The sequence below is a fragment of the Adiantum capillus-veneris genome, chromosome 18 (genome assembly GCF_014529385.1).
Source record: "Adiantum capillus-veneris isolate H3 chromosome 18, ASM1452938v2, whole genome shotgun sequence".
Taxonomy (NCBI): Eukaryota; Viridiplantae; Streptophyta; class Polypodiopsida; order Polypodiales; family Pteridaceae; genus Adiantum; species Adiantum capillus-veneris.
In genome coordinates, this window is record NC_140948.1 from 84,573,802 (window position 1) to 84,717,980 (window position 144,179).

The following is a 144,179-nucleotide window of genomic DNA, read 5'->3' on the forward strand; positions in this document are numbered from 1 at the left end:
TATGGCCAATGGTAAACATGTGCTTTTGCTTGGTGAGAAAAATATACCATCTACACCTCTTATATGTACATCCGAGCTTTCTATTTTGTAGAAAACAGACTTAATAGATGAGGTCTTTTTGTGTTATTGCTTGTCTCCAAGTCTTGTGAATTCTCAAGAGCAAAGTGCGGTGAATTCTAGTAATGGTATACAAAGTGCAATAAATTCTAATGGTATGCAAAGTGCAATGAATTCTACTGATAAACAAAGTGTTAACAAATCTAACGAGAAAAGTGCTCTCAATTTTAATTCTATAGAGCAACATGCAACTCTTGTAAAACAAACATTACAGGAATTACAAGATTCTCCATCCCAGCACAACTCTAGTTTATTTTCTCCTTTTGCACGGCAAAAGCTAACTCACTTACTCACTGAGAATAGTGACGTATTTTCAAGTGATTTACCACCGGGTTTATCCCCTACACGTGATGTGCAGCATGGAATAGATGTCTTGCCAAGCACTAAACCGGTGAGTAAACCACCTTATCATACGAGTGTAAAGAAGCCAAGGACCACAAGTCCATGCTTGTACCCATACTTCTCCTCTCCGCGTGTCGGAAGGCGGTTCACGGAAACTTCTTGCAAAATTATGGTTTAATCATTAGATAAACCTTAGAATAACATATATATTATCAATAATTTAAAGCATACGTATAATACTAACAAACTCATGTTGAAGCGTATCATAGCCTCTACTCCTCAGAGATGTGACGCTCACAATGCCGCGAAAGTACGAATGTATTCGGTCTATCTATCCACACCCGCTTAGAGTTCACTTGAATCAATCCACTCTTGTCTTTACGCACAGTTGCATTAGGGCTATTGTTAATAACTTTGAACCACTTGACATCAAAGATAAACATATCAAACTTTCTAAAGTTAATCTTCAAGATGTCTTGGATGTAGCCAAAGTATTCAAGCTAGCTAGTCTTTGTATTCTCATCCCTGGCACTACTCCTACTTTCTTCGACGAAGCTTGCCCTAACACCACTATCAAAAGTGACCCTTTGTTCGTCTATTCGTTGCACTCTGAAGTGTATCCCATGCGACCACAAAGCTCCATATTTGTGATACTTTAGCCACAAAATTGAAACAGCCTAAAAGTTATTAAAGAAAAATAATCTTCATGTAGAGCTTTGAACATGAAGTTGTGAAATATACATGCCAATTGCAACCCCTTGACATCTCCTCTTCCTCTTTAGTAATCAACACTCCACTCCTCTTTGCCTCTGAGAGTGTCGCATCTAACCACCACCCAGTTGGAAAGTGAGGGAATTTTCGAAGATGATCTAGAAAAAGAAAGGTTTCTAGTGGCACGGTGGCGCTTGAATTGAAAGCGATCTATCAAGCATTGTTGCTTTTCCCCTTCGTACCTCTCTAGCCACTTCTGCATGATGTGTGAGTTGAGAAGGCAAAATCTCATAACCTTTTCTCGCATTGTGATGTCCATCTTCCTAATGATGCCTTGTCCCTGTGGCTTGTCCCCTGTCACCTTGACATTGACCTCAGTAGTCCACACTCGGGGCATCTCTGGATCAATTGAGACCAAAACTTCACTGATGAGGACAAGAGACTCTTGTACAAGCCATCCTTCGGCCATGCTACCCTCGGGGTGAGCCCTTTGACGAACAAACCCCTTTAAAGTCTTCATAAATATCTCCAAGAAGAACATCCACCTGCTATGGACCACCCCAGCAACTGCAACTTCATCGACCACATGCACAAGTACATGCATTTGGATGGTAAGGATGTTTGTTGGAAAGTACTTCTCCACCATGCACACTGCTTCAATAGCATTTAAGCGTGTTGCATCGATGTTGTCTTCTCTCATCTCTTTTGAACTGATCCAGCATACCAACTCATTGATTTTGTAGATTGTTCTTCTAATGTCATCTGTCAAACAACCCTTTATGGCAATTGGTAAGATGAACTATAAAAATTTGTGCCAATCATGGGACTTAAGACCATGAGATTCACTACAAGAGGTTGTGTGCTCTTGTGACGCTGTTAGCGACGGAAATACACTGGGTTTTTATAACCCTCGGCGTCGCTAAAACCGTTACTAATAGCGTCGCTACGAGAGCGTCGCTATATGCGACGCTATAGGCGTCGCTATATGCGTCGCTATATAGCGACGGTCATAGCAACGCTCATAGCGACGGTCATAGCGACGTTTACACAGAAGTCTATAGCGACGCTCCAGAGCCATAAATAGCGACGGTTATAGCGACGCCCGAGAGATTTTTTTTTTTGGTGACAGGGCATTGAATGCCCTACCACCCATCAACCATATTGTACTTGATTCACTTTTTTAAAAAAGTGCAAGGATAGATAATAAACCCAAAATAGTCACCCACAAGACGCATTGTTTGTAAAATTGACAAGCGTAAAATTGACAATTGTACACATCATAGGCAAAATGAATTGATTGGCAAATGTAATAATGACAATTGTACAACATCATAGGCATAAAGAATTGATTGGCAAAATGAACTGCGGTGACAAATGTTATAATATACATGGTTCAAAAAGACGTATAAAATCCCTCTCATGATACATAAGCTATGAGAAACCCTAAACTAATGCTATCTAGCTACCGCTAAACTGACGTCGTCTAGTCAGACGTCTCATCGCGTCCAAGCGGCGTATCTGTCGGATTCTGCAAAAAAAGACAATAAGACAGCTTTCAGTAAGTATAAACGTATAACGACATTTATAAAACAATACAAAAAATAGAAAAGAGTAAACCCTAATACTAACCATGCTGCCGCGAGAACTGAGAATGTCCATCAGGGCGTTTAAGCCCTTCTTGCCTGCGTACTCGCGCTCGTACGGTGTGGGATCACGTCCTGTCATCGACCACTGTCAAAACATACAAAGAATTCATTATGTTAGAATTAAAAAACTCATAAACCCTAAACTATCGAACATAAAGAGCAATGCGAAAACACTTACAAAATCGGCCTCAAATGATGCCCATCCACCGCTCCCCAAGTGGTGCGAGCTCCCTGCCTCTACTCGCGCTCTGGTTGCATCCTTTTGTTGCTTCCACTTGTCAGGATTCTCGCGCGCTGCTTTCTTCGCATTCTTCTAATCTTCTTTGGCCAGCCAATCTGGCATGTTCCACCCATGCTTGATTGCTTTTTGCACTTCGGAACGCTTGTGTTTGCAGTATTCGCGCATTCGAATCTTCATCAGGTCTTCATTGAAGCGCTGATCCCGTGTTGGAACGGGAAACTCATCATGAAGTATGCTGATGACTCTGTTTTTTAAATCACTTGGTACTTCACTCCATTTGTTTAGTATGTAGTGTCTAAACAGCTGAGAGCAAAGACCACGCATGCGCGAGATCACCTTCTTGCCGTCATCATCCATGATGATGCCGCCGCTGAAGTCGACGGAGTAAGGCAAGCCCTTTGGCCGGTGACGCGTGAACCTGGGTGTCCCTGCAGGGGTCTCTAGCGGCGTGTCGATGGGGGTACGGACGTCAAGTAACTCCACCGGTGTCTGGGCCCCGAAGCGAGGAGTGTCGAGTGGGGTGGCTCCTGGCAGAGTAGGTAGAGGTGTGTAGCTGCTAGGAACAGTCAGCCGTGCAAAACCTGGCGTAGATGGCGATGCTGTGGCTGGTGTGGGGGCGGGCAAAGAAGGGGAGGGTAAAGAGCCTCGTCGAGCACGAGGCGGTGTGGAGGCATCGGTGGCGGAATCCCCACAACAACCGCAACCACCACCACTAGAGCGCCGGTGTCTAGACGAGTGTGAAGCTCGTCTCGTCGACGCCGAAGCTTCGGAGCGCACCGAATGCTCCGAAATAGAGGGAGATGCGGATGGAGTAGGAACGCGCGATGATGCGCCAGAGCGATGACGCTCCACGTACCACTGTCTCTGCTGCGGTGACAAAGAAGAAAGAAAATCCTCATCATCCATACCTGCATTAAACACACGAATATTTAAACTTAATATTGAATGAATAGAGTAGATAATGACGCAAAGACCATTAAATACAATGACGTAATGACGCATATAAATACAATGACGCAATGAATTGAGTGATAGAAGAGGCAAGTCGAAAACTCAGAATTTCAATCAAAAGATGTGAGCGCGAGTAGAAAAGAGCGTTATACACCATGGAAGGTACTTAGAGAGCCAGAGCTTTTACAACACGGAGCAAAATTGTTCAAATACAATATTTGTGGCTTTAAGAGATCTCTCTCTCATCCTCGCATAACTCAGCATAACTTCCTATATCTATATAGAGCTCTCCGTTTAAACACATATACTCTGTTTCATTTTGTAGCTCCTCTGCATGCACCCCATATAGAGTAGTAGCATCTTGATGCTCGTCTGGCACCACCGCAGCGGCTTCTGATTGAGCATCTTCTCTGATCTCCTCCATTGATGCCGTTGTGATTGGCACATGGTAGCCTTCATACGTCCTTGCACTACGAGGGGCTACCTCTATGACGTACCACCAGTTTGATGTAGACTTTGTAGGATGAAATATTACCTGCCAGAGCCACATAACTTACATGAGAGCTTTCAAGCACATAACTTGTAAAAGGGGGATGTTAACTATTTACATACTTACTTGTTCACAATGCTCGGGTAGTACGAAAGTGTCTCTTAGGTCAGTCCATTTCTTAGTAGAATCCACCTCAAGAAAACCAGACTCTCCTCTACGCACAGTAGCGTTGCGACCCTCCATGATTATCTTGAACCATTGCACGTCGAACAAGTCGACAAAAAATCCTCTGTAATCGATCCTCAAAATCTCTTGCAGCGTGCCAAAGTAAGTGAGTTCCGCCACCACACGATCTGCATCAGAGGAACGTCGTCGACTAGACTGTTCAAATTTTGCCATGATTCCACAATCTTGAGTAAAACGCTTTTTGTCGATTCGTTCCACCCTAAAATGTCGACCTTTACACCATGCTGCTGTGTATGACTTATACTACAACGAACAAAGATAATGAGTGGCTGTTCAAACGTTTAGAAAAAAAGTCACTAGCTAGTCGTACACTGCAAACTTACCTTGGTCGCGCAACCCCGAGAGTACTCCCACTCTTCCTCAGTCACTTCGTCACCGCATTGTTGTGCGCTTTTCAATTGGTTGTGCAACCATCTTAAGCTCATGAAGGTTGGTAGGCTCTCCAGAACCGTCGGATAGTGCATCGGTGGTTGTCTTCCCCGTCTCCACTCGATTCGTGCCCTTTTTCGCTCTTGCTTTGCATCCTCATATTGTGAAATCCACTTTTGCATCACTGGATTGTGAAGCATGCAAAATCGGTTGATTTTAGCCTCTAGATCTTCCGTCATCTTCTTCTCAACACCGAGATTGCACATGACAATCCCAGATATGCGCTCATCATCTATGGTTCGCCATAGCGTGTCCCGGGCTTTATCAAATCCGTCTAGCCACTCTCCAATGTACACTAGGGACTCTGATACCAACCAACCTTCTGCCATGCTACCCTCCGGACGTGCCTTTTGACGCACATATCCCTTAAGCGTTTTCATGAAACGTTCTAAGAAGAACATCCATCTGGAATGAACTGTGCCAGCTATTTCCACCTCATCAACTATGTGAACAAGAAGATGCACCTGAATGGTTAGCATGGTAGTAGGAAAATGTTTCTCAAACATGCACACAAGCTCCGCAGCATTTAGTTTGGCGAATGGTATGGAGTCTACGTTGATCTCCTTTTGTGAGATCCATTGCACCAGCTTTGCAAGTTTGTAGATTGTGTTACGGATGTCGAGAGACAAACATCCCTCAATGGCAACCGGTAAAATAAACTGTAAAGTATGTGCAGCAATGATATTAAAGTCCACATTTTATGCAATGATATTAAAGTCCACTATGAACGTACCTGACACATTTTATGCCAATCGTGTGACTTCAAACCGGTAAGCTTTCCTTCTTTAGTAAAACACGTTCGGAGCGAGTGCATTACGCCAGTGGGGGTCCGCAAAGATCGAATGGTCTCTTTTACTTTGCGTTCTTGGGCTCCTGTGAAAATCCATGGTGCTTTAGGGAGTTTTATCGATCCATCAGACGCTGTTTGCAGCCAATATTGCTCCATACGATCCACATTTCTAAGGTCAACTCTGGCTCCCAAAGTATCTTTCTTACCGGTCAGATGGTCCCATAGTAGATTACCCACATTCTTGAATATGTGCATTGGATCGAGCAAGTGATTGATCATGAGTCGGGGCCAGTATGGTAACTCGTACCATAGAGATAGTCTCTTCATCCCTGGAGGCAATCCGTCATCGCACATCTCCTTCTGATCTAACCATGCTTGTGCAGACATCCTTGGTGGCTCTCTTCCCAAAAAGCCGTCGCGTAACACATGATTCTCTGGAAGATACGCTTGATGACCTTCGTAGATTTTCTTCTTCAGTGAGGGCGCCCTACGTGCATTCAGTCTAGGTCCACATGTGACACATGCTCTGTATCCGCTTGTTTGAAGCCGTGCATGTATACACATGATAATAGATCAACTATGGGAAAAAACAAGATTTACAGTGTCTGAGTGAGGAGTGTCAATAGATCACCTGAGCATTCTGTTAGCCCGGGATAGTTATGCATGGTCCACATTAGAATGCCTCTGATCAAAGCATTCCGTCGTCCTGTGTGTCGGCTCATATCCACCACCTCTATGCCAATCCACAATTGTTGTAGCTCTTCCAATAGTGGACTAAGATACACATCCATATTCCCCACTTTATATCGCCCTGGCACAATCAAGCTTAGCCATAGGTGCCCCTTCTTCGTAGTCAACCACAGGGGAATGTTGTAGTTGACGATGACAACGGGCCATACACTGTAAGATGTTGATCTTTGACCAAATGGATTTACGCCATCCATAGCCAGGCCTAAGCGCAAATTTCGAGCTTGCCTGGCAAAATCCGACCATGTTCCATCTATATGTTTCCAGGCTGCGCAATCTGCAGGAATTCGTAGCACACCATCCGAAGATTTATTCTCCTCATGCCATGATGCTAGGGCGGCCATGGACTTACATTCGAAGAAATGCTTGATGCGAGGAAGCAGAGGAAAATGTCGCAAAACCTTTTGTGGAATTTTTGTCCCGTGGAGATCTACTCGATATCTTTCGGAATCACATTTCAGACACTTCTCCATGTTTATGTATTCCCCTCTGAAAAGAATGCAGTCATTAGGACAAGCGTGGATAGAATTTTAATCCATCCCCAAGTTTCGAAAAATCTTTCTTGCTTCATCTCGGGAATCTAGCATCACATTGTCAGCTGGTAGTATGTGCTCTTTAAGCAATCTACACAACATAAAAATACGATACAGTCGTGTAAAAATCTATCAGATCATTATACATTTAGAGTTTTATTAAAGTAAACTAATTGTAATAGATCACCTGAAAAGCGCTGTGACGCTACTGTCACTCCATCCAAACTTTGCCTGCATGTTGAGAAGAACCAGGAGTGCTTTCAATCTAGACATACGTGCTCCATTATACAATGGCGTATCGGCTTCACTTTTCATATCATCATAGATAAGCCTTTCTGAATCCATGATCGTCTCCATCATTTCATCAATCTCGGGCTCAAACATTGCCTCGTTGGGAATGTGCTCTGCATGATCATCCCCCAAGCTGTCAGAGGCTACATCTTGTGGCCTCACATATGCTGCTTGACCAAAGCGCCTGCGAACACGTCTATTGGGTTGCAAGATTGCTGCTTGTTGGCCAGCGTCAGAGTCCGACGAGTTATAATTGGCAACAACTCGATCTATAATAGATGGATCGAACTCGCCAAATTCTCGAACGTGCTGCAAAGAAACACATCTTGTCCGTCACACAGCATGCTTGCATTGATTACAAGGACATAAGACCCTCGTTGAGAGATAGGTGTTTCGGTTGGACGGTCCCACATCCTCGTCACTACTCATAATGAGGATAAACCTAAATCTAATAACCTGGACAACAAATTTAATATTCTATTGGCATTCTTCGTCTTATCTCTCTCTCTCTCTCTCTCTCTCTCTCTCTCTCTCTCTCTCTCTCTCTCTCTCTCTCTCTCTCTCTCTCTCTCTCTCTCTCTCTTTACCTCACATTCTCTAGTCATGTCCAATCCCCACACACCTCGGTCTAGAGGTGCACGGAGATCAGAACCACCGGGTTATAATCTCGTCTTTATTGGTCAATACCTATATTTGTGGGTACAAGAAATCTACAGACCCACGTCTACATGATACTGCATGTAGTGGACAAAACCCCTTTGCCTCTTCTCTGGTTGTAGCACTTCACAGCATCTTAACATCTTTTCACAGTAGATCTTTTCACTGTTCGTCTAACTCTAAACCCTAAACCGTAAGTAATTCTTGGGTGGACTCGATCTAACGTAAATAAGAGTAAATCTAAATAAACGTAAATCTAACTAAAAATAAACCTAAATCTAATTTAACGTAAGTCTACATCTAACCTAATCTTTAACGTCTTTTGGAATAGTTTCCTACGACGTTAAAACTCTCTTCTTCTTGTGTGTGTGTGTGTGTGTGTGTGTGTGGGTAAACCTAAATAAACCTAAATAAACCTAAGTCTAATCTAATATAACATAAATCTAAATCTAACGTAAATTATGTTATATTAAAAACAAAGAACTAAACTAACAGGGATTATATGAACCTTAAAACTGATTTAACACATAATTTTTCACATAACTCGGCAAGAGTTGGCATTCTCATCACTAAAGATGTGAGAGTTAACTTCCGGCGGTGACACTGCCTCATCTCCATCCACATCTGATGTCAGCAATTGGCCCTTTAGACCGTTCTTGCTCTTGATACTAACTTTGAAGTTGCTGTTGAATGACTAGAGGTTGTCTAGATGGTCATTGTGTCGGGGATGTAGTGACTCTTGCCGCCCTGAAGATCCACCTTCTTCCCTATCTTCTGAAGACATTTCACCAGTACTTTTGGATCGACGGAGCCCACCATGAGTGAAGGCAGCAATACCCTATATTCCATTGAGGGCTTTCTTCACCCGCTTCATGCAGGCATCGCAGTCTATGGAGACCTAAATCTAATCTAATATAACGTAAATCTAAATCTAGCGTAAATAAACGTAAATCTAATTAAAAATAAACCTAAATCTAATCTAATTTAATGTAAGTCTACATCTAACCTAATCTTTAACGTATTTTAGGATAGTTTCCTACGACGTTATAACTCTCTTCTTCTTGTGTGTGTGCGCGTGTGTGGATGTGTGTGCCAATAAAAAGAGATAAATGGTATAACCTTTCTATCACCCATGCCAAGTATGATAGATTGGTTATGCCATTTCCTTCTTGAATAATAGGTCTTGAGTTCAACTCCTCGTCGGCTAGATCTTTAGGTCATTTAATTTTAATTAGTTTCCTACGACGTTAAATTAGTTTCTCTCTCTTTCTCTCTCAATGTGTGTGCGTTTTTTTGTTTATGCATGTTTTCTCTCTCTTTTCCTCTCTCAATGTGTGCGTTTTTTGTTTATGCATGTTCTCTCTCTCTTTTCCTCTCTCAATGTGTGCGTTTTTTGTTTATGCATGCTCTCTCTCTCTTTTCCTCTCTCAATGTGTGGGTGCATTCTTTGTTTATGTATGTGTGTGTGCGTTTTTGTTTATGTTTGTACTCTCTCTCTCTCTCTCTCTCTCTCTCTCTCTCTCTCTCTCTCTCAAAAACATTATGTGTATGTGTGAGAGAGAGAGAGGGAGAGAGAAAGAGGGGAAGGGAACATGAGAGTGAGGAGAGGGAAGGAGCATACCTGGCTCTCCTTCCTCTCCTCGTGTGTGTGTGTGTGTGTGGAGAAGAAAGAGAGAGAGAGAGAGAGAGAGAGAGAGAGAGAGAGAGAGAGCGTTACCTGCTCCTTTCTTGAGGGCGCCGAAAAACTCAGATCTGAGATCTGAGTTTTTGGGCACTCTCTGTTATTTTTTTGCCCCAGTCGGCGTCGCTATGAGCGTCGTTAATTTAGAAAGAAATTTGCAACGCTCATAGCGACGTCGGGAATTTTTTTTTTTAGCGTCGCTGTGTGAGCGTCGCTAATATGAATAGCCTCTTGTAGTGATTGTCATCTCTCGTAAAAGAAGTTTTTAAACATTGCAAAGCACCCTCTGGGAGTCTTGAATGAAGATATAATCTTCTTCATGTGTTGCTCTTCTGTGCAACTCAGGACCCATGGATCTTTTGGTATAGCAAATTTTCCATTGGGTTTAAGTCGATGCCGCATCTCTGGCATTCAACCCACAGCCTGCAGGTCATCTCTTTGGGCCTTGCTCTCCCTTTTTCCAATGATGGTTTTCCATATGACCTCCCCCACATTCTTGAAGATGTGCATTGGTCGAGCAAGTGATTAATCAGTGTCTCACTCCAGTATGGGAGTTCATGGAAAATAGAAAGTCTTTTCATTCCAGGTGACATCCAATCTCCCCTCTCCAGCCACATGTTTTTCCAATTTCTCGCTTTCAGTGGATGTATGTCATGTTTGCATATGTTTGGTCCACGTAGCTCATGTCCTTCAGGCAAAAATCTACCATGCTCCTCGTAAACTGTCTTGCTCAAATTCTCAAAGCGGCAGAAGCCAAGTCAAGGACCACATTTTGGACATGCATGATTGCTCGAGTAACTCAAGCCTGAAACATCACAAAAGTAAAATATAAAAGCGTTGGCATAGCCATGAATCACATGTTTGTGAGGGTTCTAAAGGCACTTACCTGAGCACTCACCGAAGCTTGGCCAATCATTCATGGTCCACATGAGAATGCCTTGCACATGTGCATTCCGTCGCCCGATTGGTTGGGATATATCAACCACATCGATTCCTGTCCACAAGATTTGGAGCTCTTCTATAAGCCGTGCTAGATAGACATCTATGTTCTTTGCTTTGTACTTTCCTGGGACAATCAATGACAACAACAGATGGCCCTTCTAGATAGTGAGCCATGGTGAAAGATTGTAATTAACCAGACAAATAGGCCACGTGCTCCATGGCGAACTCCGTAATCCGAATGGATTTACTCCGTCCATTGCCAGACCAAAGTGGATACATCGAGGCTCATTCTTAAATGTAGGCCACCTTTCCTCTATGTGCTTCCATGCATGAGAGTCAGCAGGTACCCGCATCACATCATCTGTCGATCTAGTATTTGAGTGCCATGTCATCAAAGAGGCTATGGACTTGCACCTGAACATGCTCTTTATTCTTGGAATGATAGGAAAGTGTCGAAGGACCTTTGCAGGGATAAATTTTCCTTGTGTGTCCTCCCTGTACCTGATTGATCCACAATCGGGACACTGTTCCAAGTTCGTATACTCATTGCAAAAAAGTATACAATCATTAGAAAATGCATGTATTTTTTGATAATCCAAGCCCAAATTAGGAAGAATCTTTTTAGTGGTTGGACGGGTAGGGGGCATGTGATTCCCTTCTGGCAAGATTTTCTCATTGAGCAACCTGTTGTTACATGAAAAAGTGAGCCCTTTCATCACTTTATATGAACTATCATTTGCACTTTACCATGCTTACGATAAAATGTGTTTACCTGAAAAGCTCTGTGTGACTGAGACGTCAGACCAAGACTGCAAATTAAGCATTGCCAACGCGATACGGAGAACTGAGATTTTTGCACCAGTGTAGAGCGGCATGCATGCAAGACTTTGCATCATCTCACCTTCTTCATTGTTACTATCATGCCGTCGATATGAACGGGATGGCTGAGGTTGGTTCACAGTACTGCATTCAATGTTGTCGCCTTCTATGTTGAAATCCATGTCAAAGAACATATCCAACATCTGCTCCATTTCTACTTCTTGAAAATGCCGTGTCAGGTATTAGTGGGGAGGACTCAGTCTCGATGGCTGCTCGTTTGAAAATCATTTTCTCTGGGATGAAGTTGGCGCAATATCTACTTGCAGAATTTGACCTTCAATCTCTAGACCATGAGATCGATAGTGCAGGTCTTGTAGTTTCTCTATCGGAAAGTCGTAATTGCGTATGTATTGGTCGCAGATTTTTTGTTTTTGAAAGATTTGATGCTTGCAATGCGCACAAGGACACGCCATCCTATCGTCCCATACTTTATCTACCAATGATGCAAAAAATAATTAAAACACTCTAGTTGTGATAACAACACACTACTAAGTACATGACGATACATAACAACCTCATATTCTATAGACAGGCCCGATCCCCGCACACCTCGGTCTGAAGGTGCACAAGGATTAGGACCACCAGGTAATTATCTTGTCTTTATTGGTCAGTGAATATATATTAAAGTTCTTGAAGTCTGTGTGCACTTTTGAAGTGCAATTGCATTTTTTCAACTATTTGCTGCTAGCTCTAACAACCTCACATTCTCTAGCCAGACCCGATCCCCGCACACCTCGGTCTAGAGGTACACGGAGATTAGGACCACAGGGTAATAATCTCGTCTTTATTGGTCAATGACAGTATATTAAGGTTCTTGAAGTCCGTGTGCACTTTTGAAGTCTGATTGCGTTTTTTCTACTATTAATTTGACGCTAGCTCTAACCTAGCCTATAATCTAACCTAACTTATAAAATAAACCTAACCTAATTTATTGTAACCTAACTTATAACCTAAACCTAACCTATAGCCTAACCTAATCGAAGTCCGTTTGCGTTTTTAAAAGTACACGAGTCATCTTCGAAGTCCGATTGCGTTTTTCCTACTATTAATTTGACACTAGCTATAACCTAACCTATAATCTAACCTAACATATAATCTAACCTAACCTAAAACCTAAACCTAAATTATAACCTAAACCTAACCTATAAACTAATCTAACCAAAGTCCGTTTGCGTTTTTAGAAGTACACAAGTCATCTTCAAGTCCGTTTGTGTTTTTTCTACTATCAATTTGTCGCTAGCTCTAACTTAACCTATAATCTCACCTAACCTATAACCTAAACCTAACCTAACATAAAAATAACACAATGGTGAGGTGTTTAGCAAAAGGCAAGCCATACCGCTTCTCCAAATGCATATGCGATGTCAACAAGCTCTATGGCTTGCCAATTTGGCAAACGGCTCCCATTGTGTTGTTTTTAGGGTTGCAAAACAATTTTATGGCCTGAAAACCGCTCGCAGACATATAAATAACACAATGGAGAGCCGTCGGCAATATGGCAAGCCATAGAGCTTTCCCACAATGCATATGCCTTGTGGGCAAGCTTTATGGCTTGCCATATTGCCAAACGGATCGCATTTTGTGTTGTTTTTAAGGACACGAGCCAATTTAAGCATTTGAAAATCGCTTGCAAACATATAGACAACACAATGGCAATTCGTTGGCAATAAGGCAAGCCATAGAGCTTGCCCACAATGCATATGCATTGTGGGCAAGATCTATGGCTTTCCGTTTTGCCAAACGAATCTCCATTGTGTTGTTTTTAGGACTGCGAGGTAATTTTAAAGCTTGAAAATTGCTCGTTGACATATATACAACACAGTGGCTAGCCTTTTGGAAATAGGGCAAACCATAGAGCTTTCACACAATGCATATGCATTGTGGGAAAACTCTATGGCTTGTCGTATTTCCAAATAGCTTGCCATTGTGTTGTTTTTAGGGCTGTTTAGCTATTGTAGGGATTGAAAACCGCTTGCAGACATAAAAACAACACAATGGCAAGTTGTTGGCAATACAGAAAGCCATAGAGCTTTCCCTCAATGCAGATGCCTTGTGGGCAATCTTTATGGCTCGGCTTATTGCCAAACGGATTGCCATTGTGTTGTTTTAAGGGACACGAGGCAATTTTAGCACTTGAAAAGAGCTCGCAAATATATAGACAGCACCATGGCGAGCCGTTTGGAAATACGGAAATCCATAATGCTTGACCACAATGCATATGAATTGTAAGCAAGATCTATAGCTTGCCGTATTGCCAACATGCTTGCCATTGTGTTGTTTTTGTTGGAGCTATACATGGCTCACTCTACTCAACTTGGTCTCACCTATATATTTGTATCTTGTCCTCAATATGAATCAGTCTTTGGGAGCGTATATGGTGTGTCTCTTGTCTCGTCTCTCTCTCTTTCTCTCTACATCTCAACATGGTATCAGAGCGGTAACGATCACGTGCCGATTCAATTCATGGTGACAAAACAGTACGTCTATGCGATTTGCATGTAAGATTCAAAATTGCTACAAATTTTATTTTTGAGCGTTGGTTCTTGTTAACTGTGGTTGTTTTGTGTTAAGAAGAATATGATTAGTATTTTGTGTGGCGTTTATTGCTAATCAATCTAATCGTTGATTATGTTTTCTTGTTGATGACACCCTGAACTTCATCTCAATTTTTCAGGGTGTTCTGCTCAAAATTTGGAGAAACGGAAAAAGCGCGATGGAGCGTAGCGCAATGGCACTTTTCATCCAAAACTTGTTCGTCTCCTCGAGCTCTTCGATTTGAGTTCTAGGTTTGCGTCAATCGGAGTTCGCAGCAGAAAGTTATGTTGTTTTTACTGCAATTGAGCTTGACGCAGCTTTCTTCGTCCTACTTCTTCGTGAAGCGTCCGCGATAGTTTTTCTTATTTTGGCGTTAACTTTTTTGAGAAGATTTAGCTTTTTGCTATTCGTATTGTGGTCGTCAATCTTGCGTCTCACGCCACTCTATTTTGAGGACTCTTTTATTATTAACGTCTCCTTTACCCTGCCTTTTTTAGGTGACGTCTCTCACATCTTTGGACGTTCCTTGAGCATCCTTCTTACGTTTATCGTTGACAGAACGCGGTCCTCATATCTCTCTCATTCTCAATTGCGGCCTTCACCATATATGGTGTGCAGATTCTGCGATCTTATCTTATACGTCTTCTCGCAACAAGATATGGCTATGAATATTCTCGTCAACGGCTTTCCTTCTGGCCAGCGTTCTGTTCCTCCTTTCCAAGGTCAAGGTTTTCCAAGCTAGAAAGCAAAGATGTTGTTAATTCTTGAAGGCAATGAACTCTCCGATGTTGTTCTTGGAAATTGTGTTTGTCCGCCTCAGCCTGTTGATACGGATAATGATAACATGCTTATCATTGAAGGACCTATATTTGAAGATTGGAATGTTGTCTATACGGATCGGCAACGACGTGATAAATCAGCTCGTCGGTATATTCTTTCTGCTCTTACTAATTCCCTTTTGCTTGATATGTATGAACTGCCTACTTTCCACGACGTATGGAAGTACCTTATTGCAAACTTTCAGAAGAAATCTTTCACAGAAATACTTTATTTGAGAGGGTTGCTTAACAAGTTACAATATGAAGTTGGTACTGACATGACGGGACATATTGAATCTTTCAAATCTATTATTAATCAACTTGCTGCTGCCGGTGATCCTGTTCCACAAAAGCAACTGATTACACTTCTCCTTGATACGGTGAAGGACTCTTCTTATGATAACATTGTTACTATTCTCTCTAATAAAGATTTTCTTGATTTCGACCAAGCCTGCATGTCTTTAATTGAATACTCTCAACGTCAAGAACGTCATAATGCTGGTCATGATATAGCTATGATTTCACAAGAGGAGAATGAGTCACAACAGATGGAGCATGCTTTTTATGCTTGAAGGCGTCCATTTCAACGAGGAAACCACAAAGGTGGCCGTCGCGGTAATATTTTCTCTCGTCTCAAATTTTCTAATAAGCAATGTTCTTACTGCAACAGAAATGACCATACTGAAGATGATTGTTGGGCATGTCAATATGATGAAGAACACAATATTACCACAAAACAACCACGTTTATCTAAAGACTCTTCTTCTTCTTCTTGTGAATATTGTGGACGATCTGATCATCCCACTCATATGTGCTATAAGCGTCGATTCGACACAGATCGGAATAGAGCATATGCTACTGAACATCGAAACAACATTGTACCAGAAACAAGTTGCGTCCTATGTTCAGTTGCTCCAGACAAAATACTTCATGTACGTGATGGATCACTTTTTATTGTCGATTCTGGTGCTACAGGAAATATGACATATCAGTCTAAGTGGCTCCATAACTATCATCCACTGCCAGTTCAACGTGTTGTTTATCTTGCTGATGATACTACTTGTCAATTAAAGGGTATTGGAGACTTATATCTTGGTACCTTATCTTCTTCCACTCGAATTTTGTGAGGAGTATTACATGGACCAGATCTTCAACGTAATCTTCTTTCAGTTTCTAGACTTGTTGATCTTGGTCTGTTTGTTGGATTTGATCATACCAAATGCTGAATTGAGAAAGATGGACAGACTATATCCACTGCTCCTTAAAACGGTAATTTGTTTGAACTGTCTCTCAACGATGCTGTAGCAAATGTTTTCACTGCTCCAGGTGATCATGATTGCAAAGTATGGCATCACCATTTTGTTCATGCTGATTTCTCAAAACTCCTTCATCTTAAACGTCGTGATCTTGTTCATGACATGGATCTTAAAGCCCATCCCCATATGGGAATTTGTGAATTTTGTGCTCTTGGGAAACACAATCGCAAACCCTTTCCTCTTTCAAATACAACTCATTCTCATGACATATTGGATCTTGTTCATACTGATATATGTGGACCTCTACCTTCTTCGAGATCACAATATCGCTACTTCATTACTTTCATTGATGATTTCTCAAGGTATACGATTGTATTTCTACTTAGACAAAAATCTGAAGCCTTATCTGTTTTCAAACAATTCCACAAGGCTGCAGAACTTCAAACTGGTCGTCGCCTTAAGAAGCTTCGTAGTGACAATGGAGGCGAATATGTTTCTCGAGAGTTTGAGAGTTACTGTGCTGACAGTGGAATTCATCATGAACACACTATTCCATATTCGCCTCAACAGAACGGTGTTGCTGAACGAAAGAATCGCACTATTCTCAATGTTGTAAGATATATGCTGATTCATTCTGGCTTATCTCGTGTTTTTTGGGTTGAAGCTACTTTGACAGCAGTATTTATTCAGAATCATCTTCCTACTACTGCACCCTCTGGTAAGATACCCATCACAGCATGGACAGGTGACATTCCTTTTGTATCGCATTTTCGAACCTTTGGATGTATTGCTTATATTCATGTTCCCAAAGAAACACGAACAGCTTAATGCTCCTGGTCTTAAAGTTATTTTTATTGGATATTCTGACACTTCCAAAGGCTACAAATTCTATGACCCTTCCTCCAAGAAAGTAATTGTGAATCGTGATGCTACTTTTAACGAACAGCTTATGGAGGCTCATGGTCCATGGATGATTCTGATGATACTAAATCATTGCTTCAGGCTTTTCCATTTCTTTTAGAAGATGAAACTCTTCCTATAGAGCAACTTTCCTCTTCACAACCATCTATTCTGAATGTTGCCAATGATGATATTGATATTTTTGTTGATCTGCCTATTGATTTTGAGCATGGCTCATGTCATGTTTTTGATGACGATATTGCTGATAATTCTTTTTCTACTTCCGAAGATCCCATTACTTATGATGAATCTATGTCTTCACCACAAAAGGATCAATGGCAAGAGGCTATGGAAGCAGAGTACGATTCTCTTATCTCTAAAGGTACATGGATACTAACTGAATTACCTCCTGGTCGTACAACTATTAAATGTAAGTGGGTGTATAAGACAAAAGTAAAAGCAGATGGATCTTTTGACAAGTTCAAGGCACGTTTAGTTGCAAAAGGTTACTCCCAAGTAGCTGGTGTTGATTATCAAGAGACTTTTTCACCAGTTGTTCGCATTACAAGTGTTTGATTTTTATTGGCATTTGCTGTTCAATTTGATTTAGAAGCTCATCAAATGGATGTGCGAATTGCTTTTCTTAATGGTGACTTGGAAGAGGAAATTTATATGGAACAACCAGAAGGGTTTGTTATTCCAGGTAAAGAAAACCTTGTTGCTCAACTCCATAAGGCACTATATGGTCTCAAACAAGCTTCGCGAGCCTGTTATACAAAATTTGATCTTTTTTTCACCTCTAAAGGAGTCATCTCTTGCTCGTCAGACCCCAACTTATACATAAAATTCCAAGGTAGCAGTTTTGTGATTCTTGCTCTTTATGCACGGATGATACCATCCTTGTTTCCAATGATTTGGGATTTCTTCAGCAAGTGAAAAAGTTATTGTCTTCTGCATTTGATATGGTGGATCTTGGAGAGATTCACTCGTGTCTTGGCATTCAAATCCAACGGAACCGTACAAAAGGTATTTTATTCCTTCGACAGTCAAAGTTTATTGCAGATACTATTCAAAAATTTGGTTATATGGAATCTGCACATTCAGCCAACACACCTTGTCTTGCGAGCTCTACGAAGAACACTTCTGACAATGGCAGTCAACTTGTCACAAATCAACCTTATGCTAACTTGATTGGATGTCTTCAGTTTGTTGGCATGAACACTCGTCCTGATATTCTGTTTGCTGCTAATTATCTTGGACAACATCTTGTATGTCCTTCTCTTAAGCATTGGTCTGCTGCAAAGCGTGTATTGACATACTTGAAAGGCACTACATATTTTGGTTTAGTCTATCGACGAAAACTCACATCCGATTCTATGCAATCTCTTTCTCTTTTGGGTTACACAGATGCAGACTCGGCAAGCTCACATTTATCTATGCGATCTACTATTGGAAATTGCTTCTTTATAAATGGTTGTCTTGTTTCTTGGACTAGCAAGAAACAACGTTGTGTTGAAGTTTCTACGACTGAGTCAGAATATGTTGCAGCATCACTTGCAGCTCATGAGTTGATTTGGCTTCGACAAATGCTGCTTGATATTGGTCACTCTCCTCTTTCTAGCACACCCTTGCGGTGTGACAACGAAAGTGCTATTAGTCTTGCAAAAGACTATGTTCAACATAATAAGTCAAAGCACATTGCTGTCCATTATCATTATGTCAAGTATGAAGTAAGCAAAGGAACCATTATGGTTGAACACTGTCCAAGTGACCAGATGATTGCAGACATTTTGACCAAAGGCCTCAACGAGTCACGTTTCATCCTCTTGCGCTCGGAGCTTGGAGTTGCTTCGGCCTCACTCTTTCTAGATTAGTTTCTTTGCTATTGTAATAGCTTTGTACATATGACATTGTAATCTTTTAAGTACCATACACTATGCACATTCCACATTTGCACATTGTGATCTCTAAGTCACTTGAATATTTGTACATAGATGCACAATTCACTTTCACATCATCATCGCGCTGGTTCATATTTTCACATTGTATAGGGGCTTGGGTTTTTCCCTTGAACTCCCCAAGGGTTTTCTCATCCAAAGATAGAGACCTTTGTTTGAGTGGGGGTGTTGGAGCTATATATGGCTCACTCTACTCAACTTGGTCTCACCTATATGTTTGTATCTTGTCCTCAATATGAATCAATCTTTGGGAGCATATATGGTGTGTCTCTTGTCTCGTCTCTCTCTTCCTCTCTACATCTCAATAGTTTTTAGAGCTGCTTAACTATTTTAGGATTTGAAAACCGCTTGCAGACATATAGAAAACACAATGGCGAGCCGTTTAGCAATACCTCAAGCCATAGAGCTTGCCCACAACACATATGCATTGTGAGCAAGCTCTATGGCTTGCCATATTGCCAAACGGCTCGCCATGGTGTTATTTTCAGAGCGGCTTAGCTATTTTAGGACTTGAAAACTGCTCGCAGACATATAAAAAACACAATGGCCAGCCGTTGACAATACGGAAAGCCATAGAGCTTGTCCATAATCCATATGCATTGTGAGTAAGCTTTATGGCTTGCCGTATTGTCAAACGTAGCTTAACCTAACCTAACCTAACCTAATGTAGCTTAACCTAACGTAGATTAACTTAACCTAACCTAACGTATAAGATAACTTAACTTAACCTAACTTAATTTAATGTAGCTTAACCTAACCTAACCTAACGTAGTTTAACTTAATTTAACCTAACGTATAAGATAACCTAACCTAACCTAACTTAGCCTAATGTATAACCTAACCTAACGTAGCCTAACGTATAAGATAACCTAGCCTAACCTAATCTAACTTAACTTATAACCTAAACTTAACCTAAAACATAAACGCCATCAATTGCATAATTTAAAAAACGGCATAATTCAAAATGAAATTTCTTCAAAACAAGATTTTTTCATAAACCAAAACAAAGTTTTTTCATAATTTAAAATCACAAACCATAATTTCTTTTAAAACATTGAAAGTTTAAAGCATTTAATGTTTAAAGCATGAAATTTTCTTTTATTAATATACAAGTTAATTAAAATAAATTTAATATGCATTTAAAGGTTCGAGCACTCACATTCGTCCTATTTGAGCAATGAAAGTTGTTGTAAAAGTCCTGGAACCTAAAAAAACGCACACACAAACACAAACTTAAACCATAAACCCTAAATTTACAAGTAAACATGAAAACAATCTCACCTTAGTGTTATGGGCTAACCCACAAGCAAGATTAGCACTTTCGGCAGCTTGTTTCGATCGCACCAGATTTGTGAGAGATGAGGAAGAAGAGACCTTGAGAAAACGCGCAAGAAGAAGAGAAATGAGCAGAGAAAGCCCGGGGTTTCGTTTTTTGCAGATGCCTTCGATACAGAAGTCAGCTTAGGTTTCGGAATAGCCTTCAGAGCAAGTGTCGAAAAGTGCATGCGTGACGTCGGAACAGGTGCCGAAACATGTGTCCGAAATTTGAAAACAAAATTTTTTCCCTTTATGTAAACACACACATATACCAACGCCCGCCAGTGATGCCAGGAATGTGGCGCCGAAATTTAAGTGACCTCTTGTAGTGCATAGCCTGGTTGGAAACGTGCTCTACATGGTCACCCTCCAAGCTTGAAGTGGTTGCATTTTGCACCCTCACATATGTTGCTTGAGTAAAGCACATGCGAACACATCTATTAGGTTGCAAGATTGCTCCTTGTTAGCCAGCATCAGAGTTCGACAAGTTGTAATTGGCAACAACCACTACAACAAAAAAACGTGTTATCGACGCGGCCCGTCTCTATCCGCGTCGCTGTGAAACCAGTCGCTATTAGCGACAACCATAGCAGAAAAAACATTTCTTGGGTAGAGGGCAGGTAGCCTGGCCTGTGCCCACTTAAAAGATGGACACAGCCACAGCCAGACTTCCTTCCCTCTGCCCAAGAAAGCAAGCAGCACCAAAATATCAACCATGCTCCCGCGCGCAGAAATTTCGGCAGAGTTCCCTTTGGTTTTACATAAACTTTTCAAAAAAAACCATATCATGTATACGCCTCCTACATGCTATCCATGCAGGATCTCACATGAGATTTAAGGCCAATGAAATACAATCGTACCAACTGAAAAGCATAGCCATAACTTAAAAGCATAACCATAACTTAAAAGCATAACCATAACGAACCATAACCATAACTTAAAACCATAACCGGCTATAACCACTTTAATCAAAACCATAATGCAGATAACCATAATCATAAACAAAATTAACAATAACCATAAGCATAACCAGAAAGAGAAACAATAAATGTCTATACAATGACAATGACAATAATCATAACCATAAGGGAAACAATAACTGTCTGAACACTAACTGTCTGAACACTAACTGTTTGTACAAAAAAGAGACACAGAAGCGTGTCTGTGTCTCACAAAGCATATAGATGAAATCTGGTCCACTAATGACTTGGCGTCGCAACCTGCACATAGGACAACTCACAAAATTAGTATTGATATTACTTCACATATACTGACTTAATTAAATCAACTCACACATATTAACGTCTCACCTCAAGCGATCAGCGAGACTGTAAGGCCTCCCAGTCTACATGCTCTCCTGAAGTTTCAAGATCATTCAATACTTCATAGATACCTCTGCGATATCCATCTGACTCCTCCTCGCGTGATGGATCTCGATGCATCGCAAGATTCTGCGTTTATACAAAAATCAAAGTAATAAGAATACATGATTCATCGCGTTTTAAAAAATGCCATAGTTAAGATTGGACTAGAAACTCACAAACTCATAGCCAAAGGTGTCAAAGCCTCCGCTGCCAAGATGAAATGTCCCCCTAGTCATCTGTCGTACCTGCGCAGCCTCACGCTGCTGTCTGAACCGCGTGGCCGCTGTCCGCTCATCCTCTCTGATCTGTAGCCACGTCTCATGTGGGATGCCCGAAGGCTTCGGAGATCCGGTCCTGAAAGCCTTCCGAGCTACATTTCGTCGATGTTTGATGGTGTCCCGTGCAACACCCTTGATCCACCGTGCCGAAACAACGAAAGAACCCATAGCAGGCTGGTACTCTCTCAGGATGGTCTCCACTATGTAAGTGACTTTTTCCTTTTCTTGCTGATCCTAAGACGTCAGAATGCTGGTCGGAAACTGTAGCTCCACGAGTTGGCGAATCCCCTGACGCATCTCAGTCACGACTGTATCCATGTCAACAGAACCATCTCCCCGTACAGTATAGAGCTTGGAGGCACTAGGATCGTGTGTCCCCCAAGGTGTCCGAGGTGTGCCAAGAGGTGTGTCGAGAGGTGTGCCTGGGTAAGATGGGGGTCGTGAGCGAGGAGGGGTTGAAGCATCTGTGGACCCTCCTCCACAGCAACCACCACCTCCACCTGACGATCGCCGAGATCGGCGAGTGCACCTGTGCTGCGGAGATGAGGACGTACTCGCCTCTGCCCCACCCCTAGGCGTCGAAGCGGTCGTGATGGGATAAAGAAGGCGTCGTACCCATAGGCGTCCTGAACCCCGTAGGCGTCCCCCCCCTAGGCGTCGGACCCTCGGGTGTGAAGCCCGGAGGCGTAGTACCCGTGTCTCTGGCTACCCAGTACTGAGAAGCCTCTGCCATCTGAGCATGCGTCATCCGTGTAACGAAGCCCATGAATGCGTCTGCACTCATGGAAGCGGGATCTGGAATCTCGTCTGCCATACTAAAGTCTTGCACAAAGAAAGTAAAATAAAGCGTCAGAACACAGTTGTTTAAATTAACTTTAAGCTTAATTTTAAATCAAAGTCTTCACATAAACACTTACAGGCCTAGGCCTCGATGAGTGAGGCATCATCGATAAGATCTTGCACCGTATCATCGTCTATCTCTAATTGCAAACATAACTCTGCCCCAACTCGTTCTGGCAGATTGTCTTCATCCATTGCATCTTCATCTACAAGTGTCAATTCTGGCTCGTCTACGTCATCCCTCGTATATCTATCAGCTTCCTCTGCCATACCTTTGTCCATCTCATCTAATGTCACAGTAGTATGGACGTCGTCTGACTGACTTTCCTCCAGGAGATCTTGCCCTTCAAATACTTGTTTATTTCTTGGAGCAACCTAAACCACAAACCACCATTGTCGCTCTCGAGGGTCCGGTACAAAGACCACTTGCTCGCAATGTTCGGGGAGAGCAAATGTGTCGCTCGCATTTGTCCAAGTCTTTGTAGAATCTATTTGCACAAGTTTGTTTCCATCTCTGCATACCGTTGCATTGCGACCAGAAGTAATCACCTTGAACCACTTCACATCCAACAAAAACATCTCAAACCGCCTGAAGCTTACTTTCAGGATATCTGACACCAGATCACAGTAATCCAGGTTGCTAGTGCTCTCATTCGTGTCTCTAGCACTGGCCCTGCTCTTTTGCATGAAACTAACCATTACCCCACTGTCAAACGTGTTTCTTCTACTGTCAATTTTTTGTGTTCTGAAATGCTTTCCATGCGACCACAGTGCCATGTATGTATGATACTTCCAGTCACATCCAATAGCCAGCTCTTCCTCTTCTAGAGATATGGGTTCTCCGATCTGTCGAGCTGCTCTCACTGTCTTGTCCAACCATGCCATTGTAGGGAATTCAGGTAGAGGAGCGAGATAGTCTGGCAAGGGTAAGCCTCTAGTTGTTCGACTTCGCCTGAAATCCTGTCGCTCTAGATTGCGTCTCTCTTTCTCTTCTTCGTACCTTTTAAGCCATTTTTGCATCGGCGCTGAATTTAGTATACAGAACTTCATGATCTTTTCTCGCATGGCCAGGTTCATTTTCTTTGGCACCACTTGCCCTTGCGGCTCCTCTCCCACTAGTCTTGCATCCTCCTCATCGCTCCACAGTCGAGGCATTTCTAGGTCAGAAACGGATAGAAATTCGGTCGTCAATACAAGAGGCTCTTGCACCAGCCATCCTTCTACCATGCTCCCCTTTGGACGCGCTTTTTGGCGAACAAAACCCTTAAGTGTTTTCATGAACCTCTCTAGAAAGAACATCCAACGGCTGTGGACTGTACCTGCCACTGCAACCTCATCTACTACATGGACGAGCAAGTGCATTTGGATAGTTAGGCAGCTCGTGGGTAGATACTTCTCAATCATGCAAACTGCCTCAATGGAGTTAACCCTTGCGACTGCAATAGATTCCTCCCATATCTCCTTGGAAGAGATCCACCGCACTAGCTCTGAAATCTTGTATATGCAGGTCTGCACTTCCTCCGTTAAACACCCCTTGATCGCAATTGGAAGAATGAATTGCAAGAACTTATGCCAGTCGTGCGATTTCAACCCTGACAGTTGATCGTCACGGGTGAATACTGTCTTGAGACATCGCATATATCCTGTTGGTGTCCTGAACTCTGAAATCACCCTTTTCACTTGTCACTCTTCGTTTTTTAGCAATACCCATGGCGCTCTTGGAGGTTTTGTTTGACCAGCTGCATTGGTGAAAGGCCACAACTCTGGCATCTTTCCAACCGACTGCAAATCATCTCGTGAAGCTCGATTATCTTTCATTCCCATGATTGTCTTCCAGAGGAGCTCTCCCACATTCTTGAATATATGCATTGGATCCAGCAAATGGTTAATTAGTAGATCACCCCAGTACGGCAACGTATGGAGAATTGACAAATGTTTCATTCCTGGAACAGGTTGCTCCTCATGTTGCTCCCATCGGCGACGCCACTCTTGTACATGCATAGGATGACATTCGACGCGACCAAGCTGGCCTTCGCGCAAGTGATGGCCATCTGGAAGATAACGGTGGTGGCCTTGATAAATTGTCTTTTGAAGAGAGGTAGAATAGCGCACATCCAAAGACTGCCCACAAATTGGACATGCATTGTATCCCGAAGTTGTTAGTCCTGCATATATCAAAGCATGAATCAGGCCAAGGCAAAGGGCTTGCAAATAGAGAGACTTTTGTAAATCAATAACCATTACCAGAAGCTTCTCCGTATCCTGGCCAATCATGCATAGTCCATGGATCCTTGCATGCTGTTGTCCTACTGGTTCAACAACATCTGCTATGTCAATCCCATGCCATAACTCTTGGAGCTCGTCAACTAGTGGAGCTAGATAAACATCCATGTTTTTTGCTTTGAACTTACCATGTACAATCAAGCTTAAAATCAAATGACCCTTCTTGATAGCAAGCCACGGCTGGAGGTTGTAATTGATAAGACACACAGGCCAAGTGCTCCATGACGAGCTTCTCAAGACAAATGGATTGACTCCATCCATTGCCATGCCCAAACGCAAATTGCGTGGTTCACTCTTAAAATGTGGCCAGGTATCTTCAATGTGCCTCCAAGCCTTCGAATCAGCGGGCACCCTAAATGTTGCGTCAGTGGATCTATTCGTAGAATGCCACCGCATCAACTTTGCAATGGAACCACAACGAAACATGTTTTTTATCCTAGGAATAATAGGGAAATGCCGCAACACTTTAGTTGGCACTGTCTCGCCAACTGCATCTTGTTTGTAGCGCATTGCTCCGCACTTAGGACACGACAGACAATCTGCGAATTCATTGCGAAAAAGAATGCAATCATTTGGACATGCATGAATCTTGTTGTAGTCCAAGCCAACTGAGGTCAGAAGTTGCTTTGTGTCTGGCCTGTAGGGGGGCATTTCATTGCCAGCCGGGAGAAGTTGCTCCCACAATAACCTGTTTAAGCCACATTAAATTAAAATTAAAGCTCTCCGAGCACATCACCGTTGCAATCAAAAAATCTCTTTTGTAAATTACGTACCTAAACAAAGCAGTGACGCTTGCATCTGACCACCCATACACTGACTGAAGATTCAAAAATGCCAGACAAGTACGAAGCACAGATATTTTGGCGCCTTCATAGATTGGTTGACGTGCCAACTTTCTCAACATGTCTTTAGGAGATAGGCGCACGGCTTCTGGTGTTGCTTCGTTCGCGTTCTCCTCGCTTGTCTGGAAGAAGGCATGCAGCATCTCCTCCATGCCGTCGTCTTCTGTCTGTAAGCCTTTTTCTGCTTCCATCCGTGGCTCTATATTGGTCGGACCTTCACGCATAATCTTTTTTCTCTCTCTCTCAGATGTAGGTGCTATGTCGCGAAAATCAATGCCCGTTCCGTAGGAGTCGTATCGCAGATTCTGTACGGTTTCTCTAGCAAACTCTCCGTACTTGTGCACATGCTCATTACATATCCTACGCTTGCGTAGGATTTGATACTTGCAGAGCGTGCACGAGCATGCAATCTTTTCTTCCATGTTAGTTGATGACGTTGCCATCTACAATGATTATGAATGTTGTTTTAATATATATATATATATATATATATATATATATATATACTCCTCACAATGTAAACTACCTCGCATTCTTTAGTCTTGCCCAATCTCCGTACACCTCGGTCCAGAGGTGTACGGAGATCAGAACCACTGGGTCAAAATCTCGTCTTTATTGGTCAAATCCTATATGGGTAGACACATACGTGCACTCCCAGGTGTACATGGCAATGCATGTAGTAGGAAAAATCCCTTTGCCTCTTTTAGTTCCATAGTTTCTTCTCTGTCTACGTACCCTATCTCTCTTTCTTTCTCTCTCGATCTCGCTCTCGCTATCTCTCTTTCTCTCTCGATCTCGCTCTCGCTATCTCTCTTTCTCTATTTTCCTATTTCTCTGCCATAACTCCTGGAGCTCCACTTCCCTATCTTTCTCTCTCTTTGTCTATATATATATATATATATATATATATATATATATATATATATCTTTCTCTATCTCTAGATCTCTAGATCTCTATTTCCTATCTCTCTCTCTCTCTCTCTCTCTCTCTCTCTCTCTCTCTCTCTCGCTCTCTACTTCCCTATCTCTCTAATGATTGAACGAGCGACTGATCTAGGGAGATCTAGACGCCCACGATTGCGGAGGACTACACAACATCGACAGAGGCTGCATCAAAGGATCTAGCTAGGTCACTTTGGCTCGACATGCACAACGTCCGGTCAGAGTACTGACCATGGAGGAGATCTACCTATCCCAACTAGCTCGTTTAGTCGTTTAGTCCAAACCCAGTAGTTTAGGATTCCATAATATTTTATTTTGTCATCTTCTTACTCTGACTTTGTATCAGATCCATCACATTGTAACTTTCTTGTCTCATGTCTCATAGGTCACTTTGGCCTTTTGAAGACGTTAATATAACATTTCATTTCATTTCTCTCTTTAATTTTTTTTTCTTTAGTTTTAATTTCCTAGGCATACATTAATTCTCTCTCTCTCTCTCTCTCTCTCTCTCTCTCTCTCTCTCTACACACACACACACAGTCACATTTCTCTCTCTCTCTCTTTCCTACACACACACACACACATTTCTCTCTCTCTCTCTCTCTCTCTCTCTCTCTCTCTTTCCTACACACACACACACACACACGATGTAGAGGTAGAGAGAGAGAGAGAGAGAGCAAGAGAGAGGGGTTGTGTCCCCACACACACGATGTAGAGGTAGAGAGAGAGAGAGCAAGAGAGAGGGGTTGTGTGTGTGTAGGAAAGAGAGAGAGAGAGAGAGAGAGAGAGAGCAAGAGAGAGGGGTTGGGGAGGGTGGAGATGGACATAATACCTGCGCAGTAGGTTTCGGCCAAGACCCGAGCAGGCGAAAATGGCCCTTGCGCGCGGGTTTCGCTTTTTTCTCCCAATTTTTTGGCGTCGATATATGCGTCGCTATACGCGTGGCAAATAAAGCCTTTCCATGCGTATATCGATGTACATTGCGATGCGTATAGCGACGCCCACTAATGTCGTCGATATACGCGTGGAAAGGTATGGCCGTCGATATAGGCGCGTCGATATCTTCATTTAGTGTTGTAGTGAACTCAATCTATAGTAGATGGGTCAAACTTGCCAAACTCATGAACGTGCTACAAAGAAACATGCCTTGTATGTCACACAATATGTTTGCATTGATTACAAGGACATAAGATCCTTGTTGTGAGATAGGCATCTTCGTCAAACGGTCCCACATCATCGTCACTACTCATAACGACTACCCTGAACCCTATATAAATTAAACATAAATTTACTCTTTCTCGTCTCTCTCTCTCTCTCTCTCTCTCTCTCTCTCTCTCTCTCCACCCCTCCCTCCCGTAGCAATCAAGCAACCATAAATCACATTGTAAACAACCTCACATTCTCTAGCCATACCTGATCCCTACACACCTGTGTCTAGAGGTGCACAGAGATCAGGAGCATCAGGCTACAATATCGTCTTTACGTCAATGCCTATATTTGTGGGTGTAACAAATCTGCACACCCACGTCTACATGACAATCCATGTAGCAGGAAAAAACCCTTTGCCTCTTGTTCAACTCTAGCCATGCCCTAGCTAGTGTAGACTACCTCAGATTTTCTAGCCATGCCCGATCCCTACACACCTCGGTCTAGAGGTGCACGGAGATCAAAGACCACCACGTTATAATATCGTTTTTATTGGTCACGTATATAATCTTAACAATAATGTGTGCACTGTACCCATGGCATTGTGGCAACCGAAGAGGCCACAAGCAATGCTCGAAAAAAACCTAGGTTTAGTGTAATCCCACTTACAAATTTTGAGATTTACCTCTCAATTTTAAATTTGAAGGTGAGAAAACCGACAAAATTTAGTGTAAATTGGTGAAAACATAGATTTAGTGTAATCCCACTTACAAATCTTGTGTAATCCCACTTACAAATTTTGAGATTACCTCTCAATTTTAAATTTGAAGGTGTGAAAACCTACAAAATTTAGAGAAATTTAGTGCAAACCGGTGAAAAAACCTTCAAATTTTGTCGACTTAAAATTGAAATTTCTCATAAGTAGGTTTGCCAAGTTATTAGAAACAAGAGGAAAAAAAGTAATGAAATCACGTGGCCTGCAAAATAACCTCTAATAGTAAAAACATACTAAAGCATACTAGAAATTTGAGAGTAAATTTAGGAGATGCCGCATGACTACAACAAGGGGAAGTTCAACTCAGGGTTTAGGGGATTACAACTCCTACAAGAGAATGCTGCGCTTCAAGCTTTGAGCTATGGCGGCAAACTCAACAAAGCCCATTTCCTGAAGGTGCCAACTATCCTCAGCAGGCCTCGCTTGCCACAAGCACTCGCCTCCTCCTCCTCCCTCTTTGCACAACCGGAGCTTCAGGAGCCTGCCTCAGTGCCTGCCCCACCTCCTTATGCCCCCGACATTGAAACAATTCTTTCCTACCATGAAAGAACCAAACATTCCTTCCAAGAAATACACAAGAACAGGTTGTTTGCTTGGTTGCCCATTTTTCGGGCAAACGCAAAGTAAACTGGGGCTTCCGAAGCACGACTGAGCCCATTGGTGAGGTGACTGGTGAAATTGTGCCTTCTGAAGTTGTTGCACGGATTGTTGGTCCCTGCATGTCATAAGCTAGGTGGGAGGGAAGGGCTAGCCATCTTAGCACTGACCCATGTATGGTGGGACATCATTGATAAAGTTGCTGCTGCTTCAAGGAAGCCCATAGCTTGCAAGAATTGCGTTTTAGGGCGTAGCACTCTTCAAAGCTAAGCCTAGCTGTGTTGCCACATGTGTCCAACCGGTGCATGAGTTTGTCAAGCGCCCGGGCTATGGCCGAATGACGTTCACAGCCATGGGGAGCAGGCGGAGCTATGCAAGTGCCTAGCTTTTCCCATCAGTGCCTCCTGCGTTCACAGCCATGGGGAGTAGGCGAAGCTATGCAAGTGCCTAGCTGAACACGCATGTGCAGACTTATTGACAGGAGCTCGGAGATCTAAGGAGCGCTTAACACATCAAGCATAGCACCACTGGGGCTCAATCGTGATTCCGTGTAGTTCTCTCTCTCTCTCTCTCTCTCTCTCTCTCTCTCTCTCTCTCTCTCTCTCTCTCTCTCTCAGAGCCCCCTTGGGCCTGGGACATCTGGCCTCCATGACCTTTATTGGGTTGGTGTGCCAGAGGCTTGTCTTTTTATTATTTTTGTAATACTTATTTGATGAAGCGACCTCATCAAGAGATCTTCCTTATCTTGATCTAACAACTAAAATTTATTTTAGCCTACAAAAATTCTAAAACTCTTTTGCTATTTTTAGCTCCAAACCACAATGTTTCATCATTTTCATGACAAGCTTCTAAAACAATGAGTGTCCACTTGCTTATTTACCAATCAAATCTAATGAGTGTCTAGCAACCAACCAATCAAATAAATCTACATTTTTTAAAAACAACCTCTCCTCTTTCACTAAGAAAACACTAAGAAAAAGGGAACACATCACTAAGGCCTTAGCCCTTTGGGCATGCCAAAAAGTTTTTTTCAAGCAGGGCTCACAAGCGAAATTTTCACTTGTGTGACAGGGGTCTACAAAGGCTTCAACTTTCAAGGCTCGAAGGTCTAGAAGGAAACCCACTTCCACTACCTATCGGGATTTATGTTTTTGCGCAATCCCAAAATCACATTGTCCAGGGGGGCAAATGAAACCGGGCCGCCCACTAGACGCTTCTTGTCCGGACGGATTGAGCGAAATACATCTGCCTGCTTTCTCTTCTGAGCTCTGAGCTCTGTAAAGACTCCGCTCACAGAAAGTAAAGCCTTATCTAGCCTATGTTGCCATTCCAAAATCATACACACAGTACTTCCGATAATTCTCGGGCTCTAGCTTTCTCTCTCGCTCTCTCACTGCAATACTCTCTCTCTCTCTCTCTCTCTTTCTCTCTCTCTCTCTCTCTCTTTGTGCGATGGGCCGCGGCAAGATCGAGATGAAGCGCATCGAGAACAGTACCAGCAGGCAGGTGACCTTCTGCAAGCGGCATGTGGGGTTGGTGAAGAAGGCTCGCGAGCTCTCCATCCTCTGCGATGCCCACGTATCCCTCATTGTCTTCTCCAGCTCAGGCAGGCTCTTTGAGTATGCGGGAGGCCGGTATGCAGACTTGATTATCACAACACCAAATTAAAGTAACTGCTGCCCATTTGTGTTGTAATAATACCCACTTTATGTGCAATTATTGGCTGTCTGCATGGTTAGGAGCATGTCTGAGATCCTGCAAGCATACTGCGACGCTACTCATAATGAGGACCGATCTCGACCCATATTTCATGAGGCTAAGGATACCACCGACTTTGAAGCTGTAAGTCCTCCTCCTCCTCTCATACTTCCTTGAACCTGTTTCTCTTCCTGAACTGCAAGCTAGGACCAATGCGGCCCGAAACGCAGGTGAAGTTAATTTATGTGTCTGGAGACAGTGGTAATTCATTTCATGGCGTCAAAATTATGTAGACAAGCGTAATATAATTAATGCTGAGCAGCTCGAGCGGCGGCCCATGCATAATGCTCTTTTGACCCTTACCCTAGCTCTTTTAATTTGATGCTTTAGACATGCCAAGCCTTTTTTTAACCATTGACTTTAGGCACAGGAAGATGTATTGTGCCCCTTTCAAGAAGTTACATGCACTAATGGCAAGCCAAAACATTGACTTTCCAAGTGTGTGCATATGGCCTCTTGCACATATGGCCTGCAATCTGTGATCGCGTGGTATTTATGGCTAGTGACACATACATGCGTAGCCATATTATGAATAGGGCTTGCGATATTCGAGCATCAACATACAAGCACTTATAGTTTTCATATGTGCCACACGGCATGGCAAGAAATGTGTCTAGAAGAATCCATCCGTGACATGGTGAGCCAATCCATGAGTGATAGGTGTGATATACATTTTGTGCATAGACAAGTGGCACTTCCACATATGTATCATACGATTGGGGCGAGCTAGCCCAAATGCATTGGCATATTTACTACTTCTACACATATGAAATGCCCATCTAAGGTTTAAGTTTTCTTACTCATAGACAGCTTGCCATATTTGAGTATGGAACCACATATGCATGTCACATGTTTGTGTGTGTGTGTGTGATTGCCGAAACCACAAAGGAAATCACATAATACATATCGTAGCTAGCTTCCATCTGCGCTACTTATTCGTGTGTAGTTAGCATAAGCAATGGTAGTGACTCAAGTCTTAAGCCAATTAGAACATGTCCAATGTTTAAGAAAGTGTCAAATGATTAGGGATGGGCCTTACCATAGTGAAGATAATTAGCCAAATAGTGGATTTAATTAAGCATATGGATTAGAGTGAATTACGACTAATCATACACTAAACTTTAATAGTAATCTCATACAAATTGAAGGGTTAGGATGGATATAAGAGGACCTTTCACGATGAGAAGAGAAAATGAGGATTGTACCACTGACATCCTGAATTGTCAATTGAAAGTATACCAAATAGTAAAAATTCTTTGTCAAATTTAACACATGGGAGTGCATGTTTATCAAATGGGTTTTGTTGTCCAGGCACCTATGAAATGGGATATTTTTTTATGGAATGCAAATAAGCTAGGCTCAACCCTGACACTAATCACATTGTCCACGTCCATGATGGGTGCATACACATGAGGGAAACCTAGTCTCCTTATGTGCGATCCTACAAAAATTTTCATTTAGTCACCTAGATTTAGTAGCTTGACATGTTGGATGTCTCTCATCTCTTTGTGATTTGCATTCTTACTTGTATATTGTCACTCACTTTCTCCCCTTACCCCTTTGGAAGCTCGAGAATAGAGGGAGATGGGGCTTATCATTTTCTCTGAGAAGTTATCCACAAGAGAAGTATTTGTGGAATGATCCAAGAAGGCATCAAGGTAGCCTCATGCACATGATATGCTTAACACAAATGATATGTAGCATGATGCACCCTTTATGAAAAAAGGACATAAGGTATAACATGTTTTTTGTATATAGAGTAAAGACAAAGTTGATTAGAATGGGAAAGATGGATGAGATATAAACACTCTACTCTGAATCACTGGAGCTGCAATCCAGAGTAAACGTATACTTCTCATAGCAGATACCATGGTCATCATTAATTTGTGCTCTTTTCAACATGCAAGCCATAGTGTACTGCGCCACAATTTGTGAGCACATGTACGTGAGGGCGGGGTATGGTTCTTGTTAATTTTCTTGATTTGGATCCTTGTAAAGTTGTCTTGGATTGTAAGGTCCTTATGTGATGAGTGGGAGAGAGCATGATAGTACACATCCTTTGTTCTCAAAACATGGTTAGAAAAAGCGCATATAAGCTCCACCCAACCAATCCCTTATCTTAAAGTGACCTTTTTATAATAAGGGCCCCTTTCCACACGTGCATCTCTTAGACTAGGAGTAGTCTTTGGACTATATTTCCATGCTTAGTGCACTCTTACATATAGGACCTTCGTTTAGACCCTACTTCCATCTCAAAAAAGATTTTTTGCGCTCGAAAACATTGGAAAATCTCAGTTTAAAGAGCACTAATGTATTTCCACGCGGAACCTTTTTCACGTTTATCCTTTCACTTGTTGGTTGTTTTCTTAACCAAATATTAACATGCACGCTTGGAGTGATCATCAATGCAATTAACAAAATACAAATGATTCTCAAAAGATGGAGTATGCCTCAAGCCACAAATGTGACTATTGACAAGCTGCAATTTTGAGTAGCCCGCAATACAGATTCATCCTTAGGAAACTTAGAAGGCTACATTGTTTCCAAAAAACAGCCTTCACATACATGTTTCAATGGTGTCTCAAGATGGAAACGAAGAAATCATATTCATTTTTTAAAGATGCAGTAATACAAAGTGACAAAATCTAGATAACCAAATTGTGCATGACGATGTTTTGCATAGAAGTAGCTTGCAAAGTGGAGACTACACATGTTGCATATGACACATACATGAAGGAACTCTCAGTGTAACAAGAAACGTTTGGAGGCATTTGGTTTCGTTTTGTGTTGAAAATTCTAAGATGAAACACAATACAAAACACATGTTTTTAGAAGGTTTAGGAGAGATAATATCTAGGAATCTAGTAGGTGGATACATTCTGTATAGAGGTCGCAAGTTGTTTAAATATATGTTACACATCATATGCAAATTTTCTTTGGAATCTAAGAAACATGTTTCGTTTCTCTATTTCAAGTTGTTTCGAAAATGTCTTGAGCATTTCGTTCCGAGAAAATGAATTGTGTTTTCATGTGACACGGATTGTCACATGTTGCAACAAGTGCAATCTTTCTAAATCCCTTAATTGGATAAGAGACATTGCTAGTACATATGTTAGTTTCTTGTTTAGAGGCAGTATCAAGAAAATGAAAAAATCACAATGAGATGTAATGTGCTTAGTTGCACTACTATCAAACTATGATACATGTAACATGATCCATACATTATGCAATATGTGCAATGGATGGGTCGTATAGATTGCCCACTCAAAGCCCATTTAGGATCTTACACAAAATTTGTCAAATCTCCTTTTGAAGAAGCATGTGCAATGGTTGTGTCTGACTTATTTTTTAGGACTCTTTAGTCTTGAGCTTAGGACATTGCATGATGACATGATTAATTGCATTACAATAATGGCATCTGTCTTTATGACTGGACTTTTCTAACCTATTGCCCTTCTAAAGAAGCAACATGCACTCAAAGCCCATTTAGCATCTTGCACAAAAATTGTCAAACTGCATTTGAAGAAGCATTTACAATGGTTATATTTTTGCCTTCTTTTTTCGAGCCTCTTTAGCCTCTAGCTTAGTACATTGCTTGATGACACAATCAAGTGCATTACAGTAATAGATCTCATCTTTTCTTCTCGTCTTTATCATTAGACTTCTCTAACATATTGTCCATTAAAGAAGAAACAACGATGAGGGTAGGCTTGCTGATTCAAGAAGTATTGGATGTGGTAATAGTGGTGTTCTTCTTTTGATGCACCACCACAAATGCCTATTTAATTGAATGTTGCTTAATCTTAATTTTTCTAGATGGGACTCTTGCAACAATACGAGTCACAAAAACTAAAGCCTTATCTATGTTGCCATTTCATAATCATACACATAGTACTTATGATAATAATTTCCTCTCTGTTTCTCTCACTAACTGTGTACACGGGTACAATGATGGGTCACGACAAAATTGAAACGAAGCACATCAAAATGATACCATCCGGCATGTGACGTTTTGCAAGTGGTATGTGGGGATGATGAAGAAGGCTTGCAAGCTCTCCATGCTTTCGATGCCCACGTAGCTTAGGCCGGCTCTTTGAGTATGCGAAAAAGGCTGGTATGCACACTTTATTATCACAACGCAAAAGAAACTAATGTCCATAGTGTTGTAATAATTCTTGCTTCAACCATCTTATATGCAATTATTGGATGTTTGCATCGTTAGGAGCATGTCGGAGATCCTGCAAGCATGTTGCAACCTACTCATAATGAGAATCAATCTTGACGCATATTTCATTAGGCCAAGGATACCACCCACTTTGAAGTTGTAAGTTTTTGTCTTCCACTTCCTCCTCTCATACTTCTTAAACCCATTTCTCTTCTTGAAGAGCAAGGTAGGATTGTTGCTCAAAGTCCAAGTGATGTGAAGACGCATTGCGCACTCTTAATTCATGTCATGATTCTATTAGAAGAGTACCAAAATATCTAAACAAGCGCATGATGCTGAGCTAAAGTGGGTACCCATGCCTAAAGCTCCACATCAGTGGGCCATGCCTATGTCCTTTGTTCTTGAGACATGCAAAGCTTTTTCTTATCATTGATTGATACGGAGAAACTTATCGAGACATCTCATATGAGCCAGTTAGTACTAATGTTTACATATGGAAAGTAATAATTTCTGTGTAGGTAGCCAAACGCCATATGATGCTTGCCTCATATGTGGTTCTTTCATACATAAGGCATGCCTTAACACGAACATACCCACTGTTAGATTTCTCCACGTGTTACTCGTCTTTGATACTAGCTCGATAAAGTGAAGTTATCGCTCGAGTCCTTTGTAAAACACGTTCTAGAGTGAGCAAGATTCCTTATGCTTACATGACTCTACACCTTAGCATATGATTGATTTGAGGAGTTTCTGCTGACTAGTTCAGCTATCAAAAAATAGTCGTTTTATGTAAATAATATGGCATATTACTCTAGTTGTAGTGGTCACACATAACATATAGGAAAGAAAACATGTAAAAATCTTGATTAATGTCAATTAACCTCGCAAAATTAGTTCTTGTTTGTGTGGAAAAGGCTCTCTTGGTTTGATCGCTCATGCCTCGTCACAAGTATGTGATCCTAATGAAGACTTGAATGTAAGTTTATATTGCTAATATGTTGCAAAAATTATCTTGCACATCAATCAAACACATGTCGAGGAGCTTAATTTGATTTATTGGTGGATGCTTTTAAAAAAAACATCTTAGCATATTAGAATAGTGAGATAAGCTCTTAGACAAAAATATAATAGATTTTATAATATATTTTTCCTTATGGTTTTCATATAGCTTTATTTCTTTGTAGCAACACGAACATTCTCGCTCCCATGATACAATGAACGTTCATGAGCACTATGAGGGTCACCTGGCCACACTTGAACCCCTGACCTGGGTCACGGAGGACAAGTGCTCAACCAACTAAACTAGCTCCTTATGGTTTTCATGTATCTTATAGCGCTTAGTGCAACTTGGTGCCTTTAGAAAACAATCTCAGTAAAACTTATCATCACCAGAAACCCATCTTCTATTCATTTCTATTGAATTAGTATGGTGCATATCTTGGTTGGTAACATGCCAAAGCCACATTTTGTTGCATTTTTGTGTCAATCAAAGGAATTTTCCTAGGCTCCCAGTCCTAGTTGGCCATGCAAACATGTGAGTGGAGACTCCAAAGAAGCAAATAGCTGGGTATATTAGTTGTCACACTTGATACCACCTATAGTACAAAGTAAATGTGTCTACTCTTGCACCCACATTAGTAGAGAACTTTGTATGCCACTCGTCGCTTATCCACGTTTTCATAGATGAAATTTTTTAGGACCCCAACCAAGACGTTTGGACTCGGTGAGGTCAAGGTAGATTCCTAGTAGGTATTGTAGTAGCACCTACGGTTGTTGCCCACATGTAGCTGCGGGAATTTCAACTCGTTCAAAAAGTTTCCACATGTGAATCACTTTTAACCTTGTAGGCTATTAATAAACGGGCTATTAATAAGCGCCCAATTAAAATTTTTGTATTTTGAAAAACTATCAACACACCCCAAAAATTTAGGAAAACTCCCAATATACCTCTCATATTTGGCTAACAAATCCCAAATTGTCTCTTCAAATGTGTAACAAGACTTGATTTTGAGGTGTTTTAGTAATAAATTTTGTTTGTCTGAAAAGGCCTATGCTGCATTCTATGCCCGGTAGGTATAATTCTGCTTGGAGTAGGGCTGCGGCTCTCATACTTCACCTTATTCTCATAATTTTCGGCCTTTGCAATAGCATCCAGAAAATCGGTAGCCCCTGCACCCTTTACTTGATAATACAGATCTTTATGCAGTCCTTCGATATATTTGTTTGTCATACATTTCATAGGAATTTCAAAGCACTTACCTTCCTCGCTCGCTTCCTCAATCGTGGTGTCCATCGCATTCATATTCGCTTCCATTCGTGCAAGAACTGCCTGATCGATCTCCTTATTTGGGCATTCGAACGTCTTGTGACCTTGCTCACCGCAACGAAAACATAACCCAAATCTCCTTGCTCGTTCTAGAAAAGCAGGATCATGTTGCCACCGCAGCGGTTGTCGTCTTCTTTGATTCTGATTTGCATCATTCTGACCCAAATTTTGATTGCGGTTGTTTACAGCATTCTGATTTGTACTCTGATTTTGATTGAAATTCTGATTCTGATTTGAAAAATTATTGGGTGGTCTTCTGTGATTATTTGTAAAATTCCTTCGGGGAAACTTAGTGTTTGTCTGATAACCCACAGGTCCCAGGATCGAAACCTGGCTCTGATACCAATTGTCACATGAACCGAATAATAGAGATAGACAGCAAAACAGAGGAAGAAATCTTTGTATTGATAGTGTTTGATACAACAGAGGAGCAAAATATATGGGCGCACTCCGTTGTACGGAGCGCGAACCTCCATAGGACTAGTCTTTGAAGTTCTTAAAGTCGAAAAGAATGTAGCAGGGCATATCTTTCGTTAGCACGATTTGAAAGATTGTTGAATAGTCTATTAAATAGAGCTTATACGAATGAGTGTCCTGCTACATTCTTTTCGACTTTAAGAACTTCAAAGACTAGTCCTATTACATTGGTATCAGAGCCAGGTTTCGATCCTGGGACCTGTGGGTTATGAAACTTCCACAATGTCTCTATTTCTCAGATGTTTAAAACGCCTATCTAGTACTAAGTCTGGTTCTACAGTCAATGGTCCGTCATCTTTCAACTTAGACCTCCCGGCCACCCCCGAGCTTCAATTCGCTTGCATGCAGCGTCTCACTCGCACTCGCACTCGCAGAAGAGAGATCGGTGAATCCTCCCAAAACGCACCACCCATCCTTCTATTCTGATTTTTCCTCCAAAAGCCTGCGACCTCTCAAAATAGCCGCTTTTCTATTTTTGGCGTTCGGTCGACTCGACTTGCGCGCCAATATACCTGCGAGAACAAGGTAAAAACGTGATCGCGAAGCGATCCGTAGAGGTTAGATTTTTGTTTTTTATTTTTTTTTCTAAGTCCACAAATTTTTCAGTTGTCTTCAACTGAGCATAACTTCCAAACGGAGCCAAAACAGCGCAAGTCCGTCTCACATAATCTTGTTGCCCTCACTGCGCTCTTCGACGGCTATGTGATGGAAAATTTCCATAGCCTGCTTTGATTTGCTGAAAATCAACCTACAAAACAGCATTTTCTACAAAAACGATGCAAAAACAGCAAATCCAATTTTTTTTCTTAATCTTTGGCCCTCAACGAGCATCAAAACATCAAAATCTCTAAAGACTCAAAGAACCAAAGTTGTTCCTTATAACGCAGGCTTCAATCGCTTCATACATCACTTTTTCAAAATCCCACGTTAACACCTTCAAAAATGCCCCAGAAAGTGCCTTCCGGATCAAAAAAATTTATCGGACGAAAACAATCCACACATCCTTCTACACAGTGGACTAACTTTAAAACGACCAAAACTTTCTAGAAAACAAAATTTATTACTAAAACACCTCAAAATCAAGTCTTGTTACAATCTCTCCTTTTCAAAATTAACTCTGTCCTCAGAGTTGGAAGGAGGGAAATTCGCTTTGCAAAACACTAAGATCAACCCAAGATGCATCCTCTACTGGATAGTTCTGCCACTTAACCAAAACTTCCACAATGTCTCTATTTCTCAAATGTTTGACACGCCTATCTAGCACTAAGTCTGGTTCTACTGTCAATGTTCCGTCATCTTTCAACTTAGAGTTGTCCTGTAAAACATGGTGCACGTTAGGAACATACTTTTTCAATAAACTCACATGAAATACAGGATGCACTTTGACATGAGAAGGCAATTCCAATTTGTAAGCTAATGAACCAATGCGCTTCAGAATGATATCTATGTGGAAATTAATGGCGAACAGGAAGACGGAAACCATACTATTCCACCAGGAAACAATAATCAACGTGTGGGCGCTGGGGCACCTGGCGGTGGTGATGGTGGTGATGATGATGATGGGAACGGTGGTGATGGACGTCGAGGTCGTCCACACGAAAGAGAGCAGAATGACGGCGAAGCGGAAACTAATGAAAGGAGAGGACGAAGAAGGAAACGTGATGAAGAAGATGCAGATGAAGATTCTGAAAGGGCAGCTTTGCAGCAAGTCTTCAAGAAGGCAAAGATTAACGAGTTTAATGGCATCGAGAAAACTGGTGAAGAGCTCGAAGCATCGATTGAAGAGTTAAAAGATTATTTTGCATTGAAGAAGTTCTCTGAAGAGGCAAAAGCAAAGGTTGCAGTTGTTCATCTTCGACAAACCACAAAGCTTTGGTGGAAAGCATACCTTAAACAGCAAATCCAACTTTTTTTCTTAATCTTTGGCCCTCAACGAGCATCAAAACATCAAAATCTCTAAAGACTCAAAGAACCAAAGTTGTTCCTTATAACGCAGGCTTCAATCGCTTCATACATCACTTTTTCAAAATCCCACGTTAACACCTTCAAAAATGCCCCAGAAAGTGCCTTCCGGATCAAAAAATTTTATCGGACGAAAAAAATCCACACAACCTTATACACAGTGGACTAACTTTAAAACGACAAAAACTTCTTAGAAAACAAAATTTATTACTGAAACACCTTCAAAATCAAGTCTTGTTACAAAATGCTTTCTTTTTGCAACTCTTCACTTGAAGATTTGTTCTCCCTTGATAGAAGATGATAGAGACAATCTTCTAGCTAGTATTGCGGGCTCCGAAGATGAATTCATTTATTACTTTTAGATGTAGAAGCGTCTATTTGTGAGCTGGTTGCAGGTGAATAGTTTTGTTTAAGACACTTAAAGATAGATCTCTATTGTAGAGATGACAAGAATATGAAAAAATTAGGGTAGTTCATCCGAAATGAAACATTAAGGTACTTTTAAACTTGAGGGGCATTTTGTAAATTTTCACAAATCATTATATAATTAAACCTAGATTACCCCAATATCTACATCATAGTTTGAAACATACGTATATGTTTGAGTTTGCAAACGTTTGGTATTTTTGGAGAATGTTGGACCCAAACATTCTTGTCATTTTGAAAAGTCTAACTTAAGAATTTCAAAATTTTAGCCTCTAGAGCTTTTTGAGCAATGAAAGATAGTATTGGATGTTTAATGTTAACTTGAGGCTTGTAAGTTTCAACATTGTTCAAACTATTAATGGCTTTGTTGATAGCATATTTATCGAGAAAATTGTCTAGAATCTAGGGGTCACGTATTTTGAAGCAGCCCCTTTGAAACATACTTATCGAGATAATTGTCTAGAATTTAGGGGTCACGTATTTTGAAGCAGTCCCTTTGAAACATACTTTATAAAATACTTCCATACTTGTATGCATATGCGTATGCTTCCCGTATGTTTCAAGCTATGATCAAGATTTTACTTGTGACTAAATTATGTATGTCCTACATAGCCTTGCTTCCTTAAGGCTCATGCAGTGGAAGCTTTACACCAACTGGTATGCACACTCATAACCAACCAATCTAACAAAAATGCTATCATGATACAGGGCTTACCAAAAACTTGTTAAATTTTCTAACTTGAGAGAAAAAAGGCACATCGAGAAGTTTTTGAGTTTTTAGGTCAAAAATTTGAATGCCTTGATGGTCTTTACACTAAAATCGAGAAAATTTCACCGGTTTCCAACTTTCTATTTATCGGTTACCAATTAAATATTGATCTTTTTTCGTAGTGGGGCCCCGCATTATGGTGCAAACCAAAAATTAAGAATTGTGAAGGCGTTTTTAGGTCAAAAATTTGAATTCCTTGATGGTCTTTACACTAAAATCGAGAAAATTTCACCGGTTTCCAACTTTCCATTTATCGGTTACCAATTAAATATTGATCTTTTTTCATAGTGGGGCTCCGCATTATGGTGCAAACCAAAAATTAAGAATTGTGAAGGCGTTTATAACTACTCTCTTGCAATTTTGTTGGGTTTTCATACTTTTATTCCCATTTAAAAGATGTTTTAGTGGGCTATAGTCTAGGTTGAGGTAAACCTTTCTTGCACGTTTGGTTAAAGGTCTTAATGTCCAGAGTTGTGGAAGAGTAGACTTCTTCAAGCTAGATATCAAGCTTGTCTTTAAGAAACAAAGATTCTAATGTAAAAACCAATAGATATTCCATTTCGTACACAAAATTGAGCGAATTTTAGAGGGATCCTTATCTTGCCAAAATCAAAGTCTTGGCGAGAGAATCCACAAAGTGATAGAAATCGAGTATATTTTAGCACAAATAAGTGAAAAAAATAAGATAATAGTCAATTTTCACATTAGAAATTAATGGGGACATTATTTTTGGTGAGGAAAAAATTTGGAAAAAATTAAGAGTGTCCTTTCTCAAGTTAGATAGGAAAAATGCTTTTGGATATTTGTTGAGCTTGCGAGCTGTGTTCAAAGTTAGGCTTGTTAGGGATTCTGAAACCTACATGCATGAGCAACTGCGATTTGCACGGACAGTATGGGACTCTCTAGCGCTCTCGTCCTACGTCACAACAATTTTCCCTCACTAGCATGGAAGTAGTGTTTGAAGTTTATCATCAGCAAAGAGAAGCCACTTACTCACTCTTAATTTTGGTTGAAAATAGAGCATTGATCTTTGGAATATGACTTAATGCACGAGCTCTATGAAATTTTATCATCTCTTATGATACTTTAGAGACGATATTACAACGTGGGATCATATTCTTGACGGATCTCTACTTATGTGCCTTGTAGCTCTTTTGATAAGTAGTGAATTAAGTAGTATCTACAGTATGTCCCCAAAAGATGATGCTTTCAATTACATACGAGATGTATAATGACACCATTAGGAAGAGGATGGGAGGTAGGAGGGCCTCGTTATTTGCCATGAGCTTACAAAGGTGATAAACATTTTGACAAATAGGTATTCGCCATGTGTGCAAGAATGGTGGGTGTGTAAGAGTGGTCAAAGGATGCACTTTTCCCCCCAAAAAGGAGGTGGACATTTTTGTGATTTTTGGCCTTCCATAACTCCCACATATGATCTCCGATTTGAGTGGACATCATAGATCTACAATCTATGCGTTGAGCTCTTTCCATAGACATGCTACATGATATGGTTTTACCTGCTAGATTTCAAATTCCATTTTGGGGGAATCTTCAAATTCAAATAAACTAGCCATTTTGCTTGTTTGAATTCAAAAGCGGTCCTTTGATTAATTTCTTAATACAAAAGGTTTGACTTTCTTAAACTCCCAAATAAAGAGGCCCTCCTAGACCCCATTCTCTTCCTAATGACAATTCTCGTTTATAAGAATATTATTTTTGCTACTCTATCAAGTTTCTTAATCTCAATAGGTATTGGCCATCGACCATCTTGAAGTAGGATTGCTTCTATAATTCTCTTACAAGCGCACTACAAAGCCAACAAAAACGATCTTGACCCTTCAAAAAGTCTATGAGAGATGCCTCTTCACAAAATCCTAAATAAATTTGTGATAATAGCTTGTTAAACATGAAAATAATTGAGGCTCTTAAAGGTTTTAGATGAAGTCTACTTCAATATGGCATTGGTTAGATTTCGAGGTGCTTGCTATTGTGACAAGCATGCCCCTGTCATCTCTAGTCACCCTAACGGGCTACTGCCCGTTGACTAAAATGGTGGTCAACATGGAGCTCACACGGCATTGAACCCAGCGCCTGGGCGCTCGGATTTTGGAGCTCTACCGCCTCACCTACATGCACACTCATGCCTTCAAGGGGCAAGAAGCAAATAATAAGCTTGAACGAGGTGTTGCGTCCCCAAAAACCATCATGACCGGCTGTGCCGGTCACTTGCACTTACACGTGGGCAAGCACCTCGATGATAAACCATTGCCCGTCAATATAGCCTCTAGGTTGTTGCATGAAATCTTAAGACCCATACTTGAGATGATATGTTCAAGATGGTAAACCTCGAACTACATGAAATCACATTTAGTGTTTATAGCATATAGTGCATTTTGTTTTGATAACTCAAAAACGTTAACTAAGATGTTCTAAATGTTTCACCTTGGAATGATTGTGAATGAGAATTTCAACGAGAAAAATGACGACAACCTTTCACAATTAGGGTTCTAAGACTATCCATAAGTGTCATAAACGTGGCTTGCGCATTAGTAAAACCAGAAGGTATGACTAGAAATATATAATGCTAAACCTGGTTCCAAAAGTTGTCTTATGAACATCCATCGTAGTATTGATTTGTACTATATGGTATCTAGATTGTAAATCAATATTTTTCACAATCTAATCTTGTTGAAGTACTTATATCTTGGAGTTGATTGAAAAGCTAATTAACTCTAGGCATATGGTAATTATTATTAAAGGTAAACTTACTCAGAACATGATAGTATACAGATTTATGTATAGTATAATCCCTTAATTTATCAATAGTATCAAAGAATCCCATGGAGTGGAAGTGGCTCAAACAAAGTGCCTCCTAAGATAGACAACAATCTAACTTTACATCGGGGGATTCCGATTGAGTAAGCTGATAAGCTAGCTTACTAATGGGTTTATTTCTTTGGAGATCAATGCTATGAAGCAATACTTGAGAGAAGTGTCAAGGTGAGATCAATTGGAAATTCACAAGATCAATGCTATGTAGCAATACTTGAGAGGAGTGTCGAGATGAGATCAACTAGAGATACGTAGATGAATCTCTTGTGTATTAAAGAAAACCTAAAAATTCCAATTTTGTGCCATCAAAATCCTCATTTTGGATTCCTCTTATGATGTGTGGATAGTTGTTAGACTTGCAATTAGGTTTTGACATGAGTTGATTTCAAGAAACCTTTTGTATTTTACATTGTAGTTTTGGCTATAACGGACTTTGTGGTTGTGGTTTCTCTGCATGTGAGCATGGATTACTATAACAAAGCTTGTACATTTTATGGTTGTGTGTTCCATTATATCTCCCACAATTCTACCTTGATTGAAAAGGCAATATACAAGGGTATTAATATTTCTTCTCCATAGACTATGTATCTCCCAAGCAGGTTCCACAGTTCCATTGTTCAATCGCATGTAGTGTGCAGTGTGAAAACCCTCACCCACCACCTTCGCTAGTCCATCGAGTACATTGTATAGTGGAGTTTAGACCAATGGAGTACAATGTACAGTAGAGTTTAGCCCAATGTTGCATTGACACAAGCCCTATCAAGGCTCAAGCGTAGTCTTTGCTCACTGCACACTGCAGACGCCAAGTATCTAAGCAAAGAGTAGTCTGTGTGGATTTTTGCTTTGATACTCCATTTGAAGGACAATCTATAGGTCTGTATTGATGCTCGGAGCTCTCATTAGGGTTATTTCTTGTGTCCCATCATTGCCCCGCTTTTACGCACGTCCTTGCAGCTTTCTGACAGTCCTCACCCTTGTCCCCTTGGGGGGATTCTCAATGTTGCTCCACAACGCATTATAATTAAACAGCTTAACAGTGAAGTTGCATAGTAGCTTTGCAGCTCCTATGGCAACCTTGGGCTTGGCCTTGCCTGGGCGTTCCGCTCCATTGACTATTGTCTTTTCTTACCCATGCACAACTCTGTCCCAGACCCAGGTGCTGCATGCAAGGGAAGCCTCTCAACACAATGTCTCTTCGACTGATGGATATAGCCCATATATAGTAGCTAACATGCAACATATGCAACATTTGCAGCATAACCCTCCAACCATGAGTAATACTCCTTTGCCTCCAATGTCTTATGTTGAAGCTGTTCGGGGACCGCAGGACCGATTTTTCAATCCCTTGTTTAGGCCCTCCCACCACAGAGCTCCATTTATGAGCTTTATGCCTCCATTATTTCAACACAATATTTGGGGCATGCATGAGGGTGCTCTACTTGGAAGGTATTAGATCAGGCAGTAGCGTACCTCACGCACAACACCGAGTCCCCTCCATCCTCTCACTAACTATAATTTGCCTAACCAATTCAAAGGTAATGATTTCTCACAAAGCTGTAAAGAAGTCCAGAATGACCCTGAGGTTCTCAATCTGTGACCATAAGTAAGGAGAGGTTGGTATAATTAACTCATGGATAGATTTGTTACTGGGTTGTGCCATGGTCCCAAACAATCTCTGGAATACTAATTGGGAAGACAGAAATCTCTTCTCTCAACACATCCAATACTTACCCAATAAGTACTACCTGTTTTTCTTTGAATATGCTAATAGGGATTTATAAATAATCAGAGAGGGTTAGTGGCTTATCAAAAACACCCCTATTTCTTTCTTTAAATGGTACAAAGGCTTTAAACTAAACGGGTAAAAACCTACTAAGGCCCTTGTCTGAGTTGGTTTCCCTGCCTCATAAACATAGGAGGTGTTATAGGGCAGAAAGCTAGAGGGGGGATCAACCCTAAATGGGATCAACCCTAAATGGGATTTTTTGAAATTACATGTCTAAGAAGCTTCACTCTTAGATGCGTCAAATGACATTTCTCAGTGCTCAACTGACCTCCGCATTCATCATACCTTGCAAAAGTCATTTCAAGACTCTAATCATGCTCTTTCCTTGAACCGTATACACCAAATTCATCTATAAACCCTTTGACAAACTTTCCAAGAAATGGAGTAAGGACTCAATCCACTTTTGTTTCAAAGGTTCTAGGCCCATTTTTTAACCCAAAAGGAAGACAACAAAAGTAGAAACAACCCCATGGGGTGATAAAAGTAGTCTTTTTCCGATCTTCAGGAGCAAGGATAAGTTGTAAATACCCTGAATAACCATCACTGACACTGTATCTGTCAAAGCTACCCACTGCATCCAAAAGTTGATCAGTAAAAGTCAAGGGTTAAGGATCTTTTTTTGTCACTGTATTTAATGGTTTATAATCAATGCAAACTCTCTAACGCCCATCTTTCTTTGGACTGACCACTACAGGGCTCACCCATTTAGCATTATCAACTCGCACAATGAACCTTGCATTCAAAAGTTTATCCACTTACTCCTTTAAAGCATTCATTTGCTCCTTATCCATCTTTCTTAATTTCTGCCTTATTGGCTTTGCCCCTTCAACTAGTTCAATCTTCACAGGATCTCCAATAAATCCTCTTAATTCTTGATATGAAGTGATGATAAGGTTTGGAAACCTATCCAACATTGTTAAGTACTACTTTCTTTCTCCTTGTGTCAAATTGATACTCTCCATGTCTTGAATCAACCACTTTTTCACTGGCAATTCTTGTTTAGGCTGCATCAACTCCTCAAGTTGTTCTAAACGGCTTGAAGCATTTATATCCCTTGACACTTGCAATACTTTACTACTTTCTCTCTTTTTCTCATCCAAATGTAAGAATGGCCCTTCACCCTCATCACTAGAACAAGAAGTAGTGCTACTTTCTGAATCTTCATAATTGTTTTCAATGGTAACTTTGTATTCATCATTTTCACTCATATCTTCTAATGCCAAAGGTTTCTTGGTAGTCATATCAAACACTCTCTTTTCACCCTTGCCATACACACAGATTGTGCCCTTGCCCAAATCTTTCACTGTACCCACAGCTCTCGTCCCAAAATGAGAGGAAAATCTCCCAAGCCAGTTGACATAACATAAAAGTTCACTATAACCTTCACGTTTAGACTTCAACTTCCAAATTCTTAATCAGCCCAAACACTTTACTTTGGCATGGTTTGCTAGTTGAATCTTGAACCTAGAGCTTCCGCATGTAGTGAGACCCAGTCTCTCGACACATGACTGTGTGATCACACAAACTTGAGAACCTCCATCAATGTAGGTCTCTCCCATGTCCACACCTTCGTGCCAAGCGTTCACCACAAGAAAAATGTTGGGTAGATCTCCTACAGTCAACATTCTGACTTGTTCATGCTTCTGCTCTTTCTCTATATTCACTAATGACTTCCATTGCCTCTTAAGTTTGGGCACCATATTCATCAAATGTCCAAAAGTATAATCTACTTTCCTCCCAATCAGGTCTTCTTTTAATTTTAAAGCTGTTTGGCCTTCTGTCAAAGGTAGATTTGCTACTTCAAACCGTCTATGAGGTCTTCTCTTCCTCTTAACTTTCATATCTTCACCCTCTTTCTCTTTCCCGTTCTTCTTACTGGGATGTGGGGTAGCATAGACTTCCCTCTCTCTTCTGCCTATGGGCATCATATGTGCTTCTTTCCTTTCAACCGGCACAATACCCACATGAACACTAGAGGTTTGAGGCCTAATTTTCCTCTCAGTACTATGATATCCCCATATATCCAATGCATAATCATTATCTACTGAGGAAGTGGAAACATATCACCTGCCATCCTTATTAGCGTTGGACATTGAGTTCTGATATGACCAAGTTCACTACAATTATAGCAGGTAGGAATGAATCTCCTTTGTGGCTCAAAGACACCTTGTCCACAACCCACATTAGCATTTGGCTCAGATTCATAGGTCTGGGCCATTCCTTTATCATGACCATGACCACGACCACCTCCAAGAACATTGAGCCGCAATTTTTGCATCATGGTCATCATGTCTTGCACATCTCATTGTAATTGTTCAATGTTTGCAACTCTTTGAGCAGGTTAGCCTCCAGCCTCTACGTGATTTTCCTCATTTTTCTCACCATTACCTTGCACATGTACTGCTCTCTGTTGAGAGAGAGAGAGAGCACAGAAATAGAACCCCAAAGTGTGTAGAATACACACATGAGATGATGTATATATAGAGAGGACCTGGGTGCCATATATAGAGAAGCCATATATTGAGTAGCTTCTCATATAAGCTCAACACCCCCGCTCAAATAAGGGTCCCTAATTGTGGATGAAAAAACCCTTGGGGGATCAAGGGAAAAACCCACATCTCTATATACACCCACCGTTATATTATAAAAATCATTGAATATACAAATGTTCATGATGAGCTACATCACTCCTTTTACTTCTTGTAAGCTTCATCAAACGCATCACACTCTTTTACATACCTATGGTCTTCACTATCGCACCACATGCATCAATTATCCCAGTTTTTACGTGGTGGCTGTTGCTGCTTAGGTTCAAAAGTAGACGCTTTTGTAGCTAACCCTTCAAGTTTAACTGTGTTGAAATTTAAATTTAGCTCTTAAATACCTTTTACCAAATCATCGAGAACATGCTACTCCACCTTGGGTACTGTCGAGGGTGATTTCTCTTTGATCTCTTCTTCAGCATTATCGACCACGACCTGCTTGTCAACTCGCTTCTGTTGTTTAACAATCATATTCACTGCTTGAGGGACTATTTTCCAATCTAATGTCCACCCTAGTTCTCCTACCAAGTTGTCCAATAATTGCACCAAATTCTTTTGAAGTCGCAAATCAGCGGATTGAATAAACAATTCTACCTTCTGATCCTTCAAAGTAGGGTGTTCTGCTGATGACAATTGATCAGACTTCTTTTCAAACTCTCATAACAATTCTTGTGTAGATAAATTTTTACTCTTCTTCTGCACCCACTTCATAAAACTTTGTCTGGTCACCCTCTGAGAATCTTCTAGAAAACATTCCTCTTGCAGTGCCTTCTTAATGTCCTGCCAATTTGGTGTTTGAGCCGCCGGGATTTCTTTAGTCCGGATCCTATGTTTCGGCACTGCAATCAGATGAAATCCTTCCATTGAGTTTTGGTCTTCAATTCCATTATCTTCCATAGACTGCTCATAAAAATTGCAAAAATTTTGAAATATCTCGGCCTTCAAACTGCTGCAACTTCTCTGTAACACTTTAACGAGCTTTACGAATCTACTCTTGCCGATTATGTTGCTGTTGTATGTACATTGCAAACTGCTGCATGGCTGCCTCTTACGGTGTAGACATAGGCTTCTACTATTTTCCCACCCTGGCTCGGGTTCGCGTCGGATTCACCAGGTGTTGGGGGATATGTGCTCGAAATGTAAGCTGGGTTAGTGCCTGGCTACTAGCTGTGGGAAAGAGAGAAGGAAAAGATGCACCACACCGCAAAATTTTCAAGTAATCTCTTTGAAATAGGAACAAAGTGCTAAAGTAATTGAATTTTATGATGCCAACAAAATCCGACGTACAATAGCCAGGGCAGTGTTGTTAACAACACTATTAACTTACGTAATTACGGATTAAGGAGTTTAAGCTCCTGATTACAAAATCTAGGCCAAATTAGCTTAGCATGCACAGATTCAAAATGACCGCCGATGATCGGTGTTGACGAACGTAAGACTAAACATTTTGAATTGCCGCAAAAATTTTCCCTTTGTTGCTAATTCTACTTCTTTCTACTTATTTTGTGGATTAAGAATGACTTCCTTTCTACAAGAGAGAGAAAGAGTCCTACTTTGCTGAGCTATAACCTCTTTGGTTTCTTCTTATGCACCTCGTTTTCCTCTCTCTTTGCATGCCGAGGATGGGAGAGAGAAAGAGAGAGCGTCCCTTTGTCTTGCTATTCGAGGAAGAGAGGAAGAGAATCTTTCTTTGTTTTGCTAGCCGAGGACGAGAGAGAGAGAGAGAGAGAGAGAGAGAGAGAGAGAGAGAGAGAGAGAGAGAGAGAGAGAGAGAGAGAGAGAGAGAGAGAGAGAGAGAGAGAGAGAGCTTTCACCTTCCCTTGCTCTGGTAGCTGAGGTTGACAGAGAGAAAGAGCGCTTGCCTTCCTTCGGAGCTCCTCGGCCTCGCTTCCTTCCTTCGCCGTCACAATTCCCACACAACTCCTCCCGTCCTCTTTTCCTTGCTTTGATAGCCGAAATCGAGAGAGAGAAAGAGCGCTTGCCTTCCTTTCGAGCTCCCCTTGGTCTCCCTTCCCTTGCTTCGCTTTCAAAACTACCCTCTCTTACGTTCTCAACTTTCCCTTTTCATGCCCTAAAAAACCAACTAATAATAGCCTCCCCCTCCCTTAGCAACGACGGCGCCATCGTTGCTAGGGAGCATAAGAATTGCCTCTTGATGACGTGACAACCGACAGCGGGAGCAACACAAAATTTGCCGAGAGTGGTGCCGAAAAAAAGCGCAGTGGCAAGCTACACATTTTTCCCTTCTTGGACAGCTTGGTTATCCAAGGCTTGTACAGGTCGACGCGACCTCGTCTTCCCTTGCGCAATCATCTGTCCGCTGCTCACGCCATGCCCTTCTTTTCTTTTTCTTCTTCCACACTGGCCCCTCATTTTTTTAAACCAAGTGCATCTTAAGGTCATGGGCAGGCGGCCCTTTGATCCTTCATTCATAAGAGTACCACATTTGGCATGCAAATTAACCAAGGCACCTGCACTCAATGTACTCCACGAGACGTCATTTCGGACAATGAGCTCATTAAGAGCTTTTTGTGCTTTCGTAATGGCACCACGTTTGGTATTTGGGTGGATCGATTGGGCAGCCAAAATCAATTGGCTTCTTCCTCCAACAGTCCTATATCATCGTGAATTTTGTTGCCAGTTTCCACGACACAGCCTTCAAGATGCTAGTATAGGTGATTGCATTTTGAGAGAGACCCTCGACTTCGTATCTTCCTAAGAAATAGCCGTGTTGGGCATTTCTTGCTATCAACAATCGCCAATAAATAATATTCTTGTCAGGCACAACATATCAACCAAAGCATTGCTGCATGACGTTCCAAAACTTGGTCGAAGTCAAAAGTTCCTAGATGGCACTCCGTTCGAGCGGACTAGACTAGTACGGAACCGGTCCTTGGCAAATCTTTAACGGCCAATATCTTCGCAACCGAGCTCCAATCAATGATCTAAAAAGACCGACACGCTCCACAATGTGATCACTTCAGGCCCGTGCATTCATTTCATTTCGGTCTGCTGAGCTACAGTTGCCCAATCCGGTACGGGTCTGCAATTGACTCAAACTTCAAATTTCCATAATGTTTTCATCGTAGCTCCAATCGACGAGCCGTAAAGACAGGCCGGTAGAGCACTTCAAGCACTACAGCTCTAGACCATATACTCCCACCTACGTATTTGGCATACATTAATCATTAAACTTGGCCTGTTAACAAGCCCTGATCACTGACAATTAATCAGGTAAGCTTCAAATAAGCTCGACATGCATTTTTTTGGTTTCTTTCTTAGCATGGGAGAGGAGCTGCACAACACCGCGAACGCCAAAATGGAATGATTTGATCACGCTGACAGCTATTTTGGTTGGAGATTTAGAGTCGGATGTTAGGTCAGATTCAATAGGACAACAAGTTTTGACTTCAGATGAACATAAGGTAATCAGATAATAAACTGAACTAAAAGTAAAAAGTCATATACTGTACGTAAGACATCGAAAATGATCTATTTATATAAAATATTAGAAGTACAACTAGCATTCAATGCTGGATTACAAGGGAGCTTGGTTACAATTAGAGCACTGATCTGGTATAGTGAGGATTCTAATAGGTTAACATTGTCAAATCCCTTTCTCCAGAATAAAATAAATCAGAACTTCCATGAACCTTTGCGGTAGCACATCAAACTCTATGAGATACAAATGGTTAAGTCCAAGGAGTTCCCAATGGTTAGAGTAAAACTATCCTTTGTAGGGAAACTACGATGAGAGGGCCACACAATGAGCAATTATGAAAGGTACATATGTCCTAACCCATCCTCAAGCAGATTGTAGTAACTTTTAAGTGTACCATTGTACCTTCATTGTTTCTATCTATGGCATGTTTTAGGCATATTCAAATTACATTCAACAAAGCACGGGTCTCTCCCTGAACATGCAACATGGTTTATTGAGCTTCCCCATGCACAAGTACTCTTTAATCCACAAGTCACCCCTAGCTCTTGCAAAAGCACAAAAAGTTCTTATGTCTATAACCTATAGGGTGATGCTCCTGTACCATCCAAACACCAATGCATCTTCAAACAAGGCATCTCTAGGTCTCCTATAGGCTACCTCTAAGTTATGCATGAAATGGGTCCACCATGCGCTCTCGTGCAGCTCTGCTGCCATGATGAGAAAAAAGAGCAGAGAAATGCAAGCTAAGCTTCTTTGAAGCCTACACATTAAGTGAGCAGTGATCAGGGCTTGATAACAGGCCAAGCTTAATGATTAATGTATGCCAGATGTGGCTTAGAAGGGCCAACACATGCCTGAATGATGCCAAAAATGAGTATGCTTGCAGTGACCACAGATGAGAGATTATGATCTAGAACTGTAGTGCTTGAAGTGCTCTACTGGCATGTCTTTACGGTGTTGTGCCATGGCACGTACATAGTGTGAAATAAAAACATTCACCTCACTTTTGACACTTCTAGATGCATGGAAAGAAAAATAATAATGTACATATCGTGATATATGCTAAAGCGGCTACTGCGGTCGCTATCATGTACATACCTATCCGGGGAGTCTTGGCTCTGGATGTGGCTCATTTTCGTGCTTTTTCATTTGATAAGATGCCTTATTTGGTTTGACAATGTACATAGTCCAAGTTTTTCATGGTGGCACACTCATCTCGCCTACAAAGACTGATGCAGGCAAAAACTGCCATAAATAGCAGCTAACAGGCGTCGTTGCAGAATTGCATGGAAAGTGACCCAAAATGATATATTGATGAAAAGTGATGCTTATCTATGCTTTTTATGCTTATGCGAGCGATCCCAAAGATTTAGGGATTTTCCCGACTCTGTTTGGGATTTTTCGCATCAAAAATGACATTTTTTGGGTCAAAAATGAGCTGAAAAATGGCCTAGTTTTGGTCCAAAGTGGCAAAATGGCCCAAAAATTGACACATCAGCTCATAATGCCGTGGGGAAGAGAGAGAAGAGGGTTTTTTACGAAAAAAACCTGAAATTTTTCTCTACTGTGTAATAGCTTCCATGGTTGCCCAATCTTTGTGTGTTGCAGTCCCGCCTCTTTGCAATCTTGTATCTGAGCTTGTGAGGGAGTGAATTAGGGTTTCCCCTTATCAAAATGGTGTTTGGGCTTCACTTTAGAAGCTCATAAATCTCTACAAAATCAGAAAATGGTCGTCGTGAAGGTGGAAGCTCGAGCATTCCTTTCAACTGTTTGATGCTACGACTATGTAATTGGGGGCGAGGCTACATGATACCATGAAAGAGGTTTGGGTTTTGATTGAGAATTGTGCTTGTATGAGCATTGAGGTTTCATGGCTGAAACATTAGTGTTTTTCAATGGTCTTTTTAAGTGAAATTGAATGTGATTTGATGATCCTCTCATCATACTCTCGACTACGAAAACAAGCAATTTCCAAGCACGATAGGAAAGAGGGTTTGTGACTTTGCTATCACGAACGCTCTTAGATTCTCTGTCACCATTATAAAGAGGGTTGGTGATTCTCCACAAACGCTTTCTCGCAAAGGGTTTGTGACTCTCATCACGAACTCTCACAGCCAGGGGTTCTGCACCTTCCCCGCTAGACCGCACACTTTCCGACATTTCTGGTGAACCCGACGCGAAGTTGCTGGGGTGGGAGTTTGTGAATTGATCTACACACTTTGTTAGCCATGGATGAAAATCAAGAGACAAAGGGATGCACTTTGATCCTGCAGTCATGCAGATGTTTCAAGCATTTGCCATGTATATGTAGCAACAACAAGCAGCTGAAAGAAGCCAGATTTCAACCGCAAAAGCACTACAGTCCATTGTGAAGAGAATTGACCAGTGTGATGGCGAGGACATCACAAAGTATCTACGAGCTTATATGAAGGAAATGGAGTTGAACCGAGTGTGTGAGGAAGACATGGTTCGAAGTTTTGAGCTAGTTTGTGTCCCAGAGATCAGAGACCGTATTAGGGCAATTCCAAATTCTCATGGAAGAAATTGGGAGGAATTCAAGCTTGCTCTAAAAGAAGACTACTTTATGGAGGACTCTGAGAGGGTGACCAAAAGAAATTTCTTATATTGGGTTGCAAAGCCTAAAGAAGGGATTTTTGCTACAGAGCTTCTCAGAGAGTTTGAGCGACGATCTTCTCAACTATCACAAAGTGAACAAGCTTCCTTGGATAGGGAGAAGGTAGAAATTTTCCTACAAGCAGCGGGCAAAGAAATTGAAGAAAAGTTAGAACTTCTCTTGGAAGACAAAGATAGAGTGCAAGGTTTGAAGACAAGGTGGAATGATGTACAAGATGCAGTCTCCTTGTTGGCAAAAAGACAACGCAGAAGAGACAAGATGGTGGTGAACAATGGTGCTCTAGTTCCTGCTATTACTGAGAAGCAGCCAAAAACTTCTATTGTAGCTTCTAAGGATGATGGGTCTATGCCTGAAGAACTTGTGAAGGACATACGTGAGCTGAAATTAAAGCTAGCAAGGCTTGAAGAAAAGGGGCAAACATCTTGACAATCATCAAGTCAAAGACCTCAGAACAGAGAGGGATTTGTAAATAGGTGCATCTGGTGTGATAGCCCAGACCATCCAAGAAGGGACTGTGAAAGCTTCAAAGATGCCTTGGGTAAAGATCTTGTCTTCTTCAAAGAAGGGAAGATACATCTTAGTGAAACAGGGAAGCCCTTGGCGACCAACTTTGGCAAAGGAGGGATGAAAAAGCTAGTTGAGGACATGGAAACCAGTCATGCTATCTCAATGGTTAAAGCAGCAGCATTTGGCTTAAAGGCTGGTCAACTCATGCTCAAAGGGTCAAAATCTATTGAAGACGTGAGTGAGGATGGTGAAGATGTCTGCCATCTGCGATGGAGCTAGCTATGAAGGGAAAGTTGACTAAAGAAGTCTTACATGAAGTAGAAGATTGCATCCGTCTTGAGACTGGGTGGAATGAACTTGTAGATGCCTTGTCAGTGCATGCCCACATTGCGAAGTGTCGAGGAAACAAGGAACTTGTTAAAGAAAAATGCAGGAGAGAAAATGGGAATGAAGGTCCCTCAAAGAGGGCTACTAGAGGTGGAGGAAGAAAGGATGCGAGTCCCTCTCAAGAGCCCATGACAAGGGAGCCTCCATAACAAGAAGTACCAATGAGAGATGCTGCACCAAAGGAGAAGCAAGATAAAGAAAAGAGCAAGGGAAAAAGCCCATCATACAAGCTACAATCAGATATTGAAGCTGCCACAGATTTAAAGAAGGTTTTAGAGGAAAGGATCTTAAATAGCAAGGTGGAGTTTACATTGGGAGAAGTCCTTGGCATTGCAAAAAGAGAGTTCCACGAGGAAATCATTGATATCATAAGAACGAAGTGACAAGCTTTAACGGAGTCTATCCAATCAGAGGCTAAAGAGAGTGCTTCAAAGACACATGTGATACAAGTACAACAAACAGATGAAGATGAGAATTTTGTAAGCTGCGACCAATCTTCGGGCGGCAGAAATAGGCATGTTAAATTTGAAGATGAATATGAAGACGAAGCCACTCATAAGAGCTACTATTCTAGAAACCATTGGGCAAGGGCTACAACAGAAACCTTGGTTAAGGTGGGAGATCTTGAGGAGCCTTATATGGCCCTGATAGACCATGGTTCGGAGATTAACCTCATGTCCAAGAGTCTCTATATGAAGAGAAAGTGGCCAATTGATACTGACCATGGGTGGATGATTAGGGCTGCAAACAACTCATCCGCGGATCTCTATGGTGCTTGTTCAAATGTTAATGTAACCATAGGGGATGTGAAAGGTGAGCAAAATTTCTTTGTTCAAGAGATGTCAAGCTATCCTCTAATCCTTGGACAATCATACATCACCGCAGTGCGAATGGAGACAAAAGTGTTGGATGATGGATCTGCCTATGAAAGGGTCAAAAGAAAAGATGGAAAACGATCTGTTCAATTCTTGACAGTTTGCGTTGACCATGAGCGAAATCGTGACAGCTTAAGGGAGCATTCTCTACCAAAACTAAGTAAGGAGTTTCGAGATCAAAGGGAGATAAGGGTTTTTGGCCGAGTACCATTGTAAAGAGGGAGTATAGTGGTACAGAAAGAAAAAGGTTCTCGCCTGATCCGAAGGGAGACGAAGCTTTTTCTACAGGTGCCCTAGTAGCAAAGGATGGATCAGTATCAGGTGTTTTTGAGGAGGTTTCTTTTGTAGAAACTTTGGGTGATCTCAATGCTATAACAAGTTCTAGTTTTCAACAAGGAAATGACTTGGTAAAAGTAGCTTCTATGGACATGTATAGAATCATTGAGTCTTTCAAAGATGAGGAGTTCTTCAATGTGCAAAAAGATCTAGAAGTGCGAGTGGAGACAAAATACAAAACTATAGCAAAGAAGGTGAAACCAGTGGCATTGCCTTTGCCTACAGATTGCAAGGAAACGATGGATCAGGCTTCTTTGCAACCTAGTCTCCGAGATCCAAAAAGAATTGGACACAAGTTTATGCAAGAGTCATTGAAGATTTTAAAAGTTGGAGGCAATGACTCCTTGATAGATATTGAAAGAAAATGATTTGAATAGACACTCTCCAAACATGGAAAAGCTTTTGCATTCGAGCTGCATGAGATAGGGTGTGTGGATCCGAACCAATGGTAATATTCACTATATCTCATGTGCCTTGGAATCTACGACCAATTACAGTGCCAAAAGCACTCTTGCCAAAGCTTATAGATTTACTCAATGAAAAGATAAAGATGGGGATTTTGGAACCTTCATGTACCCCCTACTCAAGCAGATGGTTCACAGTACCAAAGAAAAATGGAGCTCTACGCTTCATTCAAGATATGCATCCTGTCAACAAAGTCACAATTAGGAATATGGGTACAGGGTCAATTGTAGATGAGTTTGCAGAAGCATTTACAAGAAGGGCAATATATTCTATGGGGGATCTGTACTCAGGGTATGATCAATTCCAACTAGCAATGGAAAGCAGGGACTTGATTACCATGAGAACACCCTTGGGTTTGGTAAGGATGTGCACCTTACCGCAGGGAGCAACCAACTCGGTTGCACACATGATGAATGGTATGAACAAAGTCCTTCGTGACTTAATACCTCAAATTACAATGCCTTTTCTTGATGACGTTCCAATCAAAGGATGCGACTTAGCTAAAAAAAGATTAGGCTATGGATTCGAGGGGGTGCCATAAATATGTAGCAAACCACATCAATGATTGTGATAGAATTTTAACAAGGTTGGAAGAAGTGAACCTTACATTATCTGGGCAAAAGTCAATGTTTGGGGTTGAAGAAATATTGATAGTGGGACATCTTTGTAATCCTCATGGCCGCCGACCTTGTTCAACTAAAGTGGATGCAATACAAAGGATGAAGGAAGTATGCATAAATATCACGGAGGAGGTTTCTAGGTGCATGTGTCTTCTATCTCATATGGATTCCACATTATGCACATGTTGCAGATCCTCTTTATCAATTGCTAAGGAAAAATCAAAGGTTTCAATGAAATGATGTACATGTAAAAGCTATGAGGAAGTTGAAGCAATTGTTGCTGTCTTCACCAACTTTGAGGAAGATTGACTATGAGTGTGGAAGACCGGTGATTGTGATAGTGGACACTAGTCCAACGGGGATTGGATGGGTAGTAGGACAAGACGATGAAGAGGAACACAAGTATGTGGTGAGGTTTGGGGCCAAGGTTCTAAGCTCTCGCCAAAGAGCATATCCACAGGTAAATAGGGAGTTATGAGGGGTGGTTACAACATTAAAGTGTGACAAAGAGTGCTTCATTGAAGCATCTGTAGTTGTGGAGACTGATTGCTTACCACTTCTAGGGATGATTGCAAGCTGCTCTACTCTTGATATTGCTATGCTTAGGTGGATTGCTTATATAAAGTCCTTGAACCTAGAATTGAATCACATTGCAGGAAACGATAATGCGATGGAAGATATGCTTTCAAGGGCAAGGTATGAAGACGATGATGATATGATTGATGAGAAAGAAGATGTGGGCACAAAATTCTACACAATTTCTCATACAAAGTGTGATCATATATGCATTGTATCTTCACTTGAATCCTTTTTAGAGGAGTTCTATGAGGATGAATGGTTGCTCAAAGGTCGCTACCTGAGTACTTTACAAAAGCAAGATGATTGGAGTGAGTCAGAATTCAAAAGGATCAGAAAGAAAGCAAATTGATTCTTCTTGAGGGATGGTTACTTATGGAAACATCCTAAAAGAAGAGATGGGAGTCCATTACGAGTAGTATGTGATAAGCCTACTCAGCTCAAAGTTATCAAAGAGCTTCATGAAAGCCTATATGCTGGACATCGAGGTGTATGGGCTACTTTTTTCAAAGTGAAAGAGAGATATTGGTGGAAAGGCATGTATAAGGATGTAGCGGATTTTGTGGAGTCTTGTGTCACATGCCAAATGTATTCCAATGTACGTCACCGTGATGGATTGCATCCTACATACCCATTATCCATGCACTATAAATGGGTTGTTGATCTAGTCACAATGCCTTTAGAGCTTTGGCAAATGAGATACTTGGTACTTGCACGAGAAGACTTGACACACCAAGTGGAAGGGCGTGCATTAAGGACAAAAACTACAGAAGCTGTTTGTAAATTTTTGCTTGAAGATGTAATTTGCCGCTATGGCTGTGTGGGAAAGATAGTTGCTGATAGAGGTGAGTTAGACGCAGATGAAGCAAGGGATTTCTTTACAAGAATTGGTATCAAGCTAGCCTTGACTTGTGCTTATAATCCAGAGGGAAATGGGAAAAGTGAAAGAGGACATCTTCCTATTGTCAAAGCTTTGGCTAAGGCATGCAAAGGTAGAATGCGTGAGTGGACAAGGTTGCTACCATATGATTTGTGGGCTGATCGTACAACTCATATCTCAATGACTGGTTACATGCCTACCGAATTGATGTATGGTCAGAAGCCAATCATGCCAATTGATGTATGGTCAGAAGCCAGTCATGCCAATTGAGGATGTAATTCCTACTTGGAACATGTTACCTTGGGAAGATGGTGTAAGTAGGTAAAATCTACTTGCTTTGCGCATAAGGCAATTGGAAAGAAGGCAGGAAGACACAGAAATTGCTAAATATCGATTGAAGGATGCAAGACTAAAGATAGGTTTGATAAAAGACGTAGTCTTCGACCAAAGCCTATTGAAGAGGGTGATTGGGTCCTAATGTACGACAGTAGCCTTGACAACCAACACACCACACAAAGAAAACTTGCAAAAAGGTGGTTTGGTCCCTATGTTTTCAAACATGTGCATGGAAATGCTACATATACTTTGAGGGAGGCCGATGGAACAGAGCTTAAAATTCCCATAGCGGGCAAAAGAATCAAGGTGTTCAAGAGGAGACATGATAATGATCCTTTTGATTCACAACAAGATGATGATGAAGATCCTAATGACGTTGCTACAGATGAGGATGAAGAAGTAAAGGATGATTTTCCAAAATTTGCAGAAGATGAAAATGACATCCAAATATTTGTGGATCTTAATAAAGATTAAACCTATATAGGGAAAATGTTGGCACATGCCGGAGGATGTGCAGGTTCAGAGGGGGTGGATGTCGTGCCGTGGCACGTACGTAGTGTGAAATAAAAACATTCACCTCACTTTTGACACTAATGGATGCATGGAAAGAAAAACAATAATGTACATATCGTGATATATGCTAAAGCGGCTATTGCGGTCGCTATCATGTACATGCCTATTCGGGGAGTCGTGGCCCTGGATGTGACTCATTTGCATGATTTTTCACTTGATAAGATGCCTAATTTGGTTTGACAATTTACATAGTTCAAGCGTTTCATGGTGGCACACTCATCTCGCCTATAAAGACTGATGCGGGCAAAAACTGTCTTAAATGGCAACTAACAGGCGCCGTTGCAGAATTGCATGGAAAGTGACCGAAAATGGTATATTGATGAAAAGTGATGATTATCTATGCTTTTTATGCTTATGCGAGTGATCCCACAAATTTAGGGATTTTCTTGACTCCGTTTGGGATTTTTTGCATAAAAAATGACATTTTTAAGATAAAAAATGACATTTTTTAGATAAAAAATGACCTGAAAATGGCCTAGTTTTGGTCCAAAGTGGCAAAATGGCCCAAAAATTGACACATCAGCTCATAATGCCGTGGGGAAGAGAGAGAAGAGGGATTTTTACAGAAAAAACCAGCAATTTTTCTCTACTGTGTAATAGCTTCCATGGTTGCCCAATCTATGTGTGCTGCAGTCCCGCCTCTTTGCAATCTTGTATCTGAGCTTGTGAGGGAGTGAATTATGGTTTCCCCTTATCAAAATGGTGTTTGGGATTCACTTTAGAAGCTCATAAATCTCTGAAAAATCATAAAATGGTCGTCGTGAAGGTGGAAGCTCGAGCATTCCTTTCAACTGTTTGATGCTACGACTATGTAATTGGGGGTGAGGCTACATGATACCATGAAAGAGGTTTGGGTTTTGATTGAGAATTATGCTTGTATGAGCATCGAGGTTTCATGGCTAAAACATTAGTGTTTTTCAATGGTCTTTTTAAGTGAAATTGAATGTGATTTGATGACCCTCTCATCATACTCTCGACTACGAAAACAAGCAATTTCCAAGCACGATAGGAAAGAGGGTTTGTGACTTTGCTATCACGAACGCTCTTAGATTCTCTGTCACCCTTAGAAAGAGGGTTGGTGATTCTCCACTACGCTTTCTCGCAAAGGGTTTGTGACTCTCATCACGAACTCTCACAGCCAGGGGTTCTGCACCTTCCTAGCTAGACCGCACACTTTCCTACAACGGCTCGTCGATTGGAGCCACGGTGAAGAAGTTATGGCACTTTGAAGTTTAAGTCGATTGCAGATCCGTATGAGATTGGGAAACTGCACAGCTGAGGTGAAAAAATTGAAGTGATTACACGGGCCTAAAGTGCTCACTTCATGGAGCGCGTCAGTCTTTTCGGATCAGTGAGATCAGAGTCCCGGTTGCCAAGATATTAGCCATTAAAGATTCACCAGGGGCCGGTTCCATACTAGTTCGGTCCGCTCGATCGGAGTGCCATCCGGGAATTTTTGACTTCGGCCAAGTTACGGAACGTCATGCATAAATTCTTGGTTGAAATGTTGTACCTGACAAAAATCTCATATAATGAAGAGTTACTGATAGCAGGAAATGCCCAACACGGCTATGGCTTAAGAAAATACAAACTCGGGTCTCTCTCGAAATGAAATTACCTATACTAGCATCTTGAAGGTTGTGTCGCGAGAAAATGTCAACATGGCTGCGACTTGCAAGAGCAAAATGATTTGCTTGGCATTGCCTCAGCTGATATGTATGCCAAATGTGGTGCCTTTTACTCCAAGGTTTAATGGCCAAAAGGGCCAAAGGCTACCCAAGGCAAAGCTAATGGCCGCCTAAGAGGGGTTGGCCGCCCATTGACGAAAATAAAGGCATACTAGGTGTGAAGTGACAAAAAGAGGGGGGAGATAAACGATGGCAGCGAGACGGGCAGAGCGTAGGGGGAGAGGGAAACTCGCGCCGGCAACAGCGAGCATCGGGCGACGTCGAGCAAGAAGGGAAAAAGGCATAACTTGATAGCGCGCACACATTCGGTCCGAGCTACAGCGAAATCCACGTTGGTCTGGATTTGGGATGCCACGTCATAGACACCATTCCCGCGCCATTGCTTAAGAGAGGCACTCTATTAATAGAGAACTCTTTTTTGCATGAGAATATTGGAGGCATAACGAGGAGAAGAGAAGGGAGGTTCGAGGAGTTGCATGGAGAGTTAACGGGGGGGAACCAAGCCGAGGAAGGAAGGGCGAGCTTCTCTCTTGATCAGCAATTCAAGCTTAGGAAGGGCGAGCCTCTCTCGAGATCCAATCCAAAGGTGCTTTGGCTCGTCCTCGGCACACAAACAAGGGCAAGCTCTCTCTCTCTCTCGATCTCAAAACCAAAGCAAGGACGAGCTTTCTCTCTAAATCTCCAAGCTATGCAAGGGCGATGGCAGGTATAAGGAGGGAAGTAAGCTATCAACGAAGCAAAAAGAGGAGGACCAAGGAGAGGAGAGCCGAGGGGATGTCTCTCTCTCTCCATCTCCAATCAAAGCAAGAGAGGGTTCTCTCTCTCTCTCTCTCTCTCTCTCTCTCTCTCTCTCTCTCTCTCTCTCTCTCTCTCTCGCTTTGCGAAGGATCCGTGCTAGAGCAATAAGGCAAGACAAAAAAGGGAGATAGCGAGGGCAAGGAGGAAAAGAAGAAGGGAGCAAGGGCAAAGAACCCTCTCTCTCGCTCTCATGCTCGGCAAGATAAAGGATCTCTCTCTTGGCGAAGGGAATTGTAGGGGAACAAGCTTGAAGAAGGCAAAGCTTAAGAAAGGCAAAGCTTCTTTCTCTCTCCCTCTCGAGCTTGAACAAGAAGCAAGCAATGCGAGAAACTTGTCAAAGCGAATCAAGCAATAATTGAAGCATAAAGATTGAGGCAATGAGCAGAATTAGGTAAATGAGGCAGATAAAGCGACATAAGGGAATCTCATCACCGACAGCCATATGAAGGTTGATTAAGCATTTTGTTAAGTTTGGTGTCGTTGATGGCCCGGTTAATCCTGTAAAACGGGAGCTTAAACTCCTAGTTAGCAGATGATCCAAGTGACGGTGCTGTTAATAGCCCGCCTTGGCTAAGAATTAAGTTGTACTCAAACCTTTAATCAATTAATTGATGATTATGGTGATTTTCAGATTCAGTTATAGCTGTTGTTCTTGTTCTCTCTCTTTCACACCTCCCACAGCCAAAGGCCCGACGCCTGCTCGGCTCACGTAGGGAACACATATCCCCCAAGGGCGCCCCTTGCACGTTATATGCACAATCCTTTTGGGAAGCTCATAAAACAAAGGCCTGAGCAAGAAGTCCAAGGAGTGTGAGCCTATACGAAGCCTTTGAAACAAATTACAATCCAATAGTTTAGCCTGGAGGCAACAATGGTGATAATGAGAGAGAGAGAGAGAGAGAGAGAGAGAGAGAAAAGAATACGACACCATGTATTAAGTATCGGAGTCATCTGATGTCCAAAGATGCAATCAGAAAAAAAGAGTCTCCTCTATGACTGTGGATGGTATACAAGGCAACTAGGGAACCCAGGGAGAATATCTATATGCCTGGGATAATACATTATCACGAAAACTCAGGCCTACTCTAATCCATCTTGTGGTGATGGAGGCGGGTGTACTATGTTGTACATAGGAAAGTGCTCTCTAAGGTCTCACATTATCTCTACTCCATCTTGTGGTGATGGAGGGGAGTGTGCCGGGGTGGGAGGTAAAGATGGAGAATTTAGAGCAGATGATGAAGATGATTGCAGAGTTAAGTGCGAACGGTTTTGATGATAAGTCAATAGTTCCAGATTTTGCAAAGATCGTTCAATTGGTTCAAGGATATCTGCTTGAAATAGAGACCGTAAAGAAGGTAAATCAAATGGATGAAGCTTTGGATGCAGCTTTAGATGCAGTATACGATGAGAGACGACGCTTTGATGGATATGATCCAGAGGGCTACCTAGAGTGCTATGAGCTGGAGACCAAGGTAAAAGGGATACCAGAAGAATTGATGATAAAATCTTTTGAGCAGTTAGTGAGTTTAGATGTGAAGGAGAAGATTCAAGAGGTTACCAGAGCTTACAACGACAACTGGGAGTATTTCAAAGAAGCTATTGTGCAAGCAGGTTATGAGGAGTATGAAATCTATCAAGAACAGAGTTCAAGTCTACCGGACTACGTAGATATCCGAGGACAAGTACGATCAAAGTTAGAAGCTGTGATTGATGAGTTTATTGTACAGGATGCTACCTTCTTACAGGTTAATGATGAAGACATAGTCAAAGCTGTGTATGCAAAGTTGGGTTTTGCAGATGCCGTGCATGAAGTAGAAGTCCTTGAGGGTGAGTCTCTACAGTCTCAAACTACAGAGGGTGAATTTTTCAAAGAACATATACATGTAGTACAGGAAGAAAAGAAATCATGGGATCAAGACAATGAATTGGCTAAAGCTCAGGAAGATGTGCACGAGAATGAGTGCAACCAAATTCAAGTAGACATGCAGGAAGATTCGGTTACATGTGATAGTTTTGCTAATGAACTAGAATTAGAGAAAAAAAATTCTGGTACAGATTCTACCATAGAGGTGATTGAAGATACTGGTACAGGTTTTGCCAAGGAGTTGATTAATGATATAGATGTTATAGGTCAAAGCAGGGCTATTGTTGAGAGCAACCAGACCATGGATTTTGGTATACCAGATTTACCGAGTTTGGATGTACCAGATTTTGAGGACTCGGCTAAGCAAGAGTATATGCTTGATTCAGAGGGGGTGCAGACTCCTTCATTGAGAAGCTTTTGTGAAGCACAGCGACCAAATTGGAAAAGTGATCTTGAACGTGATTACGATGATTCAGAGGGGGTGCAGACTCCTTTGACACGCTTCTGTGACCTAGAGCTACCGATTTGGCAAACTGATCCTGAATTTGATAATGGTGATTTAGAGAAGGAGAAAACTTCTTCTCTATCAATAATTTGTGAGACAGAACTTACACTATGGCAGAATGATCGTGAACTTGATGATGTTGATTCAGAGGGGGTGCATAGTGAAGTGCAATCTCTTGTTGATGAATATGATTGGTTTCATTGTGCCGATGATAAAGACAGGGTAGTAGATAAAATTTTCAATGTGCATGCTGAACTTTGTGCTACAGAAGTGCAAAGATATCTGGTTGAGGGTGAAAGACTTAAAGAGCAGTTTACTTCAGATACAATTAGTATGCATGTCATATGTGGAAATCTTGGTTTACTGCAGTAGCCTGAGATGTGCAAGGTGGAGGAACCTTCTGAAGTGGTGGACCTAGACCTTATGTGCTTACTGGACGAAGCTTTGGAAGGGTTCTCAAACACAGATATTAAGGATATCAATCAATCCAGATTCATGCATGAGCAAGTTTGTTCAGATGTAGCAGATGATGAACTTATGCAGCTATTAGATGATGCTCTACTTGATTTTGAGCCTCTACGAGATAGAGAATTTTTTATAGATGCATCTTTTAAGCCTAATGAAGATGATTTTATCAGAGACTTGATGTGTTCGGATATGCATGATTCGGATTCCAATACTAGTGAGAGTGAAGGTGCACTGCCAATGCTTATACCTGTGATTGATGAGATCGACAATTGGATGAGCCAGTTGCACAGGGGGTATGGCAGTATCTGATGCTACCTGATGCTATATGGAATCTGATGTTACTCTATGATGTAGGGGATTTTGGGCTAGCTTTTGACCCAAGAGGTGACAGATATATGCATGGTCCTGGTCAATTGCCATATATGCCATATGATCCAGGCAGTTTGCATGAAGATTTGTGGGCTAATTTATGTTTATGCTCTAATAATTGAAAATTCTTGTATATTCCCTATGATCCTGGAGGATGGTGCAAAATTTTCAAAGGAATGCTTAGAATGGGTCAAATGATTGGTTTCCCGTTTGATCCCGGGGGCTACTGAAGTGCAAGTTCCAGATTTGAAGAGTACCAATTATCTGTTGTAGCGGGTTTCATGGTACAAAGTTTCGTCTTCTAGATTTATGTTGAGTCATAAGAGTTTTCGGTTATGCATTCAATAAGATTACATGGATGATTCCAGTTGACTTCTTTGGACACTTGATGAAGTATCTTCACATCTTTTGAGTTGGTTTTGCTAACAGAACTTGAAGTAAAGGACTTGACGGCCATTCCGTGTGCAGACAGAGTAAGGCATACCTGAGCTGGACATGTTTCCTTAAAGAGAGCTTAATGGTCAAGCCGTGTGCATCATTAACTGGAGTACTTGAGTCTGGCGGGGTCACTAAACAAGTTATCCATGATTGAATGCTTTGAAGATACGACAGATACAGTTCAGAGACTTTTGATGGAAAGCTATCTAATGATTAAGCTATAACATTGATGATAGGGTATAAGCCTTATTTCAAATTTTTTTCATATGTTTACCAGTTACGTGAGTCTGATTATGGAAAAGAGCTTAATGTACCCGTAGCAGATACAGATTGAAGTGTTGTTGGCACAGATCGGAGGCTGTGCAGGTTCACAGGGGGTGGATGTCGTGCAACTCCGCTGCCATGATGAGAAAAAGAGCAGAGAAATGCAAGCTAAGCTTCTTTGAAGCCTACACATTAAGTGAGCAGTGATCAGGGCTTGATAACAGGCCAAGCTTAATGATTAATGTATGCCATATACGGCTTAGAAGGGCCAACAGATGCCTCAATGATGCCAAAAATGAGTATGCTTGAAGTGAGCACAGATGAGAGATTATGATCTAGAACTGTAGTGCTTGAAGTGCTCTATCGACCTGTGTTTAAGGCTCGTCCATTGGAGCCACGTTGAAGAAGTTATGGCACTTTGAAGTTTAAGTCGATTGCAGATCCGTACCGGATTGGGCAACTGCAGCTGAGGTGAAAAAATTGAACTCATTACACGGGCTTGAAGTGCTCACTTCGTGGAGCGCGTCGGTCTTTTCAGTTTAGTGAGATCGGAGTCCTGATCGCCAAGATATTAGCCGTTAAAGATTCACCGGGGGCCGGTTCCATACCAGTTCGGTCCGCTCGATCGGAGTGCCATCTGGGAATTTTTGACTTCGGCCAAGTTACGGAACGTCATGCATAAATTCTTGGTTGAAATGTTGTACCTGACAAAAATATCATATAATGAAGAGTTACTGATAGTAGGAAATGCCCAACATGGCTATGGCTTAAGAAAATACAAACTCGGGTCTCTCTCGAAATGAAATCACCTATACTAGCATCTTGAAGGTTGTGTCGTGAGAAAATGTCAACATGGCTGCGACTTGCAAGAGCAAAATGATTTGCTTGGCATTGCCTCAGCTGATATGTATGCCAAATGTGGTGCCCTTTACTCCAAGGTTTAATGGACAAAAGGGCCAAAGGCTACCCAAGGCAAAGCTAATGGCCGGCTAAGACGGGTTGGCCGCCCATTGAGGAAAATAAAGGCATACTGGGTGTGAAGTGAAGAAAAGAGGGGGGAGAAAAACGATGGCAGCGAGACGGGCAGAGCGCAGGGGGAGAGGGAAACTCGCGTCGGCAACAGCGAGCATCGGGTGATGTCGAGCAAGAAGGGAAAAAGGAATAACTCGGTAGCGCGCACACATTGGTTCCAAGCTGCAGCGAAATCCGCACTGGTGCGGATTTGGGATGCCATGTCATAGACACCATTCCCGCGCCACGTCAGTGACGCCTGACGCCAGTGCTTAAGAGAGGGGCACTCTATGAATAGAGAACTCTTTTTTGCATGAGATTATTGGAGGCATAACGAGGAGAAGAGAAGGGAGGTTCGAGTAGTTGCACGGAGAGTTAACGGGGGGGAACCAAGCCAAGGAAGGAAGGGCAATCTTCTCTCTTGATCGGCAATCCAAGCTAAGGAAGGGCGAGCCTCTCTCTCGATCCAATCCAAAGGTGCTTCTGCTCATCCTCGACACACAAACAAGGGCAAGCTCTCTCTCTCTCTCGATCTCAAAACCAAAGCAAGGGTGAGCTTTCTCTCTAAATCTCCAAGCTATGCAAGGGCGATGGCACGTATAATGAGGGAAGTAAGAAAGGGAGGAAGCTATCAACGAAGCAAGAAGAGGAGGACCAAGGCGAGGAGAGCCGAGGGGAGGTCTCTCTCTCTCCATCTCCAATCAAAGCAAGAGAGGGTTCTCTCTCTCTCTGTCTCTCTCTCTCTCTCTCTCTCTATCTCTCTCTCGCTCTCTTTGCGAAGGATCTGTGCTAGAGCAATAAGGCAAGAGAAAAAGGGGAGATAGCGAGGGCAAGGAGGAAAAGAAGAAGGGAGCAAGGGCAAAGAACCCTCTATCTCGCTCTCATGCTCGGCAAGATAAAGGATCTCTATCTTGGCGAAGGGAATTGTAGGGGAACAAGCTTGAAGAAGGCAAAGCTTCTTTCTCTCTCCCTCTCGAGCTTGAACAAGAAGCAAGCAATGCGAGAAACTTGTCAAAGTGAATCATGCAATAATTGAAGCATAAAGATTGAGGCAATGAGCAGAATTAGGTAAATGAGGCAGATAAAGCGACATAAGGGAATCTCATCACCGACAGCCATATGAAGGTTGATTAAGCATTTTGTTAAGTCCGGTGTCGTTAATGGCCTGGTTAATCCTGTAAAACGGGAGCTTAAACTCCTAGTTAGCAGATGATCCAAGTGACGGTGTTGTTAATAGCCCGCCTTGGCTAAGAGTTAAGTTTTACTGAAAGCATTAATTAATTAATTGATGATTACGATGATTTGCAGATTCAGTTATAGCTGTTGTTCTTGTTCTCTCTCTTTCACACCTCCCACAGCCAGAGGCCGGGCGCCTGCCCGGCTCACGTAACGAACACATATCCCCCAAGGGCGCCCCTTGCACGTTATATGCACAATCCTTTTGGGAAGCTCATAAAACAAAGGCCTGAGCAAGAAGTCCAAGGAGTGTGAGCCTGTACGAAGCCTTTGAAACAAATTACAATCCAATAATTTAGCCTGTACGCAACAATGGTGATAATGAGAGAGAGAGAGAGAGAGAGAGAGAGAGAGAGAGAGAGAGAGAGAGAGAGAGAGAGAGAGAGAGAAAAGAATACGACACCATGTATTAAGTATCGGAGTCATGTGATGTCTAAAGATGCAATCAGAAAAAAAGATTCTCCTCTATGACTGTGGATGGTATACAAGGCAACTAGGGAACCCAGGGAGAATAGCTATATGCCTGGGATAATACATTATCACGAAAACTCAGGCCTACTCTAATCCATCTTGTGGTGATGGAGGCGGGTGTACTACGCTGTACATAGGAAAGTGCTCCCTAAGGACTCACATTATCTCTACTCCATCTTGTGGTGATGGAGGGGAGTGTGCTGTACATAGGAAAGTGCTCTCTAAGGACTCACATTATCTTCATAGGGTCAATGCTTCTCTGTTCCCACCTCTGTTGATGATGTTTTGATGTCTTGCCTTATGTTTGTGCTAATTATTCCTGTTTAGTGTTTCTTTAATGGTTGAGTCTCCTCTACATCTCATGACTAACAGGAACTGAGTACGCAGATCTTTGTATTGATGTATGCTCATGTGTGTGTGCGTGTATGTGTGTGTGTGTGTGTGGGTGGGAGCATATAGTTCTACACCCACTTTTGGCCATTGACGATGTTAGTGGAAATTTCATAGAATTCAGTCAATTCTAGGCAAGATGGACCTGATGGTCATATTTTCCCGTGAATGACTACCATGAGTGTGTCTTGTGGATGACTACCATGAGTCTATGCCCTGCAATTTTTGCTAAAGGTGAATCTGAGCTGATCCTGGATCTGAGCAATGTATATACTCAAATATCTTGACCTGCGTGTGTCTGTGATGGATTGTCGCGAGTCGCTCTCTAATGTTGGCATGCTTTGATCTCCTTTACTCTAGCAAGGGCAATCCTTGCTTTGATTTTAACACCGGCATGAGCCGGCATCTGTGTATGGTGAAGAAAAACTTTATAGGCTCCTTGCACAATGTCATAGACCTTCAAGGTGCAAGCATAGGTGATCGCATATGGAGAGACATTTCACTTGCATATGTTGAAAACAAGTTCTTCTTTGCCACATTCATGCTGGGTATATCCAATAACTATTGCATTCTAAGACACAACATTATGCACGTGAGGCTCATCAAGAACTTTTTGGCTTTTGTGATAACACCACAGTTAGCAAACATATTGATCAAAGCACCACCAAGAAAGGAAGATTGCTCTAGCAACCCTTGACTAGCAATCTCATCGGGAATTGTTTAACGTATATAATTGACTTGCATAATTCCTCATGCCTTCAAGTTCCCACCTCTCTCTTCTCGAGGTGTTAAAAAAAAATCAGCTTAATTGTGACCTGTAATTTAGGGCTTTGCGAAAGAATCATTTTGTGTACATCATATATGAAGTTCTACTTGAATTTTTTGGTCTGCAACGTGTATGCAAAACGCATTCATAATTGCCTTTTGAATGGGAAAGTGATATTGCAGGTTGCACAACTCATCATAGCCAACGCATCTTTGATATTTCTCTCTTCTTTCTTGTTTTATATGGTCAATTTGGCTAATGAGATCAGAACATTCTCGAGGAAATAAAAGTGGCTATTTAGAGCCATTTGATTTCATTTGACTCAAGTTGTATAAAATCTAGCTCTAAGTCTTGTCTAAATACAAATTTTTCCATTTGAGCTAATGTAGACAACTTTTTTGAGAGCTTTCAAGTGCAAAATTTGGCTATTAAGAGCCGTTCATTTTTATTCCATCAAAAGTTGCAATCATATCTAGCTCATAGCTTCCTCTTAAATTGTAAAATTCATGTGAGCTAGTTGTTAGCCAACGTTTTGGGAGAACTTTAAAAATGTAAAAACTGGCTTTCAAGAGTCATTTTTTTCATCAAAGTTGCATTGTTTCTAGCTCTTGGCTTCTTTTAAATTCCATATTTCATTGAGCTAGCACTTAATCAACTTTTGAATGATGTATGAGAGGTTGTAAAAATTGAAAATTTGCTTATGTAGAAGCATTAACTCTCCCATTTTTGACATATATGCATAAACTTGCTACCTCAAGGCATCGTGTGCATTACCAAAGGCACTTTTTTCCCTTGGGTTTTTTTCCTTTGGCATATTTGGGTATTTGAGACCCTAGCTTTAGGTTTTCATCAATGTTTTTTGCATGCCTTTCAATTGTTCAGCTATATATAGAGACACTATATATAGCTGAACAGCTATATATAGTGTGTCTATATATAGCTGAACATCAATAAGCGGTTTTTGTAGCTTGTGTTTACACTTAGCATCAATCTTGGATTGTAAATAAAAGGATAAAGAGACTTCTCTACACAAAGTGGATACCTATCAACTTAAGAGTAGCGGAAATTAGAGAGAGTACTTCTGAGAAATTACTTTGTGAGCATAGAGGGTGAACATAATTGAAATTAGCAACATAAACATAGCATTTAGTTAACTTGGCATGAACAATACTTTTGGAAGAGAGAGAATTTAGAGAACATGACAACAGTTGAGGAACGGATTTATGTGGAGTCAGTCCCTCCTTCGGTAGGCATTTGTATTATGATTTCTCCCATCAAGAGAGACTTGTTACAAAACAATATTTGTATTCTTTGTGACCTAGGTAATTCAATGAAGATGGAAAGCTTCATGCATCACAAGCATAACATAAACTTTGTGGAAAGCATTAACTATTCCAAGCCTTAGTCCCAAGACCTTAAACACCTTCAAAGGTGGAGAGAACTAGTAGGCAATGAGGATAGGGAAGAGGAAGAAGAAACATTTCATAGGAGAAAGAATTAGTTCCTCACTTATCATCATTCTTCTTGCTAGCATACATAATAGCATATTAATGAAGATGAAGAAGATGGCAAGATTAAGCATTCAAGCATGGCTCTTGGTTGGATTTGCACTCCATAGCCAAGTGTGTGGGTGTCGGCTCTCAACCTCTACTTGCTTGGATAAGGAGAGGGAGCTCTTGAATGCTGCACAATACACAATGATAGTGTGTGTGAAAGTGTGTGGGAGAGTATACCCCCTAAGAAGGTCCCCTACTTGCTTTGGTCGACCCCCCTTGTAGCTCATGCTTGAAGCTCATTGGACCCCTCCAGACCTAGCCAATCACAATGAAGATTCATACCAAGAAACAAGGGTAGCCTTCGGACAAGTGTACCCCTTTCCCCTTTGAGAGAGAGGGTTTGATAAATGCTAAAACAATTAATTAAATCCACTAAATTATCACTGGACCCCTTTGAAGGCCAACCAATAGGCTTTAGGTACACCATGAGGGTAACCTAGCTAGGGGCTTGACATGTGTCCAACTTGCCTCTTGGGTAAGGGGTGCCCTTTGGGAGAGAGAGTGGTCAAGCAACCACCTCCCCTTCTTGCATGGCTCACCGCCTCCTTGTAGGGATCTACTTTGACTTTTGTGCCACGTCAAGCCCCTTAACCTTGGGCCTAGTTATCACCACAAGCTTGGACCTTAAGCCCCTCAAGCTTGGGTGGGCTCTCATCTCAAGTACAATCCTAGCATCTCAAGCATGACAAGCACCTCAAGCATCTCAAGAATCTTAACATCAGGAATGGCAAGCACCTCAAGCTTTGACAGCTTTAATGAAGCTAACCCTAAGTTCTTGATGCTCCATTGGTTAGCCTTGCTCTTTGATAGAGCATCTCTCATTTGGGCCCCTTTACCATTGACCCCGTGTTGAGATAGATCTATAAGCACATGTATATCCTAACCCTTGTTCTCATTTATTCTCCCACATTAAATGATCAATTTAATATGAGAAAATCATTTGGGTTGGTTAGATATTAAATTTTATGACATTACCTCTCTCTTGAAATCATAGTTGTCCTCGACTATGAGGTAGAGGAGATAAAGCCTTAGTCATAGTCAATCTTACTTAGTGGGTAGAGGATCCCTTTTTACCCTACGACTTCTTTCAAGATGGATGAATAATCCATTTGGTGCTTGGGAGACATAGATGCCACAAGCATGTCCATTTCAGTCTCCCAAAGACGTGGTTATCACAAACATGATTCTAAGCATGCATACTATTTAAATTTGTGCACAATAAGAAGAGAACTAGTCTTATAAGACAAAAACATTGGTCATTTAAAAGAAATGTGTACATGTACTTACTCTAATGTAGCATTGTAAGCATTGAGAAGGTTCATACTATCCTTAAGCTGTATTCGTTACATCCATCTAACATCTTCAAAAGGATAATTTTTGAACTTAATAAGATACCGTCGGATAATCTTACCATGTCGTAGTACCTTGTCTTCATGCCAAAGAATAGCTTCGATCTGTAGCACCTCTTCTTGGTCTGCAACTTCGGGAGGGTCTTCAATAATTGGTTCAGTTGGTGGATCTCTTTTGTAGGGCTTTAGTAGGCTCACATGAAAATCATTGTGTATGAGCCAATGGTTGGGAAATTTGAGTTGACAAGCCATCTCATTGATAGTCTTCAAGATTTGAAAAGGACCATAGTATATTTTTTCTATCTTAGCATAATACTTTTGATGGCCCGTAGGATTTTTTCCCATCGTTTGCCTCAATCAAGCGGCCTTAGGAAACTTAAGTAAGATCCAATCATTTTCTTTAAATGTTAAGGCCCTTCTGTGCTTGTCAATAGTAGCTTTTTGCCTTTGTTGAGAGATGGATATAGCTTCCTTAATCTTTTGATAAGATTCTTGTAGGTCATGGCTATACTCATCGGCAGTGAAGATCTTCCCATTTACATTGATTAGCAAGGGACTTTTAGGTCTTCCCTCAATGATCTCAAAAGGTTCATTTTCCATAGAAGTATGTACAATATTATTTTAGGCATACTCTATAACAAGTAAGTACTTTTTCCATTGTGAGCGTTGATCTACTTCTGTAACATAAGTCTTTAGTAGATCGAGTATCATAAGATTGGCTATCTCACTTTGGCTATCCGTTTGTGGGTGATAGGTTGAAGAGAAATTCAATATTGTTCCTAGATTTTAAAAGAGACCTTTCCAAAAATTACTGGTCATTCTAGGATTTCTATCTGACACGATGGATGTTGGTAATCCATGGTGCTTAAAAATCTGTGATATGAAGAGAGTTTTTTTTTGGTGTGCCTTAATAGTCTTTTTGATAGGAATAAAGTGTGCTTGTTTGCTAAACCTGTCGACTATTGTTCATATTCTTGTATTCCCATGGATAGACTTGGGTAATCCAAAGATGAAATCCATGGATATACTCTCCCATGGTGAATTTGGGATAGGCAATGGCTGGAGTAATCCAAGTTTCTTCCCTCTATCATATTTGGTCTTTTGGCATACTACACATTTTGAAACATACTCTTGTATGTTCACTTTCATCGTAGGACAATAGAAATACGTCTCTACTCCTCGAAGAATAGGTTGAATGCCTATATTCCCGGCATAGGGAGGAGCATGGGATTCATACATAACTTTCTTACAAAGGAAATGGGTAGCACATTGCCTATTTCCATGGAGAAGATAACCGTCTTGCAAGGTAAATTTTCCCTCTTTCTTTCCCAAAGCAAGGGTTGACATTATGTCTCTAAAATCAGGGTCAATAGCATACTCATTTATCATAGAACATAGATCACTGTGAGTAGCTATAGACACCACATTTACTTTTGGTCATAGTGAAAGTGCATCAGCCACTTGATTGTGCTTACAAACAATGTGAGCAATATGGAAAATAAATTGCGAAAGAAAATTTGCCCATCTCATTTGTTTATCAAAAAGCTTGATTTGTGTCATGAAATACTTGAGACTTTGGTGGTTGGTTCGTAGAATGAATGGAGTCCCCAATAAGTAGTGCTTCCATGTGTCTAGGACATGTAGAACAACTAAAAGCTCTTTCTCATAAATGCCCAAGTCTCGATCATCCGTATTGAGCCTTTGGCTCTCATATGCTATGGAATTCCCTTCTTGAAGCAAAACTGCTCCAAGGAAATCACCACAAGCATCACATTGGAGCTCAAATGGTTTTGAGATATCCGGAAGCATGAGAACTGGTTGGGAAGTAAGCTTCTCTTTGAGCTTATCAAAATAATTTTTCTCGTTAATAGTCCATACATACTTAACATTCTTCTTAGTTAAGTCATGTAGTGGTCCTGCTATTTGAGAGAATTTTGCTATGAAGCGTCTATAGTAGGCGCCCATACCAATAAAGCTTCTTAGCTCATGTAGATTCCTTGGATTAGGCCATGCTTTTATTACCTCGAACTTTGGTGGATCCATATGGATACCATCTTGAGAGATAATATGACATAGGTATTGAATCTCTTGAAGGAAAAATTTTGTTTTCTTTTGACTGAGGAAAAGCTTGTTTTCCCTTAATGTTGAAAAATCACTTGGAGATGTTTCTTATGTTCCTCCAAAGACTTGGAGTAGGTGATGATATCATCAAAGAACACTCCAGTGAATTTGCGGTAGGGTCTAAATTTTTTCTCTATTAGAAAATTAAACGTGGCCGATGCATTAGTCAAACAAAAAGGCATGACTAGATATTCATAAAGACCAACGTGGTGCAAAACGCGGTCTTTAGGATATCTTCATCCATTATCCTTATTGGATGATAGCCACTTTTAAGGTCGATCCTACTGAAGTAGGTAGAGCCTTGTAGCTTATCAAACAGATTTTCTATCCAAGGCACGGGAAATCTGTTTTTGACTGTGATATGCTTGAGTGCTCGATAGTCCACACCCATACAGTATGTACCATCTTTCATTAGCACTAAAAGGACTGGAGAACCAAAGGGAGAGGAGCTAGGCCTCACCATCCCTTTGTCTACCAATTCCTGTATTTGCCTCATGATCTCCTCTTGTTGAGCATGAGAAACTCGATAGGGAGGCTTGTTAGGCGGTGAGCTTCCTGGAAGGATCTCAATGCGATGGTCATTATCCCCTCGTTTTGGAGGTGAATCCATAGGGATATCATCGATGAACACATCTTGGAATTCTTTTAGAAAATTAGACAAGTCTAACTCTTCTTGATTCCTACCATTTACATTTTGACAAAACAAGGATATTTTGGAGACAAAAATCATGTACGCAGAAACTGAGCTCTTCATTGATTTATCAAAAGGAGGAGGATCTACAAGTGGTATAGTACAACCACACTCACTAGCATCTATAAACATGTTCTTTCCCCTATAGGTGAAGTAGATTCTCCTTTCAGGGAACTTCCGGTTGGCACCCATGAGATCAAACCATGGTGTCCCTAGGATAGCATCCTCATGTTGGAGAGGAGAGATGAAAAAGTCTTCTTTGTCGACATAGCTTTGGAGATGGAGCCTCAACTTCCCAATCAAGGGAGTAACGGAGGCTCGCTGTCCCTTGAAAGTAGTGTCGACTGTTACAACATCTCACATCTCGAAAGCTTGAATGCCCAACTTGGTGGCCAACTCCGTTGATATGAAGTTGTGAGTAGGGCCGGGGTCCAACAAGATCAAGGCATCGTTCTCTCTTACCTTTCCCCAAGCATAGGAGAGAGGTGCACCTTTGCAATGAGTATCCTCTTTTGGAGCTTCGATGGTGGAAGCTCTAGGAGTCTCATTGCAAACATTCTTCTTGGAGCAAGAATGATAACCATGTCCTTGCTCCCCACACTTAAAACATTTATGGTCCTTGCAAAAAGCTTCAAGCTCTTTAGGAGATACTTTGTTTTTTCCTTTGTAAACTCCCTTGTCCTTGGACCGATTGTTGTTGTTTTTGTTGTTCGAAGTGCCTTGGGAAGAATTTTGGGCATTGATTTTCCCCTTAGCATATCCTTTGTCTTCATTTTCATGGGCTTGACATCTCGTCTAGCCCCTTGTTGGAAGCTGATGCGTGAATCAACCATGGTGTGGTGGATTACGCCAATGATAGAACCAGGCCGTTGAGAGTTGACATACTCGTCCATCTCTTTAGGTAATCCCGCACAAAACTATTGCCTTTGCTCGGCAAATTCTATCTTTTGAAAGATAGTAGCCTTGAGATGTACGTCCCAAAACTTGTCTACATACTTGTGGATAGACTCATGAGAGAAGCTTCAAGCTGCGCCATTTGGTAAGCACTTTGTCCTTTGCATCTCTTGCAAGGAATAGATTCATGATGGAAACTCGTAGAGTTTTCTATGTCTCTAGGGCTTTGCCGTTGCCAGGAAGGCTGGCCCACCATTGACGAGCCGATTTTTGGAAGTGCATAGCTACATGGTGTAGGTTGGAGGAGTGTCAGGCCAAGGGCCACCCTGGAGATCAAGGACCTGGCCAAGGGGCGGCTACCGAGTGGAGAAGGGATCCTACAAGCCAAAGGGCTATAAAATGGTGGTTGGGCCAAGCATTGGACACGGCAGCTCCCTGGGTTCTACATTGGTATCGAAGCTCAGGGAGGGGCGGGCTATGGAGGAGGGGGGAAATGCTTTGCATGGCTTGGCATGTTCTCTCTCTCTCTCTCTCTCTCTCTCTCTCTCTCTCTCTCTCTCTCTCTCTCTCTCTCTCTCTCTCTCTCTCTCTCTCTCTCTCTTCGTTCATGGACGCTCAGCCTAGGGCCCCTCTCGATCTTGCTCTCGTAGCAAGTTTGCATGTCGCTTGCAACACACAAGCAAGAGAAAAACGTGTGTTGTTGTCCCAAGTCGGGGAGGAAGGCAGGTTTTCGGCCAGCACCAAGCGGTGTGCATGCGAGCTCAGTAGGAGCGCGAAGGGGATTTGGGAAGACCCATCACAGGGGCGGGTGCAATCGAGAAACAAAGACGACTCTCTCTCTCTCTCTTTCTCCCTCTTGGCCGCTCTGCCCTAAGCGCCATCTCTCACAATAAGTTGCAATGATTTTTTTCTTTATATAAAACAAAAAACAAAATTCGTTATGCTTTAGGGCCCTAAGAGCGGACTCCCACAAAGGGTGTCTCCCAAAGGGGTCCTCCCCTCGCAGCGCTACTCTGAGGGCGGCATGCAGGGCATGCAAGACTGAGGACAAGGTCAAGGACAGTCAGCCAAGGGCCGTTTCAAGCTCACCATTGTGAATCCATATCATCTTAAGCATGCTCATGATACGAGCTAGAAAATCGATTGTCCAAGGGATAAAGCATTCAAGGATTCAAGAGGCGTTAGTATCTGAAAACTCATGTTTTAGTTTGCACTTTACTTTCGAATTGGTTATGTCATCATCTACATTTTTTTGGGTTTGTGAATGCCAACTTATGCCATGACGGCCGCCCAAGGGGTAGGTTGGACTTTATCAAGCAAGGCTTGATTGTCAGTACAGATGGCTAGTATTAACTTTAGTCACTTCCATTTATTGGCATGGGGGATTGACTAACATGACTGATCATTCATGTACACAATTGCATGCATATGCCTTCTGCATATGGGACATATTTATCATTGGAATTTTTTTTTCATGCATGCCATGTTGCATCCATTATTGGCATAAGACCCATGCTTACCTTGCTAACTTGAATCAATCATGGTTTGCATACCTACCACCCTCATCTGCAGCACGGCTCCTCAGTGGTTCAATTTGATGCAATAATATAGAAAATTTGCGATGCTTTAGAATCTCAAGGAGATGATCGGCACAACCTGTTGCTCGACCTTATGAAGGGTGGAAAGTGCTTGGCATGGCTGACTGATTGTCACTGCTTCTAGAAGCTGCCAAAGGATGCTTGCCACACAACACTAGTCAATTTCAGTTGAAATTTCTCAACAAGGTCGATTTTCCTTTTCTACTACGACATCTGTCTGCTAGCAGAAGTCTCCGTTAGCTATGAGCACAGAAACTCCATAAGTACTTATGTGAAGCAAGGCTTCAATTTTAGCATCTCACACTGACATTTCCAGTGTTGGGAATATGCTATTCACATACAAACTTATGAGAATTTGTAAATCTGCCTGGAAGTTTTTTTCATTACGTGCCAGACGAGCGTAAATGATACCTAAGGGTGTATATGGTATACCTGACAAGGGGTTAGATCCAAATGACCAGGCTAGACAATTTTACACGAAGCAAGGCTTCTGACTGGTGCCAAGATACTGCCCATTGACTTGGAATCATGGGCTTTGGCACACAAGTTGGGATACCTCCTCACATTCCATGTGTAGCACCATCTAGTTATGATGTATCCCTACCAGTACAGCTATGCAAGGCATTTATGATTTTGGCTTTTACGTTTGAGGCCGTCACTGTAGCTATGGGCTTACAATTCTGCACGCAAGGCATGCTAACCATGTGGCATGCATTCCCCGCTGCATGGATTATGCTTCCGCTTTCACACTAGCAGCTTTGTCAAGGACAAGATACATTATGGATTGTTCACATTATTTTTATTTATGTTATTCGGTTGTTGTTAATGCACAACACCACTAAACGAAATCTAAATCTAGGACTTGATTCACAGGAAAAGTGGCATGTTCAAGTCATCCTCGTACATTCACGACCCCATACAAGGTAGATGGGTCAAGAGGTGACTTGTGTTTTCTGTTGAATCTTTCAATGAGAGAGCCATACAGGTAGATTGTTGCACGCTTATAAGATAATCTAGTGCTAGGCATAAGATATTAAACCCTTAAAGGGTAAATATTAAACCCTTCCCTGTATGGTGCCTCCTAGCTTAAACCACTACAAGAAATTATATGCATTATCTATCGCCACCAATCGCCTTCCCTTTCTGATGATGCTGGCGGCCTGGCAAGGCCTGTAGCTCAGCCTTTTCATAATATCTCCTCCTCTTTAGGGCCCGCTCATGATCCCAATGTGGATTGCGTGTAGTGGATGGCATGTGCAATGTGGCCATACTTGGCATGTGGTTTCGGTGACGACTGCTGACATGCTTCTTTGCTGACACATACACATCCACTACTCCTATATTAAGGTGAGGGTCTCTTCCCTTCACTTAGACTTGGGTCTGTCTTTTGCCTATTACCATACAGGAAAAGCAGCTATGATTTAGGTATTGGGCATTGGGTTTTTGATATATCTTGTCTCGTGCAACATTATTAGCAACTTGATATGGGAAACTTGGTTGTACTTGTTAAAGAAAGGGGTAATGAGAGAGCAAGATGACATTGGAATTATACTTGGCTTTCCCTTGGTACTTTGAAGATTATTTTGGGATTACTTTTGCTCACAGGTTCTATATTTACCTAAAAATCTCAGGTTTTAGATAATATCTTACTCTGTTGGATGATTATGACGGGTTTTCCCTACTTTATAATATTGAAAGATAATGGTTTTGCTGATCTCTAGTCCTGCTCACTTTACTTGAAAAACTTATTAAATCTAATCTATGAAATCTCTGTAGTAGTTGCTTATCATAAAAACTTATGGGAAGCTGATTTTTTACATTACATACTACATGAGGTGGGTATGGTATTGTAACATAGGGAAGCCTAGTGGCCTTGACTTGCTAACTGGATTTTCATATATGCACTTCATTATGCAGATGTCTTCTGCTAGCTGTGGCTAGGTAGGAGATATGGTCTACAACACATTTTTCTTGTATAATGTTGCAACACAGTAAACAGTAGCGGCCTTACTATATAGATTTACCCAACCCATATGATGGATTATACCTGTTTTAAAAAGTAAGGAAATTTACTCCTCAAAAGTGCCATAATTTGCCACGGCCCACCACACGGTGGTTTTAATTTCATCATGCTGCACGGCTGATTATGCTCCCCAGATTTTTGCTTAAGTGCCATTATCAATAGTTTTAAAAAAAGTGAATATTAGGTATGGAAAAACCCCTTTTTAAAAAAAACTTTTACTTGCAGTTAAGTAATCACGAGCTGGAAAAAAACCTAGTAATAGTACCATAGTGATGCTCCCAAAAAAAACACCTTTACCATGTAATGCCAATCAAAGCCGACCACTGTAGTGGTCCTTACCATGCTGTAGAACGAGAAACAGAGCCCACCAAACAGAGGGTTAATCACGTATATCATGCCATGCTAAGTATAGTCATCCCGACTATTTAAGTACATCATTTATTAAAGTACATGCATTTTTATGAAACAACACTTTACCATTTAATAAAAAAAATGACAGTAATAAAAGTATTGATGCTAAGCTTAGTGAAAAACCTGAGATGGCTAAGTTGTAAGCTCCATGCTTGGTGCAACAGAGGGGAAGTAAACACACAGTCCTCACTCTTGACACAATTAAAACACACGCAAAGCTAAATGAGGGGCAGAATGCGTCCTCACCTCTTTAAATAGAAGAAGGATTGGTTTGAGTTGGCCTGCTTTATGACTAGCTCTGGCTTTTTGGCTCTGGCTAATACTTCTCTGCTGACCCTACCAATTACTTCTTTGGGCTGATAATTCAGCTAATTTATTTTAAAATTCAATCCTTTATGGTATAATGCTGATAAATTTGCATACCTGTTGCAAAGTACTGGACTTTATCTGGTCTCGAGATATGTCAAGGCTTGGGAATTGCTACGCGCCGTGTGCGATTCACAAAGGCTCCTAGCACACAATCATACAACAGATAAGCTCACAAGGAAGAATGGTGTGTCACTCACCTTCCTGCGTAGTTGCGAATGAAGGATTCCCGCGCCGCGAAGAAGAGGGAGACGCCGCTACGCCGCACTCAACCGCCTCGCCGCCGTCGTGCCGCCGCAATGCTCGATCACACACACACTCTCACACTCTCTCTCTCTCTCTCTCTCTCACACGTACACACACACACACACACAAGGAGATGGTGAAGGAGAAGGTGGAGATGGAGCAAGAACGGCTTCTATTGCACAATGAGAGAATGAGTAAAAATTAGGTTTATTGGCTTTTATATGAGCTCACCCCATTCACACTTGGGCGCCCATACTTAGCCAACTAACTCCTTGAATATTCCAGTTAGAGTGCGCCCGTCATCGGCGATCACCCTTACCCTGTTCCTATTGGTCCGACAAGCCCAGTACCTGACTCTAAATAATACAACGTTTATAGATCATAGGGTGTCCGTGTGCCGTGAGGGTTAACATGCCCCCCTTCCTGATGTAGATTCCGTCCTCGGAAGCTATCCAGTTGAAGCTCGTTCGTCGAGATGGAAGAGCAGTCGACATGGATCTGCGTATCCTTCTTCAATCACTGCAAAATCAAACAACATTGCCACAGTAATTGCATTCTCATATACAATTAAAAATCATATGCAATTTTAGACAGACAAATTGATTGGTAACAGAATTTTAAACAATTTGTCAGCAATAAACATTAAATTGCAATATAATCAAATGCATAAACAGATGTAAAGGTAAAAAATTAAACAAGTCCGGGGTCGCTAATTTAACGATCAAAAGGCACTAGAGCTCGACTATTAATACCATGGGTTACTTCTCAATTTTTTCTGGTCAATTAAGTTGTTTAATCGCGAGAGCCAAGTATTTGATGTTCGAGGGCTGACTAGAGGCTATACCTAGAAGACCTTGTAGTTAAGCTACGATAAAAGGAACCTCTAGGGCTCTAGTACCATAGGCGATACATGTGAGTGAAGTACCAATTTAAGCAGGGATTTCTCTTCCAGCTTAAAATTTTACATTGTGGCACTTTGATTTTTTGTTTGTTCATTTTCAGCATTTTAATTTTGTAACTTTGGGGGGTCATATAACACTGTTACCCTCCCCAGGCTCATCACATTAGTAAACTCCCTTTATAATACTTAAGCTAAAGGTCAATAGGGTTAAGCCCACTAGGAAGCCCTAGTACATTTCACACAATGCTACCTAAATCGGATTAAGAACCTAAGTAACCATTCCGTATTAGGAAGGTATTCCCCATGGTATTAAGAGAAGATTTCTAATACCTAGCTTGGTCAAACTAGCTTAGTTGGACTGCTTGACTTTTAAACCTAGACAAGTGATTATGACAAAACATTACATTGAATTAAATGTTTGATACTAAGCAAATGTGTTGAATATTATGCTACCAATCACAATCAAAGCAAACAAACATGGATGCAAAAAGATAAGGGCAATGTTAATGGACATAAAACACCTGTTTGTGTTGATGGTCGCGCTTGATTTGAAGTGTGAACGAGAGAAAGGTTCCATGAAGGTCCAAATCCTATCAATAGCAACACGCTCCTGTACACACTAGGAAACAAAAGGAATACCTCCAGGAGGCACATTAGTGGGAAAAGGTACCAACACTTATTGAACACAACAAAAAACATAAGGAACCCTAACCTAATTATTTGCACTCCCCTTAAAGAGTCAAGGGAACAGGATATTGTAGAGGTTGGGGGGAAACCCTAAGGCTAAACCCCTATCCTCGTCGTAGAGATAAACAAAGTCGTCATCCATGAGACCATATGTGCCATCCGTGTAGTCATGTAAATTTTCTTCTTCATCATAGGTGCCCATGTTTACTAAGAAGGTCACTAGACGCCTATAGTCATCTTGGTCAAAAGGGTAGGCTTGTGCAATGGGAGAAACGCTCTCTACTAAGTATGGATCAGACGTGGTCAAGAGACGTATCAGCCATTCTAACTCCTCAAAATTCCTCTCACATGCTAGCATACCTATCAAATCCCATTCACATGCAAGCACTGGAAAGGCCATGTGAAACATTTGTGAAAAGTAACGAGGGTACCTCTCACCCAAGGCAGGAGTGGATGACTCTAGCGTAGTAGCCATATCTGTACACGCAAATAGATGATGGTTAGAGTGCAAATATTACAAGGGTCGTGTTCTTGTGCATAGTTTGTTTTTATTATTTTGTGTTATGGATCTTGCTCTTTTACTTTTTTATCTTTTTTTTGTGAGTATAAGGCTTTATATATACATTCCCTAAGATTGGAGATTGAGAGGTCAGGGAGGAAGGTTGAGAGGGAAGCAAGTGAATGACGGATGTCAGCAAACACTCCCCCTTCCTTGGGTAGATCATACCTTTTGGAATGATGTCGTCACCTTTTGAAACCAATTGTTCCAAGTTGTTATGGGTAAAGGCTTTAACCAATAGTTTTTGATCACCCTATGTGTTTCATCTAGTTGCAAGGGTGGTAAGGTACTCTCCCATGATTTTATTTGGAACATTGTTGGAGGTGGTGAATCTACAACGGGAGGTGCAAACTCTTTCTTGCTTGTATGGATATGTACAATGGTAGGTGGAGGTTGTGTTGAAGCTTCTATTTCCGTATAAGAACTACATGAAGAGCAAGAAGCTTCATTTGATTTTCCTGTTCCTGAGCTAGGTGGAACAAATCGTTCTTTCTTTGGTACCCAAACTAGCTCTGGAGCAGGTGTGTCGCATTCCGTGATTTTTTCCTTTCCACGATTTTCAATTTGTTTTGGAGCCACATGATTGGGTTTACATGGGCCAGGTGACAGGTAAGAGTACAATTTACGTTTGGGCACCCAGATGTGATCATTTCCTTTATAGTATCCTTGGGCTTTTAATAGTCGTTTAGGAATCCAGCGCCACGTTTTCTTACATTTCTTGGAGCGAGTGGGACGTTTCTTACGAGGCTTCCGTTTTTTAGCATCAGCCATGGTTACTAAAGAAGCTTTAGGGACCCACTTGTATGCCTTCTTTGTTATATTAGGATGGTTCTTGTGTGTCTCGAGCTTTCTTTCAACTACATCAGTTGAAGATCTAGAGAGTTGGGCTATGGGGACGTATGGTTCAACCTCCTGGACATGCACTGTCTTGGGTTTTATTTCCTTAGGCAATATCTCAGGGACTATGGCTTGAGTGGTACGGATAAGAGTTGGTTTTTGCGTTGTGACACCCCCAGTCCCCCAATCAATAGTGCATTTGGTGGCTATCATCCACGTGCGTCCTAGGTTTATATTACCCTCCATAGTTCCAGTAGGCATGACCAAAAAGTCGTGAGCTACAATTCCATTGTCATAACTGACAGAAGTGTGCCAGATTCCAAAAACCGTAGTTTTTTTCTTGTTGACACCCTTGACTTGGATAATACTCTCAGATAGAGGTGGCTTCCCTAACTGACACCACACCCCATAGAATAGCAGATTATATTTAGCACCCGTGTCCAATAAGGCGTTATATAGAACTTTTCCATAGGCACTATTTAACTCAATAGGGTATCGTAGAGGTGTGTCAGAGTCCAACCAATCCTCTTCGATTTCCACGTGGAATGCATTTGTGATTCCAAGGTTAGCCTCTCATTTTTTGTCTTATACGTTGTTGTCGCTCCTTAGCCTCAGCTTGAGCTTGTATCTTCTTTAACTTGGTTTGTGCTTTGGCGGCCTTCTTTTGATGAATGGCCCGTAGTTCTTCTTGGCTTAAAGGATCATAATATCTTTTGAATTTACTCCCATTGAGGAATCCAATGGTTTCAACTCCATCAAGAGTTTCCACACGAAGGGTACCTTGTGGGGTAATTTCACATACTCTATATGGTCCTTTACCAGCATATTTCAACTTTTTATTCTCTTTACGTACTCCATACATAAGGACTTTATCACCAACTTTGATGTCCTTGTCCTTCACATGGCGATCAAACCACTTCTTTCTCCTATCCTTTTCCACAGCCAACTGTCTCTCTTCGTCTAGTTTTTCTAAGATATACAAACGTTGGGTTAAGGGGTTACCATTCCATCCTTCTTGCGAAGCTACCCTAAGACTAGGAATGACAAACTCCCAAGGCATAACCGCTTCTTGGCCGTATACCATTTTGAATGGCGTACAATTAATAGCCACTTTATAAGCAGTACGATAAGCCCATAGAGCAGATGTCAACTTCAAATCCCAATCAGTGCGATGAGCTTCTACCGTCTTGGTTAAAATAGAGATTAGAGTCTTGTTGGTGCTCTCGGCTTGTCCATTAGCTTGCGGGTAATAAGGTGTAGACTTATGGTGGGATATCATAAAGGTCGTGGTAAGCTCTCTTATTACCTCATTTATAAAATGGGTACCATTATCACTAACAATTTCAAAAGGGCAACCAAATCTTGTGATAATGTTCTCATAAAGAAACTTAGTTGTTGTCCTCGCGTCAGCTTTTTGTGAAGCCTTAGCTTCAGCCCACTTTGTTACATAGTCCGTAGCAACTAGAATATATCGAGATTGAGTGTTGCGAGATGCGGGACTAATTGGACCTTCAAAGTCTAAGCCCCATTTTTCAAATGGTTGGGTTACTTTAATAGGATGTAAGGGCATTCTGTCTTTGCACTGTGTGGTCTTGTAACGTTGGCACTCATCACACCCTTTTGTAAAAAGTGATGCATCCTTAAATAAAGTTGGCCACCAATAGCCTGATTGCAACACCTTTCTAGCAGTCAGGTCTCCTGAAAAATGTCCTCCTGCTATGCCCATATGTGCTTCTTGCAAGATATACAAATATTCATCCTCGCGGGCACAACGCCTAAGAATATCGTCCTTGCCTAGTCTATACAGAGTTCCGGAAATCAAACAATAGGGTTCACATTCTTTTACTAGCCTTCGAGCGATATCCTTACGAAGTTCCTTGGGTGGAAAACCATTAACTAAAAAGTTAACAATGTTCTCACTCCATTCAGGCATAGTCTCAACTATGAATAGGGAAGTATCGGGTAATTCATCATCAACTCCTGTAGGGGCTTCACCATTGGGTATGCGAGACAAATGATCAGCCATGACGTGCCTTTTACCGGGTCTCACTACAATCGTGAAATCAAACTCCAGAAGAATTAACAACCATCGTGTGATTCTTCCTGTGGAGCATGGCTTGTTTACCAGATACAGCAACGCTTGATGATCCACATAAAATACAAACTTGTTTGCCAGAAGGTAGTAGCGAAATTTCTTTACTGCATAAACCATTGCTAAACCTTCTCGCTCTGTAGTGGTGTAGTTCCTTTCAGCATCGTTCAATTGACGGATTGCAAAGCTAATGGGATAGTCCAATTTATGTTCTCCTGGTTGAGTGAGAACACACCCAATAGCAAAGTTTGATGCATCAATATGCACATGGAAAATGACATCCCAGTTAGGTGTCCTTAAAATCGGAGCACTTGCTAGTGTTTTCTTCAATTGTTCATAGGCCTGGTCACACTCTTCAGTCCATTTAAATTCAATGAGAAGCTTGTACAAAGGACGTGCTATCTCAGCGAAAAATAAAATAAACCGTCGATAATAACCCACGTGTCCCATGAACCTTTGAACTCCCTTGTAATTGGTTGGTGGTGGTAACTCTAGAATCACTTTAATTTTGCTCTCATCGGTTGAGATACCATTCTTAGATACTATATGCCCTAAAATAACTCCATGCTTGACCCAAAATTGGCATTTGAACGGGTTCAATGAGATACGATATAACCTACACTTTTCAAACACCTTCCGCAAACATGATAGATGTTCTTTCCAAGAAGAGTAAACACAAAGTTCGTCTAAAAAAGCTTCACAAAACTCTCTCAAATATTCTTTAAAAGCAGTGTTTATTAATTGTTGGAATGTAGCAGGGGCATTTGTTAAGCCAAAAGCCATCACACGAAATGCAAACATGCCAAATTCTGTGATGAAGGCAGTTTTAGCTTAGTCCTCTAGCGCTATCGTGATTTGGTTGTAGCCTGATTACCCATCTAGAAAGCTATAAGCTTCCTTGCCTGCAACTCTTTCGAGTACATGTTCGGAATATGGTAGGGGGTAATGGTCTCTTCTAGTAGCTGCATTAACGTTTTTGAGGTCCGCGCACACCCTGAGTTTCCCATTCTTTTTTGGCACGATAACTATTGGAGACACCCATTCAGAGTGTTCAATAGGATATATGAACCCACATTTGATAATCTTTTCTAGTTCTTCTTGAACGATCTTTGCGTACTTAGGATTCATCGGGTAGGGTCTTTGTTGTACGGGCTTCGCAGTGCCAATCATAGGGATTGTATGTTGGACCACAGAAGGTGGAACACCTTTCATATCATGGTATGTCCAAGCGAATATGTCCTTGAATTCCTTGAGAAGCTCTTTGAGGACCGCCTCTTCAACTTCTGTGAGGTCTTGGGCAATAAAAACAGGTTTTGATTCTTCACCGGGGTCGGCTAATTCTATTTCTTTTACTATTGCCGGACCATCATAGATTCCATTATTCCCATCGATAGGTAATCTTTGGGCTTTTGTGTACACAACCTTTGCTTTCCCTGTGGTGTAAGATTTGAAATGTTCTGGTGCAGGATGCAAGTCTGTGGATTCTGGTTGTGCTTTGGTCTGTGCTTCTATTTCTGCTTTCTTGTGTTGTCGAGCTAACTCTTGGTTTTGACGCCTCCTTGCAATGCGGCTCAACTTTGGCGTGTCTATGATCTCTAATTGGGCTATGTCATGGGGTCGTGGTCTACACCACATAACATTTTGGAGATATTCACCCCAATCGTCTACAAATTTTCGATGAGCATCACATGCTCCTATATAACTGAGCCATTCTGCTGAGGATCTCTTCTTTTTTATCCTAGCACGTACATTGGCTCGATATCGACGCCTCTTAAAGTTTTTCTTTCTCTTATTTGAGACCTGCTTTTGATTTGCATTTAGATCTGGCTCACTAAAGGGGTCCTCGTTGGTGTCCTCTTCACTTTCAAAGGAGCTATCATCGGTTGATGTGCTCGGTCCTTCCGAATGTTTTGACTCTGAAGTTGCTCCACTCTCTAATTCATGAGATTCAGAATCCGTTTCAGTCTGGGAGTCCGTGTCTGAGTCGCGTTGGTCAAATTCTTCTATTGAGCTATCGGTGTCACTGTCAGATTGGTCTACAATTGCCTTGCCCTTAGAAGATGCATGTATGGCACTTATCATGTTCAGAGGTGCAATTTGTGGTACCTCTTCCCCCTCTGGTGTGACCCAAGTGGTTTCTCTATTTCCCCAGGTATCTATGGTTGCAGCTAGGTGTACCCAGTCTATGTTGTCTGATTCCGTCATACCCGGTAACACATCCATGTAAGGAGAATCTTGGCCAATGTCTGTATCCTTCTTACAAGTGTAACAATATTGTAGTGGGGCCGATTGAACTGTGGTGTCAGAGCGATGATCAATAATGGTTTTACTCCCTAAGGGGTGTACCTTACCAGTCACCAAATCCACTCTAAGGACAGAGTCTTGGAATTGCAAATAGACATGATTTTTAGACCAATCATGAACCATTTGTGCTTCCCTCATAAATGGTCGTCCCAAAATCATTTCATATGACATAAGGTGTTTAGAGAAATCCATTACAATGAACGTATGTCGTACCTTGTGTCCTAGAACTTTGATCTTAAGATCCTTGAGCATCCCCATAGGTTTGGCTATGGTACCATTCGCCATCTTTACCACAATGTTAGTAACACTGAGGCGGGGTTTTCCCATGGATTCCCAACAATATTTTGTAACGATGCTAACTCCCGCACCACCATCAAGAATTCCCTTTATAGTTAATCCATTGGTAGTGATGGGTAGGGTCGCATTAGACTCGTCGCCTTCAAAATACTGCCCTAATTCGTTAATGGGTACCTCGATCACAGACTCGTGTCCATCTAAGTCAAGTGATTGCACATGATTTTCCTCATCAATCATAATCGAGTCAGGCCTATTTGGTTGAAAAAACTGCGGTAATCCCGTTTGTAGCTCTCCGTTAAGGAATGCTTGAAGTGCAAAGAATAACTCAGGATCTCCATACAGCTTTACTATGATCGTGGTTCGGACCTCAGAAGACATGAAGTCCACTAGTTTGGCAACATTCATTGGCATTTTGCAGGGTGTAGGCCCTTGACTAGGAACTGGTGAGGATGGAATCTCATATTCCTCAATGGGATCAGGTATTCCTTCGTTAAACATCCTTTCCAACAAGAAAGGTGTATGCTCACTTTCTGATGTCCCGTCCTCACTCCCTTCTTGGATGATACTAGGTATGGCTAACGGTCTATGGTTCATGTGGGGTGGATGAACTTGCGTGGGAAACGCTGTGTCATGATTTTTGACATGCATGGGTTCTGGTTCTAGTTTCCTTTGAGTCTCCTCCACTAAACCTCTTAGATGTTTCACCTGCTCAATCTCGTCTACTGGGTTTGGGTACGTCCCACTCTTCTTTTTACGATTCTTCCCTTTTTGCCCCTGCGGTTTATCTTGGGGGTCTTGGATTGGATTTGGAAACACTTGTGGTGTTTTCAGAGGCTCTTTATGGTTTTCTCTTATTCGGTTTTCATTTGGTTCCATGTTACGATTTTCTTTGTCGTTCTTCCCTTTGTGGTATTGGTTCTAGTCTCCATTGTCTCGATTGAATCTGAATCATCCTCGAGGTCATTCATATACACGGGGTCATCTCCTGTTCCTATGTTTGTTTTGGAACTTGGCTTTGAATTTCCCGTCTTCTGCGACCTCTTCCTTCGTGTCTTCTTTTTCTTTGCTTGGATAACTGACGCGGTATCTCTCTCTTCGAGGATATGGCCTGGACCTTGAAGCATGGACCGTGTAATCGCATAAGCGGGTGCGACGGGTGGTATTGGCGATGTCACACTAACAATTTTGACCAAATTTAGGGGTGTGATTTTAGGCGCATTTGGGTTATAGGGGCATTGGGCAATCAAGTGATCTATGCCACAACGATTACATGTGAGTATTGGCATTGCAGACGTGCTCCCTTGATTCATTTGCATCTGTGCAGCATTCTTTTGCAGCCTAATAGGGCACTCCGCTCCCCGATGTGGTCCACCACACTCGTAGCATTGAAGAGGTGGCCTCCTAGCCTTGGTGTTGATATTTTGACCTCTGGATGCGAGAGCAGCAGCTTGATAAACCGGCTTGACTTGCCCCCAACAATCTTCCATGTAGTATATAGGACACTCTTCCAATGTATCAAGTCCGTAGGCAATACTAGTGTCTATTTCCTCCTCATAGCCATCTGCATAAGCATTAGATGGATCGCAACCCACGTGGTTCATAGGGGCGACTCTTGGATGCGGGGGCTGCGGTCCTAGCACAGGAGGTGGTAGTGGTGTAGCTTGTACAACATTTTGAGATCTAGGGACCATGTGTTGCGGTAGTTTCTCAACAGGTGGAGCAGGCATCAATACAGGAGCTCGAGGCGCATCCGTCCAGGCTAAAGGTGGTCTATTTGCCATCATACGTTTGATCATTAAACAATCCTTAGCTTGGTGACCATACCTACCACATGCGTTGCAAGTTCCATTAAATTTTACTCTAAACGTAGGGCACTCACTAGTGCTATGTGGACCTAAGCAAATGGAACACCATTGTTGCTCCCTTCTTGGATACATGTGACTATTTTGAGGGGGTCGATTATCCTTAAGAGACTCTTGGATTGCCTTGGTGAGGTCTGTCAAAAATGTCTCAAATACCTTTGGCTCATTGGCAATGGGCTTTGCAGTCATGGGTTCATACTCAATGGCTTGTGAGCTAGTGGATCTCGTGTCAGTAGACACCCTCATGCCTGCTATCATCAAGTTGTCCTCTAATTGGATTGCATTGGCAGTGACATCTTCCCAGGTTGTGATACCTCTAATCACTAGTCCATTATAGATTCCTTCATTCCTCAACCCTCGAATGAATTGATCAAGCAGTTGGTTATTGTTGAAGCGCTCATTTATAGGGCAGCGAGAGTTTAAGTGCTTTAGACGACTAATGAAGTCCCTTACTGACTCTCCTTCCTTACGTTCGGCCTTCTGTAGCTGAGATTCTACACCCCAAAGCACACCTTCTTGTATGTACTCCTTTAGAAACAACCTTCGAAGGGTAGGGTAGATTGTTTTCTCGTCCACCCTTAGGGTTCTATACCAATCTCCAGCCTTCCCGCTTAATGTCAAGCTTAAGGCATTGCACTTATGTAGTTCGTTGTGTTCCCCTAAGGAATCACATACTTGGTCAAACACTTCAATGTGTTTTCTAGCATCTTCGTCCCCATTGAATTTTGCGTGAGTTTGGCAATTTGTACTGCCTTACTTCTAGGCTCTCTATCAGATGCATGACGCATATTTTCCGCGATAGATCGACCTATGGTTTGAGCAAACGCTGCCAAGTCACCTATGTGAGGAGGCAGGGCCGGTGGAGGTACTCTTGGCATCATATGTGGGAGAGGGGCGGGTACCGGTCTTGGCATATGTGTGGATGATGTAGGATATGGAACATAACCGGGCATAGGTCCACTCGGATAAGGGCTAGGGAGCGGCACTCAAGGAGCATAAACAAGTGGTACAATTGGAGGTGTGGGGGCCATGTGTGCATAAGGGGCTAGAGGCACATACGGTCGAGGCCCCATATCAGGTACTACGACACTAGGTAGTGGCACTGCGCTAATCGTAGATGTCATCGGTACATTCTCTGTCAGGCCTATCCCTGGAGTGAGCACTGTGTTTTCCTTAATAGAGGGTTGAGCCAAGTTAGGGAAGCTAAAGTTGTTGCCCGGAGGCTCAGATTGCATAGAGACCCCAGGTGAAATGGCGTAAGATGGGTCCATGGGACTCATTAGAGGAGTCTCCATTTGTGATAGAGTAGGCTGTTGAGCCTTGCTCGTATCCAAAAATCTCATGGGGCCAGTTGAGAGTATATTTACCCCTCGGTTTTGCCTTTCTGATTGAATAATGCCATGGATAACATTACAGATCATTTTCTGTTGATACTCGATGCTCGTGGCACTAGAGGTGGATTGTAAAATCTCTATCCATCCTACATGGTAGGCGTGGCCAGAGTGTAGATCCGTCAACACCTCAGTGTGGAGGTCGTATGTCCAATGATCATTAATGAACAATCCTTCTAGAGTCGACGTGTTAACGGTTTCTTGTGAGGTAGAAGCAATGTTGCTCCCCGTGGTTTTACTTGTCACCAACGGTACTCTAGAGGGAACTTCTGAAGGAGGTAGCTCAACAGGGCCTTCTTGGTAAGAAGTTGGCAGGATATCCACATGGACACTCTTTGGGGGTGTGGGGTCCACGTGCGATGTGAAAGGAGAGTCCACTTCCCCACCCCCTTCGTGTGCTTCATTTGCATCAGGTTCCGAGCGAGTAGCTCTACCTAATGTTTCCATGAAAGAGCTAAACATACTAGTACTAGGCTGTGGAGCTTCGGGAGGTGCATGGCCTTCTCTCTCAGTGTTTTGGGTAGGATATGCTTCCATGATTTCTGAGTCGGAGGAGGAATCACTAGCGGCTATTTTAGGGTCTTGGGTAGTTCTACCTTGTGTCCTCGCTGAGGGTCTAGAGCCTATCGTGGATGGGTAATGGGTGTCCGTATGAACAGAGGCACCCTCAATATGCTCGTATTCTAGCACCCGCCCAGAGCATAAGTGCATGTGCTTTTGATACCCTAAGGTGTCAAAAAGCTGCTCTAGGAGGCCTTGTGACTAGTTTTTTGCGTGTTTTTTGTTTGTTTTTTTTATAGTTTTTTAGAGCGTGTCGTGGAATGGGCCGTGTGATAGCTTGAAACGAGCGTATCGCTAGGAGGGACGCGCTGTGCTTTACTGCCCACTGTTTGGTTCTATTTTGCTCCAGAAAAGCCCGAAACAGTCTTTTCCTAGCTGGGGAACTAGGCTCCAAATAGCAAGTCCTAGTGTGCAATGAAGGAGAGGAGAGTGTAGGACTTATCCCACATTCCTCACTCCCTCCTTGTGAGTCTAGCCTATATATATATAGGAGTGAGACTACCCTATATCATAAGACAGAGACAGAGCCTGGGCCTGGGCTTGGGACTGGGATTGGGATTGGGTCAAACGATCCCGATCTCACTTTTATACAAACCAACCCGTCCGTTTTTATAACCTCCCCCTCACTCACGTTTTTATTTTCCGAAAATTTTAATTTTTTTTTAAAAAAAAACAAAATTTTTAATTTTTTTTAAATTTTTTTTTGGATATTATTTGGTACGCGTTTTGGTGCGCGTTGACCTCACCTAACTAGTTACTGTCTCACCTACCTACTGACCTGCTAATCAGTGGTTCACCTAATTACTAACCTACTTAATTAACTAACTGTGCGCCTAACTGTGCACAAACCAGAAAACACAGAAAATGCAGAAAATTGAAACTTGACAGAACTGTGTAGTGCAAACCAGAAAATGCAGAAACGCAAGAAATGCTAACTGTGTAAGCTGAAATCTGAGCTTAACAGAACTAGCAAAACAGAGCTTAACAGAGCTTAACAGAGCTTCAATACAATTTACAGGTCGCCATTGGAGCTTCAAGCGTAGCAGATCCCCGGCAGCGGCGCCAAAAATGTCAAGGCTTGGGATTTGCTACGCGCCGTGTGCGAGTCACAAAGGCTCCTAGCACACAGTCATACAACAAACAAGCTCACAAGGAAGAATGGTGTGTCACTCACCTTCCTCCGTAGTTGCGAATGAAGGATTCCCGCGCAGCGAAGAAGAGGGAGACACCGCTACGCCGCGCTCAACCGCCTCGCCGCCGTCGTGCCGCCGCAACGCTCGATCACACACACACTCTCACACTCTCTCTCTCTCACACGTACACACACACACACACACACACAAGGAGATGGTGAAGGAGAAGGTGGAGATGGAGCAAGAGCGGCTTCTATTGCACAATGAGAGAATGAGTAAAAATTAGGTTTAGTGGCTTTTATATGAGCTCACCCCATTCACACTTGGGCGCCCATACTTAGCCAACTAACTCCTTGAATATTCCAGTTAGAGTGCGCCTGTCATCGGCGATCACCCTTACCCTGTTCCTATTGGTCCGACAAGCCCGGTACCTGACTCTAAATAATACAACGTTTATAGATCATAGGGTGTCCGTGTGCCGTGAGGGTTAACAAGATACTCCTAGTTGACTTTAAATTTTGTTCACTATCTTGCTTACCCAACATGATCTTTTTCTTGGGAATTCGGATCCAATAAATCTTCTCGTCTTTTTGGTTCCTAAGCAAATAGATATCTCTTGCTTTGATGGTTAAAAATTTGGATAATTTCTTGACCGATGATGTACCATTTTTTTAATAATCGGGTATAGGGATAACATACCCTGGTTACAATAATTTGAGAGCTTGCTTTTGTATTAGAAGCATTTGGTTACAAAGAAATCTCTAGATATTGTTACTATGAGTAGTTGGCTTGTTCTATGTTAATGGATCCACCTAGGAGCATATTTTAAAAGATAAAGTTACAAGAACTTTGCATTGCATGCAAGTTTTTTCCATACATTTTTAGCTAAAGCAATACGTAGAATAATATGGGTTAGCTGACATTTGTTACCGTAAATGATTAAAAAACCCCCATGGTGCTACTCTGGTAGGAATATGTTTTTTTAAAAAAATCCTTGAGATTTTATTATGTAGGACAATAGCTAGTCTAATAATCTTTAAGTTTGACATAGATAAGAACTGATAGATTCTTTGAAGCCTGCCATATGTAACCAAGTGTAACATATCTGTTGTCTTGACTATATGGATGCAGGTGAGAATTCTATCTTGGCTTAAAAAGGTTTAGCTTGCTCTAGTCCCACTTTGAAAACACTTTCAATTGGGATAGTTTTGATACCTTTGTACAAACTCATTTGGAATGATACTTCATTCTTATTATGTTGTACAATTATGAAAAAAAAACTGAGTTGTTTTTGTACTTATCTTTTCCTAGACATCTTTAGCGAGTCGTCTTTTTGAACATCTTATTCATTGATGTGTATTTATAATAATTAAAACAGCTACACACACACACACACACACACACACACACACACACACACACACACACACACAAGGTGTAAGAGCACTACATCATCACACAAAGCTACTACTACCCACCCTACACCCTCTCAGACTCACAGATAGAACCTAGTGATCAAACTTGGACCAAGTACCCTTCGGACAACACTCGACCGAGTCCTGACCACGGGCCAAAAGTAACATCACTACCATATCCATGGCCGGAGCTTCACAAATCCAAGTTGACACTCTTTTGACGTTCACTAAGAAGAGGTTTTTTATTTTTTGTGATGATTAATCTATTCGTAGGGATATGTACTTACAAAAGATGTTTGATATTGATGAAAACGTACTAAATGCATGGGCGATCATAGTGGGTTTAGCAAAACATGTTGATTAATATGAGCACACTAAAGAAAAGTATACATTATTGGACTTTGGTATAGTATAATAGTTGGTAACCTATTTGGTAAAAAACGAGTACTATATAACATTGTTCTACGATGTTCCATGCTAATTTAAGCTTACACTAAAATATGTGTGGGTTTATGTTTTTTGAGAAAATATTTATAAAAATCCTCGCAGTGAGGTCGCCTGTCTTGTATTGTGTCACATGTTTATGTCATTTGTCTTGTGTCAAGTGTCAATATATGTTTTTTGAATGAAGGGATGTCAAATATAAACTCTCTCTCTCTCTCTCTCTCTCTCTCTCTCTCTCTGATGGTGACCCCTCTTTATTTAGGGGAGGAGGGGGGGGAGAAATTCTAGAATTTAGAAATGAAGAAATCATTATCTACATAGGCCATGTGACTGTGGGCCCCACTTGTCTGGCTGTGTGTATATGTGCCAGAACAGCAGTCTCATGAGAGAGAGACTAAGAGAGAGAGATGGGTTGATGAAAAAGAGTGAGAGGTGACATGGAGAATAAAGTAATTACAAGAGGGGAGAGAGAGGAGTGTGTTCAGAGGTGAATCTATGTGCAGATGTGTGTGAACACAAGAAAAATCAGGTAACCACCGGGTGGGGATGGGTCTGTGGACACCTTTTTTAGTGAAACTAAGTGTGTGTGAGTGTGGGGGAGGTTATTTAGCTACAAGACAAGAGACATGGCGCCCTTTAGAGAGAGGGGGGGTATTTGGGTCATGGGATGTGATAGGAGAGAGAAAGGGGGGGTGGGGAATACTATTTTGGAAGATAGGGTAAGTTGCATGTGAGTTAGGGTGCATTATTGGTGAGTTAGAATGCATTATTGGTGAGATGTGGGGTAGCTTGAGGGGAGAGAGAAAGGAGAAAGGACAAGGGGAAGAGAGAGAGGGTTGACCTTTTGAGTGGAGGAGAGGAAAAGGGACACACGGCAGGCAACAGTGAAGAAAAAGGAGGCAAGGTGGGGATGGGCTGCCCCGCAGGCATGAGGTGGCCTATTTTACCTTTCTCATATATTTACATAATCATACTTTGTTTTTTTCTTACTTTTTCAATTCCTTTTATCACTCCCTCCCTAAGAGGAGGTTTCCATGGGGTGGGGACGAGAGAAGAGGGGTATGGGAGCTTGGCTTGTGAAAAGCCCCCATCTACAAGTCTCTCTTAATGGGAGAAGTTACAGTACAATGTCCTTTTGGAGGGGGGACCGTCTCCAAGTAAATTTAGTCCTCAACTATCATCGGTTTTAATATCTCTACCTTTTTCAAGTTAAATTTAATGACAAGCTAACAATTAATGTTTTTTTTAAAAAAAAACTACAACCAAGAACTTCTTTTTTGTTCCTAAGGAATCTTCTTTATGAAACTCTCTCTTTTGTTCGTATAATTTCCCTATGGTTAATGAAACTAGCTTAATTTAATCACACCCCTCATAATCTCTACAACCTTAGGATGTGCTCCCTCACACGGGTAGAAGTGCTCTAATCTCCCCCTCCTTCACTCCAAGTCGGACCCACACTTCAAATCCACCTTGTAATTCACCAAATCAGCCTCCCTTTACTCCCATACATTAGGGTCACTGTATGTAGTAGCGACCTCCTCCAAGAGGAGGAATAATTCATGGAGGACTCTGATTGAGTGACTAAAAGGACATGCTTAATGGGTAGTCAATCCAAAGCAAGGATTGTTAATAACAGAGATACTTAGGGAATTTGAGCACTGCTATGCATAACTAACCAAGACAGAAAAGTCCACACTAGATGTAGAGAAGACAAATCTTTTCTTACAAGATACAAGTAAAGAGTTTCACAAAAGTTTGGAGCTTTTCCTTGAAGATTAAGATTCCTAGCAAGGCCTAAAGACTGTCTGGAATGAGGTTGACGGTGATGTCTTACTACTTTCCAAATGAAAAAGAAGAAGGGACTAGATGGTAGTAAACAGTACAAGTCCTTCTACCTCAACTTCTGACAAAATGGTAAAGTCTACCTTTGTAACTCCTAAGTTTGATGAGTCCATGCTAGATAAGCTTGTGAAGGGAATGCGTCAATTTAAGGTGACGCTTGCAAAGCTTGAAGAAAGGAAAACCATCAAGGACACTTCCTAGGCAAAGACATCAACACAAAGAACGGTTTGTCCATAGATGTATTTGGTGTGATAGTAGAGACCTTGTAAGAAGGCACTATGATAGTTTTAGTGATGCTCTCACAAAAGATGTTGTCTTTTTCAAGGATGGTAAAATCCACTTAAGAGAGAAATGTCTACCTTTGAGAACTAACTTTGGGAAGGGGAGAATGCAAACCTTAGTTGAAGATATGGCAGCTAACCATGCCACCTCTTTAGTTGAGACAGCTACTTATGGAGTGAAGATTGAGCATCTTAGTGATGAAGAGGTGAGTGATCACCATGGTAGAATTTTTCCAAATATCATGGAATTAGCGAAAAAAGGAAAGCTTACAAAAGAGATTCTACATGACTCAGGTGATTGGATACATCTAGAAATAGGGTGGAGTGATCTAGTGGATTCAATGTCCGTGCATTCCCACATTACAAAGTGCCAAAGTCATGAACCCATTATAGAAGAAAAGCGTAGGTGTGAAAATGGTGATGAAGGGCTTTCAAAAAGAGCTACAAGAAGTGGAGGAAGAAATGATGCATCACCTTGCGAGCGCCATCAATAGAAGAGGCACCTTCATCAGAAGTGAATGGAGAAGTCTACAACAAAGAAGAAGAAGAAGAAGCCAACAAAAGATAAGCCAAAAGGACCAGCTTACAAACTACCATCTGACATTGAGCTTGCTACATAGTTGAAGAAAGTACTAGAGGAGAGGATTTTGAATATCAAGCTTGAGTTTACTTTGGGTAAGGTGCTTGGCATAAACAAGCGGGAATTCCATGAAGAAACTACCGACATCATCAAGAGAAAGAAGTTAACACTTGAAGCTTTTATTCGCCCACAAGATGAAGGCGATCCTGTGAAGACACAAGGAGTACATGTACATGCTAACAAAGGTGATGAATTTATGGTAGGATGCTACCAATCTTCTTGGAATGTAGGACAAGTGAGACTTGATGATAATGGGGAAGAATCTCAAAGCATTCCTAGGAGCCACTAGCGCGGGCTACTACAAAGACATTGGTCAAAGTAGGAGATCTTAAAGAACTATTTGTTTCCTTAATTGACCATGATTCTGAGATAAATATAATGTCAAAAAGTCTTTACAACAAATGTAAATGACCAATGGACACAGAACATGGTTGGATGGTTAGAGTGGCAAACAATTTATCATGTGAGTTGTATGCAACATGTCCAAGTGTAAAGGTGACAATAGGTGATGTAAAGGTCGAACAAAACTACTTTATACATGACACATCTTCATATCATCTTATCCTTGGGCAGCCCTACATTGTGGGAGTTTGAATAGTGCATTGAGATACACTACCATTGAACTCTTCTTCGTCTTTTTTTTTACAATCATACACCCCGATTGGAATTTCCTCCTCGTAGCCAACACTTTCAATGTAATACAATATCTTTTTGTTGCAAAATATATACACTAATTTTTCTGCTCTGTCTTTCAACAATTTGTTTTGAATAGTTCTATGAACATACCTATACATACTTTAGTTTCTCTCTGAGGTTGAGTTTGCTATATATTGTGCTAGTAGTTTCATTACAAGAGGGCATAAGATCGCATTAGGAAAAATATGACCCCTCTAGGGGCCCTTTGGGATTAAGGTTAATTAGAGGCCAGCCAATAGGAAGAGGGTGGTGCACTCTATACCCTAAAAAAAGTAGGGGGACAAGGTAGCCGTACACCTCCTAATGGCCTCTTACCTAGTGAGAAGGTAAGGGAGGTGGCTAGGGAAAAGGGGGGGGGGAAGGGGGGGGGGGGGGGGGGGGTCGGGGACCACTTTGACCTCTTTTCCCCCACTTTTTGGCCCGGATTTAAAAATACACTAAAAAATTCAAATAAAAAAAACATTTAAATTTTAAGTTTTCTCTCCTTAAAAGTCTCCAAACCTATTTCATGGTCAAAAAATTATTTTAACCTCCAAAAGTAAAAAACGTACACTAAAAAATCCAAAAAATTGATTTTTTTCAAAAAAATTCAAAACATCATTTTCCAACCTCTAAAGTCTTTCCAGACCTATTCTATAGCTAAAAAGTGATTTTCTCTCTCTACAAACCCTTTTCCAAGCTCTCCAACAACCACATGCACCCCTATAGTCTAGCATTATCTCTCTGCTAGTTTTTTCCCACCTCCATTGTAGCACTAAGCAAGCTCCTCCTCCATCTCTTCCCTTTTCCCACCACATAGTTTCACACCAAGCTAGATCCTCTCCCTTCTCTCACCTCCATTATGGCATGAAACAAGATTCTACTCCTTCTACTTTCATTCACTCACACTATATGGAAACATTTACTCCCAAAGGTGGCAAATGTATGAGCTCACATGACTTGCATACCACAACAACAGGAAGTCTAATAAGTATGTGGACATTGCAAGGGTTCATCTCCAACATAAAGATAGAATGGTAAGAAAACTTTGTAGCTTACATTGCAAGGGTTCATCTCCAACATAAAGATAGAATGGTAAGAAAACTACCCTTGTAGCTTACATTTAGAGCTTAACATCATCTCCATACTTAAGTTTATCATGCTGGAGAGAAAAAATCTCTTTATGCCTTTCAATGTTTAGGCTTCACACCTCATAACACTGGGTGGTGTTATTTTGTTGATGGCTTTGGTGCGCCATCTATAGTTGTGTAGCATGTGATTGAGCCTCGTGCAATGCAAGTAAGTTTTGCTATTTATGGAGAGTCATGAAAGATTTTTCTTTATAATTTACTCTTTGTATAGTTGTCATTAGATTATTTGAATGATATCATTTTGTACTTTATAACTTTGTCCTCACATAATGTATTGTTTACTTATAGAGTCAACTTTTTTCCAAGGACATGAGCAAGTAACCATGTGGAGAGATGGAAATCACTATATTTTTGTTTCGTGAGGAAACCTTTAACTACCATGTTAAAGGATTTTGATAAGAATAGTAGAATTTTTGTAGAATCTTGAACCAATAGGTACTCTCTAGGAGCTCTTAGAAAAGCCATGCATATAGTACTACTATTTTCCCTAGTGTTATAGACACACAAATACTCAAGTGTATATGAATCTCTAGATGAGGAAGACAAATACTTGTAGGAGACGCCTAACAAAAACAACATTGTCTCCGTTTGTAATTATTTTCATGAGGCTGGACTCCTCTATAAATGCAATATATATATGTTTTTTTGTTAAATGGTGTCGCATTGAGTGAGAGTATTTAATTTAGATTACTGGAGTTTCATACGGATTTGAGAAATATTGTTGACCTTAATGGATATTTTGATTTTCATGTAAGATGTTTCAAGTCTCAAGTCTTAATCATTCCAGCATGAAGAAATTCAAGAAATATTTTGATTTTAGTTTAATCATTAATGATTATTCTTATCAAAGTGGATCATAACCTTTGTCAAGATGTCCTCATTTGTGGATGTAGCAAACGTTTCACAAATTGAGAAAGCTAAATTATTGCTTTCCAACATGGTTTTATTTCCATACTATGCCTATGCCAAGCTTCACTTAGAGAAATGACAACTTGAGATGGAGGTGTCGATGTATAGGGGTAACTTATTATTGTTTCGTGTTTCATCATACATATATTGTAAAGCCTTTGAGTTTCCACCTTTTTGAGTAGTGCTGACAAATTTTTGGTGTCAAATCTTCTTAACTATTCCTATTCATGAGCTATTGGTAGTTATTTCTTTGGTATTGCTAAAGATGATACCAATAGCTATTACCTTGTGAACTTAACTGTTAAATTGCGGATTTGATTTTTACTATGTAGCTCATTTGGATAGAGAAAGGTAAACATAAATTATAGATACATGCATTCTTGAGCCTATGTAAACTGCTAATTAAGAAAATTTTGGTTGGATACTATAACAATAGGGGTCACATGTGGTTTCAAATACCAAAGAAACTGCTTAACCAAAACATTCCCAAGAACACGAGGTGGACACAAGGAAGTAAAAATTGGCTCCTTGTTTGGTTGATTTCTAGTACTGAATGTTTACTGAATGATTTCTAGTACTGAATGTTTACCTAGGGAGTTCATTAAAGTATATGTAACATAGCACATGTGTTCAACAGAAGGGATTTTATATTCTTGTAAAGTTACAGAAACATGTGTAGATAAGGCCTATAAGGGGTACTTTTAATCCATTCTAGTGAACGCACATGATATAGGAAATTTTACATAGTGAATGTTCTGAATCTTTGAACACAGAGAAAGGGAGGGGGGGGGGTTCTCTAATTACATCAAACACTACACCTCTATCTCATGGACATGCATTAAAAAAAGGCCCTATTTGTCATTATAAGGCCCCATGGACCCTAGATGGCCATTCTGTGTGCCCTTGTGGCCCCTCTTTTTGAGGGTCCTTGGGGCCTTATAATGACAAACACATACCAAGAATAGGGGCAGTGGACACAAGGAAGCAAAAAATGGTTGATGAGCATGATACAAGGTTTAGGTATTTGCCATTGGGGGGGGGGGGGGGGGGGAGGGTGGGAGTTTTCTTTGAGTACATCAAACTGCACACTTCTATCTCATGGCCATGCAGAAAAAAAGAATGTATTTTCCATTTTAAGGCCCAAGGACCCTCAACAAGAGGGGCCACAAGGGCAGAAGAATGGCCATCCAGGCCATAGCAAAATGGAGGGGTGGGGGGGTGGGGAAGCTCTCGCTCTTTGTACATCTAACATTACATCTTTATATCATCCTCATACACAATATTTTTGTAAATGTTTTCCATGTAAAAGCCCCCAAGGCCCTCAGCAAGGCTGGCCACAAGGGCCCGCAAAATGCCCATCCCGGATGGGCATTTTGCGCGCCCTTGTGGCCAGTCTTGCTGAGGGCCCTTAGGGTCTTTACAGTGAAAAAAATTGTAAAATTATTGTGTATGAAAATAATACAAGCTTCTAGCTTCCAATCGGCTCCAAATCTATCTGGGCTTGTCTCACATAAATTTGATCATCTCGTCGCGCTCTTCGACCATCGTGTGATGCACAAAAAGCATATCTTGCTCGAATTCTCTAAAAATCAATGTGCAAGATGACAATTTCTAAACAAATGATGTAAAATAAACATTCTTACTTTTTCCTTAATCTACGGGCTCCAACGAGCATTAAAACCATGGAATCTGAAAATACTCAAAGAACCAATGTTCTTTATTGTGTTAAGGATTGTATTTCCTACATACAAACTTTCCTAAAATATCACCCTAACACATTCAAAAGTGGCTTCCAAGGATCCCTCGGTCAAAATTTTAAACTGAAGGAAAACAATCAGAATGAACTCCTAGACTGTGTACAAACTTTAAAATATCCAATTTTTTATTATAAAAAAGTTATTGCTAAAAATTTGAAAATAGGCTTTCCTTGGACTTCCCACAACGATAGAAATCAAAGGGTTCAATTGTGCATGGTAGGAATCTCACCGGGGTATTTTCCGTCAAGATCTCTTATACTTTATCATGTCTTCTCATGTACAATCCTACCAAACAAATATACATTTACACTTTAAATGACTACAAATCTTATTTACTTATCGAACAATTATCTAAAATATGGCAGACCTAGAGTGCTCTTACACATCAACAAACGAAAAAGTCCAAATTTCTTCTCATTAACTTTGATAAACATACATTTGTGAACAACTAACAATGGGTAGTGCCTTAATAGTTCTTACATCCATTCCATGACATGGTATGCTCATGGGGTGACCTATCCATAAAATTATCTTTGGTGGGAGTGCCCTCATGTTAGGAAAGGGTGTGTTGCTGATAAAAGGCTGTTCTATTGTCCTACTAGGGATCTCTACATGTTAGCATAATGATTTTTTGTGTAGTGGAAGCCACATTGCTTAAGGAGATCTTTGTGCCATTGTAAAAGGTTCATGTTATGCCAGTTCCTGGAGCCATTATTGCAAACAACACCACTCAACTAGAATAGTAAGAGGTCACCTTGTATCATGATGTGTTAGAGACATGTTCTTCAAACAAAAACGTCATGCGTTAGAGACATGTTGAAAAAAGTCAAATTTTGGTTCCTAGTGACCCACATTTTTGTTAATGTGGCCACACTCCTTTACTCCCTTCACTTTCCAAAAACTAGAGAGAGAAAGTGACCTCCTAGGTCCACATCCTACATGTGTCTAAAAAAAATGCCAGAAAAGCCTACTTAAAACTAGCTTCTTGAATGCCCTTGTCCCCTTAACCCTACACAACATTAGCCTTAATCCCTAAAAATTAGGAGTTCTTACAAAGCCCATGCAAAGTCCATATTTCTCCTAATGGAGTAACGCTCACCACCATTCATCAACCACCACTTCCATGCAGCTTGCTCATTTGCCATTGACTGTACAAAATCATTTACAAAAGGACTTTTTTAAAGTCTAAATGCACTCATTTGTTTAATACAATCAATTTATCCTAAACATTGGAGTAGAACGTATGACTTACGTAATGAAAATTGCTAACCACCCCTGTATTGGAAATCAAACCTAAATTCCAATACACTAGATCGAGCATGTAAGCCACACTATGGAGTGGACTATGAGCGCTCTTCCATCTTGCATGAAAACACTTGGCCAAAATTATTTCTTGTTTTGTAGAGGATGGTAGTCGCCAATCCTTCCCTACTACAGACTCTTTTAACTCCTCAAAATTTTTGAGACTCTGTTGGATTGACCACCATGTCATCCAAACTTTGCCCATATTTGGCACCGTTTGATTAAGGTTGGAAATGGTGAACATAATGGTCATGATCACATGGTATGTATCCATTACACTCCTCCACGAAAAAGGTTTGTTTATGGACCCACGTAAACATGTAATTTTCTCTTTCACTTTTTTGATATGCCGAAGCTGCCATCCATCAAAGGCCGTGCAGTTGAAAGTGTCAATCACAATGCACATATTGTATAGGAGTGATTCCAATGTATAAAAGTGCATGTAAAATTGAGTAATCTACACAGTATCTGATTTGCAATGTACTCTTGTCAATCCACATATTGACCACATATGTTGTGAGTAGCATACACATTGCAATGCATTCTCTACTTGGATGTATACATACAACAATGCTATGAATTTTTCAATGCAATTAAAAATATAAATATGAGTTATACTTGTGTGTGATTTGCAAAAAATAAGACACGTCTACTTTCACATGCTACAAAGAATAATCAACTTCTACATTGCAACGATGATATTTATTTGCAAAACACATATGAAAGCAATAATATCTATGATTGGCAATCTCATGCACTAAAAATATTTCATAATACATAATCCACTCCCTATATAAACCAATTCATAAAACAAGGTTATGAAACCTTCAACACAATTACACAATTGAGTACTAATTGTACCCAATCAAGGATTGTAGCCCCCTTATGCATCCAATTCATAAAACAAAGCAATGAAACCTTCAACACAATTACACAATTGACTACTACTTGTACCCAATCAAGGATTGTATCCCCCTTATGCATCCAATTCAATATATAGAAGCTATTTTCACCCAATTAAGGATTATAGTTCTCATAATATGCAGTGACAATGTATATCAGTTTAAACCTATGATGGTGTAAAATGCAAGACTTCAAGGGTTGTTATATACCTAGTACACTAGGATAGGGCATCCGACCCTTGACTATCAACTTGTTATTTAAATATGTTCATCTTCTAAAAACAATTTTGGCCCTTTTATGGACCGGTGGCTTTGTCACAACGAGCATGAATCTCCAAAAATTCAATTGTTATGTCTTCATACCTTTGTTTCGATGAAGGATTTAATTAATTTTAGAAATGATTATCGTGTTAAGAATCATGCTCGGCCCAAAAAAAAGAAACTATGACTCTATAACCTTAGGTCAATTCACAAGGAGATAATTGTACTAGGCGCTCAAATACAGTCCACAAGGATTTTCCTAGTCAAAATGTCAAAGTTAGAAGAATTTTTTTTCACTATATACAATTTAGCATGCCGAGAAAACTATGAAGCAGGACGGGTCCGTCGGGAAAATGCATATACCTGGAGGACTTACCGGCTCTATTGGTTTTTGAAGGTCGCCATCAAAATCATGTTAACAATTAACGTGATCACACGTTAACACTAGACTTGTAATGAGCCACAAAACTGGTTGAAGCCACAAAAATGGCTCACATCAGGATTCTAGTAAATGAGAAATAACTTTTATATATGACATCAAAATTTCATGAAACTTCTTAATTATGGGTTCAAGATATGAAAAAGGTTTCTAGATACACAATTTACATAAAAAACTCAAAAATAAAAAATTTACTTTTCTAAAATTAGTAAATTTTATGTAAAACTGCACTTCAACACTTAACTTGGAGAAGTAGAATATGTCGGCAGTATTTGTATATGGGTTAAAAATCTTGGTACATCTATCACATACCTATTGAGGGATTTTTCAAAGAGGTTTACGCATTCTTAACGATGATTGAATTTACATTCAAAAGAAAATAGAAAATTGTTGTCCATACGCACAAATTAGTTGTAGAAGATGGCAATGGAAAGAAACCTTTAGACCTTCATTTACCTTTGTAATATTTTTTATCAACCCTGTTTTTTGTTTTTCTACAAGCTACTTACAAAGTGTGGTCTACATTTATTACCCTTAAGGTCACTAGCAAGACACTTTGTATCTCTTTTTTGACAACTTTGGAAAAAGTCTAATCCTCTTAGTTAAGCTATAACATAAAATATTTGACACTCCTATTTATGATATTTTTCTCGGCTAGGAAATCCTTCAAACCCCGACAACAATCCTCAGGATACATTAGCCCTAATGTATTTGAAATCCTACAAGACATCCTACAAGACATGCCTTCACCTGACACTTTGGCTGCTTGAGGCAGCTTGCAACACCGCTGAAAAACTACCTCTTATTCGGGAGGAGCCTGCTCTATTAACCTTGAGGTCAACATGGTGGATAGTGATGATAGTTCTAATGAGGGGGGTAACACCCAGGTTGTTATGAATACTCCCTCATGAAATTTGCAACCTTTAAGTGACCATTTTGCTTGAATTATTTGAAGAGTATGAAAATGAATTTCTAGGCTCTATATATCCACAAATTTTCCTTATGAGCTGAAAAAAACTTGACATTTTTTTTGGAATATTGATCTCAACATTAACCTTACTCTTGCATAACATTTTTGAACCTAAACTATGTGAAGAAACAGGTCCTATGTTTTGGTTTTTCTCAAAGTTTTGCAACTATACCACTCTAAACTTCATGTTTGTTAGTTTTAGATTGCTAGAGGATAAGCCTTCATAGTTCTAGACATGTTTTGATGCTTCCAGGGAGAACTAAGTGTTAAAATTGAAAGTTATGACCAACTTACAAGAATTGCATAATCCTATTTTTTGGCCAAAATTAGCACTTTTATGATTTTTTTGGTGGCTTTCTTGATATCCAAAGTAAATTTTGATTGTGTAAGTGGAATGTATAACATAAACCTACTCTTCCCTGAGTATGGGGGGACCTAATATGCTATATAGAATAGTATACGAGACATTTTAGAGTAGCAAGTATAACTTTCTCAATATTGCTAGTTTCTTAGGCCAATTGTGTGTATTTTGTAGGTAGTAACCATAGCTAATCATAAACTACAAACTTGGCTAGATATTGAGTAGTTTCTATGGGTTTCTAGAGGTCATAACACTAAACCCAGTTTTTTTATGTTTGCTGTATTTAGCAATTTATCATTGTCCCCAAGGTTCCAATTAGTAAAAGAATCATTATCCTTTTGACATGCTCCATGGCTCCTTTTGAATCCAAAGGCCCAAAGGGAACTAAGAAAACATGTATATAGTAGCTGTATGGAGCGTGACTATAGAAACTTTAATGATAGGTCCATAGAATGGCAAAAATGTAACTTTTTTGTACCTTTTTTTTTGCCCAAAAAAAATTAATGAGGTAAAATCAACCATAGGTTTTGATCATCAACCAATTGAAGTTAACAGGGCATTTTATCTCATGTCCTACAAAAATATCCATTTTTATTTATATACAATCAGCCGTAAGGAATGGCTATTTTGGGCAAAATGCACTAGTCCATCAACTTTGGAGGTTTGTAGTGACCCAGATACGACACATTTTATAAGTTTCTCCTTTTTCCCATATGTAGTAGTCCTTGACCTATAAGCTCATGAAAGGATTTTTCAAAATGAGTGGATCTACTATGGTTTTGGATTTTTTTTTTAAAACCCCGAAAGGACTTTTATGTCATGTTAGGTTACTAGACTAGTGTTAATAATTTTTTTACAAAAGTCTCAAAAATTGTCACGGGAACCGAATAATAGAGATCGACAGCAAAAGATAGAGAAAGAGATCTTTGTATTGATGAATCTTTGTAGATTTTTGATACAACAGAGGAGCAATTGAATATGGGTGCACTCTGTTGTACGGAGCTCGAACCTCCCGACCACCCCCCAGCTTCAGTTCGCTTGCATGCAGCGTCTCACTCGCACTCACACTCTCACTCGCACTTGCACTTGCACTCGCACTCTCACTCGCAATCGCACTCGCAGAAGAGGAGATATGTGAATGATCCCCAAACGCATCACCTGTCGTGCTTTTATCCTTCTTTTCCTCGAAAAGCCTGCACGATTTTCGCACCAAGTATACCTGCGAGAATAATATAAGAACGTGATAGCAGGTATACCATGAGGAAACAAATCCACTTCTTGGTTGATAGCAGGGAGAGCTGTATGATGTTGTATGTCTATCTGTCCCTATGTATACTACACTGCTGCTGCCTTCTGTTTGTTTTCATCATAACTTTTACAAACGAACTCAGAACAGAGCAATCCTGGTACTCAAAACGACGGAAATAGGTCTGGTCTACAAGACACCGTGGAGAGAATTGCGAAAAAAGTCTCTGTTTGGCTGAAAACGTAACTTTTAGGTTGCGACTCATAAAAGCTCTATTTTTGGATCTCCACTACTTTTTCAACTTATTTTAAGCCTACCCATGCATTTTAAGCTAAAACACATAAATATAAAACATTGATATTAATAAAAATCTCAGTTTTACTACTCCTAGACAGACTATCTGTTATTCATTAATCTATATCAAATACGTCTTTAGTGTATTATTTTAAAAAAAAGAATAATGTTCTCTCTTAATATCTCAAACGCATTCATATAAGCTCTATTTAATAGACTATTCAACAATCTTTCAAATCGTGCTAGTACATTCTTTTTTTTTATACTTTAAGAACTTCAAAATTTAGTCCTATTACATTCTGCCCTTATCAAAATTAACTCTGTCCTTAGAGTTGGAAGGAGGGAAATTCTCTTTGCAAAACACTAAGATTAACCCATGATGCATCCTCTACTGGATAGTTCTGCTACTTAACCAAAACTTCCACAATCTCTATTTCTCAAATGTTTAACATGCCTATCTAGCACTATGTCTGGTTCTACAGTCAATGTTCCGTCATCTTTAAACTTAGAGTTGTCCTGTAAAACATGATGCACATTATGAATATACTTTTTCAATAAACTCACATAGAATACATGATGCACTTTAACATGAGAAGGCAGTTCTAATTTGTAAGCTAACGAACCAATGCGCTTCAAAATTTTAAATGGCCCAACAAATTGTGGAGACAATCTTCTATCATTTCCAAGAATCAAATGAGACTTCTCAGGAATAACCTTTAAAAAAAACCATATCACCAGTTTCGTACTCCACGACATGATGTTTCTTGTCATAATACAATTTATGTCTCTTTTGAGCTTCTCTAATATTCCTCCTAATTTTGGCCAACTCGCTATCCATTTTCTCAAGCATCTCACGTGACAGTTCTACCTTATTCCTCGAGTTAAGAAAATGAATAGGTGTGGGATAGTTATAGCCATACATTGCCTCAAACGGAGTCATCCTAATAGATGAATGATATGAACTGTTGTATGCAAATTCAACCAAAGGCAAATATTCATTTCAATTAGATTGGTTTTCATTGACATACATTCGTAACATATCTTCTAAAATACAATTCACTCTCTCCGTTTCCCCATCTGTTAGAGGATGAAAAGCAGTAGACATGCGTAACTGGGTACCTATAGAGTCAAAAAGTCTCTCTCCAAAAATGAGAAGTGAATTTAGAATCTCTGTCAGACACTATGCTCTTGGGCATGCCATGCAAACGAAATATCTCTTTCACAAACAAGTGTGAAATGGTCAATGCAGTATCATTTATTTTTACAGAAAAAAAGTGAGCCTGTTTTGTGAGTCTATCTACCACCACAAAGATCGAATCATACCCTCCACGAGTAGTAGGAAGTCTAATGATAAAGTCCATAGATATACACCCCCACTTCTGTAAAGGAATGTCTAAGGGTTGAAGGTCACCAAGCATCCTCTTATGTTCAATTTTAACTTGTTGACATTGAAAGCATTCATGCACATAATTCTTAACATCCAATTTCATACGCGACCAAAAGAATGAAGTTTTAGTCTTTTCATATGTCTTATTCAATCCAGGATGACCAGAAAAAGGTGAATTATGACACTCATGCAGAATTTGACTCTTAAAAGCAGAATTTGCAGGAATACACAAGCAGTCATAATAATACAGATTTCCCTTATACAAGTGATATCTATTCTCATACATCTCACCAATATTCTCACGCAAGAATTTCAAAATAGGCATATGAAAAGAATCATTTTCAACTTCAGCATGTATATCATCAATCAAATTGAACCACACAACAGTCAACAAATTACACATGGGCCTACGACTCAATGCATCTACAACTTCATTTTCTTTTCCATACAAATACTTCAAATCAAAATCATACTCAGTCAGCAATTCAATCCATCTCCTTTGTCTGTTGTTTAACATGGCTGAGTGAAAATATACTTCAAACTTTGATGTGATCAGTACCCAATTCAAATTTGACACCAAGCAAAAGATGACGCCAATGTTTCAATGCATGAACAACAACAAGCAATTCTAGGTCATGTGTTGCATAGTTCAATTCATGTCGTCTTAATTTCCTAGACTCATATGCAACCACTCTTCCTTCTTGTGTGAAAACACAACCTAATTGTTCACCACTAGCGTCACATGACACAACAAATGGCTTGCCCATCTCAAGAACTTTTAAAACACAATTTTTCGCTATTTTAGCCTTCAAGGTCTCAAAAGAAATGTCACAGGTAGAAATCCACACAAAACCCTTGTCTTTCTTGGTCAATTCGGTCAAAGAACTTGCTATCTTAGAGAAATATTTAATTTGTGCTCTCTCATATTGTGCTAGACCCATAAAGCTTCTTACATCTCTTATTGACATAGTCTTAACTTTATCAAGATCAATGTGAATCCCCTCTTTAGAAATCACTCTTCCCAAATACACAATCTGATCCTTTGCAAAAGAACACTTACTTGCTTTGGCATACAATTTATGTTCACGCAAAACTTCAAATGTTTTCTTTAAATGCAATGCATGATCTTCTTCATTCTTAGAATACACAAAATATCATTAAAAAATACCAGAATGAAGTCATCAAGATACGGGTGAAAAATATTATTCATTAAACACATGAAAGTTGTTGGTGTATTATTCAAACCAAAAGCAAGAACTGTAAATTCATAATGCCCATAACGTGTACGAAAAGAAATCTTTGGAATGTCCTCGGCCTTAATGCGGATTTGATGGTAGCCAAAACGAAGATCAATCTTCGAAAATATTGTGGCACCACTCAATTGGCTAAGCAATTCATCTATGTGAGGAAGGGGATATTTGTTCTTAATGGTATGTTTGTATAATCTCCTATCGTCAATGCATAACCTATATGTACCATCCTTTTTCTTTTGGAATAACACAGGACTACCCCAAGGAGATACACTAGGTTTAATGAAACCCTTTTTCAAAAGATCATCAGGTTGTATCTTGAGATCTTTAAGCTCATCAATATTGAACCTCTATGGAGCCCTTGAATAAGGTGTTGCTCTTGGATATAGATCTATGGCGTGGTCTACTGCTCTAGGCGAAGGTATACCGGGAAGATCGTCCGAAACACATCCTTAAATCATGTAAGAGATCCTCTACAAATTCTGGATTTGTCTCTTTCTATTTATCCCCAGATTCTTCTTTAATCTCATTAGCAAACACAAGCAACGTCTCACATCCTTATCTAAGTCACCTTCTCAATTCCATGGCCAAAACTAGATTTAGAATCTCTTTGTTTCCACGAAGAGTGTGCCTTTTCATCATCAAATGATTAAAGATATATTTTTCTTTCTTAACAATCAATCAAAATATGATTTTCAATCATCTAATTGATACCAATGATAACATCATGCATATCAATGTTTATGTTATAGAAATCATCTTTATGCTTCCGACTCTTCAAAGAAAAAAAACAAATTTTCTACTAACTCTTTCGTAAAACTATTATTACCACTGGTTAAGTCCACAAGTCTTTTAACTTCTCGATTTAATTTCAAGTTTAATTTTTCAATCAATTTAGACGATAAGAAGCAATGAATACTATCCAAATCAATTAAGAAATTCAAATTTAAATCTCAACTTCTACGCATAAATTCGATCACAGAAGCTTTCAAAAGACGTATCAAAGAAATAAAACATCACAAAGAAGAGGTAGATGACTTACCTTTATCGTACGCATCACCAAAAGTCTCCAATTGAGCCATCGTGGGACGTATTGTCTTATCGGTCACCTTGCTCGAGCGTTCGAAAGTCTGGTGGTCGTGTTCTCGATATTGAAAGTATAATCCAAATCTTTGAGTTCTTTAATCCACGCTTCTAAATCTTCGCATATTTTTCTCATGCAATCAAACTCTTTAAAATTAGCCTTCGTTAAGAATGATTTGGTTGTCGCTTCTTCCATATCGTCATCATTTCTTTTTTGCACGACCTCTACGTCCACCACCACCATTGCCACCATCACCACTATCACCACCGCCAGGTGCCCCAGCGCTGCCACGATGATTATTGTTTCCTGGTGGAATAGCATGGTTTTTTCCTTCATGTTTGCCATCAAGGTCCACATAGATATCAGGCTCTCGTGCTGCTTTGCCCCGTAGAGCCTCAACACGCTCCTGATTTTCTTGTTCCAGATCCTCTCATAGTCGTCGAATCACGTCTTCTTGCTCCTTCATCTTCCTCTTGTATCCTTCCATGTCCAGAATGAACCGCTTGCTCTGGTACCAATTGTTATGGGAATCGAATAATAGAGATCGACAGCAAAAGATAGAGAAAGATATCTTTGTATTGATGAATCTTTGTAGAGATTTGATACAATAGAGGAGCAATTGAATATGGGCGCACTCTGTTGTACGGAGCTCGAACCTCCCGACCACCCCCGAGCTTCAGTTCGCTTGCGTGCAGCGTCTCACTCGCACTCACACTCTCACTCGCACTCGCAGAAGAGGAGATATGTGAATGATCCCCAAACGCACCACCTGTCGTGCTTTTATCCTTCTTTTCCTCGAAAAGCCTGCACGATTTTCGCACCAAGTATACCTGCGAGAATAATATAAGAACGTGATAGCTAAGCAATCCGTAAAGGTTAGATTTCTATCATGACACTTTGCACAGATCCTGTTTCACACATTGATTTCAACATCGCCTACAAAATAGCCAAAAGAACATACTCGTGCAACCAATTCAACATGATAATCAAAGTAAAAAAACATAATTATATACCTTCATAATCTCAATTACAATAGTTTACCATGAGGAAACAAATCCACTTCTTGGTTGATAGCAGGGAGAGTTGTATGATGTTGTATGTCTGTTTGTCCCTGTGTATACTACACTGCTACTGCCTTCTGTTTGTTTTCATCATAACTTTTACAAACGAACTCAGAAAAGAGCAATCCAGGTACTCAAAACGACGGGAATAGGTCTGGTCTACAAGGCAACGTGGACAAAAATCTCAATTTTACTGTTCATAAACAAACTATCTTTCAATCATCTAGTTAATACCAATGATAACATCATGCATATCAATGTTTATGTTATAGAAATCATCTTTATGCTTCCGACTCTTCAAAGAAAAAAAACAAATTTTCTACTAACTCTTTCGTGAAACTATTATTACCACTGGTTAATTCCATAAATCTTTTAACTTCTCGATTTAATCTCAAATTTAATTTTTCAATCAATTTAGACGATAAGAAGCAATGAATAATATCCAAATCAATTAAGAAATTCAAATTTAAATCTCAACTTCTATGCATAAATTTGATCACAGAAGCTTTCAAAAGATGTATCAAAGACATAAAACATCACAAAGAAGAGGTAGATGACTTACCTTTATCGTACGCATCACCAAAAGTCTCCAATTGAGCCATCGTGGTACGTATTGTCTTTTCGATCACCTTGCTTGAGCGTTCAAAAGTCTGGTGGTCGTGTTCTCCGTTCCTGTGACAAAAATCCACAAAAGTGGCTGAGTTTTTACAGGACTAGTGATTAATGTGATCACGTCTTTGTCATGTATAATTACTTGTGTTATTAACGTAATCACACGATCATGATCATGTCAATGAAATCCATGTTTGTAACCAAGAAACCAAGCGTCTCTCTATGACATTGCTAGTTAGGACATATGTCTCAAAATGCAAAAAAAACGTATCTCGTTATAATTATGATCTTGACTTTAATTTCTCAGCCTTCTCAGTTTGTGAGCATTTTGTTTATGGTAAACAAACATAATCACCACACAAAATAGGAAACACTTAAAAAGTGATCCGTTAAATTTAGCGCATAGTGATTTGTGTGGGCCTATGAAACAGATTCATGGGGTGTTCATTGTACTTTGTTATATTCATGGATAACTTCTCAAGGATTGTGTGGGTATATCCCCTTAATCAAAAGAATGAAGTCCTTTAGGAATTTCAATATTTTGTGGCATTAGTGGAGAATGAGTCTAATAAGAAATTCAAGTGCTTAAGTTCAAAAAATGGTGGTGAGTATGTTAGTAAAGCCTTTTAGAATTTGTGTGATTGCAAAGGCATCAAAAGAGAGTTGACTTCTCCATATAACCCTCCACAAAATGGTGTTACTAAGAGGATGAATTGTACTATATAAGAGAATCTACATAGAATGTTATTTAATGCAGAGTTGACTAATGGATTTTGGGTAGCAGTGCTAGCTACAACTATTAATATTATTAATAGATCTCTCAACAAGTCTTTAGTTGAGAAGGTAGATGAAGAGCATTAGTGCGGCAAGCCACCTGCTTATAAGCATCTTAGAGTCTTTAGCTCTGAAGCATATTTCCATCTTCCAAAGGAGTTCAAGAGCAAGTTGTCTCCCACCTCAAAGAACTACATACTTCTTAGCTATGGAAATTCTTGAGATATGAGATATCCATTATGGGATCCTAAAGACTATTGTTGGATAACAAGGCCAGATTCCTCTTGTTGTACAAGGTGTTGCTAAGGGACAACATGATCAACTAGTTATTAAGTAGTCTACAATAGTTTCAAGGCCTCCCAATAGATTTGTTCCCTCCTTGGACTACATTAATTTGACAGATTGTGGAGATACCTCTTACTATAAGCAATCCATGTTAATGGAAGACAGGGTGAAGTGGAGAAAGCTATGCAATAAAATATGGAGTCACTACATAAGAATCAAGCTTGGTTTAGTTTCCTAAAGGTAGAAAGGCGCTACCATGCAAATGGCTGTGTAAACTAAATATCACACCTCATAATAATAAACCCAAGTACAAGGCATGACTTGTTGCTAACAAATATATGCAGCAATAGGGTATGGGGGTGAAAGCATGTTAACCTGTCATGCTTTTTCATGTCCCGAACAATGCTAACTAGCACAATTTTGACATATGCTAACTAGTACAATAACTTGAGCTACGTCTCCAAGATCTATGACATATGATATATCAATAGAAAGCACTTGAAACAAGAAATCCAAATGTACAACCTTCGACAAATTTTGATATTATTTGTAAAAATTTTACCGGACGCCCAAATTTTCGAGGATGTGCTAACTTGAAACTGCTAACTAGCACAAAAAGCACGACAGGTTAACATGCTTTCACCCATGGACGTTGATGAGATCTTTTCTCCAACTTTCAAGATGACTACGCTGTTGTTTGTACTTGCATTAACTGCTAGAGAGGACTTGTTGCTAACAAATATAGGTAGCAATAGGGTATAGACGTTGATGATATCTTTTCTCCAAATTTCAAGATACTACGCTGTTGTTTGTACTTGCATTAACTGCTAGAGAGGACATGGAGCTTGACAAAATCGCTGTCAAAAAAGTGTTCTTGCATGGTGATATTCAAGAAGAAGTTTATGTGCAAGAGATAGAAGGTTTTTTTGAGATGGGAAAAAATGACTTGGTGTGTCAGTTAGAAAAGACCTTTTATGGTCTAAAACAACCATAAAGGGAGTGGTATTGTAAATTTTACTTATTTATGTTATTTTAAGGTTACAAATAGAGTGATGTGGACCACTACCTCTACACTAGGCAAGCTGACGATGGTAGTTTATTGATTTTGGTCCTTCATGTGGATGAGATATTAATTGTTGAGCAAAGCAATGATGAGATTTCAGCCTTGTTATTCTATTTTTCTTAGTTCAAGTATATTGACAAAGTGCTCAATCACTTCACTATGGAGAGGGGGATGGAGTTGCATACTCCATTGCATCCATATGTGCAACTTTCTAAAAAGGATGTCCCTGAGTGACCAGTCTTAAGATTAAAAATCTAAAATGGCCAAAGTGCCTTATTCATTTGCATTTGGGAGTTTGTTGTATACTATGATTGCTACACGTCCTGGCATTGGTTTCACAGTGGAAGTAGTTAGTAGATCTTTGTCAAATCCAGGAAAGGAACATTTGGGAGTTTGTTGTATACTATGATTGCTACACGTCCTGGCATTGGTTTCACAGTGGAAGTAGTTAGTAGATCTTTGTCAAATCCAGGAAAGGAACATTGGAATTCAGTGAAATAGGTTATGAGATATTTGAATGGTACAAAAGATATGTGCATTTTATCTAGAATCAAGGAAGCATGTGTAATTGGTTAGATCGATGCAGATTATGAAGGAGACTTGGACAAGATAGAATCCACTTTAGGATATGTCTTTGAATTCACTAGAGGTGAAATTTCATGTCGATCTTGTTTGAAAGATTGCATTAACTTGTCTACTATAAAGGTTGAATATGTTGTAGCTTGGAAGCTTGCAAGGAAGCTTTATGAATTTTTCATCTAGTGGGAGACTTGTGAATCAACATTGAGATGGCAATGCTACATAGTGATAGCCAAAGTGCTATACAATTGGCAAAGAACCCAGTGTTTCATGAAAAGAAAAACCATGTAAATTATGTATCACTTCATTCGCAAAGTGCTCAAGGACAAGCAACTAAAGTTTTCCAAGGTTCACACCACTAATAATCTTGTTGATCTTCTAGCAAACGGCTTACATTTAAAGAGGTTAGCACATTATTGAGCACTCATGGGTATTGGGTAGATGATGATGATCATTGTCTACCTGTATTGTATGTATATAAACATTGTCACCCCATCTTGAAGGCACATTGTCCTTTAGAGCTGCTAGGTTGTTGGGGTGGTAAAATCCAATGTATCGTACATTGGTGCTGGACATTCAAACAATAAATGACAATTCATTCTACACAAAACAATAAGGACTTGTAACCCTAACACTGACCATTCATTCTACAAAAAAAAATAAGGACTTAGAACACTTATCACTATTGTGATATGTAACAAGACTTGATTTCGAGGTGTTTTAGTAATAAATTTTGTTTTCTAGGAAGTTTTTGTCATTTTAAAGTTAGTCCACTGTGTAGAAGGATGTGTGGATTGTTTTCGTCCGATAAAATTTTTTGATCCGAAAGGCACTTTCTGGGGCATTTTTGAAGGCGTTAACGTGGGATTTTGAAAAAGTGATGTATGAAGCGATTGAAGCCTGCGTTATAAGGAACAACTTTGGTTCTTTGAGTCTTTAGAGATTTTGATGTTTTGATGCTCGTTGAAGGCCAAAGATTAAGAAAAAAGTTGGATTTGCTGTTTTTGCATCGTTTTTGTAGAAAATGCTGTTTTGCAGGTTGATTTTCAGCAAATCGGAGCAGGCTATGGAAATTTTCCATCACATAGCCGTCGAAGAGCGCAGCGAGGGCAACAAGATTGTATGAGACGGACTTGGGCTGTTTTGGCTCCGTTTGGGAGTTATGTTCAGTTGAAGACTAACCTCTACGGATCGCTTCTCGATCACGTTTTTTTACTTTGTTCTCGCAGGTATATTGGCGCGCAAGTCGAGTCGACCGACCGCCAAAAATAGAAAAGCGGCTATTTTAAGAGGTCGCAGGCTTTTGGAGGAGAATAGAAGGACGGGTGGTGCGTTTTGGGGGGAAGGACCATTCTCTCTTCTGCGAGTGCGAGTGCGAGTGCGAGTGAGACGCTGCATGCAAGCGAATTAAAGCTCGGGGGTGGTCGGGAGGTTCGAGCTCGGTACAACGGAGTGCGTCCATATATATATTCAATTGATCCTCTGTTGTATCAAACACTATCAATACAAAGATTTCTTCCTCTGTTTTGCTGTCTATCTCTATTATTCGGTTCCCGTGACATGATAGGAGTCCACAATTTGTATCTTCTCTTCTTTTGTCTTCTTGCTTGTTGCACACACATGCACATGCTCTTGCTTTTTCACTTCATGGTGTGGACCACTTGAAAATTAAAATCAACAAACATGCATCTCAGACTTCGGGTCTAGTAAGTTTTTTCAAAAAACACTTTATTCCTCTCCTTCCACATAATCCAAAAGAGATCAACCCTAGTTCTATTCTAGCAAGATGATAAGACTTTGATGACTCCATAGAATGCGTTGCTTCCAGGAAGGGGTAAAAGCCAAGATTTTACTTAGAGGTCTTAAGATGGCTCTAGACCTAGGTACTTTATAAAGAGGTCAGGAATATTTTGCAAATTATAGCCATATCTAGGACAAAACCCATTGGAGAGGGTTTCTAGAGGAGTTCTCTCTCCTGTCCATATGGATTTCTTGAGAATCAATCATAACAAGATGGATGTCTTTGAGTGGATAACAACATACCATATTCTGGAGAATTTTAAGTACCATTGTCTTCAATCTAGAGAGACGTTCCACCTTCTATCGAAGATGATGTGGATTAAGGGGAGGGTGGTGGTGGTGGTGGTGATGGTGGTGGTGGGAATTGGCTGGGTAAGAATGAATCTATCTACCCATCCAAATGATTTGATGGAAACAAGGTCTACTACTAAGAGGTGTCAAGCCTCCTTATGAGAAAATGGGGCACACCTTGTTTGAATTAGTGAAATATCCTAGGGGTGGAGATGATGGGAGAACATGATTGTATGAGACGAACTTGGGCTGTTTTGGCTCCGTTTGGGAGTTATGTTCAGTTGAAGACAGCTGAAACTAACCTCTACGGATCGCTTCGCGATCACGTTTTTTTACCTTGTTCTCGCAGGTATATTGGCGCGCAAGTCGAGTCGACCGAGCGCCAAAAATAGAAAAGCGGCTATTTTAAGAGGTCGCAGGCTTTTGGAGGAGAATAGAAGGACGGGTGGTGCGTTTTGGGGGGATGGACCATTCTCTCTTCTGCGAGTGCGAGTGCGAGTGAGAGTGCGAGTGCGAGTGAGACGCTGCATGCAAGCGAATTGAAGCTCGGGGGTGGTCGGGAGGTTCGAGCTCCGTACAACGGAGTGCGCCCATATATATATTCAATTGCTCCTCTATTGTATTAAACACTATCAATACAAAGATTTCTTCCTCTGTTTTGCTGTCTATCTCTATTATTCGGTTCCCGTGACAATTGGTATCAGAGCAAGCGGTTGATTCTGGACATGGACGGATACGAGAAGAAGATAAAGGAGCAAGAATACCTGATTCGACGACTACGAGAGGATCTGGAAATTTCAAATCGGGAGCGTGCTGAGGCTCTGCGAGGCAAAGCAACACGAGACCCTGATATCTATGTGGAAATTAATGGTGAACAGGAAGGTGAAAACCATGCTACTCCACCTGGAAACAATAATCATCGTGGTGGCGCTGTGGTACCGCCAAAAGAAACAATGACGATATGGGAGAAGCGACAACCAAATCATTCTTAACGAAGGCTAAGCTTAAAGAGTTTGATGGCATAAGAAAGATATGCGAAGATTTAGAAGCGTGGATTGAAGAACTCAAAGATTTGGATTATACTTTCAATATCGAGAACACGACCACCAGACTTTCGAATGCTCGAGCAAGGTGACCGGTAAGACAATACGTACCAAGATGACTCAATTGGATACTTTTGGCGATGCGTACGATAAAGAGACGTTTTTCGCAATTCTGTCCGCGTTGCCTTGTAGACCAGACCTATTCCCGTCGTTTTGAGTACCTGGATTGCTCTGTTCTGAGTTCGTTTGTAAAAGTTATGATGAAAACAAACAGAAGGCAACAACACTGTAGTGTACACAGGGACAGACAGACATACAACATCATACAGTTCTCCCTGCTATCAACCAAGAAGTGGATTGTTTCTTCATGGTAGAGTATGGAAATTGAGATTATGAAGGTATATAATTATATTTTTTTTTACTTTGATTATCATGTTGAATTGGTTGCACGAGTATGTTCTTTTGGCTATTTTGTAGGCGATGCAGAAATCAATGTGTGAAACAGGATCTGTGCAAAGTGTCATGATAGAAATCTAACCTTTACGGATCGCTTAGCGATCACGTTCTTATATTATTCTCGCAGGTATACTTGGTACGAAAATCGTGCAGGCTTTTCGAGGAAAAGAAGGATAAAAGCACGACGGATGGTGCGTTTGGGGATCATTCACCGATCTCTTCTTCTGCGAGTGCGAGTGCGAGTGCGAGTGCGAGTGAGAGTGAGAGTGAGAGTGAGAGTGCGAGTGCAAGTGCGAGTGCGAGTGAGACGTTGCATGCAAGCGAACTGAAGCTCGGGGGTGGTCGGGAGGTTCGAGCTCCGTACAACGGAGTGCGCCCATATATTTTTCTCCTCTGTTGTATCAAACACTATCAATACAGATATTTCTTCCTCTGTTTTGTTGTCTATCTCTGTTATTCGGTTCCCGTGACAATTCTGCGAGTGCGAGTGCGAGTGAGACGCTGCATGCAAGCGAATTGAAGCTCGGGGGTGGTCGGGAGGTTCGAGCTCCGTACAACGGAGTGCGCCCATATATATATTCAATTGCTCCTCTGTTGTATCAAAAACTATCAATACAAAGATTTCTTCCTCTGTTTTGCTATCTATCTCTATTATTCGGTTCCCGTGACAATTGGTATCAGAGCAAGCGGTTGATTCTGGACATGGACGGATACGAGAAGAAGATAAAGGAGCAAGAATACCTGATTCGACGACTACGAGAGGATCTGGAAATTTCAAATCGGGAGCGTGCTGAGGCTCTGCGAGGCAAAGCAACACGAGACCCTGATATCTATGTGGAAATTAATGGTGAACAGGAAGGTGAAAACCATGCTAATCCACCTGGAAACAATAATCAACGAGTGGGCGCTGGGGCACCGGGCGGTGAAGATGGTGGTGATGATGGAGATGATGATGATGGGAACGGTGGTGATGGACATCGCGGTCGTCCACACAAAAGAGAGCGGAATGACGGAGAAGCGGAAACTAAGGAAAGGAGAGGACGAAGAAGGGAACGTGATGAAGAAGATGCAGATGAAGATTCTGAAAGGGCAGCTTTGCAGCAAGTCTTCAAGAAGGCAAAGATTAACGAGTTTAATGGCATCGAGAAAACTGGTGAAGATCTCGAAGCATGGATTGAAGAGTTAGAAGATTATTTTGCATTGAAGAAGTTCTCTGAAGAGGCAAAAGCAAAGGTTGCAGTTGTTCATCTTCGACAAACCGCAAAGCTTTGGTGGAAAGCATACCTTAAACAGCGAACAAAGGTTACTCCAATCACTTGGGAGGAATTTAAAATGCAAGCGTATAAAAGGTACTGTTCTCCACACTATGAGATGGATAAAAAGATGGAGTTTTACAAGTTTCAGCAGCAACCTGAGGACGAGCCAAGTCTTACTGTACATGAGTATAAGGAGAAGTTTTTGCGACTTCACAAGTATGCACCGGAAGTAGAAGGAGAGGCGTTGACAAACAAATTTATCGAAGGACTGCGTAAAGATCTGTATTATCAAGTAAAGGGTGCAGGGGCTACCGATTTTCTGGATGCTATTGCAAAGGCCGAAAATTATGAGAAGAAGGTGAAGTATGAGAGCCGCAACCCTACTCCACGCAGACTTATACCTACCGGGCATAGAATGCAGAATAGGCCTTTTCAGACAAACACTGAGTTTCCTCGAAGGAATTTTACAAATAATCAGAGAAGACCACCCAATAATTTTTCAAATCAGAATCAAAATTTCAATCGAAATCAGAGTACAAATCAGAATGCTGTAACCAACCGCAATCAAAATTTGGGATAGAATACTGTAAACAACCGCAATCAAAATTTGGGTCAAAATGATGCAAATCAGAATCAAAGAAGACGACAACCGCTACGGTGGCAACATGATCCTGCTTTTCTAGAACGAGCAAGGAGATTTGGGTTATGTTTTCGTTGCGGTGAGCAAGGTCACAAGACGTTCGAATGCCCAAATAAGGAGATCGATCAGGCTGTTCTTGCACGAATGGAAGCCAATATGAATGCGATGGACACCACGATTGAGGAAGCGAGCGAGGAAGGTAAGTGCTCTAAAATTCCTATGAAATGCATGACAACGTCTGTCCATCATTTAAGGGCATCCGTTATAAGAATTCGGGGTAAGATAGGAACTGAAATTGTGAATTTTCTCATTGATTCGGGTAGTACGCATTGTTTTATGTCTAACAAGCTTGCGCAGACTTTGAAATTGAATTCTGATTCCCAGATTAGGAGACCTGTAGAATTGGCCAATGGGAAGAAACATTATACACAGGGTCATATTCAGAACTTACCTTTTTTGCTGAACAAAGAGAAACATTCGGGAGAATTTTATGTTATTAGCATGGGTGAACGGGATGTAATTTTGGGAATGGATTGGTTGGCTGCGAACCATGCATTGATTGATTGTGAGAGGGGTGAGTTGGTTTTTAAAAACAGAGATGGTCATGCGATTAAAGCTGAGGAGAGAAATACTAAATCACTTCTGATTTCTGCCATGAAACTTTTGAGGGGGGTGAGACAAGGGTGTGAGACGTTTCTTGTGTTTGCTAACGAGATTAAAGAGGATTCTGGGAATAAACAGAAAGGGGAAAATCCAGAATTTGTAGAGGATCTCTTACATGAATTTAAGGATGTGTTCCCGGACGATCTTCCTGGTATGCCTCCGCCTAGAGCGGTAGACCACGCCATAGATCTATATCCATGAGCAACACCTTATTCAAGGGCTTCATACAGGTTCAATATTGATGAGCTTAAAGAGCTCAAGATACAACTTGATGACCTTTTGAAAAAGGGTTTTATTAAACCTAGTGTATCTCCTTGGGGCAGTCCTGTGTTATTCCAAAAGAAAAAGGATGGTACATATAGGTTATGCATTGACTACAGGGGGTTAAACAAACAGACCATTAAGAACAAATATCCTCTTCCTCACATAGATGAATTGCTTAGCCATTTGAGTGGTGCCACAATATTTTCAAAGGTTGATCTTCGTTCTGGCTACCATCAAATCCGCATTAAGGTCGAGGACATTCCAAAGACTGCTTTTCGTACACGTTATGGGCATTATGAATTTACAGTTCTTGCTTTTGGTTTGACTAATGCACCAGCAACTTTCATGTGCTTAATGAATAATATTTTTCACCCGTATCTTGATGACTTCATTCTGGTATTCTTGGATGATATTTTTGTGTATTCTAAGAATGAAGAAGATCATGCATTGCACTTAAAGAAAACATTTGAGGTTTTGCGTGAACATAAATTGTATGCCAAAGCAAGTAAGTGTACTTTTGCAAAGGATCAGATTGTGTACTTGGGAAGAGTGATTTCTAAAGAGGGGATTCACATTGACCTTGACAAAGTTAAGACTATTGTGGAGTGGCCAACACCAAAGTCATTAAGGGATGTAAGAAGCTTTATAGGTCTAGCACAATATGAGAGAGCACACATTAAAGATTTCTCTAAGATAGCAAGTCCTTTGACCGAATTGACCAAGAAAGACAAGGGTTTTGTGTGGACTTCTACCTGTGAGACTGCTTTTGAGACCTTGAAGGCTAAAATAGCAGAAAATTGTGTTTTGAAAGTTCCTGAGATAGGCAAACCATTTGTTGTGTCATGTGATGCTAGTGGTGAACAACTAGGGTGTGTTTTGACACAAGAAGGAAGAGTGGTTGCATATGAGTCTAGGAAATTAAGACGACATGAATTGAACTATGCAACACATGATCTAGAATTGCTTGCTGTTGTTCATGCATTGAAACATTGGCGTCATCTTTTGCTTGGTGTCAAATTTGAATTGCGTACTGATCATCAAAGTTTGAAGTATATTTTCACGCAGCCATTGTTAAACAACAGACAAAGGAGATGGATTGAATTGTTGGCTGAGTATGATTTTGACTTGAAGTATTTGTGTGGGAAAGAAAATAAAGTTGTAGATGCATTGAGTCGTAGGTCCATGTGTAATTTGTTGACTGTTGTGCGATCCAATTTGGTTGATGAGATACATGCCGAAGTTGAAAGCGATTCTTTTTACATGCCTATTTTGAAATTCTTGCGTGAGAATATTGGTGAGATGTATGAGAACAGATATCACTTGTATAAGGGAAATCTGTATTATTATGACCGCTTGTGTATTCCTGCAAATTCTGCTTTTAAGAGTCAAATTCTGCATGAGTGTCATAACTCACCTTTTTCTGGTCATCCTGGATTGAGTAAGACATATGAAAAGATTAAAAGTTCATTATTTTGGCCACGTATGAAATTGGATCTTAAGATTTATGTGCGTGAATGCTTTCAATGTCAACAAGTTAAAATTGAACATAAGAGGATGCCTGGTGACCTTCAACCCTTAGACATTCCTTTACAGAAGTGGGAGTCTATATCCATGGACTTTATTATTAGACTTCCTACTACTCGTGGAGGGTATGACTCAATCTTTGTGGTAGTAGATAGACTCACAAAACAGGCTCACTTCTTTCCCGTGAAAATAACTGATACTGCTTTGACCATTGCACGCTTGTTTGTGAAAGAGATATTTCGTTTGCATGGCATGCCCAAGAGCATAGTGTCTGACAGAGATTCTAAGTTCACTTCACATTTCTGGAGAGCGACTTTTGACTCTATAGGTACCCAGTTACGCATGTCTACTGCTTTTCATCCTCAAACCGATGGGGAAACGGAGAGAGTGAATCGTATTTTAGAAGATATGTTACGAATGTATGTCAATGAAAACCAATCTAATTGGAATGAATATTTTCCTTTGGTTGAATTTGCATACAACAGTTCATATCATTCATCTATTAGGATGACCCCGTTTGAAGCAATGTATGGCTATAACTGTCCCACACCTATAAATTTTCTTAGCTCAAGGAATAAGGTAGAACTGTCACGTGAGATGCTTGAAAAGATGGATAACGAGTTGGCCAAAATCAGGGGGAATATTAGAGAATCCCAAAAGAGACATAAATTGTATTATCACAAGAAACATCGGGTTGTGGAGTATGAAACTGGGGATATGGTTTTCTTAAAAGTTATTCCCGAGAAGTCTCATTTGATTCTTGGGAAGGATAAGCGATTGTCTCCACGATTTGCTGGGCCATTTAAAATTTTGAAGCGCATTGGTTCATTAGCTTACAAATTGGAATTGCCTTCTCATGTCAAAGTGCATCCTGTATTTCATGTGAGTTTATTAAAAAAGTATGTTCCTAACGTGCACCATGTTTTACAGGACAACTCTAAGTTGAAAGATGACGGAACATTGACAGTAGAACCAGATTTAGTGCTAGATAGGCGTGTCAAACATTTGAGAAATAGAGACATTGTGGAAGTTTTGGTTAAGTGGCAGAACTATCCAGTAGAGGATGCATCTTGGGTTGATCGTAGTGTTTTGCAAAGCGAATTTCCCTCCTTCCAACTCTGAGGACAGAGTTAATTTTGAAAAGGGGAGATTGTAACAAGACTTGATTTCGAGGTGTTTTAGTAATAAATTTTGTTTTCTAGGAAGTTTTTGTCATTTTAAAGTTAGTCCACTGTGTAGAAGGATGTGTGGATTGTTTTCGTCCGATAAAATTTTTTGATCCGGAAGGCACTTTCTGGGGCATTTTTGAAGGCGTTAACGTGGGATTTTGAAAAAGTGATGTATGAAGCGATTGAAGCCTGCGTTATAAGGAACAACTTTGGTTCTTTGAGTCTTTAGAGATTTTGATGTTTTGATGCTCGTTGAAGGCCAAAGATTAAGAAAAAAGTTGGATTTGCTGTTTTTGCATCGTTTTTGTAGAAAATGCTGTTTTGCAGGTTGATTTTCAGCAAATCGGAGCAGGCTATGGAAATTTTCCATCACATAGCCGTCGAAGAGCGCAGCGAGGGCAACAAGATTGTATGAGACGGACTTGGGCTGTTTTGGCTCCGTTTGGGAGTTATGTTCAGTTGAAGACTAACCTCTACGGATCGCTTCGCGATCACGTTTTTTTACTTTGTTCTCGCAGGTATATTGGCGCGCAAGTCGAGTCGACCGACCGCCAAAAATAGAAAAGCGGCTATTTTAAGAGGTCGCAGGCTTTTGGAGGAGAATAGAAGGACGGGTGGTGCGTTTTGGGGGGAAGGACCATTCTCTCTTCTGCGAGTGCGAGTGCGAGTGCGAGTGAGACGCTGCATGCAAGCGAATTAAAGCTCGGGGGTGGTCGGGAGGTTCGAGCTCGGTACAACGGAGTGCGTCCATATATATATTCAATTGATCCTCTGTTGTATCAAACACTATTAATACAAAGATTTCTTCCTCTGTTTTGCTGTCTATCTCTATTATTCGGTTCCCGTGACATGATAGGAGTCCACAATTTGTATCTTCTCTTCTTTTGTCTTCTTGCTTGTTGCACACACATGCACATGCTCTTGCTTTTTCACTTCATGGTGTGGACCACTTGAAAATTAAAATCAACAAACATGCATCTCAGACTTCGGGTCTAGTAAGTTCTTTCAAAAAACACTTTATTCCTCTCCTTCCACATAATCCAAAAGAGATCAACCCTAGTTCTATTCTAGCAAGATGATAAGACTTTGATGACTCCATAGAATGCGTTGCTTCCAGGAAGGGGTAAAAGCCAAGATTTTACTTAGAGGTCTTAAGATGGCTCTAGACCTAGGGTACTTTATAAAGAGGTCAGGAATATTTTGCAAATTATAGCCATATCTAGGACAAAACCCATTGGAGAGGGTTTCTAGAGGAGTTCTCTCTCCTGTCCATATGGATTTCTTGAGAATCAATCATAACAAGATGGATGTCTTTGAGTGGATAACAACATACCATATTCTGGAGAATTTTAAGTACCATTGTCTTCAATCTAGAGAGACGTTCCACCTTCTATCGAAGATGATGTGGATTAAGGGGAGGGTGGTGGTGGTGGTGGTGATGGTGGTGGTGGGAATTGGCTGGGTAAGAATGAATCTATCTACCCATCCAAATGATTTGATGGAAACAAGGTCTACTACTAAGAGGTGTCAAGCCTCCTTATGAGAAAATGGGGCACACCTTGTTTGAATTAGTGAAATATCCTAGGGGTGGAGATGATGGGAGAACATGAGCTCATTTGCATGCCTCCATCTTCCTTCTTGGATGTTCCACATGTACTTCCAACATATAGCTCCTTTGTTATGAATTCAAAGTGTGGTTATTTCTTGCATGGGGGTCATGGGAGGGATTAGATCAAGCGTCCACCAATTGGAGTCATGGTATCTCATAGCTTGAGCATGGTCCTAGTCCCATTTGACTCTAACGTTTCTTTTGAACTTGTTACAAGGTGCCCAAAGGAATGTTATGAGACGTGAGCCCGTGGCTTTAAAAGAATAATTGCTAAACATGATGAAGATTCAAGTGAACATTTCCACCCATTGTGTTTCTCCAAGGATAATTCTTGTAGGTGTTTGAAGATAAAGACATCCATTCTTGCATGGGGTTGATGATGGATTTAATCATTAGATTGATGTTGAGTTTGCTAGCCCAAATCAAGATGTTATGGATGCCAAGTCCCTCTTTTTCCTTAGCAAGACAATAAGTGTCCCAACAAACCTTAGATGTTGGCTTTTTTAAAGGGTCTCCGACCCAAAGGAAGCTTCTATAGTATTGTTGATTTGATGAAGGTGGGAGTTGGGAGAGAGAGAAGAGGATGTAGGATGTGATAAAATGGTTGATCACCACGATTCTTCCAACTCGAGAGAGTTGGATCCCTTTTCGTATGTGAAATTTTATTCTAAAGTGATCAAGGACCTAGTCTAATAACTGTTTGGAGGAGACATTGAAACCAAAGGAGATCCCATCAGATAAAAAAATATCCCCTTCTTTAATAGATTTACAGTGTTGTTGGGATACCTCTCTCTAGGATATTAAATCCTAGCTAGAGAGGGGTCCTAGAGGATTGGATTCTAGTTTTTTTAGGTTTATCCTTGAGCCTGAAGCTATACAGAAGGTCTACATGGCCTTCCAAAATTGACTTAGAGTGATATCCTCGTTGGATAGCAGGGTGTTGGTGGCATTTGCAAACTATGAAAGGAATTGTTGGGCTCTCTGGTTAGGGAGAGGGATCCCTTTTATTATTCACTGCTGCATTGTTTTTTTATGAGACAGTTGTGTCTGTTAGCTCCTACTGTAAAAAGGAGGTTGGGACTAGGGAAAAAATCTACTTTATTGTCCTATTTACCTCAAAATACTCTTAGAGGACTCCACTCAAGGAGTCTCTTACTCTAGCATTGCTAAAGAGTGTGTCTTTAAATTGTAGCAGGTTAGGATTGCATTCCTGTTTTTCTAAACTTTGTAGGATAAAGGACCACTCCAAGTGGTCATAAGATTTATCAAAATTGATCTTGAAAAAACCATGGACAAATCCTATTTCTTTAACATTGCTCTATTCTTCTTAGGGCAAAGAACTCAATGGGATCACACCCATTCCTGAAATTTTCTTTAGTTTCAAGCTCTGGATAGCAAGATAGATATCCTACAGGGACAAAAGTGACTCTCAAAGTTGTTTGAGTTCAAGAGACACAATTGTTTTCCTATGAGCCCAAATAAACCTTTGTAGAGGCTTCATCTTCCTGAGAAATGTTTGTGAAGTGCTAGACAGGCTCACAAAGTGATCTTTGAAAAATTCCAAGTTCTCTTGCTGAGAGAAGGCACTTCCCTAAGGAGTGAGGAGGAAGGGGATGGAGTCATTTATCTGTTTTTTCCTCAAAATTCGAACATATGCTTGGATGGCACGTCTCTTTGTCCAACCCTCCAATCCCTAAGAGCATCAAGGATTGTTTGGAAGCAAATCTCCTCTTGGTCTCTCATATGTGGGATTAAATGTGAGGGTCAGTTGAGGGGTTGGGTTCAAGCTTTGAGAGGGACAAGTATAGTTTTTCCTTTCTTTGCTTCTTGATTTTAGAAACCTCTTTTCTAAATTTGATTGTTAAAAATGAATAAAGTTTTTGTCTTATAAGACTCTCTTTTTCTTTATTCTGCACAAAAATAAAGTAGTATGCATGCTTAGATCAAGTTTGTGGAGACGACGTCTCCCAAACACCAAGTAGAGCTTGTCACTCTACTATGGAAGACTGATAGGACTAATGTGCATACATGCTTGCGGTAGCCTCAAGCTCTCAAGCGCCAAATAGACTAGTCATCCATTGTGGAATGATGTTATAGGGTAACATAGGGATCCTCTACCCGCTAAGAAAAGGACTCATGAATATGCTTTATCTTCTCTACACCATAGTCGAGGACGACTATGATTTCAAGAGAGTGGTAATGTCATAATAATCAATATCTAATTCTCCTTAATGATTTTCTCATGTTAAACTGATCATTTAATATGGGGAAGTGCCAGCAGACCGGCCATAGTAGGGATCCAAAGGAGGGAAAATAGGGATCCAAAGGGGGGGCCATATGCAAAAGAGCCATGTGCAACAATGGGCTAAAAAGACCGTAAGGTTCATCCCATTAAGACTTCCAAAATGCTAAGGTTCCAAAATTCAAAGGTTGTGTCCAAAGGTCAACCATGGGGGGAATTGGATGCTTTGTGTGTGTCCCAAAAGTCTTTACAAATCCCTATAAATTCACACACACACACACACACACACAAGCTCCCTTTACACAAAGGGAATAAGGGACACATGTCAGCTGCCTAGCCCAGATGCCCACAAGGTGTACCCAATTCTTATTGGACGGCCGTGGAGGTGGACCAATGAGAATTAGGCTAGAGTAAATCTAGTTTATTTAATTTAAAAACACTTAATAATAAAACCAATGAAAATTAAGTCCTCTAGAAGACTATTGGACAATCTCCCGAGGGGTCCAATGAGCATTCAACAGCCCAATGGCTTGCCTGATTCCTATTGGCCAGGAGGCAAAGGGGTCCAATGAGAGTTTAGTTGAATTATTAAATTACCTAAAGCTCTCACAAAATGGGAAAGGGGGACACATGTCAGAAGGCTATCACTTATGTTGCTTAATCGTCATTGGCTAGCCCTAGGGAGGTCCAATGAGAGGGTAACATGAGCAAATAGCAAGAGGGGTCGACCAAGAGAGAGAGGGGGCTGATTTCTTCAAGGCATTATCACACACACACACACACAATCTCATGTGTGAAGAAAAGAAGACTGTCTCTCCTTCTCAAGCTTTAATGGAAATCTACTCCAAGCTTGTAAGAAGGGAGGCCTACACTAGCAACTCTTGGATTTGTGATGCAAATCCAACCAAGAGCCAAGCTTCAATGCATGCTCATCTCCTCTATCATGCTAATTACTAAGCTAAGTTATGCTAATATGAGTGATTATGCGAGGAGATGCACATCTTTCTCGTAAGAATACTCCTTGTTCCTCTCAATCTACTCTCATACCCTGCTAGCTCTCACCATCTTTGAAGGTTTGTGAGGTCTTGGGTCTGAGACCGAAGATAATTGATGTTGTGTTTGCTAAATGTTTTGATTAGTGCATGAAGCTTTCATTTGCATTGCACTAGCTAGTCTTGAAGGAACACAAAGAATTGTATTGTACAATGTCTCTCTTGATGGGAGAAACCATAATACAAAGCCTTTTGGAGGGGGGACCGGATCCATGCAAATACGCTCCATGCAAATCCGGTCCTTGATTGTTGTCAATAGCTTAATTTCTCTCTCTTTTGAAAGTATTGTTCATGCTATCTAACTAGGTGTTATGTTTTTTGTTGCTCTCTCCACCCAAGCACTCTTGTAATTCTCATTAGGAATCTATTCTAATGAAATGCCTACTATGTTTATGCTAATTTCCGCTACACACAAGTTTTTAGGCCATTAAATGTTACACAGAACGAGATCCAAACGATGCATTGGTTTTCTAGCCAGGTGACAATTTTCGTTCACATTACATATGTGAGGATTGCAGGTAGTGTCCAAAAATACTATCATTTCTATATATCTGATGATAAAAGCCATGATACTCTTTTTGTCCAGCATTGCTTTATGCTCCATTGTGGTTGGTTGAAAGAGCTAGGCATATCGCTCAAAGAATATTGGGTCTGGTCAGATGGAGCAGCGTCGCAGTTCAAAGCAAAGAGGCCTTTTTATTTGGTTGCTCGATATGGAACTCTGACAAGTTTGGAAATGACACATCACTTTTCAGGTTCACGTCATGGGAAGGGCGAACATGATGGTACAGGTGCTGCTACTAAGAGGCATCTCACTCAGGAGCATCTAAAGCCAGATTGTGTGAAATTACAATGTGGAGCAGATGTGGTTCCGTTTTTGAGAGAAACCATGTCCAATGGTGCTACAACCACGTATTCTTCGCAGGTACAACTAGTTACTCAACTGTTCTGGGAGGTCAAAGTAGGTGATGTGGATAGAAGCCAACGTCAGGATTGTAAATCTGTGCCTAATGCACGTGGGTTACATTGTGTCAGCGGGGCTACTCCTTAGCAAATGGAACACTTCTTAGGTATCGGCAATTCTCATGCTTTTGTAGTGCTTGTTTGCAAGGCAACTGGAGGAGGTGTTCGAACAAATCACACGTTTCTGCATGGAATTATGTTACCCTTGAACCTACAGATGATGTCTAAGATGATGATAAGATTGAATATTTTGCATATGAGGGACACCATGATGCGTTGAGTGATGCACTTCATGTTGGTGACAATTTTGTTGTTATAGCTCCTCATGACAATAAGGAGCTTGTGGATTTCTATGTCTTGAAATGTACATTAGAAAAGACTCAAACTAAAGCTTTTCTAAGAGATGCATGGGGGAATGTTTGCAATGCCGACTCATTTGTTGTCAAAGGAGTTTGGTACGAACAAGCAAAAGAAGCCACCTTGCAATCCCATCTTGTATGAGCTATTAAGTTCTCAATGCAAAAAGTGGGACGTACAAGAAAATTCTTACTTTCCTCGTAAACATATGAGGCTATTTACAATAGCATCCTTTTGATGTATAGCATTCCTAGTTCTAATCTAAGATGCTTTTGATGGCCCTTCAACATCTTTTCTTTTTTTTTTTTCTTTGGGGGAATCTCTGTAATCCTTGTGCTGAGCATCATGTTGTTTTGCAATTACTTGAATCGTGCCTAAAATGCCTATGTGATATCCTGAGGCAGCTAGCATGAACACTCTGTCGAAAGCCTTTCCCTAAAAAAGGAGATGAGTGCAACTCTGGAGGTGAAGTGATGAACAATGCAAAAACGTAAACAAGTGTACAAGTTAACAAAAGCTGCTTTACTACATTGAGCATTGGAAGTTGTTTTACTACATTGTGTCATCGTTACAAGTAAGCAAAATACTCCATAAGTCAGTAAATGGTTGATTGGTTACATTGATTATCATGGTTACATGTCAGGATAATATATCTAGCCGTAATACTCTAGACGCCACTGCTTTGAGATCCTAATGCTCAAGTTATCGATCGGTCTCGGCAGTGCACAGCCCTCGGCATACTTGAGGCGATCTTCCGCACAAAGCCAAGCCGTGAGCCAAGATCTTACAATTTTTGTAAGATATCCTTGAATCTCAGTGGGAGTCTGATTTTGCATATTCTTCACAATGCAGAACGTGCCTGGAGGATTCCACAACTGCTTGTACTGTGTGTCATCCACTAGAATTGTGGGCGTAGCAATGTACTGACCTCTTTTCTCCTAGAAGTCACTTAGCTTCTTGTAAAATACAGGCTTTCCACCAGTTATCTTGATTATAGCATCTCTTACACAATCCTGTTGTGCAAGAATTTCCTTGAATTGGGGAACTGATCAGGAAAGCAGACACTCGACAGGTTTTCTGCTCTAGTCTTCATGCTGGAGGTCCACACAAATACATCAAAGTGCATAAGGCCCTAGTCCAAGAATGCTGGTGCATCCCTTTTATACCCAGCAAGACACCCCTCCTATGTCTACAATTTCTAGATCATTCCAGTAGGCAGGCTTCCGTGAACGGTGCCGCTTGTCTAATGAAGTCAGGAAGACACCATTAATATCAACGATTAGAGCTGGCTTACTCTCAAACAATATGTTCCCATGATCCTCCCATGGACGAGACACCGTCCCATCATCATTCCTAACATAATCTGCCATACCACCTACACCTCCTCCATCCTCCCTTTGCCAAGACACCGTCCCATCGTCGTGCCTTAAATATTTTGTACCACCTACACCAACTGCACCAGCTGCACAACCTGCATCACTAGCTGACCTACATCACCGCCTGCATCCACAGATGCATCACAATCTTCTTGAGGTGGTTCAGACTTTTCATTGGTAATCTCCGTGTCGTCACCTGCACCAACTGCCCCACCTACACAACTTGCTTCACCACCTGCATCCACAGATGCATCACCATCTTCCCAAGGTGATTCAGAGTTTTCAATGATAATGTTTGTATCTTCACCTGCATCCACAGATGCGTCACCATCTTCTCGAGGTGGTTCAGACTTATTATTTGTAATCCTTGGGTAGGTCACCTAAGAAAAATGTAACCTATCACGTAAGTTCAATCGAAGGGTATTTAAATTCTTGAAACTTACAGAAATATATATACAGAAGGGATACTATTTTTCAAATTTGAAAAAAACTTACAGATTTTAAAAGAAAAGGGTACATCTTATTCCTTAAAAAATTCATAGATAAGGGGTTTTACAAACATGTCTTGAACGCGCGTGATATGGTAGTTTTACACATAGTGAACCTCCCGAGTTGTAATCTCCCTGTCATCACCTGCACCAACTGCACAACTTGCATCACCACTTGCATCCACAGTTGCATCACCATTTTCCCTTCCTGGTTCAGAATTTTTCATGATAATCTCTATGTCCTCACCTATACTGAGGACAAAAAACTCCGTGTTTTTATCCTCTTGGTCATCAATGCTTCTAGCACATGGGACTTGGCCCTCAACTCTAAATGAACCATCTACATCAAGAGGGTCCTCCATAGTAGACTGTGCTATCATACTTATTATGTGATCAAGATTTTCAATGTTGCTAGTGGCAGCATCTGAACATAAAAACAGTAATGAGATAAACAACAACGATGGACAGGACAAAAAATATTGATTTTGGCTTTCTTAATTCATAGGAAATGGAGAATTGTTACAAAGCCAAAAACGGCGATAGGATTTAGGAAAAGAGCCAAAAATGGGGATAGGCTACAAAGCAAAAAATATCGAGACTATGTTTGGAGTCTTTTTCTGACTCTGGTTGTTGTAGCACCTTTTCTTTGCCCTTCTGCATCCTCTGTAGGCTTTTTGGCAGCTCCATCTACAAGAGAGAAGAAACAATCAACAAGAATGAACCTTAAACAATATTATCTACCTTTAGGAAAAACCAAAACCAGAAATAACACCTGTCATCTTTCTCTTTCTTTTCCTTTGCATCATTTGTATGGTCTGCAGGATGGAGGGACTAGTGTCTGTGGCTGACACTTCATTGTCCTTCATTGATGAAGGAGCATTTTTTGCTTGATCTCCATTGGAGGGACTGGTGTCTCTGGCTGACACTTCATTATCCTTCATTGATGAAGGAGCATTTTCTGCTTGATCTCCATTCTCAGGACTATACTTCTCTAACACACCTTCCTTCTCAATTGTAGTCTCTAGCTCAACCTCTGCAGTCATGAAAAGTATTAAGGAATTAATAACTTGCTATTTCAAGTTACATGTAGCTACAACATGATAGTGGAAGCAACTAGGCATGATAGCTACAGATTCTATCATGGTAGATACCAATGTTATCATGGTAGTGATAGCCATTTTTCGGCTCTCTGTGATTTCCATAGTGAGTTATCCCCCCCTATCAAATCACTCAAACACTGTGGTTACTCTCACCCTTTCACTGTATATAGGTGCGTGTGAGTTAGGGGACTTTTCCCATATCTCCTTACTGAAATAAAAAACCCTCAATTAGCTAGGCATTGGGCTAGTTAAGCCAAAACAATAAAAAAAATAAAAAATATAAGTATATTATGGCCCATGCGTATGTAAATATTTCTTTGTATATAGGGCCTAAATAAAAGATTTTTTCATAATTATTTTGGTATTTATTTAAATATTTTTACCTAGGTGTGTGTTATTTATGCTCTGTACATTGCCTCACCATCACCACAATTTTCCTTACCATTTTTCATACTCTTTATTCCATATAGAAATATTTTCATGTAAGCTTCTCTTATATTTGGTGTAACTCCACCCCAACAAAAATCCAAAAAAACTAGTTTTATTTATGTGTATATATTTTCACTATTGTGATTTTTTCCTTCCTACATCTATTTTGTTTTTTTCCTAAAAAATTAGAACACCAAAAATATTTATCTTTTTATGGTAGCCTCATAATGAGAGAGATTTCTTTTGACCCCTTTATATTTTTTCCACTTATATTATTTATATTTGACATGTACATATTTTTTAGACCCCTCAATATTTGATTTTCTTAGCTGTACTATTCACTTATATCATGATCTCAACAATATCTTCAATTATAGACCTACCAAATAAGGTCAAGGGTAGGTGGCATGCATACATGCACTATGGAGGGCTCACTCTTGGAGGTATTCAAAAGAATCATCCAAAGAAGGACCCCACAAGGACCTTGTGCAGTGGAAAAAAACGGTCGGTTTTGCTGAATTTTTAAAGTTCACTTGCTCTCCGAATTTGAAAAGGTGATACAAACAAAAGTTGTAGCTCGTGGGCTGAACTTTTGCCTCAAATTTTCTCATATTTTTTTGAGCTACGAGCTGTGATCTATGATTTTATTAGTGGACCCCAGTTTTCCCATGCTATGCAGCCACACTCTCTCTCCTACTTTATCATTTTCCTCTTTCACACACACTTCTCCACTGATCATCCCCACCTCTCTCACCACTCCTCTCTGCACCCTACTCACCTTCTCCTTAACCTTGAAGAATAAGAGAAACCATGGTGAACTCATACCTCCCACACACAATTCCATTCCAAAATTGACCACCTAGTCTCATTTTTCCTCCTCCAAATTACCCATATCTATAAACAAAAACCACAAAATTCAGCCTCTTCTCTTAAAAGACAGCATCATGGTGGTTGATTACTCAGCTTCAATTACCTTGTCTCTCAAGGAAGGTCAAGAGTGGAGATAAAATGTACCGTCAAAGCTAGTGGACCGTCAACAAGCGTCAAAATTGGCCCTACTCAAGACACTTGGAGCATCAACCTTGTAAGAAATCCACCTTTTCTTACCTCTTAAGAGTTTTTCTTCCTTATTTGTATCCTACATGGATACTCCCATTGTAAATATCCAACTCCATTTGTAAATTAATACTAACTCTACTAACACAAACCCACTATGAAAAGTCCTATCACCTCCATTTCTCTCCTCTCTCTTTCCCCACCAACTTCTTGATAATTCCAAGCAAAAGAAATGAGATAAATTGCTGAAAATCTAACCCAACCATGGTTAGAGGAGTAACCCTAGCCTTCAAAATTGCTATAAAAGTAGGGTGTAGCTAGCACAAAAAGGGGGGAGAAGAAAGAGCACTATGCTATAGCTTGAGAAGCCAAGCTCAAGCTCTTGAGAATGAGCTCTTGAGTGGAATCTCATTGGCATTAGGCATATGTATGTGTTGTATTAGGGGTGATTAGAAAGGGAACTCTATGCCATTGTAAGAGAGAGGGATCATTAAATTGAGAGTAGAAAATCTATCATTTCTCCTACTAGTGTAAGCCCAACATTTGCTGAATCAAGGAGGGTGAATTTGGACTAAGCATGGATACCTTGTCTCCCTTCTAACATGAAGTCATGGACAATAATGATGTGTAAGTGTCTTGGTGTTTTATTTAAGTTCTTGATAGCTTGTCTCCGGGTATTGTTATCAATTTAGCCATAAACCCCACATGTTGTAAGAGGGCGACAGGGTGAAGAGGAATCCCCTGGCCTTAAGACAGTGATTGGGGTGGTTTTTTTTCTTGTGATGTGTTGTGGTGTAATTTACTCAGGCTATGTTGAACAAATACTAATCTCACTTCGATTGGTCATGACAGATTTGTAAGAAGGCATTAGTGCAACAAGCACCCCCTTCCCCCTTCTCTCTCTTTCTTACATATATATATTTATGTTTGCTTGATCATTAACGATACACTTCAAAGCAGCCCGAGCACCATCTCTCTCTCTCTCTCTCTCGTGTTTTAGTGCGTGAGAGTGTTCCATTGGTGTTAGGGTTAGTATAAATTCCTTGCTTGTTTGTGGGTTGCTCTAACGATTCTCCTCTTTTGCGTCCTAGTTCACTCTTAAACTAGGTGGTGCCCCTTGTGTAGTTGGGATTTGGTTGTGGGTTTGTTGTTTTGGTTTGTGTTGTGTTTTGCCCCAGCCCCATTGAGGAGCACGGGAGCCTTGAAGGGTGTCTAGAGGTTGCTCTTCCTGTTGCCCGCCCCGGACCGCCTCAAATTGGTGCCCCCACAGAGGAACGGCTTGTGTATGTTTTGTGAAGGCTTAACCTTTAGCATAATCAAGTAGCTTGCATGAATCACAAGAATTTGTATGATCCCTTCATTCCCATTGCAAGGCAAAAGGTACACATAATTGTTAGTACTAAGTTGCAATTTCAACGAGTAATTCGTAGAATTTTAGGTCCTCTTAGGTTGGTAGAGATAAACGCATCAGTAAATCCTTTTATTTTGCCTCTCATTAGGTACGACCTTAGTTTGGACGTCTATATTTTTGTTTTGTTTTAAGAATTAGGTCATGCATAGACCATGGATAATGGCCCAGGAATACTGGTTTTTCCCTTTCATTTCACTCCACACATTAGAGTAAACATTGCAATTAGTAGAAAAATCCATTTTCAACAACGTATGGTATTCATGTTTGGTACGCAAAGAGTAGGAGAAATTCTCGCATCACCAAACCCTGTCATTCTACCTCTTATTGATTATCATAGGTCATTTGATGTGAATATTTTTATTTTGTTGTAAAATAGATTGCAATTTAGAAAATATTATTGTGTAAATCTTTTAAAGAAAGAAAAAAAAAACGCGTCACTTTGAAATCAATTCAATGGAGAGCCAACGCCAAATGTCTGGATATCCTCTTTTCTTTGGAGAGCCTGAAGAGGATGCAGAATTATTTCTAGCGAATTTCAAGATGTCTTGCCGTATCACGAGGATAGTAACTGATCAAGAACGTGTAGAAATGTTTGAGGTGGTCCTTAGGAAAGATGCTAGCACTTGGTTTGACTCTTTGCCTGAGGAAGTTAAAGGGAATTACACGGAAGTTTTGAATCGTTTCAAGAGATACTTCTTTGATCCCCAAAACACTCAAAAACTATGGCAAGACATTGTTTCTCATAAGCAAAAAGACTTAGATGACTACTACTTGTACAAGCAAGAGTTTCTACGTCTTTGGGCTCTATGGATACGAAATGTTGCTAACCCTGGTGATGGTGCAGAATTTTTAAAGAAGGAGAGGTTCATAGCCGGACTCTTTCCTGACCTTAAGGTAAAAGTTGAGGCGGGTGCACCTGCTACTTTTGATGCAGCTGAAACTAGGGCTGCTGAGAAGTATAGGAAACTCAAGTGCTTAAGGGGAGAGGTTCCAATAGAAGTTCTTAGACCCAAAGGTAAGTCACAAGCATCAACATCTAGGGAGCTTCCTGAGGTAACGGTTGAAGTGATTGAGAAGTTAAATGAATCCTTAAGCAGCCTGTCAATTCACCTTGCACAAGTTGTAGGTCCAAAGGGACAAGCGAAGAAGTTAGAAGAGAGAAAGCCACGAACTAGTAGAGTCTTGCAATGTTGGAATTGCGGAGAGTCTGGACATGGGATGTATAATTTTCCTTGGCCCCATGGGGAGCCAGGGAGACCTAACTTGAATTACCCAGTGATGAATGCAGGAGAAGGAGCTGGTCAACAACCAAGGCTTCTACAAAGGCCAAATGGACCAAGACCACCTCCACAAGGGGTAGAAGGAGTTCCACCTTTGCCAGATCCAAATGTGCATGTGGTAGAGGTGACAAATTCAAATGAGGTTGACATGGAAGCCAATGGCATTAAGCGTGGCCGAGGAAAAGGTAAAGAGAAAGAAGGAGTCACATCACATAGTGACCATGGACAAGGCAAGAAGGCAAAGGAAACCAAGGAAACCAAGAGGACTCAACGTCGTATCAACCTCCAAGACTTCCCTCTTGGACATGGTATGGCTCCGTACAACTTGTTGGAAGACATGAGAGGTAAGGGTCCTGATATTCCATGGCCTCAATTTCTTGCATTATGTCCACAAGTTAGGAGGGATTTAACAAGGGAAGTTAGCACTAGGAGAAAGGTAAAAGAGAGTGTGCCTATTGTAAAAATTGCACAAGCTGAAATGAATGAGGACATTACACCGGTGCTAGACTGTTACATCAAAGGAAGATTGGTTAGGAAAGGTCTAGTGGATGGGGGTGCACAAATTTGCATCATGACAGAGGGACTCATGCAAAGACTAGGCATGCACATCCATGAGACACCTGAAATCAAAGTGGATTTTTATGTTATGTCGACCAAGGGAAGTGGTTATCCATTTATCCTAGGAAGACCATGGCTAATGAAAATGCGAGCTTTGCAGGATTGGGAGAGTGGGAAATTAATTTGCAGGAATGACAATCATAAGAAGGTTTCCTTTGACATGAAGGAGCAACGCCAAGAGGAGCTCCATGAAGAATCATCTCAAAGTGAGACGGAAGATGGTTGGACTGATAGCACTTCAGAAGAAGAAAGTAGCGGCAGCATTACTGAAGAGGAGTCTTCCATCGAAGTCATGGGGGTAAGGTTTAAGCCAAGCAACCAAGAGACCTCTTGTCAAGGCTTGGAGGAGGTAGGTCCTGAAGAGAACGAAGGTGTTCAAGATGAAGGGATGCTGGAAGGTATGCTATCAACAACACTTACAAAGGATGAAAGAGAGGAGTTCAAATGTGTGCTAAGGAAGTTTCCTAGTCTTTTTGCTAAAAACTACACCGACGTGCGTGGGGTAGATGTTGTTCAACACAAGATTGAGTTAAAGCCTGAGGCCACACCTAAAGCTCAGAATCTACGAAGGCTAGGAGTTATAAAGGAGCAGGCTCTACTCAAGGAGGTAAGAAAGCTTCTAGCAGCAGGTTTCATTTATCCAGTGGAGAATTTAGAGTGGGTCTCTTTTGTTGTTGTCACTCCTTAGAAAAATGGCAAGTGGAGGGTGTGTGTGGATTATCGTCCCCTCAATGAGGCAACAAAAAGAGATCACTTTTCCCTCCCATTCCAGGATGAGATACTAAATGAGGTAGCTAGTCATGAGAAGTACACTGTGTGCGATGGTTACTCAGGTTACTTTCAAATAGGGATTGCATTGGAGGATCAATTGAAAACAACCTTTACCACTCCTTGGGGTTGTTATGCTTTTAGAGTCATGCCATTTGGTCTGACAAATGCTCCTGCAACATTCCAACGTTTCATGAATATGGTGTTTCAAGCATTCTTTGGAAAGTCAATTAGGGTGTTCATTGATGATTTCTATATTTATAGCTCAAAATTATTGCATCTACAAAGGGTAGAAGAAGGTTTAAAGAAGCTCTACGACATGGGAGGTCAACTCAACCCCGACAAGTGCCATATAGGTGAGGATGAAGTAATCTTGCTTGGTCATAAAGTTTCTTACAAAGGCATTGAAGTGGATCCTTCAAAGGCAAAGGCTCTTATTGAGCTACCATCACCCAAGAGTCTTAAGGAGGTCATCTCATTCATTCAAAAGGTGAAGTATATGTCACGCTTCATTCACTTAGCCTCGGAGTTACTTCACCGTTTGCAAAAGTTGACACAACAAGTAGAATTTGCATGGTCTGATGAGCTTGAAGAGTACTTTTGTAACATTAAAGCCATTTTGTCAGAGCTACCAACACTCATGCCTCCTTGTTGGGAGTACACATTCTTTGTTAGCTCTAGTGCTGGGAAAGAAACAATTGGTGCAGTTTTGCTACAACAAGATCCCTATAGTACCAGGATGCGGCCCATCTACTTTGCTAGTAGGGTCATGAATGCTTTAGAGAGAGGCTACACGGAGGCAGAACTCATGATGCTTTCTCTCATGTTTGCGATAAGGAAGTTTAGATCCTACTTGCTCCCAAAACCTTTTGTAATCCTCACCGTAGAGAATTTGTTCCCTTGGGTGTCATCTCAAATGAATCTTAGTACTAGGATCTCAAAGTGGATTATGGAGTTGCAAGAGTTTCAATACTCTTTCAAGGTAGAAGATAGTGTGCGTGCACAATTGGCAGGGATTCTCACTTATAGGGTGCATGAAAAGGAGATTAAGGTGCCTGAAGTAAAGACCCTACCATTGCCACCACCAAAAAGTATTCCTAATGCTTTTACCTTGTTCTTTGATGGAGCTTTTCGTCGAGCCACAGGAAAAGCAAGGGGAGGGCTAGTGTTGCTCAACCCAAGTGGAGAGGTGGTCATGAAAGAGAAGTTCAATCTACCAAGTTCAGCTAGCAACAATGAAGCAGAATATGACACACTACTTCATGGTTTAAAAATATGCATTGGCCATGGTATACAACGTCTCATGGTAAAAGGTGTTGAGCTTATATGTGAAGCTACTCAATATATGGCTTCTCTATATATGGCACCCAGGTCCCCTCTATATATACATCATCTCATGTGTGTATTCTACACACTTTGGGGTTCTACTTCTGTGCTCTCTCCTTCTCTCTCAACATGGTATCAGAGCGGTACGTTTTTGTTTTCGATTTTTCTCCTGATCAAAATCGATTTTGTAGAAACTATTCTCAAGAGGGATCGGAATCGATGTGGTCTACAACTTTGCAGAAGAAAGTTTCTTCAAATTCTGCACCAATTTTGAGTTATCATTCACGGACTGCGTACATACCTGAAAAGCAGCTTCTGCGTTTGTTTTTGATTTTTCTGCTAATTGGAAACGATTTTGCAGAAACTACCTGCTACAAACACCGGAATCGATGTGGTCTACAACTTTGCAGAAGGAAGTTTTTCCAAATTCTGCACCGATTTTGAGTTATAGTTCGCGGACTGCGTACATACCGAAAAGCAACTTCCGCTTTTTGTTTTTGATTTTTCCGCTAATTAAAAATGATTTTGCAGAAACTACCCGCGCGAAAGACCGTAATCGATGTGGTCTACAACTTTGCAGATGGAAGTGTTTTCAAATTTTGCACCGATTTTGAGTTATCGTTCGCGGACTGCGTACATACCTGAAAAGAAACTTCTACTTTTTGTTTTTGATTTTTCTACTAATTGAAAACGATTTTGCAGAAACTACTCGATGTGGTCTATGTGGTCTACAACTTTGCAGAAGGAAGTGTTTTCAAATTCTGCATCGATTTTGAGTTATCGTTCGCGAACTGCGTACATACCTGAAAAGAAATTTTCGCTTTTTGTTTTTGATTTTTCTGCTTATTGAAAATGATTTTGTAAAAACAAATCCCTTGAGAGACTGGAATCGATGTGGTCTACAACTTTGCAGAAGAAAGTGTTTTCAAATTCTGCACCGATTTTGAGTTATCGTTCGCGGATTGCGTACATACCTAAAAAGCAATTTCCGTTTTTTGTTTTTTATTTTTCTGCTTATTGAAAACGATTTTGCAGAAACTACCCGTGTGAGAGACCGGAATCGATGTGTTCTACAACTTTGCAGAAGAAACTACCCGGGATGGGGATTGGAATCGATGTGGTCTATAACTTTGCAGAAGAAAGTTTCTCTAAATTCTGCACCGATTTTGGGTTATGGTCTCGGACTGCGAATATGTTTGAAAATCAAAATTTTACTTTTTGCTTTTGATTTTTCTCATAATTGAAAACTTCTCGATTATATTTTTCTTCATCAATCATATATTTGTTACTGACGTAACTTTGCTGCAGAAGCCAGTTACACATCGTTCCGATTCAGTCGAGCCGTTGATGATCGTCCAAATTCTATCGAGCTACTGTTGGTACATGATCTTTTGTTATATGATATACTCGTTCATTGATTCTCGTATAATTATTCTTTTAGAGATATAGTTTACGTCATTTTATTGATAATTTCTGATTGATACCATAGTGATTTTGATGGTACCATGATGATGTTTTGTTAATACTTTGGTCATGGTGATTTTCGTTGATACCATGATGATATGTCATTGATACCATGGTTATTCTCGGTGGTGCCATGATGATATTTCGTTGATACCATGGTTATTCTCGGTGATTCCATGA

At 40.8% G+C, this 144,179-nt stretch overlaps 1 protein-coding gene across 3 annotated transcripts; it reads left to right on the forward strand.

Annotated features, from left to right (window-relative positions):
- The first annotated feature begins 30,755 nt into the window (after positions 1 to 30,755).
- LOC147435963 (truncated transcription factor CAULIFLOWER D-like) lies at positions 30,756 to 101,373 on the forward strand. Of its 3 annotated transcripts, none has more exons than XM_086488070.1 (3): positions 30,756 to 31,178; positions 31,284 to 31,386; positions 32,614 to 33,105. In XM_086488070.1, exons 1-3 carry the CDS (start codon positions 30,997 to 30,999, stop codon positions 32,713 to 32,715), a joined length of 387 nt encoding a protein of 128 aa, XP_086344196.1. In that variant the 5' UTR covers positions 30,756 to 30,996; the 3' UTR covers positions 32,716 to 33,105. The 3 variants fall into 3 exon arrangements, with proteins under 3 accessions (XP_086344196.1, XP_086344199.1, XP_086344197.1); XM_086488073.1 differs by lacking the exon at positions 32,614 to 33,105 and adding an exon at positions 101,107 to 101,373 and having other exon boundaries at positions 30,758 to 31,178; XM_086488071.1 differs by lacking the exon at positions 32,614 to 33,105 and adding an exon at positions 95,502 to 95,668 and having other exon boundaries at positions 30,760 to 31,178.
- Positions 101,374 to 144,179: the final 42,806 nt, after the last annotated feature.

Excerpts from the sequence above, each read along its gene's own strand:
- LOC147435963 (XM_086488070.1), top strand. The coding sequence starts at position 30,997 with ATGGGCCGCGGCAAGATCGAGATGAAGCGCATCGAGAACAGTACCAGC. Across the intron at positions 31,179-31,283 it reads TTTGAGTATGCGGGAGGCCG|GAGCATGTCTGAGATCCTGC; the intron begins GTATGCAGACTT and ends CTGCATGGTTAG. Across the intron at positions 31,387-32,613 it reads ATACCACCGACTTTGAAGCT|GCACCTATGAAATGGGATAT; the intron begins GTAAGTCCTCCT and ends TTTGTTGTCCAG.